This window comes from Archocentrus centrarchus, chromosome 4 (genome assembly GCF_007364275.1).
Source record: "Archocentrus centrarchus isolate MPI-CPG fArcCen1 chromosome 4, fArcCen1, whole genome shotgun sequence".
Lineage (NCBI taxonomy): Eukaryota > Metazoa > Chordata > Actinopteri > Cichliformes > Cichlidae > Archocentrus > Archocentrus centrarchus.
This window is the reverse complement of record NC_044349.1, coordinates 13,183,049-13,288,391: the sequence shown is the minus strand read 5'-3', so window position 1 is coordinate 13,288,391 and position 105,343 is coordinate 13,183,049. Positions and strand designations below refer to the sequence as shown.

Here is a 105,343-nt window from a genome sequence, read left to right as displayed (position 1 = left end):
TTGCATCTTCACCTTTCACCTGCCTTCCTCTCATTCACAGACATGCATTCTGACTTGCTTCTACTGAGTTTAATTCCTCTTCTCTCTAGTGCATCCCTTCATACACTATATTTCCAAAATTATTCACTCACCCATTCAAATCATGGAATTTAAATGTTCCAATCACTTCCATGGCCACAGGTGTATAAAACCAAGCACCTAGGCATGCAGACTGCTTCTACAAACATTTGTGAAAGAATGGGTCGCTCTCAGGAGCTCAGTAAATTCCAGTGTGGTACTGTGATAGGATGCCACCTGTCCAGTCATGAAATTTCCTCACTACTAAATATTCCACAGTCAACTGATAGTGGTATTATAAGTGGAAATGATTAGGAACTACAGCCACAAAGTGGTAGGCCATGTAAAATCACAGAGTGGGTGCATAGTGTGCAGAGGTCAACAACTTTCTCCAGAGTCAGTCACAAAAGACCTCCAAACTTCATGTGGCCTTCATATTAGCTCAAGAGTTCCTTTCCAGTGAAAGGATCTCTTAATGCTTCAGCATACCAAGACATTTTGGACAATTTCATGCTCCCAACTTTGTGGGAACAGTTTGGGTATGGCCCTTCCTGTTCCAACATGACTGCACACCAGTGCACAAAGCAAGGACCATAAAGACATGGATAAGCAAATTTGGTGTGGAAGAACTTGACTGGCCTGCACAGAGCCCTGACCTCAACCCGATAAAACAGGGATCATCAAATCCAGGCCTCGAGGTCAGGTGTCCTGCAGGTTTTAGATGTGTCCCTGATCCAACACACCTGATTCAAATGGCTGAATTACCTCTTCAGTATGCAGTCAAGTTCTCCAGAATCCTGCTAATGGCTTCTATATGTGATTCAGGTGTGTTGAAGCAGAGACTCATCTAAAACCTGCAGGACACCGGACCTCGAGGCCTGGATTTGAGGATCTCTGCGCTAGAACATCTTTGGGATTAATTGGAGCGGAGACTGCAAGCCAGGCCTTCTCGTGTAGCAGGGATCCTCAAATCCAGGCCTCAAGGTCAGGTGTCCTGCAGGTTTTAGATGTGTCCCTGATCCAACACACCTGAATCAAATGGCTGAATTACGTCCTCAGTATGCAGTCAAGATCTCCAGAGTCCTGCTGATGACTTCTATATTTGACTCAGGTGTGTTGAACCAGAGACACATCTAAAACCTGCAGGACACCGGACCTCGAGGCCTGGAGTTGAGGATCCCTGTCGTATAGCATCAGTGTCTGACCTCTCAAGTACACTTCTGGAAGAATAGTCAAAAGTTCCCATAAACACATTCATAAACCTTGTGGAAAGTCTACTCAGAAGAGATGAAGCCGTTATAGCTGCAAAGGGTGAACTGACATATTACACCCTATGGATTAAGAATGGGATGTCGCTCAATTTCACATGTGTGAAGGCAGATGAGCAAATGCTTTTGACAATATAGTGTATGTCCAGGATCTCTTCCACCTACTCCCTAATCACTACAGATCACAATGTATTCTGCAAAGATGTCTATCCATCACTACTGCAGATAAAGAGGGTCTCAGAAAGGATCCCTGATGCACTCATCATTAAATACATTAATTATTACTTTAGTGACACTGAAACCCCAAGGGTGAGAGAGCTAAGGATGCCCCTTGCTTTTTTTCATTTGATTGAATTTGTAAAATTATTTAAAATAAATTTGGGCATGGGGTCCTCTAAATGGTCACTATTAAGTTAAAAAGCAGACCCTAACTTAGCTGATACAAATTTAAACAATTTTGCTTTTAATCTCATCACCTAAAACTCAATGATAAATATGATTAGATTTAAATTTGGAGGTCCGCACACCAAAGAGCTCCTTGGAAAATTTTAATCCATCAACGTTAAACCGCTGACGTTTCGGGCCGGAGTGCCCTTAGGGCACCGGTCTTTTTGTATTGAGTTTTGCTTGGATCCAGCACCCTGCTTAATCTTTGGATGTGCGTGTTTCTCTTTAATTAAGTAGATTTAAATTTGGGCCATATTTGGGCAAACACGGGATAGAAATCGATGCAACAAATGCTGCGGAAGCACGCAATTTATATAAAAATATATATAAAATATCGACGACGAGCAAACATTATAGCTATTCAGTATTGGTATTTTACCACTGTCCCACAGCTTTTCATGACTTGGTTTTGATACCCGGAAATAAGATCGGAGTGAGCGCTCTTTCCTGCGCAGATCTATTTGTGCGCTCCAGCCTCCGGTGAACGTCACACGCTGGGGAAGTCCGTCACCACCGCTTTTGGACCTGCTGCAGCTTTCGAGGTTCCGTTCGGTTCCATTTTTTGTTTGGGTTCAAATTGAGACCCCCTAACGCTGGCCTCGAAATCAACTGTCGATAAACGAAAACGCCGTGGATTTTAATCGTCTTCATACTAATCCCGGAAACCCTTCAGCGAAGCGAAAGTTGAGAGAGTCGAGATGAGTGTGGAGGCGTACGGGCCGAGCTCCCAGACCCTCACCTTCCTAGACACCGAAGAAGCGGAGTTGCTCGGAGCGGATACCCAGGGTTCAGAGTATGACTTCACCGACTTCACCCTTCCCAGTCAGACGCAAACTCAAGGGCAGACACAGAGCCAGCTGGACAACCAGGTCTGAGTCTTTCAATTTCACAGGAAGGCACAAGAAAGCGCGCTTCACTGACGCTAACGGTAGTTAGCTAGCTGCTCCAGCGCTACCTGTTAGCCCGCTAAACTGGATAGCCTTACTTAGCTCAGTGCTAGCTTGGTCGCGGTGTTAGCAAGCCCCTTAACTAAACTCTTAAAGTAACAATATTTGTGTTGATACTCTTATTTTGAACTGTTTGAACTAATCTCAAGTCGTGGGTGTAACTATAAAGCCTAAAGATAAAATTCATGAGCACTGACAATCTGTCAACTTATAATTTACTGTCTTTCTCCGCGCTGTGTGCCTGTGGTGACAGGTTGCTAACCGTTAGCGGTGAGTTTGTTTGGTAAAGCAGGTGTTTTGCTGCAGGTAAATGGTCCTGATGAGGGTCTTCACAACGGTGGAGTGGATGATTCCGTGGCCAAAGCCAGCCAGCTGTTGGCGGAGCTGAACTTTGAGGAGGATGAAGAGGACACGTACTACACTAAAGATCTGCCCGTGCACGCGTGCAGGTACGCTGACAGAAACGCACCAGGGCAGGATATCGACAGGCTGTGCTTCACCGGTGACCTGATTGCAGTACTACATTAGTTAGTGATTGACCACAAAAGTATTAGCAGTACTTGTAGGACACACAAGGACTCCAAAATAAGCCTGTGTTGAATATTCTATCAAATACAGCGTACCATCAAAGTTTTATGATTTTTAATGCGCTTTAGTGACTCACGTGGTCCTGATGAGACATCTCCCGCTTTAGTAGCAGTTTTCTCATTACTGCAGGTCCTATGCTTGTCTCTCATCCCTGTTTACTTTAATTATCCTACAAGAATACTTAATATATTATTAAATAGTCAGTGACGTATACATGTGCATGGACTCACAGAATGGCAGTCAAATATGCCATTTATTTATTTTGTCTGAATAGAGTTGCTGGGATTAAATGCAATTTGTTGAAATACTGTTCAAGTTTCCTTAACTTCAAGAGGCCTGCACATACGGAGACGGCATAGTCCCATGATATTTTATGTTTACAGTTGAGTCGGGGGAGTCTATATAGTATTTGACATGGTTGATATAATGTGCTGATTCCTCTGACACCTTAATATCATGTGTTTAACTTTGGATGCACTTGGCATGGAATGTTTTTTGCTCCTGTAGTATGTGGTCTAAATACTGCCATATTTGTTCTTACAGTTACTGTGGTATCCACGATCCAGCGTGTGTGGTGTACTGCAATACCAGCAAGAAGTGGTTTTGTAATGGGCGTGGCAACACATCTGGCAGGTGCGTCGTCGTATTGTCTTCATTTAATAGCATCACATGTAGAAATCAGAAAATGAAACTACTGAGACTGCCAATAATTACATTTTCACATGGTTCTGCAAACTCACTACCAGGCAGCTTTTGGCAGACGGTTTAATGTGGAACGTGTGTAATGAGAGATGTGCATGAAGTAGTCTACAGCCCTTCTCATTTTATTTGCATAGCTAGAGGGGAGGGGTGTGTTCAGGTTTATTTACTGTAGATGTTACCAGCCAGTGTAATATGAAACACATCCTATTCACAGTCTTTGTTCACAACTGTGAAGTGGTCTGTTTCCTGTCATTGCTCTCTGGTTCAGTGTCAGTAGTAGTTTATAATTTTCTGAGTTGTTTGCTTTTCATTGTCTACCCTCCAGCCATATTGTGAACCATTTGGTGAGAGCCAAATGCAAAGAGGTGACACTGCACAAAGATGGACCGCTGGGCGAAACAGTGCTGGAGTGTTACAACTGCGGCTGCCGGAACGTCTTTCTCCTGGGCTTTATCCCAGCTAAGGCCGATTCTGTGGTGGTGCTACTCTGCAGGTAAGTGTCGGGGGGACGCCCTGATTGCAGCACTACTCACAAGACAGTATTTAACTTCTGAGAAGCTATATATGCATGTATTTCATTTGACACCAGAAATTGATTTCTTATCCGTGTCTGTGTGGAGTTTGCATGTTCTCCCCGTGTCTGCATGGGTTTCCTCCGGGTACTCTGGTTTCCTCCCACAATCCAAAGACATGCAGTTACTGGGGTTAAGTTAATTGGTCACTCTAAATTGCTCATAGGTGTGAATGTCAGTGTGAGTGGTTGTCTGTCTCTCTGTGTTGGCCCTGTGACAGGCTGGCAACCTGCACAGGGTGTACCCTGCCTCTCGCACTATGACAGCTGGGATAGGCTGCAACCCCCTCGTGACCCTGAACAGGATAAGCGGAAGAGGATGGATGGATGGATGGATGGATCAGTTGTTTAGGTTTCTCCCCCTTATTTGAGACTTGTCTTGCATCCTGAGGCTCAGGACATTGAAGAGGCCCTGAAATGCCTAAATAGTCATATGGAAGAAGTGGCTAACTGATGAAAGTTTACAAAGGCAGCCAAGGGGGTTAAAAATATTACATAATATGTTTTGGTACTGTTTTACCTTCAGTGGTCTACTTATGCTGACTAAGTAGAGCAGGATTAATCATTCATTGCTGTTTGTAATGGAGGTTAATGGAACTTGCTGCTATCATGCTGGACATGATATAAATTCTGTCCACTGATCGGTAGATGATTTCAGCAAAGGCACTACTCAGAGCTTTGTGTGTTCATACATTATGTACTATGGCAGATGGATTGGACTACAACAATTCTGGACTATGTTACATTCTGTTTGTGCTAGAAGTGGGAAATAAACTCCCTAGTGTAGATCTTTCTCATTCACACCAGCACCAATGTGTCTTCACAGAAGATGATGAGAGAGCCAGTGTTCTGGCTTTAGCACATAATATGCACCATCAGTCAAAGTAGAGAACAGACAGTCAGCTATAGAGTCTGCAGCTGTTGTCCCTGGACCTCCCTACTAATGTGCATTAAGCTTTAAATAGAGCTTGCTGCTCTGACAATAACTCTCTCTCTATGGTCTCATGCACATGCAGCAAGAAGTAATGATATAACATGTTTTCATCCTCTGTGGTAGTTTAATTAGTTTGAAATCTCCATACTTAAGCAATACTTCTGTTTGAATCTTGTGTCCATGCAGGCAGCCCTGTGCTAGCCAAAGCAGCTTGAAGGACATCAACTGGGACAGCTCGCAGTGGCAGCCACTGATCCAGGACCGCTGCTTTCTCTCCTGGCTGGTGAAGATTCCATCTGAACAGGAGCAGCTTCGAGCCCGTCAGATTACTGCCCAGCAGATCAACAAGTTGGAGGAACTCTGGAAGGTAAGATGCACCCATAGGTGTGGTGTGTGTGTGTGTGTGGGGGGGGGTGACAGCTGCTGGAAGGACAGGGTTGACCTTATTGTGATGTGCTCTCATAGGTTGAATAGTTTTTGTGGACTTTTTTTTATTTAATTTTTTTTTTTTTTTTTTGCTGCAGGACAATCCCAGCGCCACCTTGGAAGACTTGGAGAAACCTGGAGTGGATGAGGAGCCCCAGCATGTGCTGCTGCGTTACGAAGATGCTTATCAGTACCAAAATATATTTGGCCCTTTGGTCAAATTGGAAGCTGACTATGACAAGAAGCTTAAGGAGTCACAGGTACCTGAAAATGTTTCTGTACTGGAGGTCCTGTAACTTACATGGTGGTGTTTTCCTTCCAGAAATGTACATGATGATCTGCGTATGGATAACATTTATTTTTATTTTTTTTTTTTTTAAAAGAACTAGTGTAGAAGGCTCTTTAAAAAGCCTTTTAAGCATTTAATAATTTCAGTAGTATGTTGAGGATTATTTTATTCTCATGCTGAAGCAGAATTTGATCTCAAATATTTTTTTGTGATATAAGGCATTTTTTAGATGAAGTGTTTTTACTTTATTACTGGAACTCTGGAGGAACAAATGATCATGATCCTGCAGTATTGTTATATCTCTGATTATATGTATTATTATACCTGATATTTAGATTTTTTTTTTCTCCCCCCATTTTTTCAGACTCAAGATAATATAACAGTTAGGTGGGATCTGGGGCTGAACAAAAAGCGGATTGCCTATTTCACTCTGCCCAAGACGGATTCAGGTGGTAATTCTCTAAACTTGTTTTTCTCCCAGTGGTTCTGTGGTGCAGATATAGCTTCCTACCTACCCACCCCTACCCTCCCCGTGTTTGCACGCAACCTCCCCACCCCTCCATCTTTTGGTGCATGCTCTTGCCTTTGTTTTGGAAATGGGGTTAAATCAGTGCACGGTATTGTATCAGGTGTTTGATGAATTTAACCCTGTCCTCAATTTTTGTTTTTTGTTTGTATGTAATTTTGAGTAGGCACAGGTTTCTAACTTGTGTTCTTTTAATTGACCCTAGATATGCGGTTGATGCAAGGAGATGAAATTTGTCTGAGGTACAAGGGAGACCTGGCCCCGCTGTGGAAGGGCATCGGCCATGTCATCAAGGTCCCAGACAGTATCCTTTACTCAGTTGTATACAATCTGTTTCTTAATGTTGCATTCCAGTGTGGCCCTGTGCAGCAACACTGGCTATACTAATGGAGAAGTACAGACAGCAAAGCCCACACCCACCTACTGGAAATATTTTAAGGATAATGCTGGATTTCCTTAATAGCCTGTGTTTAAAGACTATGGAGATGAAATTGCTATTGAGTTGCGGACCAGTGTTGGAGCACCTGTGGAAATCCCCCATAACTTCCAGGTGGACTTTGTGTGGAAGTCGACTTCCTTTGATAGGTATGCTGGTTTATACTACTAAATTATGAAAGTGATGGGAACATTTAATGATGTCTTACCACATTAGTTTATTACATCACAGGGTGTGAGGTTTTTTGTACCTTATGTAATCAGTACATGTGTTTTTTTGTTTGTTTTTTTTCCCCTTTCTTTTTAAAGAAAAAAAAAAAAACTTATGATTTGTAAATATTTCACAATATAAATGTATTTGGTAAAGACTGCTGATTAAGATTTGTTTGTCCTGCTGCAGGATGCAGAGCGCCCTGAAGACGTTTGCTGTGGATGAGACTTCCGTGTCTGGCTACATTTACCACAAACTTCTGGGCCATGAGGTCGAGGATGTCATCATTAAGTGCCAGCTGCCAAAGCGCTTCACTGCCCCCGGCCTTCCTGACCTCAATCACTCCCAGGTCAGACTTAAACACAGAAACCCTGTGAATATGTGATTGCTGTTTTTTTTCCTCCCCTGGTTTAATTAGATTTATTTTTAAGTGCTAGATTGAGTGATGTTATTTCTTGCATGTTCAGGTGTATGCTGTGAAGACGGTGCTGCAGAGACCTCTTAGTCTGATCCAGGGGCCTCCCGGCACTGGAAAGACTGTCACTTCTGCCACAATTGTGTACCACTTGTCCCGACAGGGCAATGGGTAAGTCAAAAATTGATTGAACAGTTTTTTACTTGCAGTCTTATTCTTGGTTTGTAATATTTTGTACCCTATTCCTTTTGTCATTCTCTCTGTGGTGTGTGTCTTGTAGACCAGTTTTGGTGTGTGCTCCCAGTAACATTGCCGTGGACCAGTTGACTGAGAAGATCGATAAGACTGGACTGAAGGTTGTCAGGCTGTGTGCCAAGAGCCGGGAGGCCATTGAGTCACCTGTGTCTTTTCTGGCTCTACACAACCAGATAAGCAACATGGACAGGTCAGTGGCATGAAGGGAAATAGTTCGTTATCTATCAGATCTCACCAGGCGCATACTCAAAGTTTGATGTGCTTTGTTGGATTCCTGCCATTAACGGCAGGTACAGATTATAAACATTAACTTCAGTTGAAGGGATGGTGTATGTGTAGCCTCTACACCAACAATTGCAGTTGAATACATGTATTTTGAACAAAGCTGTTATATCAGAGGTTTAGCATTGTAAGGTACAAGTCCCAGTGTACATTTTTGGATGTACCTTTGTCTCCATAGTATGCCGGAGCTTCAGAAGCTACAGCAGCTAAAAGATGAGACTGGTGAGCTGTCATCTGCTGATGAGAAACGCTACAGGGCTTTGAAGCGGACTGCTGAGAGGGAGCTGCTCATGGTGAGGTGTTCAGAGTCTTAGAAAACAAGCTTGTGAGTTTGACTTTAAATGCAGCTGCGAGTCAGCAGTTTCAGGCATTCTTAGTGCAAACAGGTAATTTCAGTCAAGCAGTCAGAACCCGTTTGACTGTGGTAATTATTCTGTTATAACGGAGTCGAATATTTATCTTCATACTTGTGATTATATTTAACCAGCTGTGTAATTTATAAACCTAATTATGAATCATTAACTAGTATTTGTGGTGCTGACTAGTGAGGGCAGCAACATTTAAACATCTACTCAACTAGTCATGCACGTCTGTATTCGCGTCTCAAACTGTTTGCAATCCTCAATTCTGTTTGCGTTGCAAACAGAATTGTTGCCTTTGAAAATCCTTTATTTGCTTTCACACACTACTGTGTAGCAAAATCCTGCAACACTAGAGACCTCAGTCAGTATATGCCAGTATAGGAAAATAAAATATCAGTTTTCAGTTGGCTTTCTGTACAAGTCCATTAAGGTGATTCGATACTTTCAACCTGGGATGCAGATAAGGATTATAACTTCCTCTTCGTTGTCCAGAATGCTGATGTGATCTGCTGCACTTGTGTCGGAGCTGGAGATCCTCGTCTGGCCAAGATGCAGTTCCGTTCCATCCTGATTGATGAGAGTACCCAGGCCACGGAGCCTGAGTGTATGGTACCTGTGGTGTTGGGAGCCAAGCAGGTACCAAAAAAATATACAAAATCCAGACAGTTAATCTCCATCCCTACAGTTGAACAAATGAAAAACAGCTCTTATATATGCTGTATGCTATATGCTGTTTACTTTATTTTGCATTAACAGTGAATAAATAAATACTATAGCACATGGAAATTTGTTAGGCTATTCTCATACCCATTAGGCCATTGAACCAGCAAGAGGAATAATAGCATGCTAACTAAAAATGTAAAAATGTGTCATTTAAACTGTAGTATCTGCTGTTGTCATGTATTAGAACATTTAATTAATTAACTTCTTCAGTAAATTGTTTCCCAGACAATCTGAACATTAAGGAACACTAACTTCTTATATTGTACTGTTAAACTAACCCAAGTGTCACACTTATGTGACTCATCTTCCTCCACCCAGCTTATCCTGGTGGGTGACCACTGCCAGTTGGGTCCTGTGGTGATGTGCAAGAAGGCAGCTAAAGCAGGTCTGTCACAGTCCCTGTTTGAGCGCCTGGTGGTCCTGGGGATCCGACCAATCCGCCTGCAGGTCCAGTACCGAATGCATCCGGCTCTCAGTGCCTTCCCCTCCAACATTTTCTATGAGGGGTCCCTACAGAATGGCGTCACTGCAGGTTTGTTAAGATTTGGTAGTTTATCTAGTTTGACGAAAAATTGATTTTCACACCCACTAGTATGTTAGCTGCCAAAAAGATCTGCTAACTTAATATTAATTAGTCTGTCCTGTTCTCCCCAGCTGACCGCATCAAGAAAGGCTTCGACTTCCAGTGGCCACAGCCAGACAAGCCCATGTTCTTCTATGTTACTCAAGGTCAGGAGGAAATTGCCAGCTCTGGAACCTCATACCTTAACAGGTAAGTTCACACATTTCATTGGTTACTTAGACATTTTAATTGAGGGTCTAAATAATTTGGCACATAATATTTGAAGTAATTGTCCCACTGTTAAGTAGCACAGTATTAAATCAGTTCTGATTGTTTTCTAGAACTGAAGCTGCCAACGTAGAGAAAATCACCACCAGGTTGCTGAAGGCAGGAGCCAAACCTGATCAGATTGGCATCATCACCCCATATGAGGGTCAGCGCTCCTACCTGGTCCAGTACATGCAGTTCAGCGGCTCCCTGCACACCAAACTCTATCAGGTACGCACTTTTAACCCTGCTTAAAGACACCAAAGCAAAAATGCCTATTTTCAGCAAATGCACACTAATTTTATAGTTACACACATTAGGAGATATCCCACTACAACATCAACATAGAGCCGTGAGGAGTGGAATGTCTTGGTCCATCTCCCCTGTGGAGGAGAAAATAGAAACTAAACTCTAGAGCCAGAGTTTAGAGTATGCTGACATGACGTTATTAAAGTTTTACATGCCATCACTTGGTCTGTGACAAACAAAATTTGTTGCTTTGTTTTTTACAATGCAATCTCACCTTGTGTCGTGGCTCACTACAGCAAGTGGAAATTGCCAGCGTTGATGCCTTCCAGGGCAGAGAGAAAGACTTCATCATCCTGTCTTGCGTTCGAGCCAACGAGCACCAGGGCATCGGCTTCCTGAACGACCCTCGCCGTCTCAACGTAGCACTGACCAGGGCCAAGTAAGACCAATTAAAACAATCACAGTGGGTAGATACAGCCAGATTGTTAGTTTATAAGTCTTTTAGATAGAATCCAACTACTGTATCTGATTTGAATGACTCCTCTGTCAAATTTAGCTTATCTTTAATGAGGCTGGATGAGCACACATTGGATTAACTCTGTTCTACACACACAACATTTCACACAGTGTGATTTGTGTCAGTTGTAACCTACCCCTCATAAGTTGTCTTGTGTATGAAGGTACGGTGTGATCATTGTGGGGAACCCCAAGGCTCTCTCCAAGCAGCCGCTGTGGAACAACCTGCTGAACAACTACAAGGAGCAGAAGGTCCTGGTGGAGGGGCCCCTCAACAACCTGAGGGAGAGCCTCATGCAGTTCAGCAAGCCCCGTAAACTGGTGAACACCATCAACCCTGTGAGTACGACTGGATTCATACTTCACAAAACTTAATGGCAAATAGAACCTGACCGAACCGATACTGAAAATCAACATTAACTATTTTGATCAATGCAACTGGAAGCTGATTTGACTAGAAAGTATTTTAACAAAGAATCATTTAGTGGTCTAATTTATAAATCAGTATTTTTTTTTTTTTTTTTTTAAACTGATTGAGAAACCTTAAATGTCAGTTATACAGAGAGCCTGATTATAGATACAGGAGTGTAACAGTTCTGAAATCAGGCCCAGCCTTGTGATTAAAAACATTCAGTCACAAGATGTTGTCTTTGCTTGTGTGTGTGTGTGTGTGTGTGTGTGTTGTTTCTCTCCTGCTTGTTTCATTAGAGTTGCATAATATGCAAAGTCTTTCAAACCTTGTAATGAACATAAAAGGCTGTATGCATCCAGCCAGTATGCATCTGTTCTAAATGGTATCTGGTGTTTTCCAGGGAGGACGTTTTATGAGCACTGCAATGTACGATGCCCGCGAGGCCCTCATCCCTGGTTCTGCATATGACCGCAGCAATGGTAATATATTACCTTTTAAAAAAATTAATCACTAGCTGTCTTTTAGAGTTCAACAAACTCTATGCCTTGTCTTATTATTAATTTAATTAATAACTTTCAGCTCCACGGCAGTCCAGCATGTACTTCCAAACACATGACCAGATTGGCATGATCGGGGCAGGACCCGGTCACATGGCTACTATGAATATCCCGATACCCTTCAACCTGGTGATGCCACCAATGCCTCCACCTAGTTATCTAGGTCAGACCAATGGCCCTGCTGCAGGTACGATAACAGCCACAATACCTCATGAATGTTCAGTGACACCAAAAACATGCTGCCTGCTGAGGACATAATGCAAAGTTCATTCATGTCTGGAGACAGATGCTGACATCTGATAACCATCAGTTTCTTAAGCTTACATAGCTACCCACTGCATCCTCAAATGCACTTCCTTTGACCTATAAAGGGCGTGGAGCAATGAAAGGTAAACCTGGGCGTGGTGGGCGGCAGAGGCCCCGCGGACACCAGGGTGCCAGTCAGGGAAATGGACCCAACAGTCAGGCCAGCCAGGATGGAGCCTCCCAGTCCTTCTCCCAGGGGCCACTGACACAGGGCTACATCTCCATGAGTCAGCCCTCTCAGATGAGCCAGCCTGGCCTCTCCCAGCCAGATCTCTCCCAGGTAACACACCACTGTTTCTTAAAGAAAGGTAAAGTTAATTTAATGACAGCTTTGTTTAATTATTGTCATGCATATATCAGTGTTACTGTCTGTACTTTGCCACATTTTATTAATAGCTTCTTTGTTTTGATCATGGATTAATTAATCCTCTGGGAAATGTTTGGTTTGAAATTCACCTGGAGAGAAAAGTTGCCACATATCACTTAAAACTTTTATAATGCCACTCTTTAATTATGAGGGAAACTATTCGAAGATGCATCCCTTATTTTCTTTTCAGGATATCTTGGGATTTATTGCTTATGTATCATGCACCTAATATGAGATGATCCATTTCTTTTCTTTTTGTATCTTGTTGAGATTGACATACAGTCTTTGAAGTGACCATCTTTAGATGGTAAATAGTGTACCCTTTGAGCAAATTATATGCAAACCTCTTCTGTAGGAATTAATTCAGGGCTGCTTTCAAGGGAAAGAAAAGTGCCTGCTGTTGGGTATGTACTTCTGAGTGGTGCTGAAAACTCATGGACGAGGCTTGACACTGGTGGGTCTGAGAGCCGTTTTAAAACACTCAAAGTCCTGTGTACAAAAATAGTTTTTCCTGGGTCAGTGGACAAATTTGAATAATTTTTGCAGGTCTTCACCAGAGTGAAAGACAAGCAATGGTCTGAAGGAAAACTTTTAGCACCCTGAAAAGAGATCTTGAGGGGAATAAAGTTAGTTCCTGGTGCTTTTGGATGGGGGAAAAAAAAAAAGCTGATATGTCTGCTGTTCTCTGTTCTCCAGGACAGCTACCTGGGTGACGAGTTCAAGTCCCAGATCGACGTGGCTTTGTCCCAGGACTCAACCTACCAGGGTGAACGTGCGTACCAGCATGGCGGGGTGACTGGACTGTCACAGTACTGAAGTGTAAGTACTTGAAGCCAAGTAAAACTGTGCTTATGACTGTGATTTTGGCTAACTTGTGATATTGAAATCTTTCCCTTTTTAGCTTCACAAAAACAAACTCAGTACCTAAAACCCCAGCATGAACCTTTGAAAATGTTACTTAATCATCATGATAATTAATGAATATGTTCTGCTTAGTTTAGTAGTAAAATTATGAGTTTAAAAGACTTTTTTTTTTTTCTTTTTTTTTTTTGTGTGTGTGTCTTGCAGGTTACCCAAAGAAGGGAGCTAGGCTTGAGCTGAGCTTAGTTCATCAGCTTTTTAATCTGGGAAATAAAAAAAACATAAAATGGATACCTGTTTTCCTCTGCTACAACCGAAGCACCACCAAGTGAAAGCGACGGGATAGCGAAACCAAACCAATGACCAGCAAGAGAAATATGAGGGTAGAAGAAGAAGAAAGCACGAACAGACAGGCAGGGAGATGGCAAGAGAGGCCGAGTGAACATGCGAGAGGCAGGAACCAATGCCCGTGCAGAGTGAAGGAGGGAAGTCGAAAAGATGGCGGCGTGTGGTTGGGCTGCTGAGGGAAGCACAGGAGAGATATAAACAGTCTCTCAAGGGAATCCATATGAGGTTCAGCTCCAAATAAAATAATCTTCCCAACACCCTCTGAGAAAAAGTTGTCACTTGTCTTCAGATGAAGATTGTAGCTTTTCAGCAGAATTTGAAGATTTCATTCTTCAAACCTGGTTTCAAGACCTGGTTGCAGTTCTGCTTCCCCGTGCTTAAAGTTGGTTGACTCAACTTGTGTAATGCCCTGGACTAGTTTTTTAAAATTAGATTTGACGTGGGAGAAGGGCACTACCAACAATCTTCTACTGGAAACTCGAACCTCAGCAGCCTCTACAGGAAGCGGCAGTCGACAGACCCTCTCAGAGAGGAAAAAAACTCTGTTTTTTGTGCTTGAGTCTGATATTGAAATGCCTTTCATTTGCCTCGAGAACCACTGGCTCATTCACAAGGTCTGTAATGGGGTGGTTTCGACCGCTCGTCAGTGGTAGAGTGGCACGGGGATTTCAGACGGATTTTTCAAGGCATGAGACGCGAATCCCGACGATGTCGCGATCATCATGGGACAGTTTTTCTTCTCTGAAGTACCTTTCTTACCACAGAGCACAAAATTGCAAAAAAAAAAAAGTCATTGAAACTATCAGACATGACCAGCATTGAATATTCAACTCAGTGTCACTTGATGTTTCAGCGAAGGCTTTTCCTTATTTTAATCTTTTGAGCGACGGGGTTGTTGATGTCCCGCGGTGCTTCGTGATCAGATGTCTTTTTAAAACACTCTGTGTACGCTTACATTGGCAAAAGCTTGAAAGCTTTGCGCTGAGTGATTCCTCAGGGGATTGTGGACTGTCCACACTCATCACATAAATCCCTGCTTGAGGTGAAAGAAAATAAACAGGGGTAGGAGGAGGATATTAGATGAGGCTTACAGGCGGTCGTGGCAATCAATCCATTGCAAGAAAGGAGTAGAAAAGGAAGGTGGCTAAGGCAGAGAAGGAAACACGTTCAGGTCATTGCCAGGGTCCAAAATTTAGACTTTTTCACACCAAACATGAACACATACCAGATGATGTTAAGCTGGTGTTTTTTTCCACATTAATGAAGCCATATTAAAGGTCATATTGACCACACAAATAAAATGAAAGATAATCAGGTTAAAAACTTGACATTTTTCAGAAAGAAATGTTTAAATCTGAAATTAAGTGTTTAATTCAAAAATAAACTTGATCTGAGGGACTTTTTTGTTCCTGTGGATTCAAATGTTGTGACTTTACTAAACCCCAGTCACTCTCAGCAGAAATGCCATCAGTACTGATCATGGAAGGGGTAAGGAGATGAAATAAGTGAATGAGACACCAGAATCAGTGCCTATAACCAGTCACCCTCGGACAAACAGCTGCAGCACAAGCATGAATGTAGTTCAGTCAAACTACCAGCATTTAAAAAAACCTTCCAGACACCAGAGGGCTTAATAAACCTACAGAAAAGGACTTGTTTTATTTATGTGCTTTTATTATTTGAATAAAGCCAGGTAATGAGGCCAGTGTGTCTAGCAGCTGGGCTTATTTGGGGCGGGGGGGAGCCACCTTCCTTCTCTGTGGAGTAAAAGTAGAGGTTAGGATTTATTTTTTCTTCTGTGGATGTTTGATTTATGCTAAGCAGTTTTGCCTGCATTATGTAAAGTTCCTCCTGAGTTCATCCAGACTTTGCTTTCGTCAGATATTTAGCTGCTGTGTGCATCGTTGCGTTGTGTAGTCTTACTGAGCTGTTTTTTGTAGCAACTTGACTGCAGGAATGAGAGGGATGCCGTTTCCTTTCTCGATTTTTGTATCTTTTCTTCAAACTGTCCGAAGGATTGTAGTTTTGTAACTCTTCCAGGAGAGACACTTTCTGAAAACAGCAAGAATGTACTCCACTGTTGTTTCTCACCTGCTTCTCATTTCTGCAGACGTGACAATCATGTTGCGCTTAGACGTTGCCATTTAATTGATTTAGAAATAGGTCTGTTTTGACATTTGTGCATTGAGTTCTTTTAACATATCTTGTTCTGCTGAATCCTAACATGTTAGAGCTTTAAAATAAATTGTTGCTGTAATATTGGTTTTTGTTTTTCTCCCATCTTCTGAGCCACAATCAATTCCAACATGCGCGGTGATCATTGAAGATGTTGTAGATTAAAGCACTTGCATCCAAATCGTTCATCCACTGTCATTAGGCTGAGATTTAAGTAACAGACTAGACGTCTCAATGTGATGTAAATTTTTGAAACGAAGGGTCTTATTTGCGGTGACGTTTCATCACAAGATGCTGATTCTCTTGTTAAACTGAATCAATAAAAGCTGTCAACTTCAGTTTTTGTAGTTTGAAATTTATTTGCAGATACAAATATTACAGGTATTGTACAGATCCAAAACTAGCAGTATATACATAAGGCAGTTTTCATGCAGTTGCCTGTGACTCCTTTTTCTTTTTCATCTGTTTTCTCTTCATCAGTTTCTTTTTAACTGTCCACATTTCTGTTTCTGAATGCTCTCCTGGATTTTCTGCTTGAACTTCTTCTTCTGGCTCCTGATCTTCTCCAGCTCAGCTTTCCGCTTGGCCTCCAGTTCTGGATCCTGAAACGACAGCAGGATCTCAGATTTAAAATGTCCTTAATAGTTCTTAATTACCAGAGTCCCAAACTCTCAGTGGGACCAGTACTATATTAAAACAAAAGCTTAAAGGTACTTGAAGCATTCATGGCCACTCTTGGTTCCTTTACACTTCATGTCCTTCAGAGATCAGAACACAAGTGGACATTAGAAACCCACTGCTATCGTGTGTCCAGATTCTGTTGCTTCCTGTGTCACTTTCACTACAAGGTTGAGGAAACTGATGCAGCCAAAACATCTCTGTTGCCAGAAAAAACACCAGGGTCCTATTCCAGGAAGCACTTTCAGCTAACAACTTTAACCCTAAGATGAGGGGAAACAGACTTTCTGTTCCAGGAAGAGAGTTAACTTCAACTCTGAACTAAACTTGCTTGCTGGCAGGTTTTCTTCAACAGTTTCTCTCTGACTCCTCCCCTCCTGCCACACCTGAACCACCTGTCTGACACTCGGGTTCATTTCCTCATTCATAAAGTTGCTGTCAAAGCTCAGAGCAGAGCCAATTAATCTGCAGCAGTTTGTTTTTACAAACACTCAAATCCCAATCAGATGTTACTTTGCTATTTTGTGTCCTTAACACGAGCCGTTTTACAGTTATTCACTTGTTGAGATATATATTTTTTAAAAAGGGGGGCGTTTCATGCATCATGTGACTGCTTCCCCACTAAATGATCCCTTCTGAGTGAGAGTACTGCAAACAGATGTTATCAGATGACACAATGGTGGTTAAAATCTAAAAAGATCAAAATTTAACAGTAAAATTCAACATTGTTGTAAGACAAAAGATTAGGTGCACAGAAGCATAAAATACAAATTTTAACGACTTAATTATTTTAATGCTAACATGACGGCTGCAGACTGGAGTTCTGAAACTTTAAATTGGATGCATTTCATTAAAGGTTAATAATAAATAATAGAGACATTGCTTTAGTTTATCACAGATCAAAGATTTATTTTGATGCCTCGATCAAGTTTGCTTCAGCAGCTGTAATTCAGCCTTAGCAGCAGATTAAAAGCAAAGATAAAAACATTTTCTGATAGAGGCACATTCCAGTGACAACATGGTTTACAGCTGGGCTTTATTTTAGTAATGTGGGTAGTTGCATGTATCTAACATATTCCTACATAATCTATATCACACAACATCCTGTAAATACATGGAAAAAATAATAAAAAACTACCAAACAAAAATGTGAAAACATGCATCCAACCAATTTTAAACTACAACTTGGAACATAACCTGCTCCTGACCAGCATAAGTTACCACGGCGATTTGGCCAGGTAATAAGAAAGACACTTTTCTGACAGAAAACTCTAAGCTCGACATCGCTCACTAAGCCATTACTGCACCCCTACACCCCTCAGGAGTACGTAATGTGATCAAGAGACAGCAAAATACTGAGTGGAGTTGAATTTGCTTTATAGCTATAGTTTTGTAGCCTGAATGCACGTATAAGGCTGCTGTTAATGTTTATGATCTACAAGTAATGTGACACAAAGTAAAACTGTGTGAATGGAGGCCTCATGCATGATTCCTCAAGCTTACTTTTTACAATCTAAATTCATAAATCTTAGCACACATTTTGAAACCACGTGTAAACAAAGTTTTACGGTTTCTGGTGTCATGTTGGAATAAGTCGGGAACTTTGAAATCAAACTTAATGGCCAATTTAAGTTTTGAGAAGTTTAGTTCAGTAAACAACTGCAAAAATCATTGAAATCATTCAAATTGTCACAATACCAAAATACATTTTCTTTCCTTTAGCATTAACGTCTAGATTTATTATTCGTATCTAAATCAAACATTTTAATTCTTTTGTTACTTTCGGCTGAGTTACACTGAACCCGACTGCTGCTTCACTCCAGTTTAAACGTTCAGCTTAACTTTGCCAACATGTAATAATAATAATTATGATTCAAATGACAAACAGAGAAATCTTTAAACTGTTGACAAAAAGGTCGCACTCACCTTCCCCTCCAGGATCAGCTGTTTCCTCTTGTTGATCTCCTTTTTCTCATCAAAGTCTGTTGACTCGAGTTTCTGCAACATAAATTTTACAGTTAATACAGTGGAAATACACTGGTGAGGTAGGTCATGGCCGTCTTAGTCCCCGACTAAGTGGACATATTGTCAGTCATTGTGTGAAACAAAGAGCAATGTTTATGAAGAAGCTGTTTGGAGTGTGCAACCATTGCTCCACTTTAACTGGATTCAGTGCAGTGAAAAGCCCAGAGGTGAGCGTGAAGTGAAGACAGATCCGTACTATTTCACACTCCCGCCGGGTCACGTTGACCTGGGTGAGGATCTTCAGGACTTCTTTCTCCTCCACAGGATATTCCTTCAGCTTGGTTTCTATAAGAGAACAAGAGGCCAGTTTGTGCAAATAAACTTGATAAAAATGAATGTACATATTTTACTTGTTAATGTTACTGATGGACTCCGGTCTATCCTGAGGTCCATCACAGCTGCATTTCTACCAGCTGCTTCATCCACAGAAATGTAAACACGCAGCAGTTCTGCATGCAGCTCTTCAGATGCTCCTGATCTGACTTACGAATCTGTTCTTCAATGGAATGAACCAGGTGAATGTCGTACTGCGTCACCAGTGTGATGGACACGCCGTTCCTCCCTGCAGAAGGATAAAAACATCACAGTGTACAAGTGGCATTTATGGAAGGTTTATGGAAAGAAGATGTGATGCAAGGAAAATCTGCTAAAAAATGTGTTACCTGCTCTGGCTGTTCGTCCAACTCTGTGGATGTAGATCTTGGGAAGGCCAGGGGTGTTATGGTTAATGACAACCTGGACAGTCGGGATATCCAAACCCCTGTGGGTCGGAAGTACCAGGAAAAAAAAACAAACAAAAAAACCAAAGTGAGGACAGTATGATCACAGTGTGTGTGGGCCCTAAAGCATGTTTCTGCTCTGAATCACTGTGTGGAGACTTTGGAGAGCAGTGACAGAAGATTAGGCTTAAACAGCCTCAGATGACAGATTTCTGTCTGTCCTGATGATCACTGTGTCACATTAGTAAAATGAAGCTTTTTCATTGCTCCACATGGATTCTCACCTGGCAGCTACATCAGTCGCTATCAGGATTTTGTAGACGCTGGCCTTGAACTTGGCAAGGTTTGCAAATCGTTGCTTCTGAAGAACAAAAAGAGTAGTTGGTTATTCTGCAGGCTCATTTATCTGCTCTAAAATGCTTCAGTCCTTTTCAGCAGACCTTCAGTCTTTGTCCCTTTAATGAGACAAACATAATTCCCTGCAGATATCTGTAGAGGACCTCTCGGGACCAACGATTAGTGACATTTCAGCAAAGTCAAATGCTTTAAAGGTGCAAAATTAATTGACTTTAATTGACACCTCTTTCAACTGTTAGTGCAAAGACACTGCCCTTAAAATGTCCCTAAGCAGGCGTCCTCTACTAAAATGTATCTGCTAATGCAGTTCCTGCCTCAGTGTCCGGTGTCAGATGCACTGTTTTCAGCAGTCCCACTGAGTTTGTTTGCGGCACTGCTGTTCACACAAACCTCACCTGTTTCATCATGGAATGCAGGGAAATCGTTGGAAAGTTAAACTCCCGCAGCATCATGGTGAGGATCTGACAGTTCCTGAAAAAGAACGAACCACAGCAACAAAAAGCTGAAAAGTTTCCACTGAAAACACTCAGGTTTCAAAGACATGCATCATCTTTACAACATTCAGCAGATCATTTTTGTCCAGTTCTTCTTCTAAATACTAATATATACTATAAAATATGGCAAATTAACAATCACAATCTGGACTCTACTTTGTAAATGAACCTTGCGATGAATTGCAGTAAAGGCTGCAGGGTGTTAATGCTCGTGTCTGGGCACTGGGTTGCTCTAAACTGCAAAGATGCTCTCATGATGTCAGCTGAATCCCTCACGAGCTTCTTACTTGCACGTGTTGGTAAAAATGATGATGGACCAGTCATCGTGCTCGTCAGTAAATGTCTGGATCAGGTGGACCAGGTAGGCATCCTTCACCTTCTCCGGAGTGAGGATGTATCTCTGGTCCAGTTCCTCTACTGTTCGTGTCCTGAGGAACAACAATAAAGATAAATCATCATCCACTGAAGTCATATTACAGCACAACAACCTTAAAGCTGACAGCGATTCATTTAAACGCCACATTCTCTACTGTAATAATCCTGTTAAGTTGCCTTCATAATGAAATTCAGAGTGCAAAGGTGATCAAACACAGCACTCTGGAGACTCTGTGCTACAGCAGTCACGTTGAGCCGGATGAAAACTCAATTACATTTTTCCGCCCGCTCACAGGTCAATTCACCAAATTCACAAAACAGAACTATAAACCTTTACAGGAGAAGAAAAAGTAAAGCTGAACAGAGAAAAGAAAGCTCAGTGAAGTGTAAAAACCACATAAGCTCAGCTGCTGAGACGCTGTTTTATTCTGTACCCACTTCAAATCGAATGGAAAATTTTTTACATCGCTTCTTTCCATTTTCTATGAATATATCCGGGCATTTTTGCATACGCTGTTTCACAACCTGAACCCTGGAAATAGTTTCACTAGACTGCTCATTCAACCATGAATAATTTCGGAGCATGACTCGCTCTTGCATTTAATGGCGCATATGCAAAAAATAAAAATTAGTCATTTCAATTCCTCCTCGGGCTGACGTTCCTTTTTTAAACATAAGAAACAGACAAGAATGAACAGAGAAAATGGATCTGAACTGAGGCACAGAGATCTGTCCCAGCGGGTTCTCACCATCTCCTTAAAGTGACTAGAACTGATAAACACCCCTGTGAATGATGTTTAAGACAGCAGCAAAGCTGCGTTGTCTTTTAATGTCTAAATGCTGGTGAAAATCAGACAGATTACAGGCTGCTCACTCTGATTTGCTCTCCCAGAAGAACGGTTTGTTCATGGCGATGCTCTTCAGCTCCTGCAGGGTGTCAGTCAGCGTGGCGCTGAACAGGAGTGTCTGACGCTTGGCTGGCAAAATCTCCAGGATCACCTCCAGGTCTTTGGTGAAGTCAGTACAACCCTGCTCCAACAGCCGGTCAGCCTCATCCAAAATCTGACACAGACAAAAAAGACATCACAGTAACTAAAAATGAGACGTCTAAATTAGGAGTTTTTATCACTGTGAACTGTTCACATATCCAACAAACAGCATTTTCAACACTTGTTACCATTACTTTAACTAAATCCAGTTTTTAAAGGGCATTTTCAAACACTCTTTAAACTAATTTCAGCACTATTTTGAAAACCAGCAGATATTACATACGTTTACATCACAGGTGTTTTCATTTCAACTGTGGCTCCACAGGGTGGAAAAAGACAAAAGAGTTTTCATGCTGCTATGAGGTATAAGTGAAAAATTAAGACTTAGATACAACATATTAGCACTTCTCCTTTGCATCCTTTTCACATAAAAAGAAGTTTATGTCTTAAATAAAACTCTTATCATCTGGTCTGATCCGCTTCAGGATCTGGTGGACTCACCAAGAACTGGATCCTGCTCATGCTGAAGGTGTCGGAGCTGCGGATGTGGTCAGCCAGTCGGCCCGGCGTCGCTACGACTACATGTGGTTGGTTGGACAGCTCCAGGGCCTGGCTCACCATATCTGTCCACAACCGAGCAGAGGCAGCACAGAGGACAGGCATCAAACAAAAGAAACCCAGTGGAACGTTAATGTCAACTGCAGAAAATCTCTGAGGTTCTTTCTTGGGAGTTTTTTTTTTTTTGCTTAATAAACAGAAATAAAAGCAGCAAGCTGCACTCTGTATCATTACCCATTCCACCAACAATGATGCAGTCTCTCAGACCCAAAGGCTTCCCCAGGACTCGAAACTGCTCTGCAATCTGATAGGCCAGCTCCCTGCATGGCATCACATTTACATCATAATGAGTTAAAAAATATCAGAGGAAGTACAGTACTTTGCAAAAACATTGAGCTACCCTTCATTTCTTTATATTTTGCTTCCAAGTAGCCAGACTTTGATTTTTTTTTAAGTGATCTTGAGCAACAGTTCTCCAGGTTTTCTGAAGGTCTTTCAAGGTTTTTCTTCAGATATTGGCTTTCAAGCTTGTTAGAATTGTACAAACTTTGTTTTTGCTTTATGTACTGTATTTCTATGCATGTTTGCACCCATTTCCCTAGCAAAACATAAAAAAAATGACAGGTCGCTTGAAATTTTTGCACATTCAAAGCTTTAAACACATTTATCTAGTTGTAGCCCTAATATCACATTTGACATAAACAGCTTTTTTGAAAAGTCTGAGAAACATGAAGTGAATCTAAGATATCAATATGAATCCCATTAGACAGCTGGACACGCCGATGATGCACAGGAAGAACAATCACTGAGTACAACACCACAGTCGTCCTCAACACCTCGTTGTGTTGACGGCACTGACCTGGTAGGAGTGAGGACCAAGCAGAAGATGCCATATGGGTCCTCTGAGAGCTTTTGCAGCACTGGCAACACGAAGGCTGCGGTTTTCCCACTGCCGGTCTTGGCACAGCCCATACAGTCCCGACCTGTGGGAAGAAACACCTTCAGTCATCCGCACTCACATGCTGGGACTCTGCTGGAAGTTCAGCTCGACTTTGATGGAACAAATTTGGAGCTGCAGAGACGCCACATCTTAACACTTACTCAGACCTTATCAATGATCCACTGGCAGGTATTACACGGATATATGCGTCAGTATTTCCCGTCCTGTCTTACCTTGTAGGATAGCTGGCATGCAGTTTTCCTGGACTGGAGTGGGTTTGTTGATTCCCAGCTGTTTACACTGTTTAATCAGCCAGTCTGACAGACCCAGGGAGGAAAAGTCGCCCATTTCTGCTTTACCTTGTCCTCTGAAACTTAGTGAAATCAGCTGTGGACGCGTTATGATAAAAGAATCGCTAAAATATTCTTATTTCAATAAACACCGACATATCCTCGTGTGTTAGATTCGCGGACGCTCGCTGATTACGTAACAACAAAGCGTCTTCTTCGCTGCAGAAAGGGGGCGTTGCCGCCCTCTGCTGGTTGGTGTAGTAATCGTCACATTGAACGCATACAGCAGAGCAGGGATATTAAACTTAATGGAGGCCACAGATGGAAAGTCCCCTTTCTGTCACTGTAAAGACATTTAACTAAGCAAATTAAAGAGGAGATGTTTTAAGATAAGAGAAGGAAGTGCAGTTTCAACAGTACTTTTCAGTTTTTCTAGATGATAAATGCGTGAAATTACAAAAATGTTCTGGTAGCTCATTGCCCAGACTGTCCTGTATTTACACTGTATTGCCAAAAGCATTCACCCATCCAAATCATTGAATTCAAGTGTTTCAATCACTTCCATGACCAAAGGTGTATAATCCAAGTACCTAAGCATGCAGACTGCTTCTACAAACATTTGTGAAAGAATGGGTCGCGCTCAGGAGCTCCACAAATTCCAGCGTGGTACCATGATAGGATGCACCTGTGCAACAAGTCCAGTCATAAAATTTGCTCACTACAAAACATTCCACAGTCAACTGTTAGTGATACTATAACAAATTGGAAGTGACTGGGAATGACAGCAGCTCAGCCACAACATGGTAATCCATGTAAAACCACAGAGCAGGGTCTGCGGATGCTGAGGTGCATAGTGGGTCTCCACGGCCAAGCAGCTGCATCCAAGCCTTGCATCACCAAATATAATGCAAAGCGTCAGATGCAGTGGTGTAAAGCACACTGCCACTGGACTCTAGAGCAGTAGAGATGTGTTCTCTGGAGTGAAGAATCACGCTTCTCCATCTGGCGATCCAATGGATGAGTTGTTTTTCAGGAGTTGTGCTTGGCCCCTTAATTCCAGTGACAGGAACTCTTAATGCTTCAGCATACCAAGACATTTTGGACAATTTCATGCTCCCAACTTTGTGGGAACAATTTGGGGATGGCCCCTTCCTGTTCCAACATGACTGCACACCAGTGCACAAAGCAAGGACCATAAAGACATGGATGAGAGAGTTTGGAGTGGAAGAACTTGATTGGCAGAGTCCTGACCTCAATCTGATAGAACACCTTTGGGATGAATTAGAGTGGAGACCGCAAGCCAGGCTTTCTCATCCAACATCAGTGTCTGACCTCACAAATGCACTTATAGAAGAATGGCCAAAAATTCCCATAAACACTCCTAAACCTGTGGAAAGCCTTCCCAGAAGAGTTGAAGCTGTTATAGGTGCAAAGGGTCATATTAAACCCTATGGATTAAGAATGCGATGTTACTCAAATTTATATGAGGCAGATGAGTGAATACTTTTGCCTATATTGTGTATAAAACATGTTTTTGTTCACTCACTGAAAATGTTCACTTCTCTTTTTTCATTTTGCCATGGACTCACTGTAAACAAGAAACAAAAACAGAAGTTTCAACAGTAGATAGAAAAACAGGTACTATTCTGTTATTTAATTCTTTATCTATTACTTAACTACTGTGATGTAGCATGAATGGTAGTTGGGGAGATCTTCATCAACAGGAACAGCAAAACTTATGAAAATACAGTTAAAAGTTCAAAATCTATGCACACCTTCACATCTTCCAAAGCCTTCCAGTAGGCCAGATGGAGTCTTTGCTAGGCTGATTCTGATTCCCGTTTTGGCTCTTCAAATAAAAACAGGAATATGCAGCTTATTCCTATGTGAATTAACAATGGAGTAATGAAACTAGATTGAGACCTTGGGAATCTCTGTAAGACTCAGAGGAAGTACAGTCTCAATGTAATTAAGTGGTGCATATTCACAAAGAAATGCACACATGCATTGCAGCTTTGCCAGCTTCCCAGTCGTGTGCCCAGTTGTGTATTGAAAGAAATGTGCTTATTTATTCCTTTTAATCTGTAAAACCAAAATCTTTAGAGTAATACACATTTATCTAGATTTCAAAGATGCTATTTTTGTTTTCAAACACAACCTTTCAGGTTTTTGATGGAGTTCATCTATCGTAAAGTTTTCACCTGTCACGGCGCAATGATGAAGAGAGAGAAAGTTGCAGATCAATAAAAACCTTTTATTTTCTCCATGTGGCAGATTGTGTCAGAGTGATTGCTTCATGGTGCATTATCGTATGTGATTAATGACCACCAAGATGAAGGGACTCTTTCACAGACATCATAAAAATACATTTTCTCCAGTCAGAACTTGTAAAATTTCTCATCAGTCAGAAAATGTTTTTATTATCAGAAGGTGGGTTTTAGAGGCTCCTGCATATCCCCAGCTGGTCTGTAAACCTTGAGCTTAAGCCTTGACTCCTTACTGGCTCTCTGTGCTGCTCACACTGACTTGTATTGACTGATCTGTAATAGTGGAACCTGGCACAGCTTCAGAACATTTCTGTTTTTCTGATGTTTGGCGATGACTTCACATCTTTAGAAGACAATTTTAATTGTAATTCCTATGAGCTTGGACAAAAACAAAAAAGTGGCTCATTTTATAAATATATATCTATATATCTACATAGATATATATTTTTCCTGTGTAATAAAACACTGAAAATGTCAGTTCCACCTCCTTTACAGCAGACCTCCATCTGTCACTGTCTACATGACGCTGGATATTTATCATAATTCAAAGGTGACACTGATGCGCCTCCAGCTTATCGACGCAGCTGTCAGTGTTTCCTGAATATGCTCACAGCTTTGATTCACCTCACCAAACTGACAAAAGGTTGCACAGTGATCAACATGAATATGCACTGTTCTGCTATACAGCAATGTTGACCTGAGGTGACCTAATAAAGTTAAAAGCTCAAGGCTGGTGTGTCCTTCATCCTAAAGTTGTGGATATTACTTATCATTACGTGCATGTGCATTTTCACACTCTAGTGAGCTGTAGGAAAATAATATTTACTGAATGTCTCACTGTGAAAACTGGGAGAATGCTTCTTAAAAAAGTCAAGATTTAATTCTTTGTATAGACTTTTGCTTTTTAAATTTTTATTTATTTATATTTTGCAGATGATGTCTTGTTTATTACATCATGCGAACATTTGTCTTCCTGTCTCACCTGCCACTGTGGGCTTGCGAAGGACAGTGTGAGTTCATTCAGTTGCTGCTTGACTAGAGAGGGAGGAGAAGCTTCACCAAGATAACCCATCTGTGTCTGCACACCGGGCTGCCAGAGGTGATTAATGCCCTGTGTGTTAAAGGCAAAGGCCGGAAGGTTCGGCTCCATCCTGCCCAGACCGTCCAGCTGTGCTGCAAACTGCCTTGGACCGAGTGAAAAGTGCCTCCCTAAATTAAAACGAGGATTGCTTGCATGCAAGGCGAGGATCCAATGTTCCCTGCTGCCTCCCTGCAGCACAGAGGAGCAGTCAGCTGTAACAGGCCACTGAGCAGCATGATTAGCGCTCCCATTGCTCTTCCACCACATTTGAGGCTCCACTCTCCCATGTTCAGCCTATATTCATGCAGATAAATCAGTGGAGACTCTTTCTAAGCACACAGAAATGTTTCCAGCAATTTTAAGGGAAAGTGACATAACTTTAACAAGAACAAACAAATTGGTGAAAAAAGTTTTGCTTTTCTAAAAAAAAAGAAAAGAAAAAAAGTCCAGGGCTGTGATGCACTGAAAACATTTGGCAAGAAACTGCAGCAAGTGGTCTCCATTTCCAGAGGCTTTTTAAAAAAAAACAAAAAAACAAAACGTGTCACTGGCATAAAATACAAAATGAGCATGTTTTTCAAAGAAACAATTCAATTTGATTTGTCTTTGTACATTTTTATTAGAGTAAATTTAGATTAGTATATAGCTCTTTATAAGTATCTTCATAATCTGGTTTAATGTGAGATCAACAGAGACATTAAGTGCAGCAGTGCACATCATGACTGAGTGTTTGCTTAAGCTTTTACAGTAAATAGCTATTGAGGGCGGGGGATTAAAGGCTATCAAAAGGCCATTTTGACATAGTTCTCATTCTGGCATATGAATGAACAGTCGGAATAATGAGTTCATTTTGTAGGCTTCACGATGCCCTTTAGATGGCACTGTAGAGGCTCCGCGGTCCCGCAGAAATAGTTGAATGGAATCCCAGTGTGATCTGGCACAGTACTGGGAGGGGAGCGCAGCACACAAGTCCTGGAGGAGGTTGGAGCGAAGAGCACTCTGCTGCCCGACTTTTCAACGACAATCGTCCGTCTGTCCGAGCCGCAAAGCTGAGCCAAACGTTCACGGTGCGTAATTACGCACGGAAACGAAAATTCCGCGGTGTTTTTCGCTGTGGAAACCACGCGGACAAAGAAGGGCAGTCGGACAACTGACTTGAGCGGAGAGGAGTACTGTTGGAGGGGAAACCGGGGGAATCTGGAGTCGGAAGTGATTTGTCTTTTTTCTTTCTTTTTTTTTTTCCCCTTCGGAAATATAACTTACGTCCAGGATTTTAGGGAAGAAAAATCGTTTTGGAGAACGGGGAGTTAGGAGTGGAATCAGCCCCCCAAAACAATCTGAATCCTTGGAGCATGGGGTAAGTTGGGTTTTTATGTCTGAAATTTCCAGCTGGTTCCCCTCTGCAAGTGTTTATTTTATACATATGGTAAAAGTGAACTTTGTGACGAAGCAGCTTAGTTTGTGAGCTGCTTTTGATTCGGTTGGGCGGCATCTTGTACAGGCTTTTGGAGCAATAGATCAACCTACCATCAGTTCACGTGTGACAATCTGCTGTTTTCTTTGTTTACATCCCGATAGCCGCCGAGAGAAATGAGTCTTTAATTTGTGAAGTGCGGGTCCCAGCCTACTTTAAGTCTGTTTCAATTTTTATGACAGTTGTGACCGCAAGAAGGTGGAAATCATGTGTTGGAGGAAAATGACTGCGTTACATGGAACTATCTGGCTGTCACGCTGGCGGTTTGCTTAGAAGTAATAGTGATATTTTTATGATAAGACACACAGAGGTCATTCAAACGCCTCGCGATTAACAGAACTACTGAGACTTCCTCCACTCTGTTCCTCTTCACGCAATCCAGAGAGAAAGCTTGCAGGGTGATTGTTTTGCAGGGGATCCGGGCTTGCTCGTCTTTGGGATGCTGCTGGTGTCATGCTGTGCTCAATCTCATTAACTCTGTGTTTGCGTGCGCGTGCATTCAATTACAGGTGCAAACCTCTAGCTTGGTTCAGAGACACCTGAACCCTCTCCCCATTACCAGATTCCATGCTGTTAGCCTCCAACCTCTGGGACACTTCAATGACACTTTAAGATGCTCCTCAAAGGAATGCACAGTATGATGATCATGTATCTTTAATGTGATTTCACTAACGCGCCATGATAAACTGGTCCGTGCTGGAGGATCCGATTTCATTGCCTTATTGCGGTTTTACATTGTATTGTATTTACATTGTACGTTGTATTCATTTAAAATACTTGTGATTATTGTTCTCACCAGTACAAGTACACAGTGATGCAACAGTGCTGGCATTTACCTGTTTAATGCTCACATTAACCCCTGTCTCCTAAAATTTGTTCCCGTACACCTAAAATGCGCTCTCAAATACATTTCAAGGAAATGTATATTCTCGTCAGCAAAACATTTGGCTGGGATATGCCTCCATGTTCATTCAGTCTGGAAGAGCTGGAGGAGGTGTCTGGGGAGAAGGGAGGGGGATCTGGCAGACTGCTGCCCTGTGACCCGGACCCAGATAAGCAGCAGAGGATGGATGGATGGAAAATATGTCATAATTGAAAAGACCAGCAAAAATCTGCTCTATGAGGCAACTGTCATCCAGGAGACTGGGGTTTTAACGTGATTTGTTCTTAATTTAAATTATGTTTTCCCTCGTGTTTGGTTGGGTTTAGGGACAAAAAGGAGTTGGTTAGGTGTTGGGAAATCTTGATCCTTTCACAACATTAACCATTAAAGATTTTGCCTTTTTTTCCCCTGTTCCACAGTTACAACTGTGAAAATTCTTGACTGGTTTCATGAAACGACAATCTGAAAGCAGTAAAATCAGTGCCAGAGATACTTTTATTACAAATTTGAGGGTGAAAATCACCTCAAATTTTACTGAGAATGGAGTTTAGTTACATGGGAATACATACAGAATCTAACAAAATGTTCAGGATGTCATCCAGAACCTCCAGTAGACCCAAAAAAAAAAGAACTCCAGATTAGGCACTGGTAAAAACCTGAAATTCTAGTGTGAACTGTAATATTTCACTTGTTCTAGTTTCATATTTCAAAATTGTGCAATGATTGGAGTACTTAAGGAAAAACCTTCTTCTCCTAAGCACCCACTCATTCAGTTCTCAGTGTTCACAGCTTTGAAACGTCAAAGATTTCAATTTTGCCATCATATTCTACATGTGAGGGAAAGTGCACCAGCATGTGTTCATGTCAATAAAAGTGGGGTTAGCAAATATAAATACCCAATACTCAGCGTGGCACTGTGCCACAGTGTTGACGCTAAAAGCTTAAAGTAGACTGTACCCATTCTGTTGATGCCAGTGGGGAAGTGGTCCTCTGACAGTAACAAACCAACATCTGGTCCGATGGCTTGTGTTTGATGCATTTTCACTGTCAGAGCTTAAGCCGGGCATCAACTCTGCTTCATCCCTCTGAGCAGGAAACAGGCAACAGAATTCAGTCACCTGGGCCAAATGGCGAAAAAGCTGGATTTAGTCACAGGGCCACCGTGTACTCTCAAACAGGAGTCTGTGAAACTCATAATATACAGGGACAGCCTGCAGCTCTTCTACACACTTGGCAGATGGAGCGGCGTCTCGATTAAGAGTCGCTTCAGGTCCATAAACCAAATGAATTTTCACACAGGTGCTTTCAAGCTGTGTGCTGCCTGTCTTGAAGTGCTTATCCTCATCATCTGACCCGGGGTAGCCTGCAAATAGATGGAGATGGTGTGATATGATGGAGATGTAGCCTTGATGAAATGAACACCCTCCAGTTTTATGTAACAGGCTGCAGATTTGGACAAAGCAAAATTTATGATCGCCTTTTATTAATTCCAACAGAAATACTTGGTAGCAGCAATGCAATAAAAAGAGTTAATCAGCTGTGCATTAAAAAAGATCTGCATTTTCTGGCAACATTTGGAGGACCTTAAGGAATGGTTTTATTGTGTGTTAATGGGATGAGAAGTATGTATAAGTACCATTTTTATATGGAGCTGTGGTTTTAAGTGTTTGAGTTGATGTGTGAGTCTTTTTCATGTGTTTTTTAGTTTTTAAAGCAGGCCTAACCTAAATAAAATTTTGTTTTTCCCACATATTTGAAGTGTATGTACACAATTCATATATCCTTGAAGTATGTGTTCTTTGCAGAAAATGATCCTTTTGCTTTGGAACTGGTGATTAGCAGTATACACCCCCCCCCCCCCCCCCCCCCCCCCGACCATCACCACCACCAAAAAAAGTTCCCAAAAAGTTGGGATGCTGTAAAATGTAAGTAAAAATAAAATGAAATGATTTGCAAATCTCATAAACCCATATTTTATTTACAATTGAACATAGAAAACATATCTCATGTTTAAATTGAGACATTTTACTTTTCCATGAAAAATATTAGCTCATTTTGATCTTGATGGCAGCAACGTGTCTCATAAAAGTTGGAATGGGGCAACAAAAGGCTGGAAAAGTGAACGGTACTGAAAAGAAACAGCTGGAGGAAATTTTTACAATTAAGTGGATTAATTGGCAACAGGTCAGCAACATGAGTGAGTATAAAAAGAGTTTCTCAACAGTGAAGACAGGCAGAGGTGCATCAATCTGCAATAAACTGCATCTGCAAATTCTGGAACAATTTCAGAATAATGTTCTCTGATGAAAGATTCTCAAGACTTTGAATATTTCATCATCTACAGTACATAATATCATCAAAAGGTTCAGAGAATCTGGAGAAATCTCTGTGTAAGTGACAAAGTCAAAAATCAATATTGGGTGCCCGTGATTTTCAGGCCCTCAAGTGGTATGATTATATAATGGAAATCACTGCATGGGCTCAGGAACACTTCCGGAAATCACTGTCTGTAAACACAGTTCACTGTACCATCCACAAATGCAAGCTAAAAGAAGAAGACATGAAGAACATGATTCATAATGCTACAGGGGTGCATCTGTACCCATGGACTTGGCAGCTTGCACATCTGGAAAGGCACCAAGGGATATACAGGTTTTAGAGCAACATATGTTCCCATCCAGATGACATCTTTTTCAGGGAAGACCTTGCATATTTAAGCAAGACAGTGCTAGTGCTAGTAAAATGTCTCAGTTTAAGCATCTGACATGTTTTCTATGTTCTATTGTAAATAAAATGAGTTCATGAGCTTTGCAAATCATTACATTCTGTTTTTTTTTTTTTTAATTATTATTATTATTTTTTTTTTAACTTTGCACAGTTTCCCAACCTTTATGGAACTGGGGTTCTACTTGATGTGGACCCACCTTAAGTAGTACCTGCTGAGATCCACAGGTGTTACGCTTCTCCTTATAACTTGAACTATCTTCTTCTTGTTCTGCTGCAGAGGAGCTGTCTGCCAGCTGTAAAATGTACCCGCTACACCGAGAGAGGTACAAACACACCGCTGTCTCTGTGTTGTGGCTCTGTCTGATAAGGATGGGTGATGCCTCCTACCAATTAATGCTGAGCTTTAGGTCACTCTGTGTACCTTTCACTCAGCATAAGCTGCTTAATTGCTAATCCCTGGGGTGTTCGAATTGTATAAATTTGGCATAACTTTTTGGTATAAAAAAAAAAACAAAACAATGTAAATGTAAAACTAGCTTGGTATGAATGTAGAGATGGCTGTAAAATTTAAAGTAGGGCAGCTATTAATGGAAATGTCACCATTGCATCATGAAATTGGGGGAAAATTATGAATTATTACAGTTAGTTCTTTTTTGATACTCCAAAATAAGACATCAGGTATTAATACATTGGGGATCAATCCTCCCATCCCTGCCTCATTAAATATTTATTTGCCTTTGAACAAAATCCACCCTCATCTCATCCCCATCATGGTAATCCTTTGGTCTGTGTCAGTGGAAACTGCAACAAGCTGTAAGATGTGATTCACAGTGTGGAGGTTTCATGCTTGCAGTGATGTGCAAATGTTGTCGTCATGTTGTGCTGCCCTCGCTGTCATCACCTGGTGTCCCTTTTATCACGCTGTCGTCCTGTCACACACGGGGTGATGTAGCTCAGCTGTTCCATACACTGTTGGATTATTTATACTGTTTTGTAAGTGCATTGTGTCATACAAGCTCTTGGCATGTATTGCATGTAAAACCTCAGTGTTTAAAATAACTACAGATGTAAAAATATGCCATTTCCGGTAACAAATTGAATTCAAATCCATATATGTGCATGGTCTTGATTTAAATTAACCTCAAGCTGACTGCGGATATTTTGTGGTGTAAAACACTTTCTTTGAGCAATTCAGTGTTTTTTAGCTTGAGAGATGGAGTTTCATATTTACCCAAAGAATTTTCAACATTCCTCATTCACAGAGTTGTGTTGTTGGTTGGCTGAACACAGCTCTGCCCACTCAGTGAACACAGTCAGTATAAAAGGCCTCAGGCACATGAGAGCTTCACTGACAAATAACGGACTCTTACAAGAGATGGAAGTTGAGTCAGATTCCTTTTTAAGGCCTGCTGGTTAGTCAACAGAAAATGAACAGTTTTGACAATCGGATATATGTTTAAATCATTAAAATAAGGAGTGCTGCTGATGTCAGCTTTATAGATATAAACGCTTGGAGCTTTCTTTTTTGCTTTTTTATCTGTTATTTGAGTAATGCAAACTACATCTATATCTATCCCTCTATGCAGATGTTCCAGGTCTGTGCCTGGAACATCTGCATTAAAAAAAAAAACCCTTTGGGGGGTGGTTTCAGTCCAGTTCCAAGTGAACTCTAGAGCAGTTTGTTTATGGTGCCCTCCATCAGCTACCAGATATATGATGAGCTAAATGCCTTCCTGTACCCAGGTGTGCTTTGCATTCTGGGATGCTGTAGAGTACTGTAGAAGTGCAGAGTACAGTTTTGCCTGAAATATTGTCCACATAAACACAAATGTAAGGAGTAAATTCTTCATGGTATCTACTAGTCCAGAACGCAGGACCTACTTCCAGTTTTGCTGCTTCTGCCACAGACATATCTAGCCAGTAAGTGGACTGAACATTCTCACATGGTTTTTAGTGATGTATTTTGATTTGCCCCGAGTTTGCTTGGAGTTTTCTCTGTGTGTAAAGAAACCAAACCAAAAGCCACAAGGGTACAAACTCGCCAACTGATTTGGACCAGAGGGCTAACAGCCATAATGAAGAAACTGAGACCGTAAGAAAACGTTGAATGGATTAATGAATCAAGTCCTTTTGCAACAGCAGGAGTTAGCCCATGCTGATTCTTACAGAGAATGCAGATCTAAGGTGCTCCTGAATTGGCTTCACTTTCAAGACTTGAAGGCTACATCCATCTTTTATATACAGTCTATTTAAACAGCTAAAACTAGCTGTTTTTATGCTTTCAGTCATTAACAGAAGCTAAGCTCCCAGCTATTATCTTCTCATCTAAAAAGTGAATATACCCCAAATTATTGAGTTAGCTCTTACATAGAAACACATTAGAGGACTGGAGTTAATGTACTTGTTTTGGCATCTGAATTTGTGGTTATACAGCACAGCATGTGGCAGAGTAGGTCACAGTATGATTATCAGTTGACAAAATTACCACAGAGTCATAGAAGATTAAGGCATTTCAGCACATATAAGCTCATTTATTGTTGAAATTGTTGGTAACATCACAGAAAAGCCTCCATTCACAGTGCACAGAATTTCTACACTTCAGGCTTCACTGTCAACATGTTCAGTTTATTCACAGTATAATAGCAGTAAAAACAGTGGAGTGTCTGTGTCCTCCCCCTGGTCAAGGACAAAATCAGCTGCTCTGTGGGGACAAGAACCTCTTAATTGCTGTTCTGGAGACGTGCACAATTGAATTAATAACCAGTCATCTTGAGTCACTCACTTTTTATTCATCTCGCCTCATTTTACTGGCTTGAGAGTGCATAAAAGTGAAGAGATTCTGGGATGAAAAATCAGCTCTTTCTCTGTGTTTCTACCTGGCCTTCATGCCCTGAATACAGAAAACACTTTGGCTTTGTGTCACCTACACAATTCGTGACAAGAGTCAGCCTCCTGCAGAAGGAGCTGACCTTCACATAAGTGCAGTGCTGCTGTTTAGTAGAGCCAGAGTTCATGTTGGGGCAGTTTTCCAAGCGTTTTGCCAGTTAAATTGAGATCAGTGAACCACAGAGCTGCTTGATGAGTTGTTCAACTACTTCTAATCAAAGAACATCTAAAGTGACAACCATAAACCTCCACAGATTTCCTTACTTTGTGCCAGAGTTGGAAACTTGGCCTTTGTTGGATTGTGGTTTGAGTTGCAGATATGGTGACTTGTTAAGCAGCTACAATATGAGCTGGTGTTTCACTTTGTGCTATTTTGGTATGTAGTTGTAGCGTGTCATGTTGCCCAGACACACCAGATGCTTTCGCTGGCTCAGGAAGGTGGACACGAGGCTGCTCGCTCTCAGAGGTCAGAGGAAGCAGACACTTTAAAGGAGAAGTACTGTCAGGCGAGCAAAGAGAATCAAAAAGCAAAGAAAAGCAAAAGCAATTTCCTGTTTTGGTAGCCCTGACGCTCCCAGAAGGTAAAAAACCACAGCGGGTTGCCAGTTGTTTTTTGTCTTAATTCACAGATGGTGAACAGTGATGCTCAGTTGCTCATTTAAAATGAATTTAACTCTTCAAATGGATGCGGAAATCAGGACAAATCCATGTTTGTGGGTCAAAAACCTGTTAACTTACTCATACAGCAGCCCCTCATACAGCCCCCCTTAGTAATTTCCCTTTGGGATCAATAAAGTATTCTGATTCTGATTCTGATTCTGATTCTATCATTCCCCACCACTCTGCTGTTTTAGGACCCCTAAAGCAGAAACCTTTGGAAACACTGCTGACCCAGTTGTATTTTTTTGAAGACTTGTGTTTTGTTCTGGACATCCAGAAACGGAAACTTTATGAGATACTTCCTGATTGTGTCTGATCAGTCACTGCTTATTCTTCCCTAATTTGTCATGCCTCCACTACATCACTATTTTCTGGAAGGAAAAAAACTGGCTTGACTAGCAGTAGTTAATTCAAAAATGAAGAACAGGTGTTGTGACCTTATTGTACTCTAGCAGCAGCAGGTGTGCAGGAAAATTCTGCATTCTTACACGCTACTTCTGCCTAAATGCCCAGGAGGCATACTCAGTGTAATTGAATGGTGCATTTTCAGGCAGACGAACATGGGTGCTTCTGTAAAAATATCGTTTTAGCGTGGCTGTTTCAAAGAAAAAGTTAAGCTATTGTCATAGCCATGGCAGTGGCGGCGGCGTCTGTTCCGCAAAAACTTTAATGTTGGCCACAACTCGAGAATGATGTGACCTACAATGTTCAAAATCACACCATAGATACGTACTGTTCAAACTAGACCCATCAAACTTTATACACTTGTTAACTGACTTTACTATAACAGCAATTTGACCCCCCCCCCCCCCCCCCCCCCACACACACACACACACACACGCATGTACGCACCTCTCCCTGTTATAAATTCAAAGCAGTCGAGCATTGGCACCCGTTCAGCGGTGCTCTTGTTGTGTTAAGATTCTATTTTAAAATGAAAATGTATTCATGTGGACATAGCCTTAGACCAGCTTCAGTCTTTACAATAATATCTCCAGCAACAGCAATGCTGGGAGCTCTTATAAAAACAAAATATTCACATTCACATCTTTTGAAAAATTTCCTCTCCAAATGAATGAGTGTTCATTTCCACAAATCAAAGATACTTGCTCTAAAAACTTGAAGCACAGTTATTTGTAATATTGGGCTATATAATGATACTGACTTTACTTTATTACAGCACACAGTGCTCTAGAACATCACAATCACTACATTGGAGAAGCTGCGGGCAGTCAGTGACACTATTCTCTGCTGTCTGACTGATTGATCTGTAGATCAATTGTATCAATAGACACGGGATTTGTGAGTATAATTAGAATGAACTTGAGTTTAAAACTGGGCAAATTGTTTATTTATATTATCAGCAAACAAAACTTCACTCACAGGACACTTTATTAGATACACTTGTTGGATTGCTCATTAATGCAAATATCTAATCAGCCAATCACATGGCAGCAACTCAATACATATATGCATGTAGATATGGTGAAGATGACCTGCTGAATTTCAAACTGGGCATCGGAAGGGTGTGGAAAGGTGATTTAAGTGCATACGACTTTGGATACTGTGTGTTGCAGCTCAATAATCATCCCCAAAACCTAATGAGCCGCCGCGGGCTAAGCATGGGAGAAAAGTTGCTGACACGCACACCAAATACAACTACCCATAAGCCTTTGTTTAATTACTTTATTATTGTTAGCAATAAGGGTAGTCCAATAAAAATGTTCATACAAAATATTAAAACTCCTACAAATACAGTGCCTATATATAAAAGCGGTTAACAGAAGATTTCGCTCCCATAACTCACCCCACACCATTACTCCAGCCATCACCCGTGAACAGGTGAGCACAATTACAACTAACCGCACACCCACACCCACACCCACAACCCCAAGAACCAATACAATCCACACACATACACACACCCATATTTGGCTCCTACACTGTGGTTCCTCTGAAAAAGAACTCTTCAAATCAGAAGTGCCCGACTTCCTGGTATAACTCACAAACATGTAGCTTAAAGCAGATAGTTGGAGAGGAAATGGCATCTCACTAATTTTGAAGATCTTCATTTAACCTGGAAAAAGAGTTTGTTGCTCTATAAAAAGCCCTCTGCGAAGCTAGGACATCTTACAATTAAAAACTGAGTGAAGAAAATAAGAACCCCAGGTTTCTTTTCAGCACTTTAGCCAGGCTGACAAAAAGTCAGAGTGCTGTTGACTATCTGAAAGACATATCTTTATGTTCAGCTGCTTTCAGTACTTCTCATATTTATTTAGACTCTTTTTCTATGATCGGTCTTTCTGAGTTAACATCAATAGTTACTTTGTCCAAACTATGTCCACGTCTATTAGACCCCATTCCTACAAAACTGCTCAAAGTCCTACCATTAATTAATGCTTCAATCTTAAATATGATCAATGTAGCTTTATTAACTGCCTATGTACCACAGGCTTACAAGGTGGCAGTAGTCAAACAATTACTTAAAAAGCCAAAAAGAACATTGCATGTTCATTGTTATGCAGATGATACCCAGCTTTATCTATCCATGAAGCCAGATGACACACATCAATTAGTTAAACTGCGGGATTGTCTTAAAAATGTGAAGACTTGTATGACCTCTAATTTTCTGCTTCTAAATTCACTTAAAACTGAAGTTATTGTACTCTGTCCTACAAACCTTTGAAACATGGTGTTTAATCAGATGCCTACATTACCTTGGTCTGCAGTAACACTGTGACGAATCCTGGAGTCATTTTTGACCAGGAAATGTCCTTCAGTGCACATATTAAGCAAATCTGTAGGACTGCTTTTTTGCATTTGTGCAATATTTCTAAAATTATAAACTTTCTGTCTCACAGTGATGCTGAAAAGCTAATTCATGCATTTATTACTTCCGGGCTGGACTATTGTAATTCATTATTTCAGGCTGTCCTAAAAGCTCCCTGAAAAGCCTTCAGCTGATCCAAAATTCTGCAGCTAGAGTACTGACAGGGATTAGAAAGAGAGCAGATTTCTCCCATATTGGCTTCTCTTCATTGGCTCCCTGTTAAATCCAGAATAGAATTTAAAATCCTTCTTCTCACATACAAGGCCTTGAATAATCAGGCCTCATTTTATCTCAAAGACCTCATAGTATCATACTATCCCAAAAGAACACTTTGTTCTCAGACTGCTGGGTTACTTGTGGTTCCTAGGATACTTAAAAGTAGAGTGGGAGGCAGAGCCTTCAGATTTAAGGCCCCTCTTCTGTGGAACCAGCTCTCAGTGTGGATTCGGGAGACAGACACCCTCACTATTTTTAAGATTAAGCTTAAAACCTTCCTTTTTGATCAAGCTTGTACTGGATCAGGTAACCCCGAACCATCCCTTAGTTACACTGCAGTAGGCCTAGGCTGCCACTGTCCCACTGTCGCCAAGTGCTTGCTCGTGTTGATCATTTTGACTGTTGGTTTTTCTCTGTAATTATTGTATCGTTTTTACTTTACAATATAAGGCACCCTGAGATGACTATTTGTTGTGATTTGGCACTATATAAATAAAATGGGATTGAACTTAACGTCCTACTTGAGTATTGTTCCTGACTACGACCACAGTATACCCATCTTCTAATGGCTGCTTCCAGCAGGACAATACGCTATGTCTAAAAGCTCAAACCATCTCAAAGTAGTTTCTTAAACATGACAATGAGATCACTGTACTCAAATGGCCTCCACAGTCACCAGATATCAATCCAATGGAGCACCTTTGGGATGTGGTGGATGATTTGCATCACAGATGTGCAGCTAACAAATTTGCAGCAACTGTGTGATGCTGTCATGTCAGTATGGACCAGAATCTCTGGGTAATGTTTCCAGCACCTTGTTGAATCTGTGACATGAAGAAATAAGGCAGCCCTGAAGGCAAGAAGGGGTCCAACCCAATACTAGCAAGGTTATTTTCCATGAATGATTGATAAAGTGCTCTGTGTGGTGCAATAAATGACACTGTACTTTTTTTCTTGCTGAGTTAGCACAAGAGGGAAATGGCTACTCACAGTAGTCATTAGTATTCATACCAAAGTTCCTCCTCCTCTTAGGAGTAAATCTGTCTTTAAAAAGCTTCACATATTTATACATTATGTTCCTGTTTCTCAAAACCTTGCAAGGTTGGCTGTGGTAAATGTAAATAAAAATAGAATGCAGTGACACCCCCTTTAGTTAAATAAGAAATTCTAATGCCTTTTTTAAAATATATCTACTTGTTTTAATTTAATTCCTGTCTTATTGTATCAAAAATTTGGGACTGTGTACCACTGTGTATCTTTGTTTTTATAATGTGATTTATGTGACTGGTCTTGCAATACTTGCAGAATATGGTGTGACATAGTCTTGCTGAAATATGCAAGACCTTTCTGGATAAACATTCAGCATTAAAAAGGCTTTTACAGATGTCACAGTCCCATACCAGGATGGATTCTGGCTTTTAAACTGTTCCCACTCCTCTTTAGACTGGAGGTGTCTGCTTGTTCATGCCAAACTATTTTTCTATTTCACCTCAGTTCATGTTAAATGAGCTCTGACCCAGAGAAGGTGGCAGTATTTCTGAGATTTTTCATTTCGTTTTTTTGTTTGTTTGTTTGTTTTTCATGGTATTGTAGAAACTTAATAAGCTTTATGGAACCACCAATGAACTGTGTTCACATATGATTGCCTTTGGAAGTGATCCTGAGCCCACGTGGTTATCTACAGTAACATGTCTGATTTTAATGCAGTGCGCCTGAGGGCTCAAAGTATACATCCATGCTGTATTGGTGTTCAGCCTTGTCCCTTGTGTACAGAGCTTCCTCCGGGTTCTCTGAATCATTTATTAATATTTTGTAGAGTAGATGATGAAATCCTCACATTCTTTGCAATTTTATACTCAGAGCCCCCCCCGGAGACACTAGAAAGAAAAGACCAGATTTTATTTCTCAGTATCAACATTTGACTTGTCTATTATTTTCAATTAAATATATGGTTTAAATCAGGGATGTCAAACATATGCCCGGGTGCCAGAGCTGGCCCACCAAAGGTTTCAATCTGGCCCACTCAATGGCTTTAGAAAATATGAAAATAGCAGAGAGCAAGGGCATAAATCTTGGACTTTTAACTGTAATTTTATGCTTTTATTTCAAAAAGGTTCAAGCCCAATAATGTTTTCCTAATGCTTTCCTAATAATGTATAAAAACTGAGACATATTGTTGAAATTGCACCTCATTTCATTAGTATTAACATTAATATATCCCAGAGATTAATCATCAAAAAAAGGCAAACGGTAGTTGTTGTTGTGTGGCTTTTGTTTGTTTTATGTTATTAGGCAACACTGTATATTCTGTAATTTCATGGGTCCAGCCTAGTTAAGATCAAATTCTGTATGTGGTCCATGATGGAAAATGAATTTGACTCTTGGTTATTTTATTTGCATTCTACACAGCTTTGTGACAAGAGAAAATTTATGCTTACTGCTTTTATGTCATTCTGTGTTAATCTAGTTGGATTTTCAGCTGTGTAGTGCAAAGATTATTTGTTCTACAGGGTGTATAGCTGCTCCTTTTTTTGACCCTTTCTTAACCTCTTGGTCATCTCGGCCTCTACTAGACCTCCTGCAAGCTTTCCCCTCTTTGCCTTTTAAAGTTTGAATACTGGCCTTTAAGCACAACCAATATGATTTCTGGCAGTGACTTCAGCAGTCTTCTACCCTCCTCAGGCTATTTACAGCCCATAGAGCTTAAAGGCTCCGTTATTGGCAGTTAGAGGAGTATTTTCTCAATGAGCGACTGGTCATGTTTGACTGCAGGGCCAAACAGGAGGGTGCAGCTTCTGTTTAACAGATCAGAGATTCAGGGTGGTGAATTGGTACTGAGGTTAAGAAGAGAGATGAAGAAAGCAGTGAGAGAGGATTAGAAACTGATGACTTGGGGCAAAGCTCACACAGCAAAGCCAGTGTGTGTGTGTGTGTGTGTGTGTGTGTGTGTGTGTGTGTCAGGGCAGCAAGGCACTGAATAAGAAATGCTTTTTAAAAATTCTAAACTGAAGTCCACGTTTAAAAGTTTATGCACAAAGAAGATATCAGTATGAAAGTATTTAAATATTCAAAGAATGATTTACAGTAAGTGTACCAAGTGCATGATGGCCCTCTGGTTGACTTTACCCAAACTTTCCTGAACTTGCTCATGGGAAAGATCTGTAAGAATAATCTTAGACATTAACAGTGCAGTTTAGAAAAATTTACTAGCAAAGTGCACTGCACATTGTTTTGTTTATCATAGTATTTCCCATCTCAGTTTCAACATTTGGCATTATGTTAATCTCTTCCCTGCATTCTCTTTTTATTTACATTTTACATACCCACATGTGTCCCACATTTTTTGTAAGTGGGTTTGTAAGAACATAAGTCTATGAAGGCAGCAGCCATTTCCTTATGTTTTGAAAAAAAATTTCAAATATCTACCAACAGCTTTTGGTCAAATCTAATGTAATGTTTGTGGTAGATGATAATATTTATATTCTGTCAGAAGATAAAATCCTACTCAAAACATCAGATATGAATCAAGCAAATTAACAGCACCATGAAAGTACTTAATTAGACTCAATAAAAATTAATTATCTGGCTGCATAACAGATACTCAGGACGTTAAAGGCAATAAATTAATAAGCCAAAAAAAATGAATTAGCATCAAAGCAAAGCAGTTTCTTCTGGGATTTCCCCTCTATCATATTCCCATCTTAATGAGAAATGATGAGTGACTGCTTGTCATCTCGCAGTCGTCACAGCAGATCACACACAAATTAATGTCCCGTCGTTCATTTGGCCCGCCTTGACGCCACTCTGTGAGAAGCCTGTCAAGCTAATCAGCTCAGACAGGATGCTTCACGTTGAAGTTTGATGATTTGAGCAGATTAAAACTGGATTAAATTCCTCCTGAGGTGAAGGAGCGAAAACACTGCACAGCAGCTTGACAGTCACAGAAATCTTGTCTAAACTAACACAGCGCAGTGAAGAGGAGTCTGTCTGCATGTGCTATAGTGGCTTGTACTATAAACAATTAACATGAATCAAATGTGGCGGAAGTGAAACCCTGCATGCAAAAGCAGAAGGAGACAGCTGCTCATAGCTGACAGCCTGGAAACAAAAAGAGTGAGACACTAAACTAAAGCTACAGAAATGAGCATCATCCCAACATCTAACGTATGACAAGTTACCATATTCATGCCTACTAACAGCTTTACAGAGCTGAATGTCAAAAATGTTTATTCATATACTGACACTGAGAGTTAATTAGATCCGTTTAGTGTGCTTCTTGTTCATGTTGGCTCTAAAGTTAAGAGATTCCTGATCTAGGACAATCAGATTTGATAAAACCGGTTAAAAGAAAATAATTAAGAAGGAACTTTCACTGTCATGTACAAAAGAATTCTCTGCAAAGGAGTCAGACAGCTTTTGTGAAAGTCAGGCAAACATGCACTGTTTGGGCCTAAGTTGTACTTCAACATCCTCTTTTTCATGCCTTTGACATGCATTTTTATATTGGACTTATTGCCAGTCTTTAGGTACATTCCACCTTTATGAACCATCAAAATGACATTTCAGTCAATCTTTAAGTCTGTTCTTAAAGCCCAAACTATGCTTTCAGTGTTTTTCCTTTCCTTTATTGTGGGGGTCACAAAGACCATGTGAAATGTAGAACAGTTACCTTGCAGCTTCTCTAACTAAAATATCTCAACCACAAGCAAAGCATATTAAATCTTCTGCAGCTGTCTGCCAGAGCAAACACAAGAGTCCTTACACATTCCTTTCAGTGCTGAGGAACAATCAGAAATTGTGGAAACTTTAAGACCCATAAAGGCAACAAAAAAGGACTGCAATTTAAATAAATTATCCAGATCCACAGGGGAATATAATGAATTCTCTCTCTACACAAGCTCTCCTTCTCCACTGCATTTTTTAAAATTCAGCGGGGTAATTTCTGAGTCATCTTAATAACAAACAAAGGGGACTGAAAACATTTATAGCTCCAGTGAGGCTTGAGCCTTCACCTCAGCTTAGTGGAGGAACAAAAGGTCATGGTGCAAGTCATTTTGGAAGTGGCAGTGCTCTTACATGAAAACATTGCATTCTGTGAGATGTAGGACGTTCTGCAGAAGTTTTGCATTTGTCTAGATCAGATTCTGGTTCAGAGGTTAATTTTTGTAGAGGGCTGCTTATGCCATGTCCTTCATTTCCTATAGGTATCTCTAATTATGCTATTCAGTTAAGTACCAAAAAGTAAATCAATAAGAAAATGAACTAATGGGGAGATATACAAAGCCTCAGAGTGGTGTGTATTACATAAATCAAAAAATTTTAGCTTCCTCCCGAAGTCAAAAATCATGCATAGGTTAGGTTAACTGGCAATGAATGTGAGTGTGAGTGGTTGTCTGTCTTTCTGTATTATCCCTGCAATAGACTGGCAGCCTGTTGTCCTAAGACAGCTTGGATAATCTCCAGCCACCTTGCAACATTGAAAGGGATGAGTAGAAGAGGATGGATGGATGATTAAAACTTAACTGCTTGACACATTGTTCTGTACTACAATCTATTGCAGCATATTTCATACAATATAGTTTTGTTATATTCTTTGTGTAAATTAGAGTTGCTCTCATAATTACCGAAATTTTAAAGATATAATGTTTGACTACAGTTGCTATAAATGCATGTATGTAGTTGCTTTTCCCTCTGCTGCTTCAGCTGATCCTTCTGGAAGATGGACATCTAAATACTGTGAGACTCAATTATTGTTAATCCAGTCAGGTCTTACATCTGCCAATCTTTGCACCCTTGCATTGTAACTGTGTGCATCTCTCCATGAGTGATGGAGGAACTTTGTTCATATATTTTCCACCTTTTTAATTTTCTGTAATTTAAAAAGGTGGAAGATATGTTTGAGCACAATGCTTTTTTCAAAGCATCTTCGTACCGTTCAAAGGTCTGAAGCAACCAAAAGAATCTAGTAAAATCTGCTGAAAGAGTGTTACCTAGCTACAGGCAGCACCATTTTTTTAGTAATTTAATTCATGTTTAAATGGTGAATGCAGTTTTTCCATTTCAGATCATTTCACTGTAATATGAAAAATTCATATTGCACCTGAGTGCAATAGCAAGCCATTATTTCATTAAAAAAAAACAAACACACTCCTTTGTACTGTTTTTGCTTGACTGACTGTACAGAAGTAGTAAAGGAGTTTTAAAGGTTTAAAAGCCCTGTCGAAATGCCCATGGGTTTAATTATCACAGCAGGCATTTCACAATTAGAGAAACAATTAGAGGAATTAGAGCCGCAGAAACTAATCACCAACATACTGTATCGTTTTTGTGGGTATCGACAAAATACAATCTGAAACACCACAATACCATTCTATCTATAATAAGCCAGCTAATAAGAGACAAAGAGAAAAAAAAATCCTATATTACCGACCCCACTCTGAAAATAGACAATGACATTCGGTCTTATGTGTGCATGCATCATATTATTTGTGTGTGCATCATATTATGATGCACACACAAAACCTCTCACAGAACAGTAAACACAAACAAAATGCATATCTGCTTAATGTAATGTGTTCACACTAGGTTACTTATGTGATCATCACCATCTGAGGAACACATGATTTGGGGTGGAGGTGGCTCAGGAGGTAGAGCAGGTGCTCCAGTCTGCATGCCAAAGCATCCTTGGGCAAGATGCTCAACCCCAAGTCACTCCTGGTGCGTTCATTGGAGTGTGATTGTGTGTGAATGATAGATAGATGTTGAAAGTGCTTGTATGAATGTGTGTGTGTGAATGGATGAATGAGACTCGCTGTATAAAGAGTATTGAGTGCTCATGTAGAATAGAAAAGCGCTATATGAGAACCAGGCCTGGAGTGGTGGCCTAGGGGAGAAGAAGAGGGTTCGTCACTGAGAGGACCCTGGTTCAAATCCTCGGGCTGTGGGTCCCTGAGCAAGCCCACCCCCCCCAGGTTGCTCCCCGGGCGCCCTTTGGCTGCCCCCTGCTCCATGCTGTGCTGTGTGTACTACATACTCCATGTGTGTGATGGGTTAAATGCAGAGAATGAATTTCACTGCATGTAAATGTATGTGACAAATAAAGCTCTTTCTTCAGTCCATTTACCATTTACCATGATCTGGACATAAACCAGTGATTTTTCAGTCTGTGGGGCACGGGCCCACTGGTGAGTTGAATATATATATCATTTATGAAGAGAAAAAAACAGAGTCTGCAGATCCTACTGTACTGCCCTTTATTTTATTTTTTTTCTCTTTAAACTTCAGTTTGGCATGTGTGTAAATAATGGATGAACAATAGCTTTTGAGAAATGGCTTTGGTAACTTGCATTATTTAATGATATGCTAGGCGGTGTGTTCAGGTTGGTTATGCTACCTAGTCATTACAGCCTGGGGAAAGCTGCAATGTTCAGTTACAATGGAGTGAAGTGGACAGTTCTTTAGTTTGTTCAGCTAGTTAAATTAAGCAAAGCTAATCGAATGAACTAAAGAACGTTTGTTCAGTTAGCCTTGTGATGTAAAGAATTTCACTTTTTGGTGCTGACTGTGTCTGCCATGCCCGCAAAAACAAGTCAGCCACACTGGCAATATTTTTTTTAAAAATGTCATATTATTCTGAAGTGATTGATGATGACTAGAAATCATTACCAAAGGGCCTGACAGTGAGTCAACAGCTGCAAAAAATTCACAAAGAGACAAAGTACGTTTGTGAGTGATATAATAAGTCCATAGGTTTTTCAGGTTTTTTTTTTTTTTTGTAGTTTTGCCTTTGTACTCGACCATATTGGAATTTAAATCAAACAATCCAGATGTGAATGTCAGAAGTGGTTTTAGAAAGTTTTTTTTGCATTCATTTGAGAAATTATAGTCACTTATAATTTTATAGCCCTCACCAAATGTTCTGTTTCCTGTTTTGCTCTGCTAGGCTTTCACTTCAGCCACCTTCACTTTCTAATCAAAGCCTAAAAAGCTGCTCTGTTGGGTTGAGATCAGGTGACTGACTTAGCCATTGAAGAACATCCCATTTCTTTCCCTTGAGAAACTCTTGGGTTGCTTTTGCAGTTTGCTTTGGGTCATCATCCATTTGTGCTGTGAATTTCTGTCTGATCAGTTTTGCAGCACTTGTGTGAATCTGAGCAGAGAGTATAGCCCTGTACATGCCACAAGTCATCCTGCTGCTTCTATCAGCAGTCACTTCATCAGTAAACACTAGTGACCTTGTTCCACTGGCCATAACATTCCCCCCACCATGTTAGAGAGTTAATGTGGTTTGCACCTTATTGTAAAACCTCCTCCTGTCATGGTTCTGGGCCGGTGGCCCAGTGTGTTTAATTCCTTTTGTGTAGTTTTGTTTTGCTTTACTTTTTGGGTGGTTTCCTAGTTCTTCTTACAGTTTAGTTTCTCAGTTTGTTGTTTGGGTGTTCTGTTTATTTAGTTGTTTGTACGTTATTCACGTTTACCTTCGTTCATGTTCCCGTGTCTGTTTTGTTCCTGTGTCTTGGCCCTTCTGTGTTTAGTTTCCCTTCCCGTTGTTTCCTTGTGTGGTGTTTAGGTTCCCTCTCTCCCTTAGCTCTAGTTTAGTTCTCCCTGTGTTTTCCCGTAGTGTCCTTCCCTTGTCCTGTGTCTGTCTTCCCCGTGTTGTCAGCCTGTGTTCGAGTAGGTGTCTAGTCATATGTTTAGATTCCCTCTGTGTCAGGTTTTCTTGTGTTAAGTCTGCGTGTGTGTTATGATTGGTCACTTCCTGTTTTATTTTGATAGTCTCATGTTCCTTGTGCTGTGTGTTTAGTTTTGCTTCCCCTGTGTAATTATGTTCAGCTGTGCCCCTCACCTGTTGCCTGTTTCCCTTGTCATCCCTAGTGTATTTATTGTCTTTGTTAGGTCCTAGTCATTGTGTGTTTTGAGTTTTCGAGATTCAAGTATTTAGCTTTCGTGTAGCTGGCCCCAGACCAGCCTTGTCTCTGATGGGTTTATTGGGTTTTCAGCCTGATGATGGCCTCTGTCACTTCATCAACATCACTTTTGACCTCATATTGGGAACTCCGGTGAAATGCAAGTTCAGTGAACTCCAGATCTTTTTAAACCCCTTGAATTAAAGCTGAAAGTCTGCACTTCAGTGACATATTGATTTGATTTAAAATCCACCTTGATGGTGTATAGAAGCAAAATTACCAACTCAGTGTTGAGTTGCTTTGCTTTTAAGTGCTAAAACATTTACTTACATTAATTTTAAATGAAAAGAAAAAAACTATCTGTGATCCTGTGGAATACAGTAAATTATTTAATGTGTGAAGTGGAAATTATTGGAGGCTGCGTGGAAAATTATAAATTGTGAACTATGATCATGAATTCCTTGTAATCTGCATGAACAGAACTTTAAGGCAGCTATTGCACAGCCTGAACTAATGCAGCACTGGTAATAATTGCAGCTATTTTCAAAACTCTTAATTAACTCTTAATTAGTTCAATTTACTGTCATCATACAAGCAGAGCCAGTACAATGACATTTTCATACAACATACATAAGAATATAGAAACATACAAATCCCTTTACCTTATTATCAAAAGAAAATCAGTACTGAGAAGCTCAAACAGATGTTGGTCATATTCATTGGAAATAATTTGGTATTTTAAAAATAATTTTCTGTCAATTTTTTTTTTTTTTTAGCCACAGTGGCTTTATTTGTAGTGGAGAGAGACAAGAAATGGGGGGAAATAAAATATAAACCATATAAAATCAATGTAAGATACTGGAGAATCTTTGGATTGTTTTTTTAGGGAAACACTGAGACAGCAGCCTGCTATAAAACCACTTTTTTTTTCCTCATTTAAGAACTCCTACTGCAGTTCTTGGGATTTTTTTGTGTATTCAGGGTCAGAGTGGAAAGACATGAAAAAAGCAGACAGGCAAAACCTGGCAGCTACAGGAGAGAAAGCTGTGCTGGGACCTCAGCCAGCAGAGCTACAAGGCTGAATTCTCAAGTGCCGTTCAAACCTGAATGGCACAATCACTGTTCATTCCTTTCTGGGAAATTTTATCTTTGCTTCTGCACATCTTTGTGTGTGTGTGTGTGTGCGCCGCACACATCTACAGCTGTTTGACGCACAGGCTCTGTATTTTGATTTTGATGCAGAGCTAAATGGTAGCTTAAGAACATCCCTTCCCTAATTAAAACCACTTGAAGTTTGTCCTAAGAAAATCTTTATTTCATTGTCAGAGGATAGCAGAGTAAAGCAGCTGTGTCTGAGCTCTTGAATAAAGTTTTTAAAGTTCCCTTTAATCCACAATCTTGGCTCTGCATCCTCTAGCTCTGACACTAGGAAGAGGGGGCACACAGCCCCGAGGCCAGCAGCTACACTCCACCCGCACCATCAATTAATTGCCAAGAAGCATTCATATGAATTTCAATACATACCGAATGAGAGATTTTATCGAATGTTGGACTGAGCCAAACAAACAGCTTCTCCTTCTAAATTCTGTCTCCTGCAAGCTCTTTCCTACCAATGATTCAGAGACAGGAAAATATGATATATGCTTGGCTGCTACCTGCAGCAGTGGCCATAAACAGAAACCCCTGATAGCTCAATCTGTATGTAGTTTAATACATATAGAGCCAGTCCTCTATAGAGGGAAGCCATCAGAGAACAAGAAGGCTTTAATACACTTCCGCTGACCTACGTGGCTGTTTTCACTTTGCAGGCATTCATGCTCAGTTTCAAATTACTGCTCAGACATCCCCGATAACGGTTCATTACCTCCGCTAGGAGAAAAATCACATCCCAGATAAATTTAACCTGACAGTGATGCAGTAAAAATGTAATGAAAGCAATTATTTTTGAAATCTCCACCTCCAAGAGCATCTAACATTGAATTGAAGCTGGTGTGTGTGATATTTTTCTCTGCATTGCTATAAAGTTTAAAGAATCTTCTAAACTTCTGTTGCCTTCAAGTATCACATCAAGAATCATAATTAGAAGTGGATCACGCATGAAAGCAGAGCTGCACCCTCAGTGTGGTGAAATCGATTCGTCCCAATTTGATCGGTTTCTCTGCTGATTCTTCTTGTCAAACCTACGTATTCACATTTTTAATGCTGAAGTAGATCAATATAGTGTAAGTAAAACAAAAGTCTTGCCTGACTGAAAATGTATTCCACATTTATCAATTTTTAACAGGCAAATGCATGTAATGACCTGTTAAATGGTGAAACAGCATTCAGCAGGTCATTGCACACAAGCTTGTAATCTGTTTGGGCAGACACTGACTCCAGCAAAAAAAAAAAAAAAAAGGCATGAATGAGCATGAATTAATGATATCACATAAAGTTATAATATGTACAAGAAAGAACAATAATGAATTCCTGCCTTTTAGAAACAAAGCAGTGGTCTGCGGTAGTGACACTGAAAATGATCAGTTAATCTGTAAATGTTTGTCTCAGCTCATCAGTTTATTGTGAATAACAATGTAAACCAAGTAATACAATGAAGTACAAAGTGATAATTACCTAAAACAAATAATACAGTAGTATGCAAAAGTCTCAAGCCATCCCTCAATGGGAAATAGGGGCAACAGTTTATTGAAACAGGTGGAAAATATATGGAAATGCAGTATATGAGGCAAAAATGTATTCTACTAAGCTTGAAAGTCAATATTGGTATGACCACCTTTATTCTTCAACACAGCCTGAACTCCTAGGCAGCTTTATAATTTCTTTAAGAAGTTTTCAGGAATAGTTCTTCAGGATCCTTGAAGGACATTCAAAGCTCTTCTTTGGATGTTGGCTGCCTTTTGTTCTGTTCTCTGTAGAGATGATCCCACACTGCTGGAAGGACAATCCATGACTGACAGTGCTTTTCTAACCAAGTATGCTTTTACCGCATTGGCAGTGTGTTTGGGATCATTGTCACGAAGCTGCTGCCAGTCAGATGCTTTCCAGATGGTACTGCATGGTGGATCAAAATCTGATGGTACATTTCTACATTCATAATTCCATCAATTTTGGGAAGATCCCCAACACCACTGGCTGAAATGCAGCCCCAAACCACGACAGAGCCTCCACTGTGTTTAATAAATGTAGACACTCACTGTTGTACCAATCTTCTGACCTCCTCTATATAATCTTGTTGGTACAAAATACTGTGTTTTATACCGTATAAACTGTGTATTCTTTGCATTTTTTTTTGTAGATTCAACTAAAGAAATGGGAACAAATTATGTGTGTTTGTGACAGACTACTAGTAACAAACGGACTGGAGAAATGTTGTCCAAGATCATTTTAAAAAATTAAGTCTGGCATATTGGAAGCAAAATATAAAGAAATGAGAGAGTGGCTCAAGACTTTCACACAGTACTGTATTTCTGTTTTCTCACTTCATTTTCAAGGGTGACAGAAACAATATTCAAAACATATTTCACATTTTAACATGCAGCCCAGTGCTATCTTTTACCTTAATAGTCAACATATAGTTGGTCATATAGTTGGTTATTAAAAAGCTGAAAGAAAGAATTGATATGATACATTATACTAAGTACATCTAATAAAATGCCAGAGCCATTGAGCACAAAACACAAGGTGAACTCCTTACAGACATTTTTCCTTATTCACAGAAGATGCATACCTATTCATCTTGTTATTAGTGTAGCTAAAATGTTGCAACAGCATGTTTGTTAGAGTTGAGATTGAATATAGCAACATGGCTGAAAGCACCTATTAAAGCACAGCTTTTACAGGTTTAAATGATCTGTGGCTATTAGAGCTAACTATTTTGCTGGGTAGCCTGGCCTATATAACTTTATTTTTTAGGCTAACTGTAGTACAGTCATATGAAAAAGAAAGGACCATAGTCCTAAGAGCTGCAGGTCTCAGTTAGCTAAATGTTAACGTCCATGACAGTACATTTGAAAAAGATTGAATAAGTATGGCTTGTTTGGGTTGTCAGCAGAAAGCTTCTTGTCTCTGAAAAAAAGGACTTAGGTTTGCAAAGCTGCATCTGAACAAACCACAAGATTTCTGGAACAATGTCCTTTGGACATACAAAACCAAAGTGGAGATGTTTGGTCATAATGCACAACGCCACGTTTGAGGAAAACCAAACGGCATATCAGGCCAATTAAACTAGCTGTCAAGCACGATGGTGGAGGGTGACGATTTGGGCTTGTTTTGCAGCTACAGGATCTGGGCATCTTGCAGTCATTGAGTCAACCGTGAACTCCTCTGTAAATGTGAGGCCATCTGTCTGACAGCTAAAGCTTGGCCAAATTTGGGTTATGCAACAGAAAAATTATCCCAAGCACAGCAGCAAATCTACAACAGAATGGCTGAAAAAGAAAAGAATTAAAGTGCTGCAATGGCCCAGTCAAAGTCCAGACCTCAACCTGTTTGAAATACTGAGGACCTTAAGAAAGCTGTGCATAAATTAATAGCAACAAACCTCAATGAAGTGAAGCAATGTTGGAAAGAAAAATGGGTCCAAATGCCTCCACAATGACGTGAGAGACTGATAAAGTCACACAGAAAACAATTATTTCACATTATTGCTGCTAAAGGTGATTCTACAAGCTACTGAATCATGGAATGTGTTTAGTTTTTCACAGAACTGCATAGAGTGTTATGAAAACCTTCATTTTCATGACTATACATAAAAATATATTGAGTTTTACAGATCACTTTATTTGTACCTGCACAGAAATGTGAACAAGGCCGTTCCAGTCGAATTACCATGAACTCTGAGGTCGGAAGGTTTTTATTAAAGGAGTTCCTGCTCTCTGAATGTTTTGCATAAAACCAGTGTTGTGTGTTTTTCTGTCCTTGGGGGAACTATCACAGAACTTCTATTTATGTATCAAGAAAAAATGTTACTGTGTTTCTTTAACGTCAGTGAAAAACTATGAGAGAGTTTATTTATAGAATAGGAATGAAACCAGTAAATCTAGTGCTATGAGCCAAGTGTGTACATAGACAAATGTGAGATTTCTTTATAACTTATCAGAAGTAAATTATATTTATTCAATCTGTTGCTGCAGCCATTCTAGACCTGAATGACAGAAATCTGCTCCCTTGCTGGTGCTGCTATTGTGTATTGTTAATTGTACCTCCAGCAATTGTGCTGAAACAATAAGAACTATTGTTTGTATGCAAATCTTGAATAATGCCAAGCAAATCCAGCAGGAACAATTCTTCATATAGTCATCGCTGACCTATATACATGTCTGTGTCTCCTGCTGAGACAAAGACCAAAGCCTACTCCTGTTTCACATTATCCTCATTAATGTTGGTATATAATTGACTTTCCATGAGAATGGCTCATTGCCTACACTGACTTTGTGCAAACTCTATTAGTTGTGTAATGTTGCATGAATTCTCCAAAGGTCCTGTGTAGTCGCTCATTGTTCGGCCCACGGAGAGTGTATGTAGTTTGTCTTCAGAGAGACCGGGATACTAATTGGATCGCTAGCGGATAGCAAATCTTCAGCTTCATTTGCATCAATAGCCTCATTATATCAGGATAACATGAATGACCTCAAGGGCCATGAGAAACACAGTCAAACAATTTGGAGATTAAGAGAATTTTTTGTTCATGATTTACATTCTGACAGTTTTACTACATCAGAGAATGATGATATTGGTTTACTGTTATTGACGGATGCAGATGTTTTAGCCTTTGATCAGCAAGCTAAAAAAATGTTCCTAAACCGTTTTAGTTCCAATTTTTCCATACAGTTCAAAAAGAGATAACTAAGACTACATTTGTTTTTCCGGAAAAAAGCAGAAAACAAATGCTTATTAAAAGAAATGTCTTATTTTGACTAGCTACTACATCGAAAAAAAATGATCTATATAATGACTACAAGCTTTAAATAAAAAGAGCCACAAGGAAGACTCAGAGCACTGCTTGTGTTAAGTTTTGAGCCAGCTGCTCAATAATATTTGAGCAAAAAAGGTAGAATTATATTCTACAACAGTATTTTCTAACACGCCACAACTTTAAAGATGCAGTTTGCACAGAATATATGCAAAAAAAAAGACTTAAGGGTGCGCCCATCAGAAGTTCTGATTTTACTTGAATGAGATCCTGATGAAGTGGTGATAATAGACAGTTAATGGGTAAGATAATAAAAGAAGCTGTGGTACTGAGAAAATTAAAAATTCACTGTAGTCTGTCACTTTAGTTCTTTACATTATAAAAGGTACTCAGACTAATATGCAAATGTTTTCAAGTTTGTCTTGAAAAGTAAGAGTCATTGCAGCAGCCCTGCAGCACATACTGAGCATTGAGGTGTTACTGGTCTGTAACAACTCTTGCTGTTGATACCTGTAATGCAGGTTTAACCGAAGCTAATATAAATCCTTGGAAATATAAGTAAAATGCTTCAGGTGTGTCTCTTACAAGGTTGCTGTGGTTATAATATTTCCTTACTGTGTTATTATCCTGAAAAAGGAGTCAGTACTGTAGAAAGCAAAAACAAGGTAGAGCAAGAATTGGAGTATAATATTAGGATTTCAAATTAAATTAGGGACAGGAGAACTGGAGTGTTGAAGCGCCACTTGATTTAAACATATGGGTGTTTCAGTGTTATTTTAAGGCTGAAGTGAAAGATCGTGAATCTGTTTGCTATCAGGCAGTAAATTTCAGTGACAGATGTCTCAAAAACTATACAAATACAACCACAGCTAGGATTACTGGAGAAAAATCTAAATATGCATCTTACATAGACTCTGCATTCTATTTAAAGTGACAGTCTACCATTGCGCTCTGATACTCCAAAGCACACTCATCTTCATATTCACAACCCCTGAAGAGTTTCTCCACTGTGAAAACTGGCTCAGCCAGGAGCGTCACATGCAGACAGATTTATGTCTCCTAAGAAATCAGGCATGTAACGCCTGACCTCGGGGTCCCCGCTCTAGCTGTGAGAGAGCTGAGTGACAAGTAAAGAGTTCAGACTGAAGGTGATACATTTACCTCCCGGTAAAACTGACGTGTAGTTGCAAAATGATTGATTGCACTATATGTAAACAAATTAGGTGCACTCCAGCAAATATGCATGCATGCCAAAACATTTTTCATTTAATTTGATGTTCCATATGCTAAATGTGGTGTATTGCTCATAAAATTAGTCACAATTTTTATTCTTCTTCTCGTGCCTTTTCTCTTAGTATGTAAATAAATAAAAATAATGGTACATAATTGATATAAACTCCTACGGGCTTTAAGCAACGAAGCAAGTGACTTACAAATGAGGTTTCAAACATGCATGAGTATATGACATGGAAAAGCTTAGTTAAAGAGCTACAGACAGATTTGCAAAACAAACAGTTTATCATAAGCAGATGTGTTGACATCTGTAATGATCGTTTTCTTAAGTTTTCTCAGATATAAGCATAACTTAATAACTGTGACTTTGTGTAGAAATGCACGTGATTCTCCTGGCTTTATGTTCTGCTATATTTGTTTTAATAAAGTTGCTGCGCTGTGCAGAGAGCGAAACAGAAGAAAGAGCAAACTGCATCAGTTGTTTACTGACTCCCTTTAATCGGAACAGTACATGTTGCGTAATTGTACTTGAGTACTCCACTTGAGTGGAGTGCATGGTGGTGCTGTGGTGGTTGTAAATTTGTGTAACACCAAATGAACAATCACAAGTTAATTTATTCAGGTTTCTTATCTTTTGCTTTAAGGGAGCAGCCCATCTTCAGTGCCAGAGCTCATGTGTTCCAGATCGACCCGGCCACCAAACGCAACTGGCTGCCGGCCAGCAAACATGCCGTCACTGTGTCCTTCTTTTATGATGCCACCCGCAATGTGTACCGCATCATCAGTGTGGGTGGAACTAAGGTAGGAGCCCAACACCCATAAACACATGAATCCAATCACACATGCAGTCAGGTCTGTGCCTATTTTCTGTTTGATATGTGCACATCACTAAAATGCGTTACAAATCTGGAAATGTTTTAAGAGTAGCCGGGACATATTTTAACAGGACTGTACTTCATAAGCCAAGAGTGCACAGGGGTTGTCAAAGTCAGGTCCAGTGTGGTGTCAGATGTTTGTTTTGTCAAGTAAGTTATAATTTTTGGAGTCAGCCTCAAACAGCCATTAGAGAACTAGGAGCTTTTTCCATATTTTTTTTTAATCCTCTGAGATTGCTGCTTGCTTTTTATAAGTCAGAATCAGGTCAGTTTTGAGCCATTCGAGTTTTGCCACAAACTTTCAAGTTCAGGCACATACGACACGATTCTCCTCAGGTTTTTGAGAAGGTGAAAATAAACCACTCTGTCTGAAAACAAGTTTTCATTTTTTTTTTTTTTTTAGTATTCTTAAATTTTAGAGGAAGTTATTTCTGTATTTATGAATACATTTCTGTTAAATACAGCAAGCCTGAGCCTGCATGAAGTCAAATCAGCCTTGCATTTAGCATTTTTTGTCTTTATTTTTAGGGGTGTGTTTATTACACCTACCCTAACATACTGTATTTTGTGATACCTTATCCAGCAGTGGCCCCGGACTCTGGAGCTCTCTCGCTCCGAGCTTGAGCTCAGTGGACTCTGTGGCCTCTTTTAAAAGGCAGCTAAAATCTTATCTTTTTAAACTTGCTTCTCAGTAACTTTTTGTTTTGATGCTCCAGCATTTTTGTTTTGAAGCACTTTGTGATATTTATCTTGAAAGGTGCTATATGAATATAATTTTACTTCACTTTATTTTTATGTTAATGGAATTTCCATCATCTGGTACTAGCATTGGAACAGTGTAGAGTGTCTTTATTTGTGGAGCATTATATTTTCCTCTCTTGCATTTTATTAAGCTCACAAATGAGATTCTTCAGACAACTGGAAAAAGATCAGTTTGCTATGTGGCTGTTCTGGGTGGGATTGCATTACTTAAATGCACCCGGCGTCAGCAGAAAATTTCTAACACACCCATATCAGTAATGCAGCCTCCACAGCAGCGCTGAAGCACCTGGGAGTCCCTTAGAGGATATCTTGTTAGTGAAAGAAATTCAGAGAAAACAGTGTGCTTTGTTGTTTTTTCAGCCAGTTGTGCCAATTTGCCACCCTGAGACTAGAAGCTTTTGGAGAAGAGACTAAAGAAATCATTTGGCAACAGATCCACCTCATCAGACTGCACACCAAAACAAGCTTTCTCACCGAGCTCGCTTTCTGTGGCCTGGTTATAGGTTGTTTTCGTCACTATTTGCACAAACATAAGAGCTCCATGATGGATACTCAACTGTATGTGACATAAATTTAAAAAAAAAAAAAGATGCTCTAGATTATATTCACATAATCCACTTGGTGATATGATTAATCTTGCTGCTGTTATTGCTAATGAGCATCTGAAAGAAATGTGTGAAGCTCAAGCACCGGCCTGTTTGTTGTGGTGAGCTGCAGTGAATAGTTGCCCTCTTTCCACTGCAAATGAAAAGCTGTACAAATGAAAAATAATTTTTTGTTGCCAGTAATTATTAATGTTCTTCCTTTGTTTGCTTTGCATATCATCATTTATCCCTGAAAATGATCTTGGAAAACAGGCCTTTGAAGTAACTCGATGAATGAATGCCAAACATCTTGCCAGAAATAGAGAGAGTGCTCCCTGACCTTGATCACAGATTTTTGGTATTTTTTTAAAAAAAAGAAATACAAATACTTCATATCTCAGATTAATGTTTATCTTTTATAGTCTTCTGTATGCTTTATAGATTTTGTCTGTACACCCTCCAGTCAACATATCAAATACAACATTTTTAAGATTTTTTTGTGCCCTATTCTTATTTATGTCCTAGATTTTTTGCCACCATTGCATGTCCCAGTTTTCCTACAGGGATATTCATTCCACACTTTATTCACATGATTTATTGCTTTTATTCTCTGTGGTGTCAGGCCATCATCAACAGCACCGTCACCCCCAACATGACTTTCACCAAAACCTCCCAGAAGTTTGGCCAGTGGGCAGACAGCCGGGCCAACACTGTCTACGGCCTGGGCTTCTCCACGGAGCAGCAGCTGCAGCAGGTAAACACCCCACATGCACATGCACACGTACACGCACACGCACAGTGCGGCAACTCTCAAAGAAGATACTTCAAAGAGACGTTCATTTATTAGATGTCGCAAACAAAGAGGAGATTTGAGGAAGAGGAGGACTATGAGGCTGTAGAGTCCAAGGCATTTTTTTCACCTTGCTTTTGAACATCTTTCAGATTATATTTATACCTGCTTTTCTCTCCCTCAATCTGCAGTTTGCTGAGCAGTTTAAGGAGGTGAAGGAGGCAGCCCGTCTAGCCAGAGAGAAATCCCAGGAGAGGTTTGAACTGGCCAACCCCGCACTCAACATTGCAGCTCCACAGGTGAAGCGATGCTGTACTTCCTTAAATCTCTAAGAAAACCTCTTATTCTGGGTGATTGGCACGTCCTCCAGGGAGATAATTGAAACTCTGTATCTCAAAAGAATCAAAGTAAAATCATAACGGATCTGCGACTTGGAATCAAAGAGACATCACCGACAAGGGAGTAATGCATGCAGTTTTGCTAAACAAAGCATAAATCAGTGCTTAAAAGTTTTTCTTCTTGCTGGTGCAGAAATTCACTTTCCAAACATGCTATTGTGAACAAGAACTGTTTTCTGCTGAAGGGAACCCACCCCTCCCCACCCAAAAATCACCCAAAAAAACAAAACAGAGAACTGTCTGTGTTATCCTGAGGAGCCGAGACAGTTTTTGAGCTAACACACAGCTACTGAGCTGTTTAAAGGCAGTTTTTAGATGCTTCTAGCATCCCAAATGAGCCCTGTTTGGGCTGTTGGGAGGATTGTTGAGTGGCAGAGATCTCACTATTTAACAACAGAGGATGGTTTTACTTCAACTTATAAATCGGGACTATATATATATATATATATAGATATAGATATAGATATAGATAGATAGATGGTGAATATTTTTTTTCCATCAGGTTAAGAAGTGCTGGTAACAATTTTAAATCATTAAACATTTCTAAAACAAGTCTCTGAGAGGAAATATCTTTTCAGACATGAAAATTTAAACTTCCCTGCATGCCTACAGATGGGTTTGTCTATGAGTGGACAACAGATTCATGTATTAGACTGACAATGTGCCCTTATAAAGAGACTTGATGGTCTCTGTAACCTTTGAGCCAATGTGACAGCAGAGCACTAATATTCTAACGAACTCGATGCCTTTGTTTCTATTTTAAACATATACAGAATCACCATGGATTATATGATCCCCATCTGGCCACCCCATTATTCTCCCATCGTTTAACTCCATTAAAAGATTTTCATGCATGAAAAATGGAGGCAGAAAGAAACACGGGTGCTGAAGGTGTTCAAAGGGGCAGTAATGGCTGCAAATGAAAGAAAGGAAGAAGAATGACGGATCAGAAGTGTGGAGGATAAAGAAGGGAGAACGGAGGTGTGAGCTGAATCATCTATAATTGAAGGGACTCTGGCTGCTGCTGAAAGGACAATGGGCAGCTTTTGTCCTGCCACAGTAGGCAGTTTCTTGGTGAACTTGATAAGTCAGAGGTTCAGGTGGAGATGTGAAAGTTTGTCAGCAGTAGAAATTTAATGTCTTTCATCTCACAAAAGCTGCTCTATTTTGACATTTTATAATGGACCCTAAGGCACAGATGGTATTTACCGAGGCTGTGATTTATTTGTCTTTTTTTTTTAAAGAAATGGAGGACAGAGTATCTCTTACAGAGATTTGGAAGTCTCGGAGCTGCTCTGCCAGTCTTGTTCATTGCTTATTTCAGCCAAGTATTAGAGTTGAGAGTGGGTTTGGATGTTGTAGCAATGCAGATCCAAAACGGAGTAAAGTGCTTGTTTCTGCTTTTGTGTGTGCGCACTGAGCGTATGTCTTAACAAAGAGCCACTCAGCAGCTCCGGGAGATTGCAGAGTCACGCTGCCAACCACAACCTCACCACTGAGACACTCAGATAAGAGCTGATAGTGTTTCGAGGCTGAGAGAAAACACTCCTGGATACAGCAAAACAGAGCATTAATCCCTGAAAAGTCAACAGCACATAAAGTCCAGAGCAGCACTAGTGCAGTATTTTATGTGGCACTCAATGGAAAACCTTTTGTTAAATATGTTTTCTTAGTGTACTGGTGCCTAATAGACCTGCACAGAAGCTGATCTGAGGGGTGTATTATGAAATAAGATGAATAGGTTAGTGAGGTGTGCTGAGCTTAAAGCAAAAAGATTACTATGGTAGCTTATGCTGCAGACCCAACCTGCTCCTTCGGAGGTTATAGTCAGAGCTTATGATATAAATATTTGGGAGTGCCGAAGTTTCACACCACTTCTGAGTTATATACCTTCCACAGACACTTTATTAGGTACTCCTTGTTCGTACTATGTTGGACCCCCTTTTGCCTTCAGAAGTGCCTTTAATTCTTTGTGGCATAGATTCAACAAGGTGCTTGAAAAAATTATTAGAGATTTTGATCAAGACTGTGGTATTGATACGAAGGAGCCCAGAAGTGTTCCAAGAAAATATCCCCACCACCAGCAGCCTTGAACCATTGATACAAGGCAGAATGGCTCCATGCTGTTTATGCCAGATGCTGACCCTACTATCTGATTGTAGCAGCAGAAATCGAGACTTATGAGACCAAGCAGTATTTGTTCACTCTTCTGTTGTCCAATTTTGGTGAGCCTGTGTGAACTGTAGCCTCTGTTTCCTGTTTTTAGCTGACAGGAGTGGCACCCGTTGTGGTCTGTGAACTTCAGCATAAGTTCAGTTCAGTTTGTATGGCATTCATCTCCATTCAGGCTTTCTTAGTCAAATAAAATTGTGTTTAGCATCTGTGCAGATGAGCTGCTCAGTTGGGAAACAGTAGCGGCAGCACTTGTTGTGCGCATACATGTCAAAAACATGACACTCCTGGAAATGAATCCCATGTTCCACAGAAAGCTGTTTCAGCATCTTGCGGGGGTTTCAACCCCACTTGAAATAATCATGCTACAGACATTACAACTGTACTGTTATCATCTTTCTTCATGAAGCAGTGCTTTGAACTGCTTTATCCTCTCTGCCATGACTCCTTTTTTATGGCAATGCTAGAAAGCACATGTGTGACATTGCTGATTTGCAATCAGTGTGCACCACCAGCACCTGCAGGCATTGATAAAGGAATTGATAAGCTCAGACACATATGATGCTGATAATTTGGAACCGGTTCTTAACTGGTATTGGTTTTTGATTCCCATCCCTATCTCTGTATGACCGGTTTCTTTTTGAATTAACTGTGTTTTAACAAAGACCTGTGCTTACCCTGTATCTCTGAATGGCACTACAGTTTCTGTCAATCCAGCTAAAGCCTGTTTATTTGAAACTAAGCTTGTTGCACATACCTACAGGTGTGGTCAAAAATAAACATGCACTCATCATGGTCATGAATATCATGGTAATTTGGGACTTTTAATGATTTCTTAGGAACTGTTCAAATTCACCTTAAATCAACAGTTGGGTGTTCCAACAGGACAATGATCCCAAACACAAATTCAAACTTGTTTTGGAATGGATAAAGCAGTCTAACATTAAGCAACTGGAATGGCCTTCCCAAAGCTCCGAACTCAACCTTGGTGAAAATTTATGGACTATACTTTAAAGCTGGGTATGCGCCAAAAAAACCAACTAATTTAAAGGAACTCTACCAATTCTGCCAGGTAGAGTGGTCAAATATCCAGCCAGAATTATGCCAGAAGCTTGTTTATGGCTCCCAAAAGCATCTGGTTGAGGTGTGATTTTCTAGGAGACATTTAACCAAATATTAGTGGGGGTGTATGTGTACTTTTGATCCTGTGTGGATCAGTAGAAAACCCAAATAAATTCAAAACTGTGCACCCAATCTTGTTTTTTTTTAAAGTAATTAAAGATGCATGCTGTACAATCACTCCACCCTGGAAAAAGAACAGTTCAAAGAAATCATTAAAAGCCCCAAATTACCATGACATTCATGCCCATGATGAGTAGATGCAGACTTCAAACCACAACTATGAGATTAAAATGCCAAAATTCAGCTCACTGCGTAACATGTAGTCAAAATTATTCAATTTTTCTTTTGCCTATTTTTAACAGAAAAATACGAGCACAGAAAGCACAAAAAAAAAATGCACGAACAATTACTGTAGCTATGTTTTCCTCAGTTGCCATTTGAAAAGCTTGAATAAATGTTTTTCTATTAAATCTTTAAAGTTTTTTTAATCACTGTCTTTTTATTAAAATTTTTCCTTTATACATACAAATAAGAGCCCGTGGGTACAAAAGAGTCAAATATATGATCTATTTCAACAGCATGCTTCCAACAAAAGCAAAAAAAAAAAAAGCAGCAAAATAATCTCTACAAAATAACCCCATTCACTCCTACCCAGGTCCCTGCCCTAGGTCTACACATCTCATCCTTACCCCTGAAAACAATGGAGCATGTTTTAATAAAGAAAGTGAGGAAAAGACAGGGACATACTGAGTGGGGCATGGTCTGAGAACTATGCCCTGGTAGTCACATGAGCGGATCTGCTGCAGGCATTTAATATCAATGATAAAGTAATCAATTCTTGAATAGTTTTGTGTATGTGTGAAGTTTAAAAGTCAATACCATAGCCATACAGTTAAATCCAGAATACATATATGATTTTCTGATCATTTTAAAAGACTGCACAATTATTCCCAAATTAGAAAAGCAACACATAAAACACATGTTCATTCGCTGTAAGGACACACAGATGTGAATTTAAGCTCTCATTAAGTTAGTGTAATGTGAAAGAACCGCAACTCTGAGAGGTCAGAGGTCAGGGTTAGTGACATAATAACAGGCAGAGTTGTTACTTGCTGTTACCATGGTGATGAGAGACACGTTTTTGTTGGCTGTTTGGTTTTTGAAAAAGAAAAATTCTTCTTGCAACACGTGAATACGTTTCAATAAGTCAACCGCACACACACAAACACACAGAAATGTCACCTGCTTAGAACTGCAAGGTCAGAGGCAGGCGAACAAGCTGTACTGATTTCTCAGTAAGGCAGCAGTCATTGATTTTGTGGCAGGCTGTAAACACAGAGGTGCTGTGGCTATTATCGCGTCGTCTCCTGGCCCACCGTAGCACATTGTAAAACGCCACACTGCTGACTGTCTGTGGCAGTATAATGTGCAAATAATACCCAATCAAAGCTGGTATAGGCTGTGAGCACACGAGGATGAGGTAGGGTTGAGCTACTGCCAAGTATTGATGGCAGCTCCAGTGTGGCTGTAACGCCAGTCAAGAGCTCCATTAAGGCTGTTAAGCTTCTGTAAACAGTTGCCAATGTGTGAGTACTGTTTAAAGTTTTCTACAAACACATGGGCACATTCTGCCTGACTGTAACTCACTCAGTTGTGCAGAATGAAATTAAAAGTACACAAGCACTTGTCAAGAAACTTATTTTGCTTTAATTAACAGTACAAAGAATTCAAGCTACAAAATGTTCCACAAGCGCACAATAAACTGACAAACATATTCATAATTTTTGCTCCATGCAGTTCTGGAGAGAAGCTGCGTTATTTTGTCTTGTTTAGTTTTTCTGCCAGTGTATCAGTAGGTCTTGTATCACCTACAGTTGGTCAGTAACAGGCCTGCAGTAGTGCAGAGCTGTATCTTTGCAGCCGCGGGCTTTACAGAGTGCATCTTCTGCCCCTCATACAGTATGTGAATAACAGCAGGGGATCTGCGTGCAGTGAAGCTGTGGCTTTCTGGCTTATTTGCAGAGCTTGAAGATGAGACGGAAGAGGAGACGGTGAAGCGAGATAAAATAATTGAACAATGATAAACAGAAAGCACTGTAACTGAGATAATAGTTTTCAGGAACTAAATAATAAATGGGAAGAATATTTGATTTTATCTAAGGGTTTTAAAATGTGGTGGGAACAAAACCCCTAACCCATGTCAGCATTATGTTGTTTTAATAATCACAGTGGAGGTTATGTTTATATTTTCTTTTTTCTTAATTATGGAGACAATAAAATCCTATATTTTGTGGCTATTAATTAGCTTCCTGAAGAATTTTCTTTTTTTTTACACTGACTTTTATACAGTTAATAGTGCTAAATCACGTCCAGTTTAAAAGAAGGTGAAATGCACCTACAGTCAATGTAAATACATATCAGAAACAGCCCATATGAAACCACGTCGCTCTCAGTGAATCCGCTGAGCAACACTGTGAGCACAGCAGGCTACAGAAGCTGTTTCCATCCTCTGGTAGCTAACAGACGTTTGTTTCTTTTCCTCTTCATCTCCTACATATTATCCATGCAGAGCCAGACAGAAATGCCAGCTATCAATATTTTATACCCCTTTTCTTGACATTAAAAGCAGCTGAAAAGGAGTGTAAGCGTGACTGTGTGTTGTTTAGTGGGTAGGACAGGTGCTTCATGGGAAACCCAGGCAGGTACCTCAGATGCATGGATGCATGAATAACTCAAGTGGGGTATGTGGTCTCAGTGAAACACTGAGTGTAGAAAGAGAGGCATTATAGAGCTAAGGAAGCAAATGGACTGAGGCTGGGATAAATAAGTAAACAGTGTAGATGTACTTAAGACAAACAGTGGTGCGGAGACGTCAAGAGGAAAGCTCTCAGGAAAGCAATTTAATATTTAAAGTTTCTGCGGTTCCATCGATTATCAAGCCAGGATTCTCTCAGGACCCTGAAAAGTTTATAAGTTGCTGTTTTGGGTTTTTAAAAAATTCAACGCACTCGTGCACATTATATTGCGATTATGTTGAGTGTCTGCTGAGCAAGGGTGTATCAAATTGAATGTTCTGTGTATGTTCTTCTGTTGTTTACACTTAATGTTTCCCTTCTTTCTTTGTTGCTAAGCTTTCTTTGCTTCCAAGGGATCGTCCGTCAGTCAGAACAGTGTGGGCAGGACTTCTGAGCTGCTCTTAATCTGTTGGTAGTTTGTTTTCTCCATGTGTTCTTCCTTCAGCTGGAGTCAGTGCTTCTGCCTTGTGTACCTTGCGTAACTCCACACAAACCAGGAGCACAAAATGATCGGAAAACAGAATACATGTAGTAAACACAATTGTGTTTAAGCCACGATTTGAGAAGTCTTTCTCCTGGCATTGATTAACCCCTGAGAGAATTTGGATTATTTACTGTGCACAGATCTAAAAATGTGCAGTTTAATGCTTCTCTCCTCCCTCAGCCGCTTGCCCATAACTTTCAGCTTTCCCTCTTTATCTGTGAGCCTCACTTACTCACAAGCCCCCTTGCAGCATAGTGCCAAGTTCCCACTGCTGAAGTGTATTCTGTTTAAAAAGGAGTGGAAAATCAGTTGTAAATCTGTATGAAATTATTTCACTGTGACACACATGAAGCATAGCAGAGGAAACCCACACATACACACCTTGAAAGTTGACAGGTGCAGTTCCAAGGCAACAAAAAAAAAAAAAAAAAAAAGAAAAGCCCAGCCATGCTGCTGACAGTTTTTTTTTTTTTATTGTATACTAATGTTTTTTTTCCCCTCTTATCTCTCCCTTTTCCTGATGCATCATGGGGCATGTTCATCCATCCCAGCTCTCACAGGTGCGTGAAAACACAAACCCCACCCTACAACAGAAACAACACAAAGGCGAGCAGCTCCTCTTTTGTCAGAGGAACTGCTGTGTTCGTAGTCTTAGTGTTGCGTGGATTCTCTCGCTCAATAATTTATCTGGAGTCTGATCAAAGCTGACTTGAGAGCAAATTAAAGCTTTAGAACAAACCAGGCGTTTGTCTCAGAAGGGAAAAATCTTTGTTAAGGATGGCAAGAACAACAACAAAGAATGAAATTGACTCAGTAGTTTGTTTGTTTTTTAATTTAAGAAGTACAGGAAACTGAATTCATCACACCTTTCCTGTTGTCGGGGGTAACATTCATTGATTCTTCATAGCTCCTTAGAGCAAATGCACAGATATATCCTTTAAAAATCAGATGTCTTTTGAACTCTGGCGAATTAGTATTCATTCTTAAAGTTTTGTTTGCTTACTCTCTTTGTTTCCACTCAGTCTGTTAACAAACAACATACAAAACAAAAAAGAAAAACCTGCTGTAAATTTACAATCCCGTTTATGACTTAAACATGATCTGTAGTATGAATAATTCAGTAATACACATAGCTGATTCGTTGGCTTTGGGGCCGGAGTGGAGTTAGCTTTGATTTTCCTCCTCCTCTCTCATTCCTTCCTTTGGACATAGAGCTCATCCACATTGAGTCAGCTGTGTGTTTTATTTCCATATCCATCCATAAGCATAGACTGAGAGCTGCTGAGCTGTAGATAATAAACCGTTGTCCTCAGGGGAATAGAGTCAGCCTCACTCAAATTAATAATACAAGCTCTTTCTACAGCAAGTGCAGGGATGCAATACTCCAGTGAGAGACTGGGTCACTGACAGGTTCAGGTTTAGGTTCAAGAAGGAAAGAAAGAAGGAAAGAAAGAAGGAAAGAAAGAGAAAGAAAGAAAGAAAGAAATGGGTGGTACAGAAATGTTCCTGAGTTAATTCATCTGCATGCTTTTAACAAGCAAATGGGGCAGCCTTTTAGCCCACAGCCTCAAATTTAGCAAAAATGGTTCACAAAACTGTGTGACAGGAAGCCCGAACCCTTTTCTGGTCAGCAGGGAAGGAAAATATCAAAGCAGATTGGTTAGAAAAGCCTAGAGTCGAGCCATGTGGATATCGTGATGTCAGATTTTATGTCTGTTTTTCATGTTGCACAGTATCCCCACTCAATTTGTTTAACCCAAATTTTTTTTCTTTTTTATTACAAAATGATACCAAAACCATGAACTATTAGTGAACTATATGATTTTAAATAAACACGCAAGTAGTACAGTCATTGCTTACTGCTACTAGTATTATTTGTTTTAAGAAGGTTCTAGTTACAAACAGGCTGTCATCTTAACAAAAGTCAGGTGGATAATTAACCTGTTATTTAGTTCCTAGAAAAAACAAATAATTAATACATTAATGTCTTGGTATATTTCTGTAGCTTCCTATTAATGAATACATCTTGAATTTACTGTTACTAGCAAAGGCAAAACTAAAATTACTGGATCCTTTTATATACAGTGCCTTGCGAAAGTATTCGGCCCCCTTGAACTTTTCAACCTTTTGCCACATTTCAGGCTTCAAACATAAAGATATAAAATTTAAATTTTTTGTGAAGAATCAACAACAAGTGGGACACAATCGTGAAGTGGAATGAAATTTATTGGATGTGTCAAACTTTTTTAACAAATAAAAAACTGAAAAGTGGGGCGTGCAATATTATTCGGCCCCTTTTTTCAGTGCAGCAAACTGTAGAAAGAGCTGAAGACTGCTGTTCACAAACGCTCTCCATCCAACCTCACTGAGCTCGAGCTGTTTTGCAAGGAAGAATGGGCAAGAATTTCAGTCTCTCGATGTGCAAAACTGATAGAGACATACCCCAAGCGACTTGCAGCTGTAATTGCAGCAAAAGGTGGCGCTACAAAGTATTAACGCAAGGGGGCCGAATAATATTGCATGCCCCACTTTTCAGTTTTTATTTGTTAAAAAAGTTTGACACATCATTCCACTTCACGATTGTGTCCCACTTGTTGTTGATTCTTCACGAAAAATTTAAATTTTATATCTTTATGTTTGAAGCCTGAAATGTGGCAAAAGGTTAAAAAGTCCAAGGGGGCTGAATACTTTCGCAAGGCACTGTATATGCCGTATTTATTTTTATACATTATATGGACAAAAATACTGGACCACCTACACATTAGACCTACCGGAGCTGCTCTGCCCTGGAAACTCATGCTGTGAAGCTCCCGGCACACAGTTTGTTCTTTTTTTTTTTTTTTTTTTTTTTTTTTTTTTGCTTTGCTGCCGTTGTTAATGTCAGAGGAGGTTTGGAGCTCTGCAGTTACTGAGTCAGCAGAGCATTGGAGACTTTTACTTACAATGCCCCTCAGCACTTGGCAACACAGATAGCTCTGTAAATTCACGGGGCTGAGTTGCTGTGGTTCCTAAACGCTTCCATTTTGCAATATGAAACTTACAGTTGGTCGGAGAATATCGAGGAGGGAGGAAATTTCACAAATCGACTCGTTGCCACTGCGGCATCCTGTTACACGAACAACCCATTCTTTCATGAATGTTTGTTAAGGCAGATGGCATATTTTTGTGTTACTTTTGTCCATCTAGTGAATATTTGCCTGAAAAAGGGAATGAATAAAAATTTGACTTAACCTTTAAAGCCTAAGTTAATTAAAATGCCATCATCCTTCATTTGTATTTAGAAAAATAAAGTCACAATGTGCAACATATTTGACAGAGTAAAAGTCTGAGCAGGAAATATTCCATAACATCTGAGGAGGATTGTGTGATGTGGAAGACAGCTGTTGAACAGCTGTTGTTGTTTGAAGTTGATTTTTATGTGTTATTTACTTTTATGATGAAATTACAGCTTCAGTCTAATTAAGAAATAAATGTGTTTATGTCAAAACACCAGGACTAAACCAGGTTCCAAAATGAATGTTGAATCCCCCCAATATGCAACCTGTGCTACTAGTCCGCCCCTGGCCAGATGTGCAGTGTATGTAATTTCTCAACAAATGTACACACCGCAGCATGATGCACATATTTTTTATGCACACACACGCACAGATGAGCCTTTGAAAGCTGAAGCTGTACATTTAGTCATTTCTTGTTGAGTCCAATCAGATCTGTGATGCTGCATGAAGACAAGGAAAGCAGCTGGGCTCCACACATGGCTGCTCTCTTTGCATGGAGCCTGTTTACAGGAGTCCAGATGGGGCATATCAAGCACTGGCATGTTGAGCTCTGTCCTGTGTTGCTACTGTGTTTGGTGTGTTGTGTTCTGATGACAGGTTTGGCTATAGGAATGTTAATGAGTGGGCCACCACTCATTAACATTCCTTTGCTTCTAAGTCAGAATAACAGAAATTTATAATTACTGGCCAAAATGTAGCATAGCATCCATGATGTCCATCACTTCTCTATTTGGGTGTGCTGGCCTATAAATGTATTCAGTGTGATTTAGACCAACCATGCAGTCTCCAGGAAATGTAACTGCACCCTGTTAAAATGCTCCTTAATCGTGCACTTTCTGCTTGAGGATTCTTGTTGTCTGATATGAAAACTGCATTGCAGCTCCCGAGGATTTACAGTGTAATCCCAAACAATCCAAGGAAGAATCCCTTTTTTCCAATAACACTTACATGAAAGGTGCTGGTTTATCTAGCCTTTTTCTTTTTTCTTGTTTCCTGAGAAGCACTCGTACTACACGAAACTGATGGTTTGACATCGTGTCATCTCTTTAGTGGAGTTCAGATCCTGTTTGTATTGTTCTCCCTGTTGGTCCGTGTGCTGTTGGTCTAGGAGCTGTCGGAGGACCGCCATTCACCGCCGCTGCTGACAGTCAACGGGCCCGGGGAGGAAAAGCTGTTTCGCAGCAAGAGTGCTGAAGTGGAGCTGACAGCAGAGAAAGAAAGGGTCAAGAAGATGTTGTCTGAAGGGTAATGACAGACTGTGTTTCTGCTGGACGGAGTAGCCAAAATGCTTAAAACTAACTTGACAGATGTATAGATGGAAAGAAAACTTATCAGGAAAATGTTTCACTGATTTCTGACATTTTTATATAGCAAAAATAATGCATAAGTGTACATGCAGTGGAAAGATATTACAACAATCCATTACAAATACACAGAAAGCTCAGTAAAGAGCACCAGATGTGAATGTGGAGGTACTGAAATGGAAATTTTGTCTTTTTTTTAAAAATTCTTAGTAAGTGTTTAAGAAAATCCTCGTATCACTAAGTTACAGTATTATAGGATTTTACAGGATTTTCTTGAATCCCATGTAGTGATCTTTATTTTCTCACCAGCAAAAAGTGGAAAATCCAAAAGTATGTATAACAAATCTGTCACTCGTGCTATTCTTAGCACAAATTTACATATTGTATTAAGAATGGCGGGAGCTTTAAGCCATACTAAAAGTCCCTGTTATTCCTGAGTGACATCAGGTTCCTATAAATATATTCTTACCTATGTTGCTAGATATTGATAAAGTTTTTAAGTACTGAATGGGATTTCCTTTTTTAGTAAGCTCCCCACGCATCACTTGGATCTTCTCTTTGTTTCACATTGCAGTGTACCCACTCATATAATCCAGCTTGTGTCTCAGCCCCAACTTCGCTACCTGAGCACATGTAAGAATGCAAAGCACTGATTAAAAAGCACTGACTCGAGCCTCTAACCCCTGCCCCCCTGTTGGAGGTGGAATTACGAGCCATTAAATTGCAAAGCCTTTATTGAGTGTGCACCATTGTTGAGACGTCACAGTTCTCTGCTTTTCACATTCAAAGAAACTGAAAACATGACTTATTTGGCACGTAGAGCTAATTTTGTAATGATAGTCTTGTGAATTTATTCCACAGACAAGGCAAACTGTTATTCATTCAGGAAGCTAAACTGGCGTCCACACTGCATATGAATGCAGGTGACATGTCATCAATGAACATGAATTGGAAACTGGAAAGATTTGTGCCTTTCTAGTTCATATTTGAGTTAACATCCACGTGAATTCTGCATTGAGCTGCATCATTGGAAATAAGCTAGGGTAGGCTGTGCCCCATAATGGTCAGATTTCTTTGCTTCACATGCTCCCAAGCAACCGGATCAGGTGTGTTTAGCCAGTCAGAAGTTAAGTCGATCAAACAGGTCAAGCAAATCAGATTTTTTTTTTTTTAAAAATATATAATCCAAAATAACCGATGCCTCAAAGGGCTTTACAGTCTGTGCTGCACAACCTATCCCTATCTATCCCCCAGAATGAGTAACAGGCATCCACATTCCACTATGGACAGACATGGAAAAGTGCAATATAAATAGAAATATCCCAAGCAAATTTACAATAGGGACACACAATATTAGAGTAAATCATGAGATTGAGGGCAAGCAGAGTATGGAGTGGTGATATTTATATAGTTCTGGGAGTGGCACCACACATCACATAGAATATTTAGTCTTGATTTTATTCTAGGAACCAAAAATCAAGAAGTACAGTCTTTCTTTCTTTTTTTTTTTTTTTTAAGCAGTGGATGGCCAAGGACTAAACTTACATCTGAGCTTACATATAAGCTCAGACATTACAGCTAATTGCCTAGAAAGCAGCAGTGAGTCAGTCTTAACACACAGCAAAAAGTGTGCCCATCCTGGAAACAGTGCTACAGGTGGACTCCCTCCTGTTCTGCAGTGTTGTGTGTGTGCCTGTTTGTGCCTCTTGTTTAGAGTAGAAGGCAGACAAGTCTGTTTCACAAACATTTTAGAGTCCTTACTTCAGTCATAACAATAACTTATGTGCTTTTTTAAATCTGTGTCTGTGTCTATGACTTAAGACCACCCAGGCCTGACCTGTGCTGAATTTTGCAGCTCATAATTATCATCATTATAGCGGTCATTATTGATCCCTCAACCTTCCATATGGGACCAGTGAAGCGCTCCTCAGCTGCTTTACAGCCTATTATCCCAACAGTTTTACTTTATGGTTGTTTTAAGCCAATGCAGGCCTATCTTTCCCGTTGCTATGGTGAGGGGTATTATGGTTGCCAGCTTTAGTCGTTATGGTGGAGACTCTGCTTCCTAAAGACCTTCTCGGCTGAAAGCGCTCTGCTTTATTAAATATCCCCACTGAATCATGACCTTTACCGGCACACAGAATCTTTCCCACAACGTAATAAAACAGAACAAATTACCTGTGTTGTTTTATTTCATTTTTTTTTTACAAAGTACCCTGTGGTGCCATTTTCCACTGCTGAAGGTGCATGTTGCTCTGTTCTGTTGCAGGTTTGAAGCCAAAGAGTACTACAAAACAAGAAAAAAAAAGCCATAATAATAATTATTATTGCATATTCCTGGTCCACTTTAATTCCTAAAAATTGTCAGGAGCGTTTTAGGGGTATAATGGATGTTCAGAAAACTCATAGTGCTAGCACTATTGCAGAATTGTGATGAAAGACATGAATGATAAAAGAGACGTACAATGTAAAGTCATAATAACATTTGCAAGTTGTAAAACTCTTCTGGCTCCTTAAATTCATTAAATGTCCATAAACTTTATTCACACAGCTGGTGCAGCATAATAGAAATGTTTCACTCCATTACCTCTTTATCTTCTGCTTCCTTCTTTCCAACATAAAGGGCACCATCTCTTGAAGGATAATTAAGTCTTTGTCTAACTTGTCCTCAGGTCCATGTGTGAGATCAACTTGGAAGCTGAACTCTTCACTCTTCAAGACAGCAATGCCAAGCTTGTGGCAGCACTGCAGGAAGCCAACAGCAGCGTGGAACAGTGGAAGAAGCAGCTGGCTGAATACCAGGAAGAGACTGATCGCCTCCGAGACCAGGTGACCTTATGTAGTGCACAGAATAGTATTACAGTACTGCGGTCAAATTTATAGACTTTAGTAGATGCTATTGTTTGAAGAACTTTACATTACACTTTTACCAACACTGCAGTGGTTCCATGCATTTACAGTTATGATGCTTTCCATATCTAAGTAAAGGTGTGAAAAGGTGAACACAAATCTGTTGTTTTCTGTCACTGCTCCTTACCAAATGGGGGAAATGGAGCTGCTTCAGTTAATATAGAATTTCAATTGCAATCAGTTTATGAAAAAAGGTAATGAGAAGATAATGTATTGGTCTTATTGGTGCAAAAGTCTCGAGTATGTTGTAATTTCTTCATATTTTGCTAGAAAAATGGGAAATAGGTGCTGCAACTTATTGAAATGTGCAACATAGATGGAAATACAGCATATGAGGTAAAAACGGACTTTGTACAATTCTAGCAAGCTTGAAAGTCAATATTTGGTGTGACCATCTTTATTCTTCAACACAGCCTGAACTCTCTTATAGATTCTTGAAGTAGTCTTCAGGAATAGTTCTCCAGGCTTCTTGAAGGACATTCAAAGCTCTTCTTTGGATGTTAGCTGCCTTTTGTTCTGTTCTCTGTCGAGATGATCCCACGCTGCTTCAATGATATTGAGGTCTGGGGAGGCCAATCAATGACTGCATAAGTGTATTAGCAGTGTGTTTTTGGATCATTGTCATGCTGAAAAATGAAGTTTGCCAGCCAGTTGCTTTCCAGATGATATTGCATGGTGGATCAAAATCAGATGGTACTTTCTGGCGTTCATAGTTCCATCAGCTTTATCAAGATCCCCAACACCACTGACTGAAATGCAGCTCCAAGCCATGACAGCGCCTCCACTGTGTTTCACAGATAGCTGCAGACACTCAGTGTTGTACCTCTTTCCTGACCTCCTTTATATATATTGATGATGACTGGAACCAAAAATTTCAAATTTGGATTCATCACTCCACAAGACCTGCTGCTACTGGTTTACAGTTCAGTTCTTGTGTAATGTGGCAAACCTCAGCCTTTTCTTCCTGTTTCCCTTCCTTAAGAATAGTTTCTTGACAGCCACCATTCCACTGAGACCACTTCTGATGAAGCTTTGGTGCACAGCTTCTTTTTGTCGGGTCTTTGTTGGCTTTTTCCTCTTGTCTTTCAGATACTGTTCATCTGTTGTAGGTAGTTTTTCCTAGGCTGGGCTGAAAAGCGTCCAAAGAAAAACTGAAAGAACTTCAGAAATCCTTGAGAAGTATTGCTCAAAAAGACTTTAAATGGGTGTCTCAAGACTTTTGCATGGTACTGTATAAACTAATAATCGAGGTTGCATTACATGATTATTGTATGCTGTATATTGTGTTCATGTTGTTTCCACAGACAAGTACAACAAAGCGGCATAAAATATTTATATTAAAACTTCAACACAGTAAGTTTCCTGTTTTATGCCACTGTGCTGTATGCCAGAGTGTCAGTCTTTCACCAGGTCTCTGAGACACAAGTCACCCTACTGTGCTGTCACATTGCTCACAAAAGTCTGCATAACATACAGAAAATATTGAAAGGAAACTAATTGCTTTAGTGTTTGATTTACAGTAGGCATTATGGGGGACTTGTAAACTGGATATGCACTCTATTGTGCGTTGTTGTTGGTGTTAATTGAAATTATAATTAGGGGTATGATGCTAACCTAAACTTCAAACCCCTATGCAGCTATTGAGTTTCTCCTATAAAACTGTTTTTTTGTTGTTGTTAATTTATACAAAAATAAGTATCACACTACAAGGACTGCTCCAAACTGCAGATGCATTTTTCATCCAGGCCCCCCTCCCTGGGATATTTCTGTTGACAGTCTCCTGTGATGATCGCAGGACCAAAGTGCAGACATTTCATTTTTAATTTAGGGAGAGAAAATTATGCCCTTGGTCAAGCTTAACAAGGCTTCTTCAGTGCGACAGAATTAAGTGCTGCTGCAAACCAGTCGACTCTATAACCATTACACTACTGACAGGAAACTGGCCCTTAGTTTTTCAAAGGTTTCTTCTAATTCATCTGTTTCTGAGTCCAGGTGAAGGTTACCCCCCACCCCACTATCCCTCCCCCTCCCCCTCCCCCTCCCCCTCCCCCGCCCCCAAACACACACACACACACACACACACACACACACACTGTAGCAAAGTCAACCAGGTGGCTCGAAGTAGAGCAGGCCTCCAGGGTTTGGTAACAGGGTGGCAGGTTTTTTTTCTTTTTTCTTTTTTGGGGGAGGGTGAGGGTAGGACACCCTATACTGCCCCCCCCCCCCCTTCCCTCTGCCCCAGTTAGTGGAAGAAGATAAATCACTGTAGGAGCAGAAGGAGAGAGGATGGCTGCCTTTTTCCTCCCTTGTCACACTCTAAGCAGCTTCAGCCATGTTTGTGTTCATCCACCACAGAAGGGCTCTTGGTTTATTTTCACAGCAGTATATTTTGCATTTGTCTCTGAGATATTTGAATCTTTTTTTTATATATATTTATTCATTTTAGTGTATTTATATCTTCTGCCAATCTATTTCAATTTGCACGTACCATTTGAATATATAACAATTAATCAAATTAAATACACATAACAAACTGTTTAGGTTCTTTGCTTCAGTGCTTCATTGCAGCTGTAAGCAGATGTTTCTCTGTTTAGATTACAAACCTTAGTGGGATTATTAAAGATACCATAGGTTTTGCAGGTTTTCTCTCATCATGCTACACTATTTGTGTGGAGTTCAGAGAGATGGAGCTACTGCCTCTGGGGGACAGTAGCTGTCACATGCAGACTGGATGATACGACTGGGGTGAGCCACCCACCCCCACCCCCAGCCCCCAACCTGCATTGGTTTTTCTGAAGCTTGGCTTGGCTGGACTAGCATACTGTGGCATCTCTAAACTGCCGCTTTGAAATCACCTGTTAAAATGCAGAGGACATGCTTTAAGGAGAGAAAATGAAAGTTGGCCATTTCTGCAGCACCAGCATTAAAATGAACCAAACGTAGGAGATCAGGGGTTTGTTTGAATCCCTCTGCTATTTTTTTCTCAGATTTGTTTCAGCTCTCTTATAGATTGTAAATAGGAGGACACACTTAGCAATTCCGAGCACTCTAACAAACTACCCAATTTTCAAATTAGCATTTATTCACTCGTATCCATAACATTCTTTTTTTATTATCATCAGTTTAAAGCCATAAAAATAATCACATTTAAACAGCTAAAACCAGAAATGTTCTTGCATGCAATGTTAAATAAAATGACTGAGTCAGTTACTTCACTGTATGAATTGTGTGATTACATTTCATTTTAAGTCCAGCAAACAATTATCAAATAGAAGCTTCAGTCTAGCCACATGTCATAGTCCTCACTGACATGCACACGTTTAATTTAATAGGGTCAAAGGGCTGCACAGAATGATTAAAATAGTCGTGTAATCTTGGGTAAAACTGTGCATACCAAAGATCTGTGGAACAGTGAGATGAAATTAGAACTTTGATTGCTAAAGTGTCTTGTTATCGAATGCTGTTCCTTTAGTCAAATGGGGTTAAAAAAAAAAAAAAAGATTATTTTAAACCTAGAGGGAAGTGACCCCTAGCCCTGTCAGTGTTTGTGCTTTGCACTGACTGTTGAACTACAAAGGCCTGAAAGACGGCTGAATCACAGACTCTCAATCTCTTCATGTTCAGACTTCAAATGCTGCACAGTTTGTCCTTGTTTCGTCAAACTGTCACTCACACTCTCTGACTTTTCCATTAATATGCTAAATGCATGGAAGTGGGTCAGATTGGGAAAATATCTTTCATCGAAATCTTTCAAAAGGTCAAACCCCTCGATCAGCTTAAGAAAAAAAAGTCTCCAAGGCGATAGGCTTCAGCGCTGTGCCCACTGGCAGCAAAACTTTTTATTTTTTCCACAGAAGCATTTGAATGTTGATGGGTGTGTGTTTAGTGGAGAGGAGAGTCAAGAGAGATGAATAAAGAAAATTGATTCATTTGTAAATTGCACAGCAGTGTGTTGCATGATGAATGTTGCTAAAGACACAGAGTCCTCACTAAATGGACTTTTATTAGTTGTGAAAATTGCTTCATTAGCTGTGTGTGTCTTAGGATGGCTGTTAACGTGTTTGTGCATAGGCAATGAACATGCTGGTTTTCCTCATTTCCGTTGATAGCAATCATTGAACATATTTAGGTGTATTTGCAATCAAGTGTTTATTTTGGTTTACATTTACACTTTTTGGTGCAAATTTTGCTTATTCCCATAATTTTTGCTTGAGGTAAAGGTAAGCTGTAAGCTGTTCTGTGGATTGAGTAAATTACACCACACATTAAAAAATTATAAAACGTTGTAAATTCAACATTAACTGGCTAACTTAAGTGCACCATTCTCCCCTTTAAAAAGAATTTGTTTGCGCTTTTATTTTTGTACCTATTACCTGTGAGGCAAGTTCTTGTTTCTCATATTTATCTGTGAGAAAGATTATGCGAAAACATTCCCGTGCAACCTGGACTGATTAGCTACAAGATTAGATTAGATTTCGCTATGCCTAAATCAGGCCGTCTCAGGAAATGAGTTTGAAATTACGTGGCTTCTATGTGTCCAGTTTGCGCCCGATTTTCATCAATCAGACTCCAAAAAAAAAAAAAAACTGCAATGGTTACAAATGAGACTTATTTCTGCACATTTTAATACATTTTGGATTCTCTCACAACTCCCCACGGACGGTAGCCTTTGGAAGGTGGATTTGGAGGGTACTTTTCTTATAATGTTGTAACATTGTATTTAACTTCATTCATTCTGTGTGTGCGTGCATGTGTGCGTGTGTGTGTGTATTCCAGGTGGCCGAGCTTGAAGCCCAGCTGGGGCGTCCTGCTGCTGGACAGCCTGGTAAAGAGGAGCTGAGCCGGTCACTGGAGGAGTTGGAAGCCCTGCTGAGAGCCAAAGACCAGGCAAGACACCAAATTTCCTGTCAGCAATGCAACGCTGTCCAAATCTATTTGCCACTTTGAAGAGAAGCTCAGTGTATGCAGCTAGCCTAATTTACAAGAGCAGACATCATGTATTGCCAGCAGACTTTCGGATGCGTAAGCCTGAATTTTCTGATATTTAATTATGCCATAAAAACCCTGTAAACGTTCAGAAAAATATAAGAAAGCTTGAAAGGAGTCATTTTGAGTATATGTTTTATAAATAATCTTTGAAGTATTTAATGAAGTATTTTCTTGTTTTTTTCTGGTCTAAAATACTTGATAAAATGTTGCCGAGTTTAGTCAGACAGAGAAGAATGTGTTCGCGCTCTTTTTCTGGTGCGTTTTCCGTTTGTGTTTCTGCTGAGATCTGGATTCAGCTTTGAGGCACTGTCATTTCTGTAGCTGATTCTTTGCTTTGATCACACTGAAGAGTGCTTTGATAAAATGTCACAGTCTTACAGAACACAGCCAAGTAATGTTGAGACTCAGGATGTAGATGTTCCAAGCTGCCACCTCCATGAATTAGAGATTTCTGACTGCACCTTGATAACTTTATATCATCTTATCAGCATTACTTGTTTGTTTGGGTCAAATCAGTGTCCACTAATGCATGCACAACATGCTGAGCCCCAAATTTCCTTTGCATAAATAAAATTAAAATACTTCTTGAAAGCAGCCTGCTGCTTTCTGCCAGCTTCATTAACATAACTACATCTGTCCCGTCATTTCATGCAAGGTCACAGTGGTATGTTACCCTGGAGGCAGAACCCGAGCACATCAAGGTGACCCGAATCTTATCACTGACCCCTATTGTATGATAAATGACTCAGCTGCTTTTTGAACCACTGAAGTATTTTGCAAAACTGATGAGGAATGCTTTGTGTCCTCGTGACATTGATGTACAGGAATCCGAAAGGTGGTGTTGTAATTATTTGGAATAACTGTGTTTTCAGGAAATTCACAATCTGCAGAGCAAGAGAACAGATGTTGGTGAGCTGGAGAGGGAGAGAGAGGAGACCATGCAGAGACTCAAGGTAAGCTGGTGACCAGTTTTTTTTTTTTTATTTTCCTCTATTTTGTGACTGACTCATCAAATTGCACAACTTTGCTGTGCTGCACAAATAACATGTTGCTGGAAAATGCCACTTAGGTGTACATAGCTGGATTTTATAACTCAAAAACTAGCAGTTGTGATAGTTCTGAATTTGCTGATGTTCATCCTTACACTTTAGTAAAATGAACATTTTGGGATTTTGTCCTCTTTGCGGCACAAAGCAATACATTTAATGACGTCACCTTGTAGGTCAGGATGATATGCTTTTACATTTCTCAGTGTTGTGAGCGTGATATAAGCTAATAAGTAACCACTTATTCTAGAAAATAATCAGCAGATTCAGCAATAATGAAAAAATTCATTGCATCCCTGTATTAGATTGCAAGTATAACATCAATCACCCTCATAAGCAATTAAAATGCTCATCAGGTTGATTGATGTGTATCAAAGTCTTTAGAAATTCAAAAAGGAAATTTATTAGTGCTGCTAAATATAGTTACACTGCATTTGTGGTGCTCAAACTGTTTCTCTTCACCTCTATTTTTATTACTTAACAGCTAGAGGTTAGTACTGCACACTGGCCTACACCACTTGAGTGCGATAAACGGTTTCTTTTAAGTTAGCAGTTTTCTAACAGCAACATGGTCTGTTTTGGTACTACAAATATATCTCTTTTTGTTGTTACCCAAAACAGGGCATACAGACTGCTGATAAATAATCAGTGTATTACTAGGGGCACCTATAAAAGAGACAGTGCAGTTCAGACTAATGGCAATGCAGCAAAAAATCTACAAAGGTGAATTCAGGGATCCAAGGAGAAAAAAAATTGGATTGAATTTCCTTGTTAATCCTTGAGATGATACTTGATGCATATTGCATAGCTCTTATTAGGTCCTTTATCATTCTTACCAGGGATGTCAGTTGTGAATTATGTGTATTCATATTTGACCTTTGCCGTCCTTGTGCTCATTCCATAATTTATTCACTGGTGCTTTTCGCATACAGAATTACCCCATAAAACAGAAAACTGCACATTTGAGTTTGGAGTATAAACAGTTGAAAGCAAAGAACTCCAAGAAGAGTTTTTCAGCAAATTTTATTGCAGTCAGCAGCCACAGTATCTCCCTACAGTATGTCTGTTATACAGTACATCTGAATATAAAAATCCCATACAAAGGGATGTAGGCTTTTTTCTATTAGGTTACTTGTGATCTTTTTTTTTTTCTCCCCTGAAATAAGACTTGTCAGACCTGCCTATGCATTCTTAGACAGGCATGGCTGCAGAAATATTGTATTAAAGGCTAACATTTATTTCTCAAACAAATGCAAAATAAACATTTTGGTTACATATATTGCATATATTTATATACAAAATACATATATTGCATCAAATGTAAAATTTTGCCATCCACATAGAAAAGCCAGTTAATTATAACTGTTCATGTGTCTCCAGGATCTGGAGAGACGAAACACCGAGCTGGAGGATCATGTTCAGAGCACCGAAAAAACACTAGCCTCCAACCGGGAGGACCAGGTGCACGCGGAGGTCGAGGTACGGCGGATTATTGATGTTCTGGATATCAAAATCGGCGACCTGAACAACCTGAGAGAAAGTTTGGCAAAACTGGTCAACAAGTAGCCACAGCAGGAACTGGGGTGCATCTCCACGGTCTCGTTCAGCCCTGATTGGTGTTTAACTGATGTAACAGTAGAGAAAAGGTCAAAGCAACATGGAGGCAAACACACTAAAGTTGAACTTGCTTTGTTTTTTAAGATCAGCACAGCACTGGAAACATCTTAAAGGTGCTATGTGCAGAATAAAGCATCTGTGCTGTTTACCATTAACACCATTCATTTAAGATCCCTCCTCTCGTAGAAATGAGCGCTTTTCAGACATAGGATGTGTTGCTGACTTATTATTCTGTTAAAGTGCTCATTCAGATATAGGTCACTTTTACACTAATGTTCCACATGGTTTCCCTCAGACATATCCAGTGCTGCAATGCGTACAATACTTCCAATACATGGAAGACTGGATAGTTTTAGTGGGTTAACCACACTCTGCCAATGTTGATGTGTCACTGGTTTGTGTAATCGCAGCTGTGATGGCGGAGGTGGCTGAGTAAAAAGAGATGATGTCCTGAGCCTCCTGCAGCTCCATATTGTATTCCTCATGGCTCTTTCTTTCCTCGTGTTACCTTGGCTCTTTTAGAGCCCTGTCCTCTAATTCCCTTTGCTGTGCTGAAAGGGATGCGTAAATGTTACTCAGTTCAACCTAGTAAGATTGCAGTTTCAACATTTATAGAAAACTGACCGCAGAACTCTTTTGGATATGAAATTGATGCATTGAAATACTGTCAGGTTAATGGAAAGAAGTGCATATCTGAAAGTGTCTTTTTTCAAATTCTGACCTTGTGATTTTCAGTAATAAAGAGGAGAGTTGAAGCATTTCAGCCTAATGGTACAAAGCACCTTGAAATGAGGACCCTAGCATTTTGCAAAGGCAGATACTGAAGGTAACAGGTACTGAAGGATATTAGAACTGTTATTTATTTTTTTGCTAAATGCAGAGTAGTACATTTACCAGTATTATTGTGTTTTATTACTAAATTAAAGTAATTAACAGTGGCAGTAGAACTAGGAAAGAGGTAACCTGATAGGGTTTGCACTGTTGTGTTTCCTTGCAAAGCTGAAAGTCTAAAACACTTAAACCATGTCTGGACATAAATAGTAAAACTGCAGTGCTGTAAGCAGGGGTTTCATTAACCTTGAGATAGCTATAAAAATAAAGTTTTATTGGCAGTTATATTTTATAGCTATATTAAACATAAGCAATTTATCATAAATCTATCTGTTCGGGCCATAGAAACAAAGTGACTTTCCATACATGCTTATTTCAGTGCAGTTTTCACAGAAGCCTTTTCAATTTTTTTTTAAAAACTAAAAGCCCCCAAATAATACCAATCATTGCAGCTTTTAGATTTGCATTTTCTCTCTTTACAGTTAGTGCTATTAAGCTATACCAGGTAAAATATCTGCTTTTACACGACAATTCTGTTGAGACTGTGGAGATGCACCCAGTCGGAGTGTGGTCCATGTAAGAGCCTATGGAAGCAAAGGCCCTGGGTAGAGTCTGCTCCAGTTCACCGTCATCAGCCTAGACTGGTCTCTCACCAGCCAAACTCAGAGATGCAACAACCTGCTCCCATTCTGTCTCCTCGATCGCCAGTGTACATCTGTTTTTGTTCATGTTTTATAAGGACTGCTCTTTCTCACCACTTATTCTATTATTCATGTTCATCGATGAGTTGCTCACAGTTAGGATGGGAAAGCAGCCACAAATGCTGCAAAATTCAAGCGGCAGCAACTGAGTTTGTTATGTATACTGCTCTGGACAGTAAGATGAGCAGTTAAAAGAAACGTGTGGCACTGTGGTCTGTAGACAGGTGCTGTTTTCCCACCCAGATATTGAGATTTTGCTTGACAATGTTTGTGCCAAGTTTTATTTTGTTTACATTTGTCAGTGTTCACAAAATTATACAATTCTACTCAATGTACTTTTTCTTTGTTGGTTAACACTATCAGTTATTATAATAGTAATAACCCTAGAGAGAGGCTCAGTGGAGCTGCAGTAGATCACTACAAGAGCACTGCATGAGCTCTGCAGAAGCCCCCTTCCTGCCAAGAAATGTGAAACTCTGTGTGTGTGTGTGTGTGTGTGTGTGTGTGTGTGTGTGTGTGTGTGTGTGTGTGTGTGTGTGTGTGTGTGTGTGTGTGTGTGTGTGTGTGTGTGTGTGTGTGTGTGTGTGAATACTGGTTCAAAACCATTGTTGTAAGGACATTTGAAATGACACTGACAACTTTAAAGGGCAATTTGAGGGTTAAAGGGACAGTTCACCCCAAAATTAAATGCACGTTTTTCCTCTGGCCCATAGTGGTCTTTACCCATCAAGAACGTTTGGGTGAGAGTTGAAGATATCTGCTGTAGACATGTCTGCACACTCTTGAATATAATGACCATCAAATGACACTTGCGCTGTGGTCCCCAAAAGCAGAAATGTCTCTTTTTAGGTCTTTTGACCCTGTTACCTTGGTGTGAGCAAGTTCATGTGGGAACTGTTTCTTTCTACCCAAGTACACCCACCAACCAAAGGAAGCTCGCAGCTAGTTAAATTTAAAGCAGAACTGAGGTGGCTGCTGTTTAGATTCTGTTACACTGTTATGAACAGAAACTTTTCATCACAGGTAAATGCAGTGATATGGCTGACAGGCTTAGTAAAGTAGAAAGAAAATAAATCCTACATCTGCTCTGCTCTACAATCTGCTCACAAGGCTTATGAGTCTTGAATTTTCAAATATTTATTGCTGCTTTGAGCAATGCCAGACAGCTGCCTTTTAGTTCCATTATAATAACTAGTACATGCCCATGCTATAGGATTTCTTTGGCCTGTTCATGAATAATTGAAGCTTTGGGGATAAATTATTTGCTATTGTTGTGAAATTAAATAATATGATGCTTTTATAAGGTGTTGGAGGTGTTAAATGCTAAAAAAAAAAAAGAGAGAAAAAGTCATTTTAGCCTGTTGCTAGGTGGTCATTAGGCAATGTGATGATGTCATAATATATGATATAGATAAGAACCTTCAGGGGCCTAAGATGTTCCTGTAGGAGGAGTTAGAGGCCAAAGAAACAAACACAGAAACAGATTTATAGACAGCTCTACAGCTGATGTCTCTGAAATTGGCCAACTCGCACAAAACGATTTAGATGGATAAATTCACAACCCTACAGATGTATCTTATTTTGCGGTGAATGTTCCCTTTAAGGCTTTGTTTTTAGGTTAATATTGGAACAGTGGTAAGGTCAGGGAGCATGAATGTCCTCACAAAAATGGTGAAACCTACATGGATGTGTAAGTAACTTAAAGTTAAAAAGCACAACTGGAGAAGTTTTAGTAAATTGGTACTTAATTGACTTGTCTGTCAGCGCTGTATGAGAATTTCTGATGCACAATATCTATTGATCTTTGCTTCTTGCCCTGTAACGAGTTATTGAGTTCTTTATATGACAGTAATAGCCTAGATACAAATAAGATGCAGGTTTTTGCAGCTGGTGATGCAGTGACTGCCAGAATCGTAACATGTCAAAATGTGAAATATGTTAATGTAATAAACTACAATATAATGTAATAACACTCCATTATTACCCTCTCTTGCTTTTATTGTTTTGTTAGTATTATAGCATGTTCAGCTGACAGTGTATGTAATATACTGATTTAGGATAACCTCTTAGGTTTTAGTTCAGGTAATTACAAGAATTGCCTCACCACTTCTAAGTCTGAATGCACTAATGATGTTAATAATTCCATGTTTCTTCATTATATTGCCGTTATCACATTAACACTCAGTATAAAGACTGATATTTCATCACTTTGACAAGTTACAAAAAGTCTGGGGTTTTCTAACATCAGCTGCTACATGCAACAATTACAGAATTAGCAATAAAAAATTCCTAGCATAATTGCCTGTTAATAGTTGATACAAGTACTTTGTAGATAATGAATCCTCTGCAAAACCTGTTGTGTTTGCATTATTTTTTGTCATGGTTTCACCAGAATGAGAATCTGCTACAGCTATTATTGAGCATGAAGGAAACACAGAGGCTAGCAGTTCCTCTGAATAAGCTCCACATGGATGACATCAGAAACACTTAGCCTCATACGGCCTTATTCCAGTGTTTGACTGCTGCACAATCACATTGTGTACATGCATTAGTAGTTCTTGTATACACAGGGCTGGGGCAGAGGATGCCCTCTACCCAGAGGCTGCAGAGTAGAATACTTCTTCCTTTTAAGATATCACTTAAGCATTTCACAACATGATTTACAATACAAAATATAATCAGAGAAATAACTAAAACTCATCTGCAGTATTGTTGTGTAGCTACATCACATTAAAGGAGTAATCCACCTCATATTTCAGGATGTTTATGGACCTGCTGGTGAGTTAAACTGCACTTCTGTCTCCTTTTCATGTTTAAATGATTCACTGTGGCTGCAATGACAAACCACATTTTACAGCTTCACTTTATGTTTCTGCTCAAATATGTCTGAGTAAATACCCTTTCATACCCCTTATTAAGTATCAAAATACATTTTCGAAAATGTAGATCACCAGATGTTTGAGGGGATATATTTTTGAGTGTGTGTGTGTGTGAATTCCTCCTGAAATATCCTGGAATAAGGACTTTTTGAAACATCTATTGCTAACTCTGAGAGAAAGCAGTACCAAAGATGACCAACTGTCCTACAGAAGCCAAAACTGGAAGAAATTAACAGCCAGTGTATGAGTGACTGTGATCTTCATCTCAAGTCAGCTTTTACTTTTCATTTATTGCTATCTGAAACATTTTACCTTTCAGTATGACTCTTAAATACCTCAGAATAGCTTAGTTCAGGTTAGTTTCATTGAAGTGTCCCAAAATAAAAGGAAGGTACAAAAAAGACAGGCTGAAGAGAGGTGCTTGTATGGGATTTGTATATAACTGTTTTAAACATTAAAACTTAACACGCAAAGTCACTGCTGTGGTTCTTGTGTGGTCAGAACACTGGTGTTAATGCTCACTATGTTACATTTGTCTCATTTTTTGTTCTTCGTGACTAAATTGAACTATTTTAGTATTTAATGACGCAGAGAATAGTGGACTTTAGCTATGATCTATTTGGCCACGTTGCTGGTGTAGTAACAGCAAACACCACAGAAACCTGCTTGGAGTGTAGGTAGCACAACAGTGAAACTCATTTAGACTTTCATCTGTTTTCAGACATCAGCCATGTAAAATGTGTGCAGTTAAAATACCATATCCTAGATGCATTTGTTTGTAGCCAACAGTGCTGTCATTTCTAACACAAGTAATGCGTGCTGTTGTTGGACACCATACAAAACTTGCACAAAATTAAGTTGTCTAGGTTTGGAGCACAGCTTTAGTTTAAACCTGGACCAAAACCAGGAATGATTGGGAGCTCTTGGCAAACTGCAACAATGGTAAATTACACCAGCTTCATCTCACTGCAGTTAATCTTGTTATTTTTTTCCTGGCAGTTAATAAGCCAGCACAGCCTTATGGCCACTTTTCTTGCATGACTTCAATTTAAGTAAACAAAAACACACACTCCTTATTTTGATTCAATAATACAAATCAGACAAGCAGCACTTTTTTTTCTACATTTATTTTAACACAATAGCAGTGTGCCAAATCAGTTGTAAATGTTTACTTCAGCTTCTTCTTGGGGCGAAGGTTGTTGGTGTGTCCGCACTTCTTCTTGCGGCAGTTGACAGCACGGGGGTGCAGACGGGCATAGCACCTGCAAAACAAAAGGTCAGTGAGACAAACGTGAGACAACATTCAGGTTTTAGAAATGATCTAAACAGATCTTGAGAAACCAACTCAAATGCTGGAAACCAACAACTAAGGTCAGCGATCTGCCATCTTTCCACTTCGGGTGACACTAAAACACCATGCAACAAAATGAAAGCTATTCTATCTTCCTGATACTTCTCAATTTAAATACATACAATTATGTCTGAATTTTGTTTTACTGAATTCCCCACCCCACCCTAAGAGGAATTTTATATACAACCAAACTTTGTATATTTAGGATTGAACTTACTTGCGGCAGATCATCTTGTCGCAGTTGTATTTCTGGGCCAGCTGCCTGAGTGAGGGCTCAATGATGCCACCACGGAGACGAAGAACCAGATGGAGCGTAGACTCTGGTTAACAGTAAAGACATCTTGTTACAATGATAAATTTAATCATACTAAGACAAACAGCAAACACCAGGTTCATTTAAAGACTAAAAATACAAATCAGTTTAGAACTTTCAATTAAGAAAGGATCAATGACTCTGCACCATATCTACACAGACAAAATGATAAATGCAAACTACTTGCAACTGTAGGAAAAAGCATATTAATGATAGAATCTGACAGTAAATAGTCCTTTTAATATATAATAATTTCAATATATGAGTACTTATTGATAACACTATAATAAGGAGCTTGTCTACAGCGTACTACTGCAAATACAACACAGTCGTACATTGAATAGAGCTGTTACCTTTCTGGATGTTGTAGTCGGACAGTGTGCGGCCATCCTCCAGCTGTTTCCCAGCAAAGATCAAACGCTGCTGATCAGGGGGAATTCCTGCAAACAACACTTGTCAACCACTCTACACTTAGACTTATCATCAACAATAACTTTCAAGTGGATCTGAAGGCAAATCACTAAACAGGCTTCTCAAAACCTGTCCAACATTGACGTGTGATTTTGAAGTTTCTGCTTTAAAAAAAAAAAGTCTCTTATCTTAAAGGCCAACAATCCCCGTTTCAAATCCAAACCACATTCACTGAAGATCCACACACTAAAGGTCTCCTAATATTCAGTTTCACATAAACATGTAGTGTGCGACTCACTCCAATTTCTTTTTTTAAAATAGTGTCAGACAGGCTACGTTTTAATAACTCATAAACGTAAGATTAGATGTGTCGGCTCACCTTCCTTGTCCTGGATCTTTGCCTTTACATTTTCAATAGTGTCACTGGGCTCAACTTCAAGGGTGATGGTTTTCCCCGTCAGCGTCTTTACGAAGATCTGCATGTTTGCAGGCTGTTCACAAAAAAAAAAAAAAAAAAAAAAAAAGATGTTAGCTTCAAGTTTAGCCGTGTGGCTACTTAGCTTGCTTACTGACCACAGTAAAACAGAAACACCTTCGACGTGAATTAAAAAACAACCAAAAAAAAAAAAAAAGAGCTAGTTCGTGGCAGGTTTAGCGAGTTTACTCCAATAAAGACACTCTTTCCATCATTACACCGACGACCGACGCTTGTGGTAGGTTAGCATTACATTAGCAAGCGGCAGACTTGCAGCGGGCCTCGCCACACGTGTGCCGTAAGGGTGGAATTGAATCACAATTATCTCAGTTTTAATTCGTGAAAACTAAAGCATGACTACACAAAATAGACGTGCGGTCAATAAACTATGGAAATTTAACGGTTTAAACCCGATTCAAAGATTTATTGTAGTGTTAAAACCGATAAATATTGGTCAATAAAACGTGTACCTACCCGGCCGCTAGCTGAGCCTCAACGAAAAGAGAGCGGAAACCGGTGACACTGAAATACATCACTTCCTTCTTTGGGGTTCCTTCCAGAATAAAATTGTGTTTTATTCTGGAAGGAATAAAACACATATTATATAAATATATATATATATATATATATATATATATATATATATATATATATATATATATATATATATATATATATATATATATATATATATATATATATATATATATAAACGACACCGTCTTAGACATTTCACCCTCCATTTAGTTTTCATTTAGTTTTCACTGTAGATTACTGGGGCTGGATAGACTATTCGAGCGTGCAGTATAATTGGCTATGACACTTAATACGAAAAAGTTAAATAAAAAAAACAAAACAAATTAATATAACAGAGTTCCGACTCACTGTGAATTATTTGACTCTATGGCGATTCAGACGGATTCAAAATGAAGTTTGACGGACACCTGCTGTTGAAGAGATGGAATGACTCTGTTTCCATGACTGTGAACCTGCATGAATTATACATACATAAACACACACACACACACACACACACACACACACACACACACACACACATATAAATATATAAATAAAGTTTCTTTTAACTGTGCTCTGATTATTTAAAATGCTTTACATAGCCTATATTTACACCGTAATGCTGACTGAATCATGCTGTTTTGCAAAAGGACATCTCCAAAAATGCTGAACTGTACATAAGGGAATATAGGAATTATGTCCTCTCCTACTATTTAGGAAGCTCTTATAACTGAGAACATGCTTTAAACTGAAAGCAATATAAGAAACAGACACTTGGGCTCTGAAAACGCTGAACTGAAATCTATGGGAAAACACTACAAATAGAAAGATAGTGTTAAAAATATAATTTCCAAAGAAAAAACGATTTTTAAAACCTTATTTTGGGACAAAGAATCCATACTTTATTTTTAATCATATGAAAACCGATGGGTAAATCTATATGGTAAATCTGGGCATTCTTGTTTTTGTTTTAATAGAATAGAACAGAATAGAATGCCTTTATTGTCATTATACAGAATGTATAATGAGATTGGAAATGCATTAAAATATTTACCCAAAAAACTGCCTTAATGCATTACTACTATAGATGCCAAGAGCAAAGACTTTCTGGAAAGAGTTTATTGCATCCTCAGCAAAGCATCTTTCAGTTTTGGAGAAGTCTGATACTAAACATAACATGGATGTTTTGCACTTCCTTGATAAAGAATTACCCCCTACACTCATTTTCTTTGGGGAGGTAACAGGATACTACAACATTTATCTGTTTCTCTGCAGGAGCAGCAACAGTATCAACATTATCATGTTCCACAGCACAGAGGTTTCCCTGATGAAGCATTTTTACCTGCTTCAGAATCAGATGTTATGCTAAACAAAGGAGTTACAGTAACTGAAGCTTAGTGGTGGTATTCAGTATGACTGTATTGGTGGAGAAAACACTGATTCCAGTCCGTCGTGTGTGGGCAAAGAGCTGCTCCGGTCAACCAACATCCCATTTATGTACAGAAATTCGTTTTATGCATTTTTTTGGTTAAAATGAGAAATCTACTTTATACTGCTAAAGTGACATTTGACTGACATGAGTATTCATGAGATCTGGGTGTAAACATTTTCAAAATGTCATCCTTTCAACATCACCACCTTGTAATGAATAATAGTTACAGTATGAACTCTGAGACCTCTTCTCTCTCTCTGAATCCTGCAGAAAGTAATGTTTAACAAAATTATGCATTACTCTGCAGAAGACAGCTTTCCCACAATAAAAGAGGATGAAAGTGATCACAGCTTAGTCTCAGACTACAAACTCTCCTTTCAGGGAACTTGGAGCAGAGCTGCTCAATCAGTGAAAAGGGTAATGTAATATCTCACGATGTGAGATATTAAGCTGCACCCACTTCATTTACCTTTTTCACTGATTGAGCAGTTCTGCTCCAAGTTCCCATTGTCCTTATATTATAAAGTCTTTATTCTCACACGATACATTTAAAAAAAAAAGTGGGGCAGTGCCTAAAACAATAACAAAGGGTCAAAAGGATTGGAAATACACTAATGTAGCTCAACATGCAAAGCTACAATAATGCTTCTTTTCATTTCTGCATTGTTATAAACAACTACATGTCATTTCTGAATTACTCACACATTTGCACTCATTGCCATAAGTGCAAGTCATGAATAATTGAATTTAGGATGTACCCTGAACTGATTTATGAATCTCTTTTTTTTTTTTTTAAATGTAAGTGTAATCTTTAAATGCTCATCTGCTCTGGGGAACTCATTTTGTCAGGTGTATTATGAGCTGTGTGCACAGTTTGACCTGCAGTATCAGCTTAAAGTAAACACAGAAGTGAAAGGAGCACTGATATTTTTAAAAACCTTTTCCTGGACCTGGGTTTTATCAGTACAAATCACAACCTTTTTTCCCCCCAGCACACCTCTTTGGGTGATCCTGTGAAGACTGTAGAAAGACAGGTGACCCATGCTGCATCATTCAGTCAGCCCCGTGTCTGGAAAAACCCCTTCCACATGACTCAGCTGTAGACACAAGGATGTCAAATAATAGAGGCAATTAAGGCTGTAGTGTCTGGCACCACTCTTTGTTTTGGATGTAATAGTCATGGTTCAGAGTTAAGATGTAGTCCTACAGTTGCTAAATTTGCATCCAGTGAATTCAAAGGCCATTTTAAAGTGGTGCAAAAAAATATTAGGTCTCAGAATTGTTGCCAGTCTTTGAACTTTCATATTACCTGGCACTGAATTTTCCCACAAACAATTAATAAAATAATAATTATCTATGTCTTTGATACTTTACAGGCAACCTGTGGTAAAAGAGCATGCGAAGCTCAGCCTTAAACACTTCTCTAAGGACTCATTGTCCTCCCGAACCAGGGAGGACTTTTGTTACTACAAGCTGGGGTTTTTTGATGTCCTCACAGGCTTTTCATAGTTTTCATTCTTCGCAAGTAATAATTCAAAACCCTTTTGTAACAGTTCATTATTAGCAAGCTAGTGGGCGCCGGGATGCTTAGTGGTGAAGCCCACGTGTCTTCCCCTGTATCTTTACCCCATTTCCTGTATCCCTCCACTGCCGATAAAAGCTGCTGTGCCAAAAAAACAAAGAAAACAAAAACAAAAGCAAGCTGGCAAAGTTCACACAATTTGTGACATGGGCCTGACATGTTCACCAAACGCCACATGCAGTTCAGCCCATATACATATATACCAGGTGATTCTTTCTTTCATTAAGAGAGGTGTATATATTAAATGTTGGCAAAACAAGGCCTAGGCCTCATTAAGTCTGACTACCTACCATTAAAGCCCAACAGACCAACACTGCATCGGTCACCTAACAGGGTAAGAAAAATTCCTCTATTAAATTTGTCTCCTCTACCTTAAGCACTTTAACGGCAACAGTAGGGACAGAGTTTGTGATATTTGTTTGCATAATAGTAGAAATAATATTAATAGCAAGAGTGATTTTTGCATTTGGCAACTGTACAAACTCTATACATCATAGTTGCATTTTTGTCTTGATCCTGTGAATCATTTAATAACACTGATTATTCTGTTTGTTAAACTCTGCTGGTCAAATAGAGCAACATCAGGCTGCCACTGGTCCAGCCACGCTTCAGAACCACCAACAGTGAGGACTACACAATCAAACTTTTGAACCTGCATCAGAGTGGCTGCAGTGATGTCACTTGCTAGGCATCATGTGACTGAGAATAACGGTTGTTGACAAAAAGAAATAAAGAGAATATCCATCCATCCATACTCTCCCACTTATCCGGGGCCGGGTCGAAAGGGGGCAGGAGCCTAAGCAGAGAAGCCCAGGCTTCCCTCTCCCCAGCCACCTCCTCCAGCTCAAAGAGAATATGTGATTATTATTCAGATTGTTATGCCATAAAAAAGGTTTCTAAAAATTATTAAAGCCATGCCTTAAAATTCTAAAAGTGTTTTTATGTAGTATCTTATGAGAGTGATTAAAAAGCCTTTTTGAGGTGTAATGTTTTATGTAACTTCAAAAGAAGTGTATAATTGCTCTAACATATCCTTATGGTGACCTTTAACTGTGACCCACTAGTGCTTTTAAAAATCACAAATCTCTTAAGTTCAGGTGTCCTTTTATTATGTTTTTTTTTTTTTTTTTTTCAGAGAACTGCAGAAGAATTCCTGTGAACTTGCTGGCCTGATAATGATAAATAAACTTTTACCCAGACTAGCACAGTGTGAAATATTGAGTCAGTGTACAAGTGCAGCTATAGCAGTTAGGTGGCTTAAACATAAACCTTTCGCCTTGTCAGCAGTCTTTTGGAGGGTTAAAGCAGCCTCAAACTCGACTGCCCTACTTCCACCCTGTTTACACTGGCAACGCTAACTGCCAAGAAGAAGGTTACCGTCTGTTTCTCAGAAATATTTTCATCCCTTCTTTCAGGCCTGACTGACCACAAAACTCCATAAAAACAATCTATGTTGTAGCAATACAGCCTTGACCCTGAAGAGCAGGCTCTGCTGATAAAAATTAAAAAAAAAAAGCTGGCAATGCAAGCAAGCAGATGTAAATAAACTGAAGCTAGAGTTCATCAACCTAAAAGGCAGCAGTCCAGGATCCAGCATTCAGATCAAAGCAATACAGAGCAAAACCAGACTAAAATCCAGAACAGACCAGAGTGTTGCTTGCACAGAGAAACATTGCCAATAAAATATTAACATATAAAGTTACTGAAAATGATTAACAATTAAGCTTTTAATGCATAAAAGTTTAATATTAGTGGAGACTTCTGAAGCAAAACTATGATTTTGCTGATTTATGTATACTGCTGTTGACATTTGACAATATATGAAAATAATAAATACACAACAGCTGATAGAATAGGATGTTTATTTCTTTCAACATTTCCTTTGATTTATTACTCTCACGTTTTTTTCATTATCAACTGATGTACCTCTAAAAAGTTTCAAACTGAAAAAAACGTTTTGTTGTTTTTTGTTTTTGTTTTTAACAAAAGACTGCGTAACATGATCATATCATGAACTTAATTACGTTTAGGCCAACATATGATTAATTCTTCTTTCAGCTGAGGCACCTGAAGCAAAAGAAGACCTTTTTTTTTTTTTTTTTTTTTTACATGCAGGCACAGGTCTGCATGGTATTTACATGGATTGGTTTTAGTTTATATATTTTATATTTTTCATTTATTATATTTTCCATTTCATTTATATTTTAATTCATTTTAAGATTTTTTTATTCGAGTTTAATAAACGATCTTTTCTTATTTATAATGTAAAAGGATTGACTGTTTAAGTAAAAAAAACAAAACAAAACACGGCCTTCAAAATAAAAGCCTGCTTTTTTCTTCTTCCTACTTCTCCGGGGAAAAGTGGGCGGGCATGACCAGCATGTGCTCTTCGTCGCTGGAGTGAAACACCGAGCTGCTCTGTATCTGGGCGTTGAAACCTTCCCCCTTCATAAAGCCCGGGCTTCCTTTAACATTCATTGAGTCGGAGTGAACGCGGAGTTTAGCACGTCGCCCCTCGAGAGGACCTCTGGGTTGCTTATCTTCCGTCGGTGAGTAGAAGCCTTTTAAACAGCACTTTACCGGTTTCACAGCTGTTTTAATCAGACTAGTTCTGGTTCTTAACTCTAACAGGCTACTCTAGTCGATTTAAATTTGACACGTAGCGTCCACATGACAGAAAATAATATTATGCTCAACTTAATCGAAACGCAGTAATAGGAAAACAAAACACGAGTCAGTCGTTATTACAGTATTATAGACACGATTGAACGTAAACTCTACTATTTTCGGGTTTGATGTGTATATAGGGGAATTAATGATTTCACGGGTTTCTAGTATTGTTGACTTAGGCTGCATTTAAATGCATCAGGTTAAGTAAAACCGTTCAAGTAACCACTTCGTTGTTTTGTGTTCGAAAAGTTGAAACAATGGAACATTTTATTGTTATGAGGTATTTCTATTTAGTGTTTGAAAACCAAAACAACCCGCATAATAGTAGCTATCTTGGCTAATATCCTAAGTAGAACCAACCAAACCAAGCCTAGGAGAAAAAAAAAACTCAGGAAGGAAAATTTGCAATATGTTGTTAAATATGTTTTTTTTAATACATTGTGTGTATTAAAGTTCACTCTTAAAGAAAGGCACATCACATGCATAATTTCATTCTGTTATTCATATATATATACATACATCCATGCATGCATACATACATCCATACAAAGAATATACACTCTGGCTGTCTTTTTGCTATTTGCAGTAGACCTATATTTTATATTTTATATTTTTGCACCACCTGTAAACCAGTTCTGCACACACTTGCATCATTACTGTGGTAACCTATTTGAGTTTTCCCTCAGCCTTGCTGAAATGTGTATGCATTTTATGTGCTGTTCTTCTGTCCCATCACGTAGAAATGACACTGAGCTCCATAAAGTCCTTCACCCTAGAGCTAGATGGTCCGGCTGATGCAGCGTTCACTGGAGGTGAGGTAGTGTCCGGGCAGGTGGTCCTGGAGCTCCGCAGGGACACCAGAGTGCACTCCATGAAGGTGCTGGGAAGAGGAGTGGCCACGGCACACTGGCTGGAAAATCGTGGCATGAACTCCGTCTATAATGACTACACCTCCAAAATCACCTATTTCAGGAAGAGACAGCATCTGATCCGAGGTTAGTATTAAAGATTGCAGATGATATTAGTTTAATTGAATAATGAATATTCTATCTATACAGTGATTAATTATCAGTCTGACTTGAAAGTATCCCCAAATAAAACCCTGGTGCTGCCTTTTAAATGCCACCAATTTCTTTTTTTTTTTTTCATGACTCTGTTGAGTCAAATACACTTTGTTCCTGGATAATAGAAGTAAGATGTAAATTCTTTTTGCCATTCTTCATTATATTTAATAAATGACTGAGTGAGCAAATGAATTTAATTTTGATGCACTGACTGCAGTTATAGCAGTGGCAAACAACGAATTAACTATTTGAAAATGCAGGACAGGACATTAACTTGTATTAAAAGATACTTGCATTATTTGTACTGACCTTGATGCGGTTTTTATTCTCTTTTCTATTTCTTCTGTTCCATAATGTAGCTGTGTAGTTTTATTATCAATAAAGATTCTTTAGTTTGCATCTCTTTTGCTAAATATAAACATAATGACTGTATTTCAGTGTATGTTGCACCTGGTGGATGAAAAAAAGTGTTCTCCCTGCTCTGCATACTGTGGTGTTAAATTGCTGATTTGCTCTTTTGTGTGCCAGCTGGTCAATGCTGTGTCTTGTGGTCAATGGAGTTTGCAAAATGAAGCCACCTGGGTCAGATGTGTTGCATGGAAACCCCTGAGAGCAACCAGATATATCCACCAGATAACATAATCTTTGACATTAAACACAAATCCATTAGTGCCGAGTCCAAACATCTGCAGTTGGTTCACTGGGTACTGTGTTGTGCAGCACATAATACTTTAACATGTGAAATTCTCACAATGTGTACAGCACCAAGAAGCAGAGATCACAAGCCATCGTAGCTGTGTAAATAAACTGTAGACAGTGGTTAATGTTTCATAGGATGCTGTGTTAGACTTCACTTTTTGGTCAGACAAGTAGAGTAGTCAGTGGAGTCTCAGATCAAAGCAGTTGCAGTGGAGTTGAATTGAAAATGCCATTCCATGCTAGTGCATCATTTTCAGTTTATTTCCTGCTGCAACAGTTGCACCTACTGTACTGTGGTTCGAGGTGCGTTATGCATGCTTTTTAGGTTAGTATTAATGTACAACCTACATTTAGCTACTTGTGGCTGCTCCCTTGCCAAAAGGGGTCTCCACAGCAGGTCGCTCCACATGTTTGATTTGCAGAGTTTTAGACTGGATGCACTTCATGGTGCAACCCCAAAGGGTATTTGTTAGTAAACATATTTGTCAAGCAATTGTGTTAACCACTACAGTATGGAGATACCTCACTCATATATATCACTAAGAGTAAACACCCCCACCCCACCCAAAAAAGTTTTTTTTTTTTTTCCATTCAACTCAAGGCATTTTTTTTTTCACCCCATTCATCGATTTGAAAGAAAAACACAGGAGTGCAATATGACATTACATACAGTAACACTGTACCTATCACTTGACTGAGAAGCTTTGGTTATTTTATATTTTATATAGTACTTTTAGTTGTTTTTGTTTTTATTTATTAATTTTTTTTTGTGCCTGGTTATTTCACAATGTGGAACTTCTAAATGTCATCGCACATATTAGATTATATCCATACTGTCAAAATCTCACAGCAATATGTGATTTATCATCAGTTTACACTCATGGCCCTAATAGTTGATAATAATTGTAGAGCATTCCAATTTTAGGCATTTATAAACTGGTATGCTTATAAAACACATTTATAAAACCTTAGCTATAATATGGCTAAAATAACCACAAAAACAAGAACGCGAGTGCCTCGTGAATGTTGTGACACAACAGATTTTTGTTCCTTTGCCCTGTGAATGTCATCTGCAGGATCTCTCCAGGAAACAGCAGTGCTAATTGTTTTTTTGCACAGCCTTAACATTCTGATGTACTTCCTACGTCATCCGAGGAGCAGAATCCTGTTCACTTTTTTATTTTGTTTTCCTGGTGAGTTTAGCACAGTAGTAAATATTAATGTCAAAATGTGGGATGTTGTATCTCATCTGGACAGCGTTATTAAGGGAAAGGAAGGAAAGGGTGGGGTGGGGGGTGTTTTTAAAAAAAAAAAATGTAGCTCGTGTCACTATGGCAACAAGGAACACAACCCATGGCCCTTCTTGGGGTCCACCCTCTTTACCATGCTGCCAGCTGCTGCTGTTCTCCATTCACTTTGCAACATTTGGTTGTTTTAAAGCTCATTTATCATTTTTTTTTTTTTTTTTTTTTTTTACTGCAGACATTTATGTTAGAGACTGTGGGGATTTTTCACAAGTTGCATTATTTTTGTTTACTTTTTTGATGCAAATGATCACTTTTTCTCCTTGCTGTGCCAGTGTGATTCAGTGTTAATATTTGTTTACTAAGCAGCTCTGCATGAAGAGGAGTTCACAAAGGGTGAGGGTGGTCTCGCCCCTTAGCTCCCTCTGAGGGTTATCATGCAGAGTCATCTGCACAGTGGGGGTGATCTATCAGGCATGTGCAGAGAACCACATGGCCTTCTGCATAAGCAAGCACCCCTTAGAGCCAGATCCTGCTTCTGTTTACCAGCAGGTGGCACACTGGATTTGCTTTAAGTCTAAATCGGAACTGCTTGCATACAGCTTGTTTGCACAAGTTGGACTTGGGCTTGAGCTGATCAGTTGGCGGCACTAGAGAGCTGACTCCTCATCCCGGGAACAAAGAAGTAAACAACTTCGTTTTTCACTGAGCAGACTTGACTTTTGTCTGAAGACTTTTAGACTGAATGGAGGGAGCTTGGAAAAGATGCCATGATGGCGGATTAGTTTACTGACCGAAGCAGAGTATTGGAGGAACTGCTCACAGATCACTTTGTTTGGACATTTTGGAACTAGATGTTAAATTTAAAGAGAAAAGTCTGAATGGATGATACAATTACTCAAACTGTCGCAGAGTTTTCTTTTCACACTTAATTGTGGTTGTCTTGTGTTGTATCGCTGGTATTTCTTTATTCTTTAAGATAGAATGACTATTGTTGATTTTTTTTCAAAAGGTGATTTGCTGGCTTTGTACCGAGTTGCATACTTTTGCACATTTCTGCCCAATACAATGCAACAGTATGTTCAAAGAGACACGGAATAAATGGAGTAAACAGCTTTGGTACCGAATGAAACTATTTCCCCTGAGCTGTGCAGGGGAAGGTCTCTCCCAGACTCAGGCATGCTCAGTAAGCGTGTTTTCCTTCTAAGAACCTGTAACCATCAATCATCCCCAGGCCCTGTTTTCCCCTCTGCTGCCTCCGCACCCAGTCTGCATGTTTATTATGCTGCTTTCAGGCTTATCTTGGAAATGTAAGCGTTTGTGTGCGGGTGGGGTGGGGAGAATAGCTGCACCTTAGCAACCCAACAAATTGGAAAGTAGTGCCGGGACTTTTTACATGATAAGCAGGTCAGATGGGTGGCTGTTGTTTTCAGTTTCATTTTCATCGTGGTTACCGCTTTTAAATTCTGACATCATCTTATAGGCCTGGCGTGAGTGCTTATGTAGATAGTTTCACACCCGTTGCATCCCCCTGTACTAGGAGATCAACTGGTAAACACGCAGAACATTTAGAGCACCTCTGTGAATCAAGCAACCCCCCCCCTCAAAACAAAAAACATGCATTTACAGTGATTAGTTTGCTGAAACTGCTGTTTACCAAATATGTGCTGCTGTAATCCTGGGAACCTTCCAGTTCTCTTCAGTTATTGAAACCTGATAGGTTGTTTGTTTGAACGGAATAAAGCAGCTATTGCAACTATTCCTTATTTACAACATCAACAGACTATTGAAAAGGTCAGTACCAAGGAGGAGTTCCTGAAGGCAGCATCGCCCAGCCTTCAACCCTCTCCTGAGGTCTGACATAATGAAATCACAGACTCCGCCCACTTTCTCAGCCTGCAAAAGGGCTGCTGTCCGAAAGTGAACATCACTTTGAGCTGAAACTGCGCAAGAGTAGGCGGCAGCCACAGAGCCACTCTCAGCCCATTTAAACACACTGCGGAGGAAAAATAAAGGAATCGCTCGCTTTTTCGTTTGAGAAAAGAGAGGACTCGCAAAACCTGCAAAAATAAAATGATTTTCGACAAGGTGAAAAAGTTTGATATAGTCTTCGACTCTCCGGAGGTGGACTGTCCTCCTGTGTACAGCAGCGGGGATGTCGTGTCCGGACGGGTGGTCCTGGACCTGTCCGGGGAGAGTCGGGTGGAGTCCCTGAAGCTTCACGCCGAGGGTTTTGCAAAAGTACACTGGACCGAGTCCCGGTCAGCGGGCTCCAGCACCGCGTATACCCAGAACTACAGCGACGAAGTGGAGTACCTGAACCGCAGAGAGGTGCTGCTGCAGGCAGGTCAGTCAGCTCTGCTGGGAGAAAGTCCATTAAGTCTGTAAACTTGAGCAGTAAGATCGGCTTCTGTTTGCCCAACAGCTGTGAAAATGGCTCATGTGTGGGGACACAGGGCTGGTTGTTTGTCTGCAAACTGAAACTAGTGTTTCATGATGTTACGTGAGAGTTACAGGGATGATTAAAAGTCTGATAAACTGTAACTTGTTTTTTTTTTTTTTGGAAATGTGCCCCTCAGTTGTTAAGCGTACACCGGAGACTTTGTATCGGTTATGAATGTTTTATAAACTTGTACAAGTTCACTGACGCGTATAAACTCTGGCAATGAAACAAAGGTTGCATTTAATTAGGAGCCTTTCAGATTATGTTGTTTTTTGGGGGGTTTTTTGCGTCACCTTTTGTTCATTTTTCACTTCCTTGAATAAGAAAACGTGAACATCTAGATAAAGAACATGCAGCAACAACTGTCTCGTCACTGTGAAAATATGTTTTTTTTTTTTTTTTTTTTTTTTAAAGTAGCGCTAACTTTTCCAAATTTAAAACAAATGCAGACTTGTTTTTCTCCTCCACATGCTGGGTCAGCCTCGGGTTTCTGGCTTCATTCATTGGACACGGAGCTGTTTTGGTTTAAAGCGCAGGCAGGAACTTTAGCAGCCAGGGCTTTGTCGAGTTGCTGTTGTTTTCCTGCCGAGTTCAGTCTCTAAGCTTGACTGCATGTTCTGTGAAAACCTGCAGCCAGCAATGAGGCAACACGTCATACAGTGCATATCAGCTGCATCTGATGAGTTTCAATTAGATTTTTGCAGCTAAACACGAGAAAGTTGCAACCTGTTGCAACCTACTCGATCCGTGAAGACGATCTGACAAGTGAGGGTGTTTTTGCTGTTTATATGAATTCGGAGTATTCATCTAACAAAAGGGGCACAAAACACATGTAAGTCTGTTAAACACAAACACGTGTCTCTGGACTTGTGCTGCAACAGAGCGAAAAAAAAAAGAAAAAGGAAAAAAACAACAGTTGAGACAGGCAGTATAATATCGCTTGAGGAAAACATGTTCTCAGTCAGCACAATAGAGAAGGAACCGCCCCTCTGAGCAAGCAAAGCAACCATGTGATTGCAGAGAAACGCAGACATTTCAATTTCAGCATTACAGATCTGTTCGTATGAAGCAAGGAAGCAAGTGTTATTCATGTACATTTCTAAAGAATAGTTTTGCCTCAGTTGTGCAACATAATCAGGACTTTTTTTTAGAAGCAGGCATTTGCTGCCAAATGCAACAGAATCACCTTTCAGGTAATCAGTAAAGGTGAAGAACATATTTTATTGTGCTGAACTGATCTGTTTATATATACGGTATAAAACCTTATGCAATTCTTCCACCACAGACAGACTGTCTGCCGCTCTGTCGTGAAAAAAATTAATATTCACTCACTGCCCTTCTAGTTCTAGAAATGAAAATAACAAAAATCAAACAAGTGACTGACCTTGAAAGTTTTTTTTTTTTTTCTTCTTCAGATAATGGTGAAGTGACTGTCCTTCCTGCTGGCAGACATGAATTTCCATTCAGTTTCCAACTGCCAGAAGAAACTCTGGTCACCTCCTTTGAGGGAAAACATGGCAGCATTCGCTATTGGGTCAAAGTTAAGCTACACAGGCCGTGGGCCACCGTCAAGAAAATCAAGAAGGAGTTTACCGTCATCGAGCCCATCGACATTAACACACCAGCCTTACTGGTAAGTTGCTTAAATTTCACTTTTCATCACTCTGTTATTACACACAACAATTTATGTATTTATTTTTTGGTGGTAGCATTTTATGGGAATTGCTCATCTGTTTTTTTTTTTGTTTTTTTTTAATAATCTATAGGCACCACAGGCGGGTACGAAGGATAAAATGGCACGGGCATGGTACCGCAACTTTGGACAGGTGTCGGTAACTGCAAAGATTGACCGCAAAGGGTACACACCAGGTAAGAGTCTTCTTTTTCTGTCCACTCAGACTTTGCATGTGTATTTAGTAGTGCCCGTTGTTCTTAACATGCCTTTTCTCTCCACAGGCGAGGTGATACCTGTCTTTGCGGAGTTCGACAACTCTACCTCCAGATCTGTTGTACCCAAAGCTTTCATCATTCAGACGCAGACCTTCATCGCCCGTGGCACCATGAAGCAGAAGCGCTCTGTGGTGGCTACGCTGTGCGGCGACATTGTTGGCGCCAGACGTCGGGAGACCTGGCACGGCCGCGCCATCAAAATCCCACCTGTAGGTCCGTCCATCCTGCAGTGCCGCATCATCAAAGTGGAGTACATGCTGAAGGTAAGCTGAATGCTGCTTGTCTTTCTTTTCCACTGCTCTAGTTTTTATTCCACAGTTAGATCAGTTAACATTAAATGTTCTCTTTCCTCCCATCAGGTTTGTGTTGATGTTCCTGGAACATCCAAGCTGTGTCTGGAGCTGCCTCTAGTCATAGGCACCATACCCCTCCATCCCTTTGGCAGCCGGACATCCAGCGTCAGCAGCCAGTACAGCGTCAACCTGGAGTGGCTGCGCATGGCCATCCCGGAGCAGCCTGAGCGTAAGTGTTCTGTATTGCTTTGCTTGAGAAATGTGCATGGCAAGAAGAGGAAAAATTCTCCACATGGCACTACAACTTTTTCTTGCTTTTTGCCAGTATTATTTTAGAACTTACTACTTTTTGCTTTTGAAAAGCATCTCTATCAAAGTCAAAAAACCACAAGCCAGATGGCAGTGTGTATGACCATGCGAAGGTTTTGATTCCACATAAACTCAGCGATTGTCACTGCCAAAGACGCTAAATGTTACATGTGGTTTTTGAGAGTTTCAAATAAAGTCATGACTCAGTATTTGGACCTCTACTGTTCTGTTGAGTCAGACGAGTGGACTAATCCTGCCTGTTTTCCCTGCAGCTCCTCCAGATTACAACTCTGTGGTGACAGAGGAGGAGGCCGAGCAGTGCCACAACGCGGTGGCCTCACAACAAGCTGAAGACCTGAGTGGGATCCAGGAACGACCCCTAATGGCTTTTGTCCAAGAGTTTCGCTTCCGACCTCCACCAGTGTATAGCGAGGTGAGTCACCAATTACTGGAAATGGCTCCTATTGTTTTCTTAGTTTGACTGGCACATGAAAGTTTTTTTTTCTTTTTTTTTTTTTTTAACATTTTTAAACACCCTTAGGGGCTCTTTTTTATTTTTATTTTCCTGCTGAGCGAAACCTTGAGATTGCAGTTGAGTTGTGTAACAGTAACTAAATATAAACAAATCTGTGGGTGTAAGCTGAGTGTAGGTTGAATAAAACTTAGTGTTTTGTTCAAAGACTGGATTATCTGCTTACCCAACCTTCATCTTATGTGTTTCCTTTACCTTTTCCTTTCAACAGATTGACCCCAACCCTCAGCCCTTCAACATGAGACCTCGCTGCATGACGTGTTGAACCAAGAGCCCTGCCTGAGCGTCAAGCAGCCTAATTAATAAAACAAATCAAGAGATTTGTCTTCTCCCGGATTATGTCTCTCGGATTAATAGCACTTGCTAACAGCCGGTGTTGCGAAGATTGACTGGAGCACCAGGAGACGGAGCCCACAGGAATCGGATGTTAGTGGAAAAGGTGCCGCTTTGTTTCCGGTTCAGTAAAGTGGAAGCTTTCCTGTTCTGCTGGAAGGAAAGCAACTTCTCTGTATCAGTTCCTGTCCTTCCCAAGTGACTTTTGGCTCCCTGTGTGGTGAGATACAAATACCTCCCAATCAACGATTCCCTCACGCGAAGAAATTTTTTTTTGAGTTTTCAAGGAGTTTGGGACATTTTGGGAAGGGTTAAGATCACTTGATAATTACCAGGTGGAAAGTTGGAAGTGAACCTGGCCTTTAAATGTTTGAAAACGCACTCTTGATAGGATGGCGTATTTAGAAGCACATTGTTGTCCTTGAGTGGCATAAAGATAGAAGTGCAATTATTCCAACTTCCCTTTGGTTGAGATTTAACAACACACCGCTATGCATCGCACGCCTATGATGATTTCTACTGTTACTCAAGCACATACTGTATCTGTAGGTATGACGGTGGAGCAGGCAAGTCAGAAAAGGCAGGTAGCAATATGTAAAAGGGAAATATGTATGCTTTAAATGTGTATCTGCAGTTGAAGTTTGCATGAGAGTTTCATGGAGCTGTTCTCTCAGAGAGCTGGCCAGAGCTGAATGTATTCTGCAAGAACTTAAAACAAAAACGGTCAGCTTATATGTGGATGAATTCCAAGAGCAGTGTTGTGTTAACGCAATGCTCAAGGCACTGAAGTGTTAGATAGCTGTGGTATTTTAATACAGTGGTAATAAAATAGAGGGGGTTCCATTTTGCTTATGAAACTGCACAAGGCTCATAGATTAGATCTCCCAGTTGCTAAACAAAAAGCCAAGAGGAATAGAGACCTGTGTGGACTGAGTCTTTTGCTGGGAGCCAGATGCCTCTGTGCTGTGGGTCAAGCCTTAAAGTGGAGATGCCACTGAAACATAGGGACAAAGAACATTCCAAAAATCTACTCAAGGATTACGTTTCTCCTCAACTTCCAAAAAAACTGTCAGGAGTATCCGAAGTCTTCAGGTTCAGCTGTGTGAGTTCAGTGGCATGCACTGAAGTTGACGAATGTATTTTATTTAAAAAATTTTTTTTTTATACAAATGCAATTATTGAGTCACAGTATTGCCAAAGTTTTTGTAATTGTTTTTTCTAATAAAACTTTTTTTGAATGGATGTTTGTCTTCAGCGTTTCATTGACTGGTGCGTGAGCTAAGCTGTGCGCTTTTTTTTTGGGGGGGGGGGGGGGGGGGGGGGGGGGGGGGGTAATAGAGATCCTCTGTTTAGCAATGTTGCGTGCCAATGATTTGGAACATCATCTCCAATGCTGTAAGTCAAAACTATATTGCTGCCAAGGGCAGGGTTCACTTGGAGAAACAAGCTAGACTTGGTGATTCAAAATCATAATTACAGACCGAAGTTCTGCCTGTGACAGTTCTAATATAGTGCACTTGCGCAATGGAGCTTTTCTGGGTGCTTTGGTGCTCCCTTAAAAAAAAAAAAAAAGGCCTTTTGTACACTTTATACTTTGTTTACATGAATGCTCAGCAAAGATCCCAGTTATTTTTGCACCATGCAAACATGTAACACATAGAAACAAGCACAGCTATAATCATGGCTAAAAGCCAAGCTGGGGAAATTCTCCAGGGTTTCTTCTGCAAACAGTAATGAAGGGCAGAGCAGTTTGGAGATATGAGACTGTTGGTGAAAAGCTTCACACTTGTAAAATAAATAAAATAAAAGTAAGCAAAATCATTTTCTACTCCAAATTTTAACAAAATGTCAGACAAAACCTCACAAGTGAATGTGTTTAAGTACCAAAAATAAGCATTAGGTACAGCGCTAATCCAAATGAAAAAGCAAAAGATAAAATGATACTTAATGGGTTTCAAAAAGAAATGCACCTAATGTCATGATTAGGCTGTGTAGCTGGCAGAGGTGGACCCAAATACAGGATGCATGAGACAGAACTGAGTTTTAGCAGCTTTAATGGTGAAACTTCTTTCACTGTCCAAAAATACAAAACACAAACTCCAAGGTCATACATAAATCCAAAATGTGACACACTTGGGAAATAAAGGGAAGGCACACAGAGCAGGCAGGGACCACAGACAAGGACGCAAAAATGAACAGAAGAAAACCGAGGGCTTAAATACACGCAAGGTAATTGGGAGAGTGGTGACAGCAGGGAACAAGAGATGAAACAAATGAAACTAATAACACAGAGGAAGCAAAACCAAACACAGGGAACACAGGACTGTCAAAATAAAACAGGAAGTGACCAACTGTGACGCACAGACTTAACCGAACACAAGGAATAGAAGAATACACAAGAGACAAAGGACAAAGACAAAGACAACCAGACACCTGAAAACAGGACAACACAGGGAGCAGGGATTCAATATAAATACCAGAAACTAATAAACCCTGTAACCTAAAATAAACTAAGAACCAAAACCATATGAACACTAAAACACAGGAATCTCAAATGAAAACAGAACCTAAAGAAACATAACACAAAATGCTGGGCATGAGGCCCGGGACCATTACACCTTTATGTTGCCTTGCACCATGCTCAAAGTCCAGACAGGGCAGGATATATGGCAGCAGCAGTTTTAATTGTGTGCACAGATAATGCTTGTTCTGTTTGAGCAAGCATGTGTACACAGACATGTTTTGTTTTGACACCTGTCTTTAATTATATTTCACTGAATTTAATAAGACTTTAATCCAAGTCTGTACGTATAATATATGTTATAACAGTAAAGTGAGGCCAAAATTTTGTCTATGGGTTTATAAGATTAGCTGCAAAAGTACAGATACCAACCCTTACTAATACTGGCACCAGAGGCCTTCAGTCAATCCAGAGACCATTCAATTTCATTTATTTTTGAAAAAAAAAAAATGCAACATTTCTAGTTGTAAAAATGTCCCATAATAAACACCATTGAAGGGACAGGAACAAACCTATAGACCTGCACAAGGCTGGAATGCGTCCATCAGCAAGAAGCATGGAGAGAAGGTGACAACTGTTGCTGCAAAGATTCGGAAATGGAAGAAATATGAAATGATTAACAGTCACCCGCAGTCCAGAGCGCCATGCAAGGTCTGCCCTCATGGGATGAGGGTGATCATGAGAAAGGTGTTGGGTCAGCACCAAACTACACAGGAAGAGCTTGTTAATGATCTCAAGGCAGTTGGGAGCGCAGACACCAAGAACACATTGTAACACACCAGGCTGTAATAGGTTAAAATCCTGCAGCACCTGCAAGTTCCCCCTGCTCAAGAAGGCACATGTGAAGGCCCGTCTTAAGTTTGCCAGTGAACATCTTAATGATTCAGAGAAGGTTTGGGAGAAAGTGCTGTGATCAGATGAAACCAAACTTGAGCTCTTTGGCATCAACTTGACCCACCGTGTATGGAGGAAGAGAAATGCTGAGTATGACCCAAAGAACACCATCCCCACAGTCAAGCACAGAGGTGGGAACATCATACTTTGGGGCTACAGGATGACTTCACCACATTAAGCGGCCAGTGGAAAGGGCCATGTCTTGGACGAGAACCTC

The 105,343-nt window shown here is 39.9% G+C and overlaps 5 protein-coding genes across 10 annotated transcripts; 3 read left to right on the top strand and 2 right to left on the bottom strand.

Annotated features, from left to right (window-relative positions):
• Positions 1–2,262: 2,262 nt before the first annotated feature.
• On the top strand, positions 2,263–16,396 carry LOC115778595 (regulator of nonsense transcripts 1). Of its 4 annotated transcripts, none has more exons than XM_030726714.1 (25): positions 2,263–2,641; positions 3,026–3,168; positions 3,851–3,940; positions 4,335–4,502; positions 5,701–5,881; positions 6,039–6,200; positions 6,594–6,611; positions 6,711–6,846; positions 6,961–7,059; positions 7,232–7,340; positions 7,591–7,750; positions 7,869–7,987; positions 8,097–8,261; positions 8,532–8,646; positions 9,208–9,351; positions 9,757–9,970; positions 10,093–10,210; positions 10,342–10,498; positions 10,813–10,955; positions 11,197–11,371; positions 11,845–11,923; positions 12,024–12,188; positions 12,373–12,587; positions 13,371–13,493; positions 13,743–16,396. In XM_030726714.1, the coding sequence occupies exons 1-24, from the start codon at positions 2,471–2,473 to the stop codon at positions 13,488–13,490; spliced, it is 3,366 nt and encodes a 1,121-aa protein (XP_030582574.1). In that variant the 5' UTR covers positions 2,263–2,470; the 3' UTR covers positions 13,491–13,493; positions 13,743–16,396. The 4 variants fall into 4 exon arrangements, with proteins under 4 accessions (XP_030582574.1, XP_030582573.1, XP_030582577.1 ...); XM_030726713.1 differs by having other exon boundaries at positions 6,711–6,858; XM_030726717.1 differs by lacking the exon at positions 6,711–6,846 and having other exon boundaries at positions 6,594–6,678.
• On the bottom strand, positions 16,393–23,685 carry ddx49 (DEAD (Asp-Glu-Ala-Asp) box polypeptide 49). Its single transcript, XM_030726718.1, has 13 exons — positions 23,427–23,685; positions 23,113–23,236; positions 22,488–22,573; positions 22,197–22,318; positions 21,581–21,768; positions 20,619–20,759; positions 20,233–20,308; positions 19,765–19,841; positions 19,424–19,521; positions 19,249–19,323; positions 18,958–19,046; positions 18,663–18,734; positions 16,393–16,660 (listed from the first exon to the last, which is right to left on the bottom strand). The coding sequence occupies exons 1-13, from the start codon at positions 23,539–23,541 to the stop codon at positions 16,535–16,537; spliced, it is 1,389 nt and encodes a 462-aa protein (XP_030582578.1). The 5' UTR covers positions 23,542–23,685; the 3' UTR covers positions 16,393–16,534.
• Positions 23,686–27,796: 4,111 nt separating this feature from the next.
• On the top strand, positions 27,797–84,568 carry homer3b (homer scaffold protein 3b). Of its 2 annotated transcripts, XM_030726732.1 has the most exons (11): positions 27,797–28,188; positions 32,193–32,238; positions 55,202–55,358; positions 57,401–57,532; positions 57,760–57,867; positions 65,091–65,099; positions 68,923–69,059; positions 71,791–71,947; positions 76,805–76,915; positions 77,890–77,970; positions 79,444–84,568. In XM_030726732.1, exons 2-11 carry the CDS (start codon positions 32,216–32,218, stop codon positions 79,627–79,629), a joined length of 1,101 nt encoding a protein of 366 aa, XP_030582592.1. In that variant the 5' UTR covers positions 27,797–28,188; positions 32,193–32,215; the 3' UTR covers positions 79,630–84,568. The 2 variants fall into 2 exon arrangements, with proteins under 2 accessions (XP_030582592.1, XP_030582593.1); XM_030726733.1 differs by lacking the exon at positions 32,193–32,238.
• A 632-nt stretch (positions 84,569–85,200) lies between these two features.
• LOC115778601 (ubiquitin-60S ribosomal protein L40) lies at positions 85,201–87,165 on the bottom strand. The gene is made up of 5 exons (XM_030726734.1): positions 87,116–87,165; positions 86,546–86,657; positions 86,109–86,195; positions 85,660–85,762; positions 85,201–85,353 (listed from the first exon to the last, which is right to left on the bottom strand). The coding sequence occupies exons 2-5, from the start codon at positions 86,646–86,648 to the stop codon at positions 85,260–85,262; spliced, it is 387 nt and encodes a 128-aa protein (XP_030582594.1). The 5' UTR covers positions 86,649–86,657; positions 87,116–87,165; the 3' UTR covers positions 85,201–85,259.
• A 5,415-nt stretch (positions 87,166–92,580) lies between these two features.
• On the top strand, positions 92,581–102,953 carry arrdc2 (arrestin domain containing 2). 2 transcript variants are annotated; one of them, XM_030727499.1, is made up of 8 exons: positions 92,581–92,723; positions 93,585–93,839; positions 99,710–99,927; positions 100,061–100,163; positions 100,251–100,507; positions 100,604–100,766; positions 101,119–101,279; positions 101,590–102,953. In XM_030727499.1, the coding sequence occupies exons 2-8, from the start codon at positions 93,587–93,589 to the stop codon at positions 101,641–101,643; spliced, it is 1,209 nt and encodes a 402-aa protein (XP_030583359.1). In that variant the 5' UTR covers positions 92,581–92,723; positions 93,585–93,586; the 3' UTR covers positions 101,644–102,953. The 2 variants fall into 2 exon arrangements, with proteins under 2 accessions (XP_030583359.1, XP_030583357.1); XM_030727497.1 differs by lacking the exons at positions 92,581–92,723; positions 93,585–93,839 and adding an exon at positions 97,774–98,198.
• The last annotated feature ends 2,390 nt before the right edge of the window (positions 102,954–105,343 follow it).

Coding starts and splice junctions, on each gene's coding strand:
- LOC115778601 (XM_030726734.1), bottom strand. CDS start 86,648: ATGCAGATCTTCGTAAAGACGCTGACGGGGAAAACCATCACCCTTGAA. Junction 86,196..86,545: donor AAAGATCCAGGACAAGGAAG/GTGAGCCGACAC, acceptor TGTTGTTTGCAG/GAATTCCCCCTGATCAGCAG. Junction 85,763..86,108: donor CGACTACAACATCCAGAAAG/GTAACAGCTCTA, acceptor ACTGTTAACCAG/AGTCTACGCTCCATCTGGTT.
- LOC115778595 (XM_030726713.1), top strand. CDS start 2,471: ATGAGTGTGGAGGCGTACGGGCCGAGCTCCCAGACCCTCACCTTCCTA. Junction 3,941..4,334: donor CGTGGCAACACATCTGGCAG/GTGCGTCGTCGT, acceptor TCTACCCTCCAG/CCATATTGTGAACCATTTGG. Junction 11,372..11,844: donor TGGTGAACACCATCAACCCT/GTGAGTACGACT, acceptor GGTGTTTTCCAG/GGAGGACGTTTTATGAGCAC.
- arrdc2 (XM_030727497.1), top strand. CDS start 97,925: ATGATTTTCGACAAGGTGAAAAAGTTTGATATAGTCTTCGACTCTCCG. Junction 100,164..100,250: donor CCGCAAAGGGTACACACCAG/GTAAGAGTCTTC, acceptor TTCTCTCCACAG/GCGAGGTGATACCTGTCTTT. Junction 100,508..100,603: donor AAGTGGAGTACATGCTGAAG/GTAAGCTGAATG, acceptor TCCTCCCATCAG/GTTTGTGTTGATGTTCCTGG.
- homer3b (XM_030726732.1), top strand. CDS start 32,216: ATGTACCCGCTACACCGAGAGAG. Junction 69,060..71,790: donor AAGAAGATGTTGTCTGAAGG/GTAATGACAGAC, acceptor ACTTGTCCTCAG/GTCCATGTGTGAGATCAACT. Junction 77,971..79,443: donor AGACCATGCAGAGACTCAAG/GTAAGCTGGTGA, acceptor ATGTGTCTCCAG/GATCTGGAGAGACGAAACAC.
- ddx49 (XM_030726718.1), bottom strand. CDS start 23,541: ATGGGCGACTTTTCCTCCCTGGGTCTGTCAGACTGGCTGATTAAACAG. Junction 22,574..23,112: donor TTGGTCCTCACTCCTACCAG/GTCAGTGCCGTC, acceptor GATGCCATGCAG/GGAGCTGGCCTATCAGATTG. Junction 21,769..22,196: donor TGAGCAGGATCCAGTTCTTG/GTGAGTCCACCA, acceptor TGTCTGTGTCAG/ATTTTGGATGAGGCTGACCG.